This window comes from Nesoenas mayeri (genome assembly GCF_963082525.1).
Source record: "Nesoenas mayeri genome assembly, chromosome: 2".
NCBI lineage: Eukaryota > Metazoa > Chordata > Aves > Columbiformes > Columbidae > Nesoenas > Nesoenas mayeri.
This window is the reverse complement of record NC_137543.1, coordinates 36105669-36249847: the sequence shown is the minus strand read 5'-3', so window position 1 is coordinate 36249847 and position 144179 is coordinate 36105669. Positions and strand designations below refer to the sequence as shown.

Sequence of the window (144179 nt, the reverse complement as noted above, 5' to 3'; positions counted from 1 at the left end):
CTCAGTACTGAATTGCTAACAAGTCACTGTTCCACCATCAAGTCCCCAAGGTTCAGAGGACGTGTGCAGCAGGAGCGAAAAAATATCAGACCAAATATCATCCTTGTACTCACAGATGATCAAGATGTGGAGCTAGGTGAGAAATATTTTTTGTTTGCTACTTCATTTTGTCATGTGTCTTTCAGTAATTTCTGCTAAGCAGAAAATACTCTAAATTCAGAGAAGGTACTGGTCCTGGAACACAGTGAGAATGTGGGACAAGTTTGGAAAATGAGATAACACGTATTATTTAGCAACATTCATCAGATTTAATGACAGACTTTAGAAAATACATGCTTATCAAAATCTGCCATGGAAGGCTTTAATCACCACCATAAAAGGAGTTAATAATGCATGCAAGGACATACAGGTAAAAAAACTTGCATCAAAAGCCCTTTTTTCACTTTGTGACTTTCTGTAGTATTTAAAAATTTGAGCTTTTTAAGGTTAACCTTTTCCACAGTACTGTATAAGTGAGCATCTATATTGTTCACATATTTTTCACATGCATGTATGTCATCTGACATGTTTATGCACAGAGACAAACTGGCCTGGTTTCAGAACACAATATTTGTATGAATTATTAAAGTGTTTAAAATCCATCTGCTTTAAAACTATGCTATATGTATAAAAAGTAGGATAACTTTGCTTTCATAAGTATACTGAATATCTGAGCACAACCTGGACATACCAGCCAGAAGTAGTTTTCACATATTTTTCTTAGGGTGGAAAAAGTTAAAACACTTGGATGATGTTCCAGGAGGCCTTTGAATGTTTTCCATTAAGTAAGTTAGAAAGATATTAATGGTAGCTATACATATAACTGATTTTTTGGTTCACTGCCCAAAGTGAAAAATCAAGGAGGGAAAGAGGATCATTTTAGGTTACCCCTAAGCAAATATTTTATTTTGGGGGTGGGAGGCAAGATCAAAAAGGTGAAAAATTGGCAAATCAATTTGGAATGAAATCTTGCATTCTTAGTGGTTTTTAATGAAAGACATGTTTTTAATAACAGTATAGTCAATTTCTGAACAAAATGCCATATGACATAAAAAAACCAAAATGCTTAATTCCAGAGAACTTATAACAAACTAGTTCATTTTTTCTAAGATCACATGCTTTCAGCCAAAAAGTTGTAGACAAAAAGTGATCTAGAAGCAGCTATTTAATTGCTGGCATTTTTGTATTTGTCATGATGCAATAATAATTCACACACTCCTTCAGGGTTATGAGAACATAATTAATAAAGTGCATTTTGTGATTGAGAGTTAGTACCTTTATGAAGCAGAGCTCCAAGACTGGGCCTTTAGATCTGAGCACATCTTATCTTTTTTATTTCTCACTCTTTCCAACGTCTTCTCTCTTTAACCATGCTGCATAACGAATGGCTGTTTCCATCTCTATTTTTTGACCTAAAATACAGCTATTACAGTAGGAATGCATTTCTTCTTGATAGAGTAATTCTGAAAATTTTGTTTAAAGGGTCAAGGCGTATCTTCATTTTTGTGGTCTGCAAGAGCCTACTTTCTCCAGGGCACTGGGGAAGGTAGGTCAGCAGACACATCTCTGAACAACGTTACTGACTTGCTGCCTTCAGTCTTGCAAGAGGGTTTGTAAGTGGTGAAAGAGGAGGAAGGATGTGCGAAGCCACTTTGTTCTTGTTGTGGAGCTCCTCTCTTTGAAAGCTGCTCTGCCCTGCCAGTTTTCAGGGCACTCTGGCTCTGATTAGCAGGCAGCTGAGCAATAGCCTGGACACATGTGCATTCCCTCTGCACTGAATGAAGACACAGGTTTCCCCTTTTCATAGATCATTTCACAGGAAACAGGATTCAGCCCTAAGACTTATTATACTGCATTATTTGCATTTCTGCTAATAAATCATTTCGCTTATTTGAAAAGTAAAACCAGACTGTTTTCCATGTGTGAATTATCCCCTCACCCCCCAGTGATTCTCGAGAAAAATTTCAAATTTTCCAAAGGTCAATGTGAAGTAACACTTTCTGCCACAAACAGAATAAAACTTTGGCATTGGTATGCAAAAATCACAAAACTGGATAGTCTCTCAGTATGGATTATTTGTTGTTGTATTCCCAGCACAAACATTTCTGAAAGCTGTTCTAAATGGATGCTTTAACGTAAGGGCATATAAGGTATGTTATAGACTTCAATCAGAAAGGAGTTGTTTCCAGAGCACGTATAAGCATTGACCCAAAATGCTCATCTGCCTGGGTGCAAATGATATACATGGGAGTTATCCAAAGTAAAATTTACAAGAGGCAGGGAGCTTGCATTTAGTCAGTGCTGAAAGCATAAGAGTATGCACATCTTCCTATTGATCTGCACCATCTCCCTGAGTTTTGCATTCTGAATGAAAAGAAGTTCAGCAGAGCTGCTGTCTTATTCAACCTATCAGATAAAACCCACAAATTGCTCCACAGGTTCAATCTATTCCTATTTATGCTGGGAAGAATGTATTACAGAGGAAGGATATTATAGATCAGCAGGTGCGTGGCAACTTAAGTGGTGTGAAGCAGCCTGACCCACAGCTCTTGAAGAAACTTGGCAATTATTTGAGCCCAGAAGCTGGGAAATGACTGGTTAAATTGTGCCTCTGCACTTCCCCTGCCAATAACCAAAGGGTAGAGAAAAAACTGCCCAATACAGAGGCAAATGAACATCTTGCTCAAGACAAAGCACCAGCCCCCACAACCCATAGCTGCCCAGAACTATGCAACCCCTGGAGACAACCTGCTGCTGCTCTTCAGGGCACTGGCCTTAGCTCCCGCTGGGGTCAGGTCTGTACTCTGTTCAGCCATGAGTACAGGTATTTCCAAATTTTGCTCACTCTTTAGTGTCTTCCCCTGTCCTCCAGACTCTCTATCACTTGCACACGTCAGTACCTCAAACAATGACCCCCCAATCACTCTTATAATCCTCACTGTAAATACTATCTTGCAAATGTCAGAAAGGAGTCAAATTTAGTGAATACTTTGGTAGTTCCAGTGTTTCTAACAGACAGGCCTTTGAGATGTCACAGGAGTGGGAAGAGGTTGGGGGGAAAAAAAAAAAAAGTTAAAAATTAATTTGAGACATTTACTTCTTTCTATACCTTTGCTTACAGCCTAATGCACCACCCAGTGAGATCTGTATAAACCATCCACTGAGTGCAGCACTGGGTGAAGAGATCACAGCATCAGGTGGATACATCACATCAGGCATAATTTGTCTGGTTTGCTTTCCATCTTCACTAGAACTAAAACAGTAAAAAACATAAGCTGAAAAATGGGGATATATGCTGAGATCTGAGAAAGTACCCTGCTTTCCTGGGGTGTTGTGTACAACCCATATAAAGACAAGGTGGCTCTAGCTATCGCTTTGTAGACTTGCCCACCTGTGAAACACCTGGATGAAAAACCATAGCAACTTTAAGACTTGTCATGAAACCTTGGTTATGAAACATATTTCTTGGTATATGAGAATAGACTGAGAAGGGACACTGAGTTTCTTGCTTGACAAAAATTGCTAATTTCTGTATCCAAAGTGGCCGCTCCCAGTTATCTGGTTCCCCTCAGGTGCTCTCCAATCAGTTGCATAGAGCGTGAGGGTCCTGCTGTCAGACAGTGCCTGAGTACTTGTGCCCTGAAGACTGTGGGCCAGATGGTAAAAAGCACAAGTTGCTATGACAGCTACGGACAGCCAAGTATTATAACTTATAGAAGCAAGTTTTATCTCCTACTTACGTTTTGTTTTCCAAATGAGGAAGTCTCACCTGCTTTGAAGTGCCTATTCCAGAATTTCCAGAGTTGCTAAATCTATTATCAGTGTCACTAAGTGCATAGCTGGAGGAAAAACTTACTCATAAACAGCAGGTTTGCAAGAGCAGAGGGCTGACCCAGAAGAGGAATGAGGAAGAGCTCTAACAGCTCCTCATTTATAATGCATAGAGGCATGAAAGTGCACATCAGCTCTGTTGCTGTTACCCTGCATTTGCGTACCTGAAGAGTGCACTTTTCATCTGAGGACCTCGAAGCGTTTTATAGCTGAGCTTTCCATAATAGACTGTGACATTTCAAAAATGGGAGAGCTATGGCAAAAACAAAACAAAACAAATACTAAAAAGAAAAAGCCAGCCTGGGGTCTAAGAAAAAGACACGTAGAACAAGGGTAATTTTTCATTTGACTTTTACTCAACAACTAAGTGACATGCTCCCACTCACACAAATTGAGACCTTTTGTGTTCAGGGACCTCTCAGTTACTCTCCTACTTCTACATCTCTCTAAACACATGGATTTTATCTGTATTGAGTTCAGGAAAGCACAAATTCAGACGCTCTGCATTTAGGAAAAAAAGGCTGTGAAAAGCAAGAGTCCAAATTGATGGTGACTTATATGCAAGGTATTAAGAGTATCCTTAAAGACACAGAAATTGGCACTGTACAAGGAAAAGATGAAAAGCTACCTGTCTCTTCCTTTTTTAAACCAAATAATTTCGATGCAAAAGATTTTGTATTCAGCAGTGACTCCTTAGCCCAGAAGCAAAACTGAGCATGCTTAACTTGAACTAGTAAGCTAATTTGTAAGATTTTATTGCTTACACCTGAAGTTGAGCCTGCTTGGCAGTTTTGTGGTTTTATAGCCATGTCTTCCATTGTTTCAAAACTTTTATTTGATTTTCTAGTGGCCCAAAAAAAATCACTAAGCAAAACTCTTATTGTATCAGTGGAATCAATGGATTTAAATCTGAACCTGCAACCAAATTAAAAAAAAACAAACAAAAAACAAACAAATTAAAAAAAGTAGAGTTCCAGAAACCTCTTTTTACCACCAAAATTGTGCAAGTATTATAATTCACAGACTTGTTTTGTGGGCACATACTGACATATCCACAATTCACTCTCACGCTTCAATCTCTGCTCTGTTGGATAACAGAAAGAGCAAAGTTTGACAGCTGTCAGTAAATACTGACAGAACCTACCAGGAGCTGCTCAGTCTTTCTGCAATCAGAAATCTGCCAGCTCTGCCTGTCTCACTTTGTTGTTCATGAAGAAGTTTTGAAGGATGCAAAAACAGTCTTTGTTCTTTAAACTGGATCAGTGCAATTTCTTGAGAAAGGTGCTGAATTTTGGCAATATTTTTTGCCTACAGATTTATCTCCAGAAACTGATTTTGAGCACGGTGCTTTACTATCCAAGCCAGACATGCTGATCCTGTGTCCACAGAAACTTTCCTCTAGAAAAGCTGGTACTGAATTCTCTTTCTCTCTTCCTTCCATCTCTCACTGCCTCCTTTACTTCCTTCCTCTCTCCCACTCTTTCTCTCTGATTATCTAAGAAAATAGAAAGAATTGTAACAGATCCACTGATAATCTCAGCACTTTACATATTTTACTGGCACATTGATTCATGATGCAGTCTGCATAATATACTGTTTTCTTACAAAACAAAACCAACCAGCCAACAGAAAAAGCAAAATACCAGAAACCCTCTGTGTTTGTGGAATCTTAAAAAATATTTTGGGTGATATAATAAACAACTTATATTTTCTCTTAAAATTACCTCAGCTACAGAGCAGAACAAACTGATGTCCAAAGGCAAGCTAATCACTGATACTTTACTTTTAACAGCAGAACAACAGCCAATATATTCTAACTAATTTTTGCAGCATGGTGATGATCAGTGCCTCTTATTGCAGGGTCCTTGCAAGTGATGAACAAAACCAGAAGGATTATGGAGAATGGAGGGGCCTCTTTCATCAATGCATTTGTGACCACTCCGATGTGCTGTCCATCACGTTCCTCCATGCTGACTGGGAAGTATGTACACAACCACAATGTATACACCAACAACGAAAACTGCTCTTCTCCCTCATGGCAGGCTACTCACGAGCCACGTACCTTCGCCGTGTATCTCAATAACACTGGGTATAGAACAGGTAAGAGATAAATCAACAGTAGTTCTTTGTTTAAAGTGAAGATGATAGATATTCAGCAATGGATCTTGAATCACTGCCTAAAATGAAGTGACTATTGTCCCCAATTGGATTTACAGAGCAGGGGAGTAGTGTTGCAGAGAGGGAGGGCAGTACTGCTTGCTGGTCCAGATCCACAGCTAACAGCCATATAAAGAAACTCACTTGTAACGGAGCAGCATATTTTCACGTTTGAATGTCCCAGGTGGGAAATGAGCTGTTGGGCAGTTATACCTAGTGCAAAAGAGGCTCATTTTAGTGGCATTTTGGGTCTGAACTGGCAGTTCCAGCCGTGATTATGGTCAGTATCATGGCCTGCTTGTGGACAGCTGCTAACAGTTGTGGAAGAAGATGTCAGGGCCAGGCTGGGGACTGGTGCCAGAGACCTCACAGGAGCCAAGTGCCTGTCATGGGAGTGAAACAACGTGAATGGTATAATTTAAACTTTGCCATGGGGCGATATTTCATTTGCATTTTCTGAAAAGGAGGAGAAACATGCCTTTAAGAAGGATTGTTCTGCTGTACACCAATAAGATTTGCTAGTTTTCTTGTAAATTCCTGGTGGTTTTCCGCAGTCAGGAGATCCCTTTCCTGTCTACAAAGAGCTCTTCTTATTCCTCTCGTCTGTGCTTCAGCCTGATGTAAAACCTGATTCATTTCTGCATCACCTATCCCCTAAGATTCAAGCTGTAGACATGTTAGGCTCCAGCCTGACTTCCCTTTCGCAAGGTATAGGAGTTGTGCAAGGTCATCAGGGTGCAATTTGTCCAGAAGTGTCGTTCGACTACAAAGACTCTCCTTTACAGAACCAACGAGGCACAGATCTCGGTGCCAGCTGCGTTCCTTACAATATAATTGGCAGCAAAGAAATTTTTCTCTATCAGGGGTTTAGGCACAAGAATGGATTGCTTTCAAAACATATAGCAGGAAAATGTCTTCAGGGTCTCAGCTTCTCCTAATTCTCTTAATGCTGCTATATCCAATGCTTTAAATGTATCTGCTTGTTTGCCATCTTTTTTTGACCACACAGACAGCTCACTATTTTTTCTTCTGTCTCTGCATCTGTAGTTCTGAAGACATTTTGCTTTTTTACACAGAATGCAGAAACAGACAAATATTTAACTTCTTTGGACCTGGTGTTTGCCCTGACACATGCACTGAATAGTACTTCAGTCTCTATTAAGCTGGTTTCAGTGAAGTTGCCATCTGAGTACAGCACTGCTTAACCTGAGTAAGGGTCAGCATTGAGGCTTTGGTGGAGAAAAAGAGGGGAGAGAGAACTGGCAGTCACTTCTGAACACCGTGCTGAATTTGCCCTCAAATATAAGCGTTCTCTCATGGCTTATGTCTCAGAAATCCTTTCTGCTTGGTTGATGGCTGCTTTGTGTAGGACCTGGCTTTCCTGTTCTTAAAAAATTTACTCATATTGATTTGTAATCTGGTACTTGCACAACTAAATAAATGCCTCCTGCATAAACTGAACAGCTCTGTCACTAGCCCTGTCTGCTCATCTGGGAGTAAACACTCTGCTTTGCGTACATCTTCTGCATTGTCGTGTATCATGAAGGCACATGGAGATGTTTACTGAATGCAGATTTGGCCCTATAAAATGGGAAAGAAAAAGGGGATAAAAGAAAAAGACAAGGAAAAAAACCCTTTCCGAAGGCAGGCAGAGAGAAAACCAGTCCCAACACTGTCAGGGTAGCTGAGTTCTAACTAAGGGCAGGAAGGAGAAAAAGGAAATGGAAACAAATGAAAATACTTGTATGAAAGTCCAATTCTGACCAAGTTAATTGTTTGACCCTATAATAATATGGCCCTAAATAAGTTATCCATTCATTCTTGTTTGACCCTATAATAATATGGCCCTAAAGAAGTTATCCATTCATTCCTTGTAAGATGAGTCTACCCTCTAATTACCTCAACAGATTAATTAACAGCAGAGCTTATAATAAATTTTTCAAGGACAGTGTTGCCTCATTAAAAAGTCATCAAAATTCCACTAACTAACTAATAATCTACACTTCACAGCTAGAAAGTTTAGTAAAATTGTAATGACTCAAGAATACCTGGGAGTCAAGAATAATTGGGAGTTAAAAATAGGAAACTGGGGAGAGAGAGTGGCCACATGGCACAGAGGCTAGTTGTGACTCTGCTGATATTGCAGACACTATGGGTATTTACCCTGTGCTTTTCTACACGTTTTGAGAGGAAATTAGTATCCTCCTCAATAGCAAACTGACGCAGAGAAAGAGAAGTGAGTGACTCAAGTGGCAGACCTGATAAGGGACTGGTCCTGCTAAGGCAATGTCCAAAACCTCCAACCTGGTTCTCTGTTCAAAATTATGAGGATATAGCTCTCACTTTTTTGCATTGGATTGAAATATTATATAAGCTGGTGGAAATAAGGAGGTGGGGGAATGTTTATATAATGTCCTTACTTCTGTTCACTCTGAGTAGTTTCTGACATCTATAAAGCATCTGCTGTCTAAACCTGCCACAGTAATAAGTAAACCCTCTATATTGCAATTGATCACTTGTGGGAGGCTGCTTATGAGGGGAGTCCTGCTGAAGCCACGAGAAATCCACGCAAGCACAGCAGGCCATTTAAAGAGTGGTCTGAAATGTGCTCTGATAAACTGCAGTATTAATTAGAGGCCACTGGGAAAACGTGGCAAAGAACAGAATGTCTTTTTTTTTCCTTTTTCTGCTTTACTCTTCTAATCCTGTTCTACTCTGATGTGACCTAATGGAAATGTTGCATTTCATGGGAACATCCCTTTTTGAAGATTATATACCCATGCTAAATTATGGGCAGGAACTGTGCTGGATGCTGGCAAGGCAGACAGTATTCAGAAATAACACTGCCAAACCAATATCACTTTTGCTTCTAATTATCATTAAATAAAAGATCCCCAAACAATTAAGGATGTTTCAATGTGTACAGTTTCTCTAACTCACAAGCTGTATGCTAATGCAGCAATGAGTCAAGTAGATAGCTTCTCCATTGCTGAAAGTCCACAACATTGGTAATATTAAACTAGAATTTGTAGAAAATAGTAGGAAAGACACACTAAATAGGTAGAAAGAGAAAACAAAGCTACTCTGGAGAGCTTCAGAGAAATGAGACATTTGTTTTAATTACATAGACTCCAGCTGCTCATACTGGGGAGGAAAAGGGGTCATTCTGTAATTGCTCAAATTCTGTGGAAATTGTGAGGAAAGGTTGAAAAGTTTTCTTTCATCTTGTAGTTTGTAATGTCAGTAGACATATCTTCAGCTATTTAGATGCAGAAATTTTATTTGTAAGATTATTAGATGCTGGATTTAGAGGGTTTTTTTTTTTTGTGCTTTCCAGAGTATTGGCTGGTTAGTTGCTGTTCTTTCAGTCCTCCTTGCAGCACTGTTCAAGTCTATTACTTTCTTTACCTTCTACTCTTTTGTCCCAGCTCTACAATACATAGCCTTGCCTCTCAGATGTGCCCTTCGGTGTTGTCAGTTCACACTGCCATTCTTCTACAAACACAAAAGAAAACTCCAGGATTGTGCTACCCCAACCTTGGCTTCTTCCGGTAGGAAAGGAAGATTGTGCTACAATTTAAGAACCAAGCAGTAGCCAAGCATCATCTTAGTATTTTAGAACAGAGAGCTGTGACAGCAGCACCACCAGTATCGAGGAGACATCAATGCAGAAGTCATTTTATTGTTAAATAGTGTGTCACACGTTGCATACTGTGGAATTTTAAATTTTTACCAAATGAAGTTTCATCCCTTTGCAAACATGAAGAGAAATGTAAGTTTAAGTTTCTCACCCTGACTTAACATGTGTACGCATTCAGAGCCCTCTCAGCTTAGTATTGCTTTAAAAAATAGTTACCTTCTAATCCTCCCTCCTCTCAGCCCTTCACAGCCAGAGTAACTGTGCAGGAGAGAACAGAAGTCTATCCTGGCTCAGCAACCACTGACAGCCTCACAGCAGCATGCCAAACTCTCCCCGTACGGAGTTCCACTTGAAAGAACAGAGATCACCAAATTAGGCAATTATTTCCTTACATTTTTTTATAATTGTCTTTGGGAAGATGTGTTTCCCAATATTTTATTTCTTGCTCAGAAGTATCAAGTGATCAGAATAACATTCAGGATTCATGCATTTGAGTGTCCTGATGGCACTATCAGACTCTCATGGGACAAAAATGGTAACACAGTAAAGTTAAACAACTCAAACGTTAATTTCTAAATGTTTGCATTTATAAAACTCAAAACTCAAGAAGTGACTGGACATCAAGTTGTCACTGTCTGGCATGTTTTGACATTAGTCACAGAGCTCTGTGTAGTGATGAACAGAGATGGTCACTAGCTTGACATCTAGTTAGTCTGTTCAACAGTTCACATAAGCCTCTGACGCACGTCAGTTGACATCTGTCACTGCCGTGTACATTTCTTAGTGTAGTGACCAAAGGACTAATAAAAGGCTGAGATGACAGGAGACTGAAAGCTAAGGAGTATTTAAACTGTGCGCCATTCCCTTCTGACACACAGAGACAAGTTAATCTTTCATAAAGGGTGCAAAAGCTTTGCCTCCTGAAGCAGCGGGCAGACAATACTTTTCCTCTGGCAGCAAAGCCAGTGAGCTTCCTGTTCACAGCCTTACAGTGCACTTCCCTGCCAGCACACCCTATTTTTAATCTGCATCGTTTCAGTGACCTAATTTGTATCTTGCCTTCTGCACCCTTTCAAAACAGAGAGGGTGGCAGAAAATGATACAGGGATGGGAATGAGTGTGCAGGAAATAAGTCCTGGCTTTCAGTGTTCAGAATATTTCTAAATTAAAAGAAAGAAAGAAAGAGAGAGAGAGATATCCAAGCTCTCAGGTTCTTTCTTAATTGGTATGAAAGAGGCTGGGGAGCATCAAACATAATTTAACTTGTAAATATTTTAAATAATTAAAAATATGGCTCACTTTTCAGGTTAAATTGCACTTTTAGTCAAACTAAGAATGTGTAAATAAAAGTGAGTATGCTGAATACATTCAAATAGTTCACAAAAAGTGAAATCTAGAAGACGGAAAAAGCAGAAAATTATAATATGCAGGATTTTCTACTTCTATGGTATCATATGAAGTGAAGCTTTTTTGGATTCTGTTCAGGATCTCATCAAAAACCACAGAATGTCTGCCTACTTATGCTTAAAAACAGAATTCTATGCTATTAAATATTACACAGAAAACCATACACTAAAAGATTTTTAGCAAGTTTACACATTCAAGTGTTTCACTTAGTAAAAGATGAGTAAAACATTGTCCGTGCAACTATAGGTTTTCAGGTAGTTGCTGAAAGGAAGATACCAGTGAGACTCAGGCGTCTTTTCAGGCATTGTTGTGTCCTCCCCACAATCCAAAAGCACTTCTGGATGCCTTATCCTACCCCCTTAGGTGGAGCAGTCTCTAGTCATCAGTTTGCTCATCCCAGTTTTCTGGCTCTGCAAGACCTCCCCTCAGCCTCTGCTCTGAGCCTGGTCCCCCTGCCTGTCTCTCCTCAAGTCCTTCCTACTCTTCTCCTCTCCTGGGTCCAGCAAGTCCTTGACAGACATGTCTTGTTCCCACTGCTTACCATCAGCAATCTCCCCTCCCACCCTGATCAAAATCTCTGCTTCTCTCAGCCCCTTGCCTTGTCAGTCAGCTTTTTTCTTCTTTCTGCGCTCACTGTCTAGTTTCTTGGTTGATACTGGTAGTCCTGGACCCCAAATCCCCACTTCTTTCCCCCTGCTCTCAGCAGCTTTGCTGAATCTCCTGCCTTTCCCCAAACTGGTTGTCGTTATCTGGTCACCTCCTGGCCTCTGTATTTCAGTTAACTTTCTCCCACCTACTGACACCACTCACAGGTAGAAGGGGAATAAAGTCCCAAGGTGCCCAGATTTCCAGCACATGCAAACTGTGGGGTTTTTTTTTCAAAACTGAACAAACTTTGGACAGATTTTCACCAGGATGATAAAAGATGCCTTCTTGGCAGAAAGTCCACCATGTCTTTGACAGAGTTAGTGCTCGCAGTGCAGAGCATGAAAGTGCTATCAAGCGAAAGCTCACATAATTTTTTTCAGATGTTAGATGTAATTCCTTTTCCATTACTGTGGCTCTCAAAGATGGCTACTGTTCGGGCTAAGAAGTTTCAAAAAATTCAGCCTGAGGCAGACATCCAGTGTGGAAAATTTCAGTCCAAATATGAGAAAGTTATAAGCAACTGAAAACACGGTCTTATAATGAGAAGTGTCAGACAACATCAATATTGGAAAGTGCTACCAGCTTGGCCCATAATACAGGCTTTGTTAAAGACATCACCCAGGCTAACGATTGCTATATCAAGTTATAGGCTAATGCCTTTTGCAACTGCTGAGTTATAAAATCTTTAATGCTCTTTTTGGTTGCAATGGTAAACCTGGCAGCAGCTGGGAAAGACCCACAAAGCTGGAGAAAAAGTAGAAAACCTGAGGTTTTTCTACTGCGGTTAAGTTACACGACTGGAAACTGTGAAATCTGAATAATATTCTTGGCAATGCCACAGGCTTCCTGCGTGACTTAGGCCTGGTTGAAGGTTAACCTCTTGGTGCCTCAGTTTCCTCACCACATTTTTGGGACAGTGCGTATTTCATTTCCTAGGCAGAGCTGGCATACTGACCTGGCCTTCTGCACTTTAATGACGTGATACACTTAACCTTTGTAATTTTTCAACAGAAGGGAAAATCAGACTTCTTGGGTTTGAATCTATTGCTTGCATAATGGGAAGAAAGCAAGGAAGAATTTACTGGAATAATCCGGAAGCTGCAGTTTTGCTGGGCTCTGTCCCCAGAAGCACAGATTGTCAGCCCTGAAATGTCATATAAACAGTGCTTCACGGCTCCTGTAAATGGTTTCCTGACTTTGTTAAAGGAAGTGGGCTGTCTACTTAAAGCTCTTGTCTGGGTCACGGTGACTAAACCTTAGTGCAGCACGCCTTTTTGAAGGTTTGGGTTTGTTTTAAATCGGAAACATTCTCATAAGCCTCAACAAATAACAAGGGCGTAGAACATAATATATGTTCTTTGATCCCTGGAAGTGCAGAGATGTCTCGCCAGTAAATGTAGCCCAGTTCACCTGTACACTAATCCATTAATGCTGACAGGAGTTAGGAGACTAATTCTATTGTGTAATACTATAAATGTTAGTCATAAATGCTTGTAAAAAATACTGAGAATTATGAGAATTCAAATCACATTCAGCTATAAATATCCTGTCTTCAACATCCAGACATGCTCTGGGTCAAATTTTCCTTGTCTTGCACCCTTTGCAGCCCCCTCAATCTCTTGGTCCCATTCAGGACTCATTAGCTAAATACTAAGGGGAAAACAAAAACCTGTATTAAGGCGTCTATTCATGTTAGGTACCAACGTGTATATCCTGCATCCACTCCTGAGACACATAGATGTCTGTATAACTGTTCACCATGCCATGTGTCGTTGTTTGCATAAACTTAATTGAACATACACAGAATGCAATTATTCTGATATACTAAGCTACTCTACATGTGATTAAAAAATAACAATGTGTCCAGGGAACAGTTAGCAAAACTGCCAGAATGCAGATAAAAACTGTCTTATTAAAATGCAAAAAATCAGCATTTATCTTTCCTGTTATCCCTGTGGGGGCTATTACATGCAATAATGAAAAGATGTCCCTTGAAATGGCATTACTTTTTAATGAGGCTTTTACCCATTGAGTCATAATCTCCGTTTTATTAATTACAAGCAGAAATGGCTTCCTAAACTCTGTAACTGCTGAGTGCAAGCGGCTTCTAAAGCTGAGCGTTCCCAGTCAGTACTCAAACTTGGGTGATTCAGCAAGTGTCATGCTAGAACTTGGTTAAGGGTGTGTGTTGACTCTACAAGCCAAGCATGTGAAGATCCAGCACACCATGTCAATGTCAGCTCCCTGGCAGCTCTGTGGCATGTCTTATGGTGCTTTAATTGTTTACAATCATCTGATCAACAAAAACCAACAAGGACACCTGTGGTGATTATTATTTGGCCTCATGGACACTGTTGTGCTTTCATTTTACTCTGGCACTTGTCTTCATTCAGAGCATGAAGAGCCAGACAATAACTACTGGCACTGGGCACCAGCTCTGTCTCACTTGCCCTATCTTATACTCAGTGACACTCAGAAAACCCCTGGTGAAGGGACTGAACTAATTTGTTTCACTAAAAGCCAGGCTTTTCCCTTCATGTGTCTAATTACTCATATTCTCCTGCGTTTGTGACCAACAAACCACTCTTGGTTACTGCAGTTTGGTGAATGCGATCCATTATCATGGCTACTGCTGTTTCTACTAGTATTCAGGGCTTTGCTATACATTTGATATGGGAACTGCTTTATTCTACAACAGGGGGAACCATCTATTTCTGCAAACTGTCACTCAGGGAGCTGCTTAAAACTTGACAGCTCTGAGATTATTTTTATGATAAAACACTAAATCATTGCCAACACAAAGGTGAATGGTTCAGGCTGTCAATATGAAGTCTCATAACACGCACTGAAATATGGGGTTCAGGGGGCCAAGAGGGAGCTAACAAAACATTATTAAAGTTAGAAAATTAAGCAATCTAAAACAAGGAAATTCCAAGATGAACTGGTCCCTGCCAGCTCCAAGCCTCTCTTTCCTTTTCTAAATTCAGTTCATCTTTTCTCATCCTTATGCCCCAGGTCATTTCTTCTCTGCATTTTGTGCTAGTGGCTTTCTTTCAGGTAATGCCTGAATTTCAAAAGACAGAGGAGAGAAAGAGAGAAAGAAGCTGAATGTTCTTTGTTCTAGTGCCAAACTGAAACCCTAGGGACTTTCTCAGGTCCATAAAGGAATGCCCTACAGTGACATTAGACTGAGAAGCTGTAGTAAGTCTTTCCTGATCATCTATGTGCTACAGTTTTTCAGAGTGTTAGAGAAGCTCCTTTTCCCTAGGTTCCCCGTAGCAGAGACTGAGGCGTGGATTCCAGAAATTCTTCTTCTTGGCCATTTTGAGTCAGATTTTCATAGCCACCTCTGTTCTTTACAAATGTATTACATCAAAACCTACAAACACTAGAATCTCTTAGAGAAAAGCTTGCCAATGATTTTTAAATGGGCAAATGCATTTATTTTTCCCTAGCCTTTTCCTTGGAAAATGCTGAAGTGTTTGGCTAAAATGTTCCATAGAGTAAAACGGAGCCTGAGTCAGATAGTATGGAAACTATCATCCCTAATGATTGAAGTTTAGCAAGACTGTGAATAGCAGAGTTCAGGTCTCAGTATTAGTCAATCTTAATTATAGGTGGGGCTATCAAACCATCCCACATGATAAATTGCCATAACTTCCATTTCACAGCTTGGAAACCTCTGATCTTTGTGGGAGGCAGGTTGGCAGTGGAGTTCTTTACAGACGAGTGTAGCACACAGATGTTTTCCAAGGTCACGCAGTAGCTGCTGGAGGATCTGGGGTGGCATTCAGGAGGACTAACCTCAGATCTTCCCTGTAACCACAGACAATCCTTGATTTTGCTTGACTCAGTAACGCTTCCTTTCAGTCACATCACTCTCACATACTTTTCTTCACTGTTGTCTCTCTCTGACTTCTCATCCCCTTCTTCTCTTTCCTTGGCTCCACTTCCCACAGTATTTCAGCCTTTACCCTTACACTTTACCTGGACATCTGACTGTCTGAGAGTTTAACACAGCTTGGCTGCCTTAGAGTAGAGGTGTGGTGTACATTCCAGGAGGCAGTGGTGCTGAGCATTTATTCCCTCCCCATGGTCTCCTTCTTCACCTCAAGCTTCCTAACTTCTGTTTGGCCTTGGGAGGAAAAAATAAGAGAAGCTGGGCTGCTTTCTTGGTGGCTGTGGGAGGAAGAGCTGCATTTGTTTATATGTCACATTCCGCATGGTGTAGGCAAGCAACATTATCTATGACTAACCTCTGGTTAGTGACATTTAGCAGTTATATGATTTGATTGCACCATATTTATGTTGCCTCAAACAAGTCTTAATTATGAACATTTTGATTTTTTTCCACCAGTTTTCCCAGGAAGTTCAGCATGCCCACATCAATCAGATCTGAATTATTTATGCCCTTCCACAAATGTGCTTTTTTTTCGGTTAGATTGAATGTGTCTAGGTCGAATGTGAAGTTTTCCAAAGTGACTTCATTTCCTAGTAGGAAACAAGTGTGGGGGTTTGAGGTGTGTCCCAAAGCCCAGCTGAGGCAATGATGCTGGGCAGCAGCTCTCCGTGGGTATGCCTGGCTGGAGGAGCTGGGCTGGCAGTGAGGTCAGGGACTGCTCACCACCAATGGGTGCAGTGAGGTGGACAGCTGTTGCCCAGAGGAGCTCTGTCCTTGGAAAGGGAGATGACTCTGTCTTTCCTTCACCTTCAAGGGTGTTTCATTTTGTGAGCACTGGGAGTAGCTTTGTGCTGGCTGCTGGGGACACGGGTGGCAGACATGCTGGCACAGGTGACCCTCCAAGGGCTTGTAAACCTCAAGAAAATTAAAAATGCAAATACTGAAGTTACTCAGATACCTCAATAACTTGCTGAGGCTGAAATGGAGCTAACAAATGCCTAAAAGTCCAAGTTGCAGGCCCAGTGAGGTGTTTTGTCACTGCACTTCCTAGGCAGTGGAAAGCAGGGCAGAGTCATCCAAAAACGATGTTCCTATCCAGGCCAAAGACCATACACAAGCAGCTAAAGAGCTTCCATATGTCCCTAGAAGCCACATGGCTGCATGTACCAGAGTGCCATGCCAGCATTAATTTGCCCTCTCAAAGACATTTGGCCAGCTTTTGGTGTCTGTTTATCTTTGGCACAAGCAATTCAAAACTCCCAGGTAGCTGCGAGCTCGCTGCGTTGTGAGATGGTTTTTCATTTTACTTCCTTGCAGAGGAATTGGCATGAGAACCTGCAAACCCTCCTGGGCCTGACAGCAAAGGCTGAAAGTTTCAGTTTGAGTGAGTTCTGGCTTGTCAGCTGGAGCTAATGGAAAAAAATACACTTAGTTTGGCAGGCCAGGTAGAGGCAGTTGACGTCCAGATCTTTGTCTCTCCTTTAGTTTTGCCTTAGAGAAGCTGTAGTAGTAAACCAGGACAGGGATTCCCTCTTGCTCTACCCAAACATGGCCCTGTGGGATGGAGATCTGGACTTCCCAGACCTCTTATCTAACCAGCAAACATAGGTTGCCAAGCCCATGCTTTCAAAAGTCAGGAGCCAATCTCCAAAACATCACAGGACTTGCTTAAAACCACAAGGTGCTTCTCAGATGTTTCTTCTGGGGAGTGTTTTTATTCTGTTTTCAAGTAGAAACCAAGAGAAACACTCTCATTCTGAAAAAAAAAAAAAAAAAAAAAGAAAACAATGTGAGCACTACATTCTAAACAATTAAGAAGAAAACTTGAAGTCACAAAGGCTTTCAACTTTCCTAAAACCTCTGGAAATAACTTCAACACCCTCTAAGGTATAAAAGCAACATTTTTGACAAAGTGACTCTGACTCATTCTAACACATTTTGTCTTCATTCATGCATGCTTTTGACTCAGACTAAAAGACTCGGCTTGTAAAGTTTCATATGTGTGTATGTTTTGTTTTTTTTTTTTTTACCTTCACAGCTTTTTTTGGGAAATACCTCAATGAATACAATGGCAGCTACATCCCTCCTGGGTGGAGAGAGTGGGTTGGATTAGTGAAGAACTCTCGCTTCTATAATTACACCATTTCTCGCAATGGTAACAAAGAGAAGCATGGATTTGATTATGCAAAGGTAATTTCCAGACTCATAAATGCTGCACCATTAATCCATACAAAAATCATTTTCAGATAATTAATTAATCAGATAATTAATTAATTAACCAACTACAACCAAGAAATGGAGATGTCATTTTCTCTCCAGGGCACTGGAGATCATTTTCTGCATAAGAATATAAATCGCTCAATGGAAGAAAGTTTCCAAAGGCTCTTCAGTGCAGCCTGGTGATTCCTCCCTCCCTCTCACTCTGCTAGAAAGGGATGGTTTGGTGGCAGAAGCAAGTAGTACATAAAGGCCATTCCCTAAAATATTTGTGGCCTTTGTGCTACCAAACTTTAAAGTTAGTTGGGTGTTGTGACCAATTACCCACGAAAGAAACCTTAGTTAATGCTGGTTTCTGTTATACCGTGCACACCAGAAAAAGGCTGTGTGCCTGCAGTGTCAGACTCCGGATATGACTATGAGAATAGATAAGCACAAGAACACAGTTGTTGGAAAACTTGAGAGCTTGTTTGTGCTCTTGACAAAGTTTGGAAAGTATGCCAAGGTGATCTGCCCACCACCGTGAAGTTTCTCGGAAAGGCTTAGGAGCGCAGTTTGCAGACTTTCCAGCCTGCAGAAAGCAATCTGGAATTTCCTCAGACTGTAGCTCACGGAAGATGATACAGATGTTGCGGCTGTGGTTTCTGACCCGTGTAATGAGGTTTCATTGGAAGCTCACGATGCCTGTTTCTGATTTCCCCACCCGTAGAAATTACATGATACTGATTATACATTTATAGAGAGTCAAAAAAAAAAGAAAAAGAAAATAAAGAATATTGGTTAGTTATACATTCCTTACACACCCTGCATATGTAGCTAGAATAAACAGGGAAATAGGAGGGGAGTGGATGTTTTGGGACAGCAGTCATAGAGGCATTTCACTTGAACAGGCCACAAAACCAAAAATTATCACAACCCTGGTGCCTTGCGCTTCTTACCCATTTTCTAAACCAAAAGGTCACTGGCTGACTCTTCTGTATCCTTGCAGGGGTTGTAGCAGCCAGGGCTGCCATGTGTGCTCTAAGCACGGTACAGGAGAGGGGATGGGGGCAGGGAGGGCAGGGAGCGGGCAAGGAGGTCACAGCTGGTGGGCTTGTCCTAGCACTGACATGACACACAGACCTGGTCCCTCAGGCTCTGCTTTTGCAGCTGTTCAGGGCCTCGAATCCACAACATATGATTAGTCATGCCTGGAAGTGCTTGAAATTACTAACATTGTCTCAGCACTTTCTCAATGAAGCTCGCACTAGACCTCCAGGCCAACAGTGAATGCTCCAAGGTGGCAGGTGGTTTAATTTAAGTTTTCATCTTTTTTCTTAGTTCCATTTCCTCCCTTCCTCTTGTATACTTCCATTTGCCACCTTGGCTGTGGGTGAAGTCAGTTTATTAGTGAGCCACAACCTTAATCTCAGCAGCTGCACTGCTTAAAGTTACACAATTAAATGAACAGAGCCTGCAGGAATTCAACTGCTCTCTGCATTCTCATTTGCAATTTCTTTGATAAAGATTTTTGCAATTTGTTGCCTGTTGGAGCTTTCTTCCACTTTGTAGATATGCAAAAGTATATTCTGAACAAAGAGCATGCAAGAATTGTTTATGTAAACAGAAAACCAACCTAAGAGCCAATGATTTCTTGTGGTTAGGAGCCGTTGCCTTGTGAAGCATATATTACCTCAAGAAGCATGCATTTGTCAGCATACTCTGTAATTTTAAATGTTACTTAGCATTATCTTACAAAATCTGGTAATCATATTTATTTAATGCCTTCTGTTGTATCTGATTTGCAAAATACTGCCTCATTTTCTATGGCCTCGCCTGCTTAAGAAAATAATTACTGCTCAGTCTCCCCTATGCTCCCTCGAATCATACATCTCTTTGATGGTATGTTTTTACTTCCTGATCTGAGCTTTAACGAGGACTTGAGAATAACATAATAACATGATCGTATGTGATCTAATTAATCATGCACTTTGTAACTTTTGCTTTGTGTTAACCGTATGTTCCAGGACTACTTCACAGACCTAATCACTAATGAGAGCATTAATTACTTCAGAATGTCTAAGAGGATATATCCCCATAGGCCCATAATGATGGTCATCAGCCATGCTGCGCCCCATGGCCCCGAGGATTCAGCGCCACAGTTCTCAGAGCTCTACCCCAATGCTTCACAGCATATGTAAGTCAAAATCACACTCTGCTGGACCCACTCCTTGTATCTGCTTCATATGAGGTATTTGTTTATGGAGATTCTGTAGGGACAGAGAATTCAAATATAAGAAACCTATAGTCAGTGGTGAATGTTTGCTTGTTTCTTTTGCCATGCTTGTTCCTTTCGGGGAGGAGAGTGACAGCTCTGACCATTATTAAAACAGAGAGAGGCTCTTTTCCTCCTGGGAAGTTGTGGGAGATTAAAAGGTCAGTATTTGGCTTTGTAAGGGCAGCTTCTTACAATACCCTGAAAATATGTAGACACAGGTCAGGATCTGTTGGGAAGATATTACTTCCTTCATCATCCTCTTAAGATATGAGTTTACTGGGCTCTAATTAACTGAGTGCATTGAGAGGAAAAAACACCCTTTTGTAGCCTTTGAGTGCATCAGATTGGTTTATAGACTAGATACTGGCTGATTCCCAAAACAGCCTATTAGACTGCATTTTCAAATAACATGCTTAATCTTTTCTAGGGATTATACTATAATAAACAAACAAACAAACAAACAAACAAGCCCACCACACAGCAAACACACAAACCTCTTCATTCTGTTTTTAGAACTGAGGCCAATTTAAAGTAAAAATCTGAGGACAGTCCTGGATTTAACAGCTTTCTTTATAACTTCAATATTCTGGGTCCATTTCCTCATAACGACGTGATAGGGGAGCTTTCCATCTCCCTTCTGTCTACTGTAGACATGTGGATCGCTCTTCCCATTTCTGCTTAAAAAAAGTGTCTTTGCACCTCCTTCCATACAGAAAACAAAACAAAACACAATAAAATAAAATAAAATATTTTAGCTGGATTGAGGAGGAATCAATTTCATCACACTGTGGAAAAGTTCTATGGTCTACAAATTGCACTTTGGACACTCTGCAGTGGGTGACATACAAGGATGTGTTTGGTAGTTACATTAACTAGTTTAAAATTGGCAGGTGTAGCAACTGCTGCATAAGCTGTATGCATAAACTGATAATTAGTTTGGGCCAGAAACAGACTTGCTGTTCATGGCACATGGTTAAATATTTCTTAGTTTCTGGGGTTTTTTTATCCTCTTACTGACTGCTGCTTTCTAGATATGCCACTTTCCCTGACCTTACATTCTTTATTTTTCTTATTCTACATTCTCAACAATCCCACATTCCTCAGACTAGACTTTACAAGTAATGAAAAACAGTCAGCAATGTTTCGTAGTTATTTAGATATTCAGGGTACTTCCTACCTGTATAGAGAAGTGATGAGGTTGATATTTTAGTTTGTAAATATTCACTTGAAAAGATAGCTGATCCTGAAGTTGTCATCGTGAGGAACTCTTATATTATTGTGTCCTAAAGGTAAGATCAGAAAGACTTAAAAACATGGAATATTGGATTGTATGGAAGATTGTTCTAACTCATTATCTGGGATTATGTGCTACAGCAGAAAGCAGCAGAGAATGCTTAGGGTAAAAAAAAAAACCAACAGCAACAACAACAACAAAACACAAAACCAAACCAAACCAACCAACCAATCAAAAAAGACCACCAAAACAAAACTATAAAAACCCCACAAACAAAAGAGACTCCTTTTCCCTGTTTTTCCAGCTTCTGAAAATCACCAGTTTAAGTGAAGCATCCAGGCCGCTATGACCCATTATCTTTGCATCAGTCTGATCTCTTTTTGTACTGTGGTGGCAGCCCCAACATCATGCAGCAACAAGTCCCTGTGACACCCCATGCATTGGGGACAAAGGACCACCTTTTCTTTCCTTCTAAACCTGGAGCTTGCTCATGCTGCCAGTGTCCCCTACTTCCCGTCCTGTGAGGAATAATGGATAGTCACCACATAAATTTAATGTATGTCTCACATGTCTTCTTTCAATCACCTCTTTTCAGAGGAAGAGAGTTATATCTATTTGTTCTCACTCTGTTCAACAGATTGCTTCCCGCTTAGTGGCACAGATTGCTTGGCCTCAGGCAAGCCATCCTGTCTGCTGAGGGACAATCCGTCATACAGGAGAGTAGGATTCAAACTGTTTCTGCCTAGCTGTGGGGACCATGTTTGGAAGAAAAGCACTGAATCATTGTATCTCATCCTCGCTCACCCCAGGCCAAAGGAAATCATTTTAGGCTCCATGCTCACTGTCTTCTGATAAAAGAGTGTTTATCATGCTCCTCACATTTCTACTACTTGGTGTTTTCAGCCTACTTGTTTTCTAACCTGCACTGCTATGACCAATGGTTTTAGTTAGTCTCCAAAATTTTAACCACCTCTCCATCCCATACAGGTTGCATGTCACCAGTAAAGATCAAGCGAAGATCCTAATTATGTGTTTGCAGGCTTAGTTTCGTTTGAGTACTTGTGTAAAATAATTTTTATTTGCATGAACTCCTGAGGTCTAAATACCTCGCTCAGCTAGGCTGCTTGTGTAAAAACCCAGAACATAAGACTCAGCTGTGCTTCTCTCTGTCTTCTGGTGTTACTGATTTTTTGGCAACCTTCTTGCAAAGAGTTTTTTTCTTTATTGACCTCAAGAGATCCTTGCTCAGTTGTTTTGTGTTTCTTATTGCACTGACTGAGTACATGTGTTAGAGTTTACTTTGTAGACTAAGAAATGAGACAAATGAAAGATAAACTGACAATTTGGGTGGCTGAAGCCTCCAAATAACTCATTTCTCTAGCGAAAATGTTAGCAATGTGTTCTAAAACATATAAGAAGTTCAGTTCTCACAGAAGCATTAGGTACTCCACGTGAAGACAGCACAAGAACAATAAAATCCCTCCTGCCAAGGTTTGTGTAAGTTGAATGTTTAACCCTTAGGTTTTCTTCCTTGGTGGTCAAGCACCATTTGAATCTCTTTCTTTCTGACCTTGGGTGACAGCCATCTGACCTTGGATTTTGTTTTTAAAAATGTAGTTGCTATATCATGTTACTGTAACGCCTACCTCCAACAAAGAAGGGAAACCAGGTCAAAAAAGCTGCTTGCTGGCTTTACAAACTGAGATGGAAGGTTATACCTACAAACCAAGGATTAAGATGGCCTGTCAACCACATGTGAGGGGAAGTTTTGCTTAAAAGAACAGTAGCTGAAGCAAACCCTTAAATTACATGATGTTTCTTTGCTGGTAAAGTGCCTGTCTTTTGATTGAAATACTGCCTTTATAAATTTAACAGCAAAACACAAAACAAAACAAACAAACAAACAAACAAAAACCAAAAACAACAAAAAAAGTTTGTTTAGAGGAAGTTTTCTACTTGCACATATAAAGAAGGGAGCAGCTGCATTCAGGAAATACTCTAGTTCAGGGAGACTTCTGCCCTCAAATGTGGGTGTCCATCAGTCTCATTTCCCACTTAACAACACAGAAAGTAGAAAATCAAATGAATGCAGCAGTAACACGTGTAAGATTCATGAAAATCCCATCAAAGCCAAAAAGAAAAGGAAGAATTGCTGTTACCTTACAATGCTGTACTCCTCAGCACAAAGAGCATGCCGGAGTGGCATGAAAAGTCTTACAAGGACAAGGTAGGTAATGATGTATAGACAGTTTAATCATTAATTTTAAATGATCCCTGTTAATTTTCATTAGCTCCAGTTTATCTTGAAATACAGACTGTATCATACTGGAAGCAGCAGACAGTCTATTGGATTTAAGCATCCAACTTCCCTCCCAAACTCCCACCTCTCCTCTCTTTAAAATATGTCCTATTTCTGACATCTAAAAATATTTCTGAAACTTTATGCTGGCTGCTATCACCACAATGAGTGGGATATTTTCTGAAAATAAATCATACTAATGCATGTACTCTAGTTATGTCCAGAAGTTATTCCTGTGGAAGAAAGTGGGACTGGAGAATATGTACTAGATGAAAGCAACACATAGATTTTTGCTGTCATACTGAACATCATCTGTTGAGGAGCAGGGTTGCTAGACCTTTGGAAATGCTGTTGTTAAATATGAAGTGATGACACAAGAGATGGCTCTCTAGGTGTCCCTGGCAGCCATCACAGGAGAATCTTGTTCCATCAAACAGCTGAGCAGGAAAGCTCTGACTCAAAGGATGCTCTAATGAAAGCCTGAATTCTCATTTATGCTCAGGGCCTCTGGCACTTTAACTTCCATTTACCTTCCAGTGTGAACCAGTCTTAAGGGAACTGTGAATCAGATCTAAGCTGTTTATAAGCTGTGAAGTAAACAAACATTAAAAGCAAAAAATCTGTGGGAGGCAGGTTTACTGAAGAATGTGAAAAATGGAATTCTGAAACACTGCTAGCTGTGCTGAGTTAAAGATCCTTCGGCTGGCAGGAGGACAGAAAAACAGATTTTGTGGTTACCTGGAAGCATTCTTATTGCCAGGCTGAATATCTTAGGAAGAACAGCTAGAAATGGTATCTGGGAAGAAATCCGAAAGCTTTCCAAGGTAATGTGAGAAAAGGTAGATGATATGAAAGGTAGACCTTTAGATTTCCATTTAAAGATAGTATGAAGGTTTCTGAATGACTGGGTCTGGTGGTAGCAGTGTGTTTGCAGTAGTGGAGCATGAAGAGCAATGCTTTTGCACCTCCAAATCCCCAGAACAGTCTTAACTGTGAATTTGGAGTGCGAGACGCCTGAATTCAGGCTGTCTTCTAGTCACTGAGGCTGAGTCTCAAACACCTGCCAGTTACAGCAGTATTTCTTGTAACATGGATGCTCACTCATTAGAGTAGGATCATACATTTGCATCAGTAATAAACGTTGACATGTCAGTGTGTCTTGTCATGGCTGACCTGGGGCCCACTTGGGCTCCTGACTTAGGGATAAATAATCAAAATCATCACACACATCATTGTGAGTGGGACTTTAAGCAAGACTAGAAGAAATACTGTGATAGAGAAATGTTGTAAGATGCTAGTTACCCAATTAACTTCTGCAGCAGCATCATAAAATAAAAAGGTGTTATATTTAACAGGTAACAAAATTTTTCTTCTTTATTCCAAAATATAGCAGTTGCGTTACACCTCAGGAGTGAAACTTTCTTACCTCACATACCCAGATATATAAATATCCCTGAATTTAAACTATTCTCCTTTTAAAAGGCAGCAAAAGTAGACCCAGAATGGGGAAATTTAACTTCACATTAGTGCTGACCATGCCACTGGTCATATTTTTTTGACTTTCAGTTTTGTCCAGAACTTAGGCTGCCCACTTTCGAAGAACAGTGTCTAAGCATGGGTCTACTTTCCCTGGAAACAAAGGGTTTACTTCCTTTCTTTATTTACTCTTTTTCCGAAGAAACACGACTACTTATGCAATGCTTGCTAATCATATTTGTAAGAATAATACAGGTGTTAATTTTATACAAAAGCTATTCATTTTTCACTATGAGTTTTAACATAGGTATTATTTTTAAATGTTGTTGACTTCTATTTTTATGAAACAAAAATGTTCGTGTGGCATATAAGTACTGTGTTACTTTCACTAACTGGAGGACTCCCAATCCAAACAGAGGATTAGCCAAACACTTTCAGGATAAAACCCCCCAAGAACTCTGTGGAATTATTCACAATCAACATTTTTAGGTGGTATTTTTGTGAACATCATTTTATTTTGTTGGATAAAAGCAGGAGGGAATTAGGAGATTACAAATAGAGGCAAAACCAGATTTTTAGTATGAGCAATTGAACAAATGTTTGTAAACATGCTTGTTTCTTTCCCTGTTAACCTATCTGAAATGGCAATGTATATATTTAGAGCAAACTTTTAGAAAACAACCCCAGGTTCCAGTATAAATTGGGGAATGACCTGTTAGAGAGCATTGTAGGGGAAAGGGACCTGAGGGTCCTGGTGGACAGCAGGATGACCATGAGCCAGCACTGTGCCCTTGTGGCCAGGAAGGCCAATGGCATCCTGGAGTGTATTAGAAGGTGGGTGGTTAGGTTAGTAGGTCCAGAGAGGTTCTCCTTCCCCTCTACTCTGCTCTGGTGAGACCACACCTGGAATATTGTGTCCAGTTCTGGACCCCTCAGTTCAAGAAGGACAGGGAACTGCTGGAGAGAGTCCAGTGCAGGGCAACAAAGATGATTAAGGGAGTGGAGCATCTGCCTTATGAGGAAAGTCTGAGGGAGCTGGGTCTCTTTAGCTTGGAGGAGACTGAGGGGTGACCTTATTAGTCTTTACAAATATGTAAAGGGTGAGTGTCAGGAGGATGGAGCCAGGCTCTTCTCAATGACAACCAATGGTAGGACAAGGGGTAGTGGGTTCAAACTGGAACACGAGAGGTTCCACTTAAATTTGAGAAGAAACTTCTCGATGAGGGTTACAAAGCACTGGAACAGGCTGCCCAGGGGGGTTGTGAAGTCTCCTTCTCTGGAGACATTCAAAACCCACCTGGACACCTTCCTGTGTGGCCTCATCTAAGTGTTCCTGCGCCGGCAGGGGGATTGGACTAGATGATCTTTTGAGGTCCCTTCCAATTCCTAACATTCTGTGATTCTGTGAAACAGTAAAGTTACACTGAATTCTGGGAGCTCTTAAAACATATTGTACTCTGCTTTATTTCTTTTCCACACAACCGTGTGGAACAGCATTAGCCAAGGTGAATTTCCCATTCTTTTCGTAACCTGTAAAGAATACTTTCTTAATAATGACTTGCAAGAGGGCTTTATTCCATTTGTTTCATCGAATATTACACAAAAAGCAGTTGAGTTACTAGTAGAAGATAGTGTAATTCATTGCTGGATGATTTGCTATTTGAGGACCTCATTTCAACAGGTCCTCATGTACAAGCCTCTAGTGTTTTGAATTGCTGGGGTTTTTATTTCCTAACTTGAAGTTATTGTGGTACCTTAGAAGCCAAATAAGATATATTTTAAACTTCAAATTTAAATATACAAATCGAGTAAACATGTTGTCAGAAAGAGCAATTAAAATGTGTGACATAAAATGCTTATTTTTCATGTAACTGAAGATTATTGAGGCCTTTTGGATTCAGGCCACAAAGCCGAATGCTAATATCATTCCTTTCTTCTCACTATAACTTTAAGTATCTATTTGAACCGATGCTTACAGATAAATAAATAGATTTGATGAGGTACGAAAGAGAAAAGATAAAAGTGTACTAATGCTTATAGATATTTACTCCTTCCGTAACCTGTAGAACACGTTGTTATCACCTTTGTGGGCTTTCCTGCTGCAGTTTAACAGGTGGTAAATAGCCAGTGAATACAATTTCTATGATGTAGCATGAACAAAACAATGCATGTGGATGCAGAAACATTAAATGTTAACAGAACCCAAAACACACAAGGCATTCCTTTCCTGAGGAAACTGTAATCTAAGCCTAGAGGAGGCTAATACTATTTATTTTTTCAAATGTGCACATAAAATGGGATAATTTCTCTGTAAATCTATTCACATGGGTTAATGATTATGAAATCACAGGGTGAATTATTTTTCTCATGCTGAGAATGTGTTTGTGGGAAAGTGCCTGACTGAGTTTGACGTTTTGTAATTTTAAGTATCTGGGATTTTTTGTTGTTGGTTAAACTGGAGGGTATCACTTTGAAATTTTATGAACCTGACATTTTCTAGTGTCATGCCCAGTGCCAGAACAGACCTGTCATCAGTGCCAGGAAGTCTCTGTGTAGTAAGTTCTGCATAGTGTGTCTTGGATAAATGTAAGCGAGCAACTGAGTGATCTAGATTTGCCCAAGCTAGTATAGCTACAAGAATAACAAATACTTGACTTTTCTTAGTAATAATTTTGTGTCTCAATCCTTACCCTCTCTGCAGTTTTAATATTCATGCAGTATGTTTCTGGTCATTTTAGAACCAACCTACATGAAGTGGAACACTTTTTCATGTTATCTGTTTGTGTAACATGTAAAATGAACTTTCAGTCAGTCTCTGAGCATACATTCAGAAGTTTAAGTGCTTTACTATTTGCTGATAAACTAACAAGAATGACCTTGAAATCCAAAACTCCTTCTTACTGCACCCTAGGGCAGCATCTGAGCTCTTCAGGGCAGCCCAGCAAAGGCAGACAGGCAGGTGAGCAGTAGTTCCTTGCCAGACTTATAGGCCGTGGACAACCTGAAAATAATGAAGTACCTGGCACTGTCTGCTGATCATGGATCAACAAATGTGCTCAAGGCAGGACAGCCTTCATGGCTAAGAAGAGGCAATAGAGGACATGGTACATTTCTTCAACCTTATATTCCCAATGCTAAGAGAAAATGAGGAAATGTAGATGTCAGTGTCACTTCACAGCACTGCTTGTCAATACAGAGCAAAACTTTTCCCGAAAATGGAAGAATAGAAACAGTGACAGACTTTCAAAGACTTATAACAGCTGGACATTTAGTTGATATCTCTAACTGCTTCAAGAAAAAACGTTGTGATAAACAGTTATCACTGACAGGGAAGAGGTCTTCATAAGGTCTTCATTGGAAAGGTTTTCATAAATCAGCAATATTCTCCCCAGATTTCACCTCTGTTGTGTTTGTCTGGGGATTTTTTCCCCAAAAGAAGGCGGACAAAGCTGAAGGCAATGTCAGGTCTTACACCTGACAAGACTGCTGTTCTGATAGATTTCTGCAAGCCACAACAAATGAGTATTCAGGGAACACAGATGAGCTGTGGGGGTTTTGGATTCCTTTCTGTCTCTTCCCTAGTACTCTTTCCCCTCCACTTTGGACCCCCATTTCACATTATTCCGTCAGCCACTGACACTGGATATTTCACAGAAGGTTTTGTTTCTTGAATTGTCTGGAAGGAAAATTCTACTCTCTCTCTCTGCCTAGTATATTTCTCACCCAGAAAGTTCAAAATGCATTTGGAAAGTGTCTGTGAAAGGTTTTAACTACCCTTCTAAACCCTTGAGTGCTGCTTTTGAAGACTGTCCATTATGTGGAGGAGGCTTCTGACAATGGCCTGGGAACATGAGAGCTGAGCCTGCTTCAGCAGCTGGCTCTCCTTCCTGGCACAGCAGCAGGCTGTCACAGCCACCTCATCCCTCCATCGCCGGGGCACTCAGGAGTCCGCTGAAAAAAAACAGGGTTTTGCTGGAAAATGCTGATTAATCAAAACTCAGCTCTTTCGTGGGAAAACATCTCATTTGACAAACTTCCAAAGAAATAGAGGAAAGTTTGCACTGCAAGTATCCTTCTATTCTGTCAATGTGATAGGTGACTAAAACTCGTATGACTTGCTTCTTCAAGGTTTAAGGCTCCATTGGTCCATCTGCTAGGCCTACTAGCTAGCCAACAACATAGAGGGCTGTGCTCCTCTATTAATTTTGTGGTAGGATAAACATCCCTTCTAAAAACCAAACTTCAACTGTAGGAAATGTCAAAAATTTTTACTTTTCAACATGAAATAAAAGAATTTCAGCAGAAATGGAATTCTAGTTTATGTCTGCCTTTGCTTAGGATGGAGCTAACATTTCCATACTTCTTAATCTCAGAGATCCACAAATCCTGTGAAACCATTGTCTCACTTCATTTTCCCTTGATGCTAATGGTTAAGTAGGTTAGTCAAAACCATCTGTATGTACTAGAGACATACATATTTCTCAACTCCTACCTGAATTCTCAAAACCAGTCTCCAATTAAAATGTGGACCCCATTAATTTATCCTCTGAAGATATAGGTATAGGTTATATGTATGCTAGTTGATACAGGAAATTCAACTGTTTCAGTAAAAAACACTGCTTCCACCATTCTGTGATCACATACAACCATATCAAGAAAAAATGAAAGCTAAATGAAGGACTGGTCAAAGGTGTGACTTCAAGTTACCACTATATAATGTTCTGATATTGTCCAGCGCTACATCTTACAAAAGGACAACTGCACATGCACACTTCTGTGGAAAAAGCATACCTTTGGGTAATACACATTAAAATTTTCAGTATCTAAACAGTAAATTAATATTGGATTGCATTTTTATTAAAAACTGAAAATAGAACCATAGGAATCAAATTGCTCCAATTACACAACAGCATTTTTTCATTTTCTGTTTACATGTATTTTTCAAAGATAATGCTACCTTTGTAGTACATGTATCACGTACTTCAGTATACTAGAAAAAATAAAACGAGAAGAATTTCATTAAAACATCAAAGCCTAGATCTGCAAGTGTTAGAGAAGGAAACTGCTCATATGTAGGTGAAACTGTCAGAGAATTTTGTTTGGTTTCTCCTCACATTTTAGTTGTCACATATTTCAGTATAAAAACAAGATTGATGGAGAGCTTTTGTACTGTGCATATTTGTATGGCAAGTTTGCTTGTCATTTTTTTGCAGTAACTTTTCTTCAAAGGTGATATATCTGTGAACCTATTCTTGTTTCTTATATGATATCCTTCAAAAAAATAAACTGCTGGGGATAGAACACCTCTCTTAAATCTTTCCTTTGATGTTTGTACCAAGTCCTAAAGCATCTTTCTTTGCTTCAGTAGGACTCTGTGCCATACTTCTCCTCAGTACTGGTATCCATAGTATTATTAGGTCAATATTGTTGTCATAGTTCATGTTATGCTAGTAGTCCACTGTGGTTTGCATTGGCATTGCAAAAATAACTCCTCAACGATATTTAGTTTATGAATAAATGTTATTTTGGTATGGGTGGAATTTGCCTGTCTACTACAGCACTGGGCATCACTGGGATGTACCTCAGGTGAGGGCCAAGGGCAAGTGATGGAGTCAACAGTGCTGGCTGCAGCACTTTCTTAGATCTTTCCTTCAAGGCCACAATGTGGCCTGGTGTCAGAGCTGACCCTGCACCAGGCAGCCAGGCCCAGGAGGGCTGCACTTGGGGTCCTGCAATGCATGTGTTCACCTTTAGTGAGGAGGAAGGGAAAAAAGTCAGTGCTCTCGCTCTTTGGGGTATCTTGAAACCTGATAACTCAATTGTTGCTGTTCTTTGTACTGACTACCACATTTCTTCATCCCACGGGAAAATATCTTTCTCGTGAGTTTCATTTAACTTGTGCTATTATAAAGGGAAAGTCCCCAGTGACAGCATCAGAGCAATTTAGCTTAATACTAAGGAGCAGTCATCTTTGATCTCTGACTACTTTCGTTTTTCTAGATTTGCTTGAGAAATACGTTTTGGCATATCCCAAATATTAACATGGATCTGGTAGTGGTCTTTGAGCTTCAAAGAAAGCTCAGAAAGCAAGTAGTTAAAATTTTTTTAGGAAATTATGAAGCTTGGAAACCACTGCAGTGATGTTCCTTGATAGATGACATTAGAAACACCAGATACCACATGGAATATGTGATTTAACTGGTTGTTGGCTATTCCTGTTTTAGAGGAGTTCCCACCTTCCTCTGATGCCTGTGATGCTGCACAACTTTTCAGATAATTTCTTTTCTTCGCAGCACTCCAAGCTATAACTATGCACCAAACATGGATAAGCACTGGATCATGCAGTACACAGGGCCCATGCTGCCTATCCACATGGAGTTTACAAACGTCTTGCAGCGCAAAAGACTTCAGACCCTGATGTCAGTCGACGACTCTATGGAAAGAGTGAGTCCAAGAAACTACTGTGAATACATTCTTATTAGTCCGTAACAAAAGTAAATTAATTCCTTCTTTATCTTCACCAACCACAGCCTGGGGAAAGCTCTTGGGCTACAAAGAATTACTCCACGTATTCCCAGTAGAAATAAATTCTGGTTCTCTGCAACATAGTGCCAGAGTCCTTGATTGCTTCTCTTAATTACTGGGTGAATAAGCTGATGAATTTCTTTTAAGGGAAAAGTCACTGGGCCTAATATAAAGCCTGGTATTAAGAAAATATGCATCACCTGCGTGTACACATGGATAAATGTACTCCCTTCACAGTTTGTCCTTCTGCTGAAATCTGGGAATTGGCAAATCACAGCAACTGAGGTGTCAGTCTGCTAGTGTTCGCAGAAGTTAGGCAATGTAGTGTACAGCTAATTATAAATAACGTGATACATGAACTATTAGCCGTACTTTGCATGACTTTTTGTTCCAAAATCAAGCACCATGACAAAAGATCTTCCTCTAGAGAGATTTCTTTAAACTTTAATAAAAATTTACAACCTTTTCCCAAGCCCATAACTATAAGGAATGAGAAAGTTTTAGACTAACACGGTAAATCAAATCTGAGTACCGCTTACCCTAAAGCTGTAGCAGACCTTTTTTTCCCAAGCTGTGTTTCAGTACACAATGACTTTTGGACATACTAATGCAACTACACTAGTATTATCATATTTTGCTATTCTAATTTTCTGGACCTATTTAATTTTACCCTCTGTCAAATGTGAAATTGAACTTGATTTTTTCAACAGAACAGTAGATAGGAGATTTTAAAATGTCAATCCCCAGAATGTCTGTTTCAACAACCTCATTGATGTCATGTTTTGTTCTGTGAATTTAAGCATGTAAATAAATCATTATACATGATGGTTATGCACAAAACATGTTTTACTACATTTAATTCAGAGTTTTCCTATGCTGTGTTGCAGTTATACCAAATGCTTGCAGAGATGGGAGAACTGGAGAATACCTACATTATTTACACTGCTGACCATGGTTACCATATCGGGCAGTTCGGACTGGTCAAGGGGAAGTCAATGCCATATGACTTTGATATTCGAGTTCCTTTCTTTATTCGTGGTCCAAGTGTAGAGCCGGGATCAGTGTATGTTCTCTTATGTCTCTAGCACAGCTGTTGAACCTAATGTAAAATGTTTCTAAGCAAATGTAATTATCACTCTGTCTAGTTTCATTTCATGAAGGATGCCCTAATTATTAGAGAGCACTGGCTCCTAAATAAGAGTCATATATTTAATTTTCCATACTGTAAATTATAACATGAGTGAGAAAGTTGTTTAATATGTAGCCCTGTAGGGACAGGCTTTGGGGTTTGCTTTTAGAAAGTAGGTGTTCATTTTTACTGTTCACCTTCTGGTTTAGCAGAATGGATGGCATCATGCTCTCATTGTCAATTAGATAAGAGTAGTGTGGCTACTTCACCTTCTTGTTTTATTGTGCTTCGCTTTTTCTTTGTGACGACAGTGTGCAGTACTGGCCTGTCATTCTCAGAACTGTAGCTTTCAAAGAGGATTTTCTAAACTTAGTGTTTTGATACAGCTTCACATCTTCAAAGCCCTGATAAACATTAATTACCATTCTATTTCCAAGAGAATGTGAAGACTTACATATTGAACACATGACAACTATGACCTTTTCTGCTGATTTGCAGAGTGCCTCAGATAGTTCTGAATATTGATCTTGCTCCAACGATTCTGGATATAGCAGGACTTGACACGCCTCCAGATATGGATGGCAAATCTGTCCTAAAGCTTCTGGACTTGGAGAGACCAGGAAACAGGTGGGTACCAACATTTTTTTTTTTTTTTTTTTTAGCCAGTTCAGAAGGAAACACATAAGTAAATCAACAACTGAGTGGAAAAAGAGATTCTATGAAAATGATCTGTGTCATGCCAACAACAGCTTTCACATTGGAAGAGTCTCTTACATAGCATATCTATAAAATTGCAGGTATAGATAAGCAGAGAGGTGTTCCGGTTTTTTTTAAATAAGTTGTTAATACTAGCAGTGCTATACATAGGTGCTAGCAGTAAATAGTATTATTTTTCTTTCAGGTTTCGAACAAACAAGAAGACCAAAATTTGGCGTGACACATTTCTGGTGGAAAGAGGGTAATTATTAGGGGTGAGAGGGTCTGGGGAGAGCCTGCCTGCTGGGAACACTCTCCTGTACATGCTCTCCTTTCTGCTCCTTCCTCTTCCTTTTTATGGCTAGCAAAGTAGTAAAATTTGCAAGCAAACTTACAGGCCTGACTTGTTTCTTAGTTTCCCACCACTGGCTTTGCAAGCTGCTATGCTCCCCAGTCTCTACCTCATGCTTGGAAGCATGCTTTTCTGGCAACTCTTGTAGCCTATACCTTCTTTTCCTCTAACATTGTACTTGTGACCACTTATGTCATCATCTAACTCATTTTCTTTCCAAATCTCTGTTTCAAATCCAGCTCTGCAGAGTCCTCATATCAAATGATTTTCTATTTTCCATCACATATTGGAAGCATTCTTCATTTTTATTCTAATTCAGAAAAGATTTATGTGTAAATGAGATTTATGACTATAACTGCTCCTCTTTTCATTTCTTCTTTCATTTCTTTACATCCTTGCACCTTGCCAATTACTCCTGTGAAAAATTTCTCTGGGTAAAAATTTTACAACAATTTCCTTGTGGCAGTGTATAGCTTTACAGATTATGGAAATCTTGTGTGATGTAGTACAAAACAGTGCATATAAGACACATTGTAATATATCAGATATGGCCAAGCTAGTGCTGGATGAGCATGGAAGCCTTGTAGTCTTTTCAGCTGGGCTTTTCAACCAAGCAAGTACAGCTTCAGCATTTTGCTTTGTGAAAGACCATACATTTATGTATGAATGGTGCTGAACTGTACCAGTTAGACGTATTTCAGCAACCTTTATTTCTCTTTGGGTAATTTCCAGCAAATCACCTGAGCCTTTTTTCACTACATGACCTACACTGAAGGTCAGTAACAGGAATCTTCAAGTAGCTTTGCTTTTCTAGTTGAATCCATAATCTCCAGAATTTAGAAGAATATATCTAAAATATTAAACTGTATTTTTTTAAAGCAAATTTCTACGCAAGAAGGAGGAAACCAACAAAAACACTCAGCAGTCTAATCAACTACCAAAATATGAGAGAGTAAAGGAATTATGCCAACAAGCAAGATACCAGACAGCCTGTGAACAACCTGGACAGGTAAGCCACAAACAACTACAATCGTCTATGTGCCACAGGGAAGTACGTATTTTTCATTAGAGGTCAAAAGAGTTTGAAGAATTTGATGTTATTCTGAATATCTCCAGAGCAAAGAAAACTGGATGCAAATTGCTCTAAGCAATGATCCAACTTAAGGCATTGGAGAGCTGTTCCTTAGTTTGCTGTCTCAGTACAGGGCTTATGGTAAAACTCCTATGCTTAAATATAATATTCGATAAATACTTTTTCTCTAATTCAGTGTATTGCTAAATACACAAGATAATTCAATTACAATGATGAATAATGGAGAGATCTTTTTGAACAGGAAAGCTTGTACTCGCTGGGCTAATTTAGAATTACTGAAGCAAACCGGTTAGTTCTATGGTTACACATGATTTCATTTGCTGGGATGAATAACTGGACAACACACTTGGTAATCATCATGCTGTGTTACTTATTGAAACACCTTTAACAGAAGAGTCCCCTTGCCCAGAAGCACTTGCTGTTTCAGGTTGCTGTGAGGATTCAGACAGTTATATCCATAACCAAGCATTACGTTTTCTTCTCTTGGCCTTAATGATTTCAGTATAATGCCTGACTCTGATACAAAGGTCTAATTGCCTGCTCATAAAACCAGAAGTTACTGCACCACTGACTAGTATTCTTACACCTGCAGCTCTGTAGTGCATGCACAGGAAGGGAGCTAATAAGAAAAAGTGAGCCTGACTCTAAATTCTCTTCCATCCACTCTGAATTAATGCTATACCTATGGTAATGCACAAAGATGAATTTACTGGGGAGATATGGAAAGGAGCTGTACGTCTTCCCACTGACACCACCTCCAAGCAGGCACATGCTGGCGGCCCCAGACGGCAAGTCCTGCCTGCTCTGCCGTCCTTTGCCTCCATCCCTGTCCCCACACACCTTCCCTGAGGAGTGTGAGGCGATTTCTCCCAGGCAGGCGCTTTCGCCTTTCCCTCAGATGTTTGCTCAGACCACTGCAGCCAGCCATAGGCCTGGCGCTGAGATATTGGTGAGCTGTTTTGCATGAGAGCATAAAGACCCACTGTGCTCCGCTTCCATCTGCAGCCACCCATGGTGCTTCGCCCAGGGCAGGTAGAGGTCCACACAGCAAACTGGATGGTGCTGAGGAGAACCCGCTCACTTAGAGAAATGTTCCATCCCTACCTTTCTTTTTCTCCTTCATTAGAGCCTAGTGTTGCAGTAAATCTTGGTTAACCCCAGATTTGACTGGAATATGTTTTGGTTGGCACGTCCTCGGTGAGGTCCTCTGCCACAGCTCTCACCTCACACATGCTCCTTAAACGCAGCCACTTCTGAAGGCATATACACAATACTGCAGTCTCACCCAAGGGCAAAGTTTTCAGGGGTTCAAACGCTGCCATTGTAAACACAGATTAAATGTGAAAAACTGAACATTTTTATAGACGCAAAAGGAGATCAATGGAGTAATTTAGACTGTTAGACACTAAAATGTTTAGTTTTAAAATACAAAAATATTATCTTTGCAATTATTTCTTATATTTATTACCTCTTATGCCAAAATCCAGGTTTGGAATAACTTTACTTTTCTACACATAAATAGAAAAGGTTAAGTGTCCTGACCAGATCTCATACCTGGAGCAGTAGAAAACATTGCTCACAGCCCTGTTGCCTGCCCACCACAGTAGACTTGTCTTTCCATCCCATATTGGTGAATCCCGTTTGAACAAAAGACGAAGGGAGAAGGCCTTGAGCCAGCACAGCGCTTACAAGAGCAATGGTGTTTCGTAGTGGCTCTCACACCTACAAACTCCCATCAAGGTCCTTTAAATGCTGAAGATACATCAGCTCCAACGATCCTGGTAGCCATCCTTCATGGCTGAATGAAATGCAGGACTTAAGTGACCTTTTTAAGATCAGTTTTCAGACCTAGCCACCAGTGTATACGAATCATTTGTTTAAACAAAGAGACCAAGGTTGTTCTTGATACTTTTAACATCCAGAAGGCTTTTTGCCAGGATGCCAAAATTAACTGTGCCTGGAGCACAGGTATTATGAGGAGTGGCTTAGGGAACTGGGGCTGTTTAGCCTGGAGAAAAGGAGGCTGAGGAGAGACCTTATCGCTGTCTACAGCTACCTGAAAGCAGGTTGTAGCATGGAGGGGGTTGGTCTCTTCTCCCAAGTAACAAGTGATAGGACAAGAGAAAATGGCCTCAAGTTGTGTCAGGGGAGATTCAGACTGGATATTAGGAAAAGATTCTTCACAGAAAGGGTTGTCAGGCATTGGAACAGGCTGCCCAGGGAAGTGGTGGAGTCACCATCCCTGGAGGTGTTTAAAAGGTGTATAGATGAGGTTCTTGGGGATATGGTTTATTACTAAAGTTAGGTTAGGTTATAGTTAGACTTAGTAATCCTGAGTGTCTCTTCCAAATGAAATTATTCTGTGATTCTGTACAGAAACCTCCCATCAGCCAGAGCAAGGGCAGTTTCTCTCTCAGGAACAGGTGATGTGCAGTGCCTACAGAGAAATCACTGTAGGATAGAAAGGGTGGGAACTGAAAAAGTGGCGTTGGAAACAACATGAACATCAACAAGGCATTGCAGTGTGAAATAAGTGTCTGCAGGATTTTTTCCAAGTAGAAATGTTCTTAAAGAAAATTAAAAGTTAATAGGCCAAATAATTTTACTTTCACCCCGATCGTTTCTGATGTACAATATGAGGAATCGCAGTTTAATATGGACCTCCTCCAGTAGATTTTCCCCAGTCATTTTATACCTCTTGGAAGAGTGAAAAAGGAAATACTGTTATGTGTGTCTTAACTTTGTTTTATCTTCTGAGATTAGTATCTTTAATTTAAATTATGTAGGTGAATATATTAAAAAAATCTTCATTTTAATTATGGAGGTTTATAACACTTCCTACATTTACTGTTATCGGTTGCAGTTAACATCACTTAAATTAAAATTGCCTTCACAGAATGACTGATTGCTGACAGATTTTTAAATAATGAAATTACTGGTCTGTGGGAAGTTGCTGCTAAATGTCTGAAACTAAGAATAAGCATTTGGTGAATTAATACCCCAATGTACTGTCTCGTACATTTAGAGCTTGTTCTTCATTTTAATTTACTTCAGTCCATAACTAGTTCATTTGAAACAGAGAACACAATTGGGAGTTGAAAAAGAAGAAAATTTGTTTTTCCTGTATTAAAACGAGGTGTGATCCTGAGACCTGCTAGTTCCAAAATCTCCAGGGATGTGGTACTCAGGAAAAGAATTGTTTCAGCTTATTTTCTATTTAATAAGTAACTTCTTAATTTTTTTTTTTAAAAAAAAAGAAAAAACAAAGAAAAAAATTAAAAAAGAAACCTTTTTTAATTAAAAGTTTCAAAATTTCAATTTTTTCTATGCCCAATGTCTATCCAAAAGTAGATAAATATAGCAATATGAAAAAAGAAAATATTAAACATCTGTATAATTGCTATGATTATTCCATATTTTTTAAGTTATAAGTGACTGCTTGCCAAAAAGAGATAAGAAATTTAGATTATAGATTACATTTAGCTGCAAATCAGTAAGGCTTACAGGTTACCAAAAAAAAAAAGGTTTTGTTTCATTATGAAAAAATAGTTAGTAAATGCCTACACAAATCTCAGTTAAACTACTTTCAGCATGATTTTTTTTAACTTAAATTTTTTAGCACCATTGACGGATTGCATCACTTTGTTTGTAGAGCACCCTCCCCTTGCTATTTTTTCCTAATCCCCTTTATGGAAGAACACTTTCCAAAAGCTCCCTCACCTCCCTGAGAGCATATCAGAAGGGATGTGCATGACTGCACGGATATGTTCATGTTTGTGTTTGTGTAGTCGTCCCCTTGGGTCAGCAGCGAGCTCTTGCGGAGGAGAGGACCACGCCTGCTGAGGTGCATTAGCAAAAGCAGAGCCAACAGGTAGTGGGAAGTGAGTCTTGGCCTCTCCATGGTGCTTGTGGGCTGCAGCTGGAGTGCCGTGTTCAGGTTGGGACCTCCAGTAGCAGAGGGACTTTGTCAAGCTGGAGCATGTCCAGTGCAGGACTCCAGAGATGGTCAGGAAGTACTGAGGAGGGACAGAGGTTTGTTTAGCCAGGAGAATGGAAGGGGAAGGGGGAATCTAATTGCTTCCTTCAACTAACTAATGGCTAATTAAAGAGAAGACAGACCAGGCACTTCTTGGAGGTGCACAGCAAAAGGCCTGTAAGTAACAGACAAGTTGCAGCAAGGGAGAGTCTGACTAGGTGTGTGGAAAAAAAAAAAAAAAAAAAAAGAGTTACCATAAGAGTAATTAAACTCTGGAGCCCAAAGGGGCTGTGGAAGGTCCATCCAGGGGTACTTTCAAAACCTAATAATGTTGTTCCTGCTTTGAGGAGGAGATTGGACTAAATGACCTCCAGATGTTCCTTCCAGCAACTCCTCATGCTCTCAGTTTTTTGCTTGCTTAATACCTGGACTTGAGGATTTCATGTTTTCTTTCTGCTCCTCAGCTTTGTTAACTTGGGAAGTGCTGTTAGTTTTGTCCATCTTGTGAGTTATGAGTCACTTGCCAGTATCATATTTGGATACAGGCTGGGTTTCATCTCCTGCCGTGAACCAGCTGTTGACCTGCACTCACCCACAGCACAGCCGGTCCCATCACACCCAGGCCAGGTTCACTCCCCCTGCAAAGGGAGCAGCAGCAGGGTGGGCTCTCTGCTCAGCTCTGGGGCTCGGGGCAGCATAAGATTTTCCTTTAAGGTCCCTCTTGCACATTGCAGAGAGCGCTCAAGAAATTATGATGGGAGCAAGAGGTTTCCTTCATAGTTTATATGCCAAATTTGTCACCAGTTTATGCTGTGTAACTTACTGAGGTCACCTGATTGAGCCCTGTTGGTTTAGTAGTGACTATTGATGGGTTTTAGCACTTAAATGGTTTTCAGGTTTTATTTATATTTCCTGGATACATATTTCCCCTTTCAGCTTTACTGTAATAAGGTACACAGTATAGAAATATCTATTCATCTGCAACATTGCTAATCTTGCTGTTCTTTTAAAACGGGAAACAATCAGTACAAACTTTTAACTAAAACTTTGTTATTTTTCCAATAGAGTAGAAATAATAGCATGTGAACAAATGTTTCTCTGGATAATACAACCTTATCATGACACAAATCTCCTCTCACATTTCCACTGAAACAACCTGAGATGAGAATATATGTTAGTTCAGGAGGTTTAGAGGCAAGCTGCTCTTAAATCCTCTGGCAGGTTATTTTTGTTGAACTCACTCCATCTTCTCACTCATGAAATTCTTCTGGATACTTAGCAAATATGTTAACTGTGTTTTCATTTCTACTTTTTCTTTCTCTCTTGCCTTACCTAAACGTGTAATTAATGAGTTGAGTTAATTCATAAGTATTTGTTCTTTTTCTCTCTACCAGTCTGAGTCATAGGAATTTTCCTGAGGCATGATTTTGACTTCTGGGACTTAGCACTCTTCCCCAGATAGCAGTTACCTTCCAAGCTCTTGCAACTGATAGGCTGGGTGTCTCCAGTGTACTGTTCAATCCATTATTTATAATCAGTATCAAATCCATAGTCAAACATGCAGGTTTTTTTCCTCTTACAAAAATTACACAAACCACAACATTATTTTAAAATTTTCCCAACAGGGGTAAGAAAAAAAAAAAAAAAGAAGCCACCCTCCCAAAATTAGGACTGTGAAGCTTCGTGTTTAAAATTGCAGCTCTTAGGTTGAATGACTCAGCAATGAAACCCAGACACAGGGCTGTTTGTTTTATGGGCATACATCTCCTACCATCTGCTCGGCACTACCTGACAGTTTGTGAACAGCAAAGGTCTGAAACTTGTAAAGATCTGTACTCTGATGCCAGCTCCAATGAGCACTGACAGTGGGCAGAACAGAAAAATGCATCGTGCTGCCCGTGTTGGTATGACATGCAGGCCTGTGAACTCAAACCAAGATAGACAGGTATAACACTCTAGCCACTAACCTTCCTTGTGCTCTTTTTTCATGTACTTCAACTTTAGAGATGAAGAATATTGTGTTTCCTCCTGAGGAAGTGTATCCCAAAAGCACTCTAAAGAAATAATGTTCCTTTTGGAGAATACGCCTGAAGACTGAGATTTTAGTTAGATTAGGACTCAATAGAGAGGTCTCTGTCTAGAGAGAGTTCAGAGGAGAGCAACAAAGCTGGTGAGGGATCTGGAGCACAAGTCTGATGAGAAGCAGCTGAGGGAACTGGGGCTGTTCAGCCTGGAGAAAAGGAGGCTGAGGGGAGACCTTATCGCTGTCTACAACTACCTGAAAGGAGGTTGTAGCATGGAGGGTGTTAGTCTCTTCTCCCAAGTAACAAGTGATAGGACAAGGGCAAATGGCCTCAGGTTGCACCAGGGGAGGTTCAGATTGGATATTAGGAAAAAATTCTTCACAGAAAGGCTTGTCAGACACTGGAACAGGCTGCTCAGGGAAGTGGTGGAGTCACCATCCCTGGAGTTGTTTAAAAGGTGTTTAGATGAGATTCTTAAGGACATGGTTTAGTGCTAGAGTTAGATTAATGGTTGGACTCAATGATCTTGTGTGTCTCTTCCAACTGAAATGATTCTTATGATTCTGTTCGATGATTCAATGTGTTTTACAGTGATTTGAGGTTATACAGGTAGTCACTGGAGACATGTTGCTGAATCCACGCATCAGCTTTGTGGTAAATGTGCAAGATTCTTCTGGCTCTGATCCAAAGAGCATGTTATGTAGTCTATACATACTTTTTGTCTCCCACGCACCCTTCATCGTTGAAAAGTCCAGCATAAGAATTTAATTTTATTGTTCTTTTTCGTATTTATCACATTATATCAGCATTCAGTTGAAAGCATGTCTATTTGTAATGCTAAAAGAATACTTGCCATCAATCAGCTTACAGATAATATTGTAAAGGAAATTAGAGTGGGGCTTATTAGGTGCAGTCTAGTTTGGCTCAAGTATCTATGTTCTCATAAAATAAATATCACAGACCATACATTTGTAAAGGTCAGCTTTATGACCAGCTGTGGAGTATGAATAAAAACACATAAGCTGGTAAGAGCTGGCCAGCAACTGACAGCCAGACCCCAAGCACCCACTAAAACCCAATTAAAATTATGATATAGTATATAAACATCACTCATGGATCCTCCTGGTTTCAGAACAACCCCCTGACACCTGCAGAAGCTGAAAGATACTGGCGATCAACCTGTTTTACCAGAACATTTGTTCAAAGCTGGCTCTTCTTTGCCATCTGCCCCTTGACACCACCTTTTCTTGGTAATAATTCAGCAGAGCATCTCTACACAGGTTTTACTGGAAGCATATGTTTGGGACCAGTTATATGCTTAAAACTAAGTACACACTACAGTGCTTTCACAAACAGCTCTTGCAGATATTGCTCATTTTAAACCCTCCAGAGTCATCCTTCAGAGTTGACAGAATCATGCCTGCAACTTAGTTGCTCAAGAATTCATAGGAATTGCCAAAAATTATGATATTTCTTCTTAAAATACAACTCTGCTTATGAGTTAAAACCAGATATGAAGTCCCTTTATCTCTAAAAATAATCCTTCAAAGCATGTTATTTCAAATTTCAGCATAAATATTTCAGATTTCAGCCTAAATATTTAAGTTTCCTATTAAACAGTGGGCAGGCATTCTCAGATTTGAAAATTCTTCAAACTTAAGCAATTCTTAATCTAAAATACCAGCCCTATTCTGGATAAAATCCAGAGATATTCCAGTCCAGGAAGATCGCTGGTTTCATCTCTTTCAATGCATGACTGTGTTCAGCATTCTTACCACCATTTTACCAGTGTTCTCTAACAGGAAGAATTTTGGTAGAATGGTGCCTTAAAAAGCAATTTTGTGTACCAAAAATGTTTAGACAGAAAACATAGATTATGCAATAATTATTTCTAGCACTTTCTGTAGTAGTACTTCAAAGTTCTTTTTTTACAGAGTTTTTGTTTTAAAGTATCCAGTGAAATATAGTATAAACTAAGTCTTCTGCAAATTAAATGTATATGACTAGCTTACTAACATTATTGCTTTTTATAACTGCAAGTCTAAATTTATCCTTTTGATTGGCTCCTATTTGTTCGTGCCTGAGAGTGGACATTTACTGAATAATATCAGAAATGTGTTGATGTTGAGTGGTAACTGCAGACAACCTAATAGATCTGGTGGAGGTGAAATACTTGATGTCTTGACCTAAGTGCCTACCCTCTAGAGCTGGCAATGCAGTCCATGCATTTTTTATAAACTAGAGAACTGCTGTAACTGTGACACTTAAAATCAATCTTATCTGTACATCAAGAATGTGGAATTGTGTAGTCTGTAAACTTCCTAGGCTATATTCTCTCCCTTCCATTTCTTAAACGCTGTGAGATAGCTCAAAATTGGCAATTTTGATATAGTTATTTATGTTATGCACTGCTTAATGTCTTCATTCTTTTTTTCCCTCCAGTTCTATCCCTGTGCATTTAAATTAGTGTATTTCTGAAGTCTGTCATACATTTCCCTCTATATTACATCAGTTATTATAGGACAAATTGCTCCCCTACCTGTTGAATCACTGACCATTGCACTTTTCAGGAACACTTTCTCAGGGAATAAGGCTGTATATAAATAATCATCTTTGAATATATTCACATTGGCAGACTCTGGATCTGTGCATGATTCAATAGAAAGTGGTCCAGTTATGAGGAAGTGCTGCAAAAATTGGGTTTTTCCCTTACAGACAGCATCAATCCAGCTCTAAAATAAAGGAAGAGATTTTTGTTCCACAAAAATGCAGCAATTCCATATCCCCTGAGTGAACCTAGCACACCATCTCTGTTAAACAGCTGCAATCACACACAATATTCAAATACTGCTGAAATGTAACGACACAGATTAATATTTCCAGGAGCATTTAGGGGCTTCGTTCAGGACCAAGGTTCATAACTCCTCTGTGGGAATGTGTAGAGGACACGGCCTTAGGCTGTAAAAATTTCACTGTATTCAGCTCCAGTTCAGCAGAAATAAACTGCTGCTCCTCTGTGCTGTTTACCATAGCCAACTAATTACCTGGCACTTTTCAATATGCTGTGTGACATGCCCTCTTCAAACGGCACAGAGAAAGCAAGAACAGGACTCCGTTCTTATTGTGGCAGCACAGCCCTAAAACAGACTTCCTTACTAGTATTGTCACATCATGTCCCCTGACATTCATCCTGATCTGGTTACTGCTAAGGGAGGAAAATGGTATACACATATGCAGCCCATGATGGTATTTTCATCTAAACTGTTTTCAAATTTTAATCATACCTTTTGAAACAGGAAAAAAGGGAAATGAGATCTTGATGACATGTTTAAATTCATGAAGTCTTCCTTTTCATGCCTTGACATTCCCTAGGGTGAGCAATAATACTCAAAGTCAGTCATACATTACCAAAATGAAAAAGCACCTGTAAAAATATTGTTGCCATGTTGTATTTCCAGTTGCATGTTTTTCAGGGTTTTATATTTTTGTGATAAAATCTGACAAGATGCTTAACATTGTCTGCAGCAGATACCAAGTAATTACATTTGATAGAAACTCTCATCTTGTCTATGGTTAAGACACATTTCATGAATTGTCTTATCAATTTCTCCTCTATATAGGAGGGCAGCAACTCTCTCAAAGCTGTCACAAACAAACTTGGTTTCAAATCCTGCTTAAGTGGATATTGACAGTGCAGCACATCACAATGATTCATGCTGAATATATATTTTATGCTGTATTTATATTCACTAATGAAATAGACTTACTTGAGTTTAAGGCTGTGGCACAAACTGATTAATAGCAGGAAACTGAGACCCAGGGTAGTTTTGAAGCCATATGCTGTTGTCTTGCTCATGCAGCTCTAAGTCGCAACTGGAGCCCTGCCAGTAGCAGCACAAAGCAAAGCCACCAATACAAATAATATCCTTCTAACCATCCCATTTGCTCCCCTCTGCCTTTGAAATGACTTTATAAGGGCAAACTTCTACCCCGAGAAGAAAATGTATCATGCCAATGACATCATCTGAGGAAAAGCTCTTGCTGCAGTCCTGCTGCAGTCCAGTGCTTGCCTGCCCACCATGGAACAAGGACGCATACTTACAGGTTTAAACTTCAGGTTTGGCAGTAGTTAAAACACCTTGAGCTTCTGAATGAATAGGGTAGAATGGAAAGGAATAGAGTAGAATAGAATAGAATAGAATAGAATAGAATAGAATAGAATAGAATAGAATAGAATAGAATAGAATATTTCAGATAGAAGGGACCTACAATGATCATCTAGTTAAACTTCCTGACCACTTCAGGGCTGACCGCAAGTTAAACTGTGTTGTGACAGGCACTGTCCAAATGCCTCCTTAACACTGGCAGACTTATGGCATTGACCACCCCTCTAGGAAGCCTATTCCAGTGTTTGACCACCCTCTCAGTAAAGAAATGCCTCCTAATGTCCAGTCTGAACCTCCCCTGACTCAGCTTTGAATGATTCCCATGTGTCCTATCACTGAGCACCAGGGAGAAAAGCTCAGCACCTCCCTCTCCACTTCCCCTTCTCAGGAAGCTGTAGAGAGCAATGAGATTGCCCCTCAGCCTCCTTTTCTCAAACTAGACAAACCTAAACCCCTTGGCTACTCCTCATAGGATACTCAAACCTTTCACACCTCTGCCTCTCTTAAGCTGCCTCTGCGATTTGCTGCCAGAGGCAGGGAGGGCTGTGGGAATAGCTGGCAGCCAGCACATACGGACCCAGCCTCAAGAGAATCTGCAGAGCACACCCTGCTCGGTTTGGGGTGGCTGTAAAACCAGCAAAGCCCTCCAGAACAAGACTGTCCCACCAGCTCTCAGGCGGAGAGTTTCAGGACTCTGTTGGTGTGGGAGTATTAAGGACCCTCTTCCATGTTTGCTTCTCCTCTGAAGTTAAATTGAAGCAGAAGGAAACCTAGAGGTGGGGAGCTGAGGTGAGAGGGAAATAATTGGTGGAGGGTAGGTGACAAAATGAGAAGAAAGGAAGGAAGGAAGGAAGGAAGGAAGGAAGGAAGGAAGGAAGGATTAATGACAGGGAAAAAAGGCTGACCCAGCTTAAGTTTTACAACATGACTGAAATTGTATAATAGTTTGTTGCAGACAAATGGCAGGGTCCTGCTTTTCTACTCCTACTAGCTGTTGGGTTTTGTTGTGTTTTTTGTTGTTTTTGTTTTTTTTTTTAATTCTGAGTTAGGCCCCTTTTCTCCTACTGAGGGAAAAAAAATATCAGTGCACGGGTCCCTAAGTCAGCATGTAGCCAGAAGCAGGGACTATCCCATATTCCTATGACAACAGTGAATCGGCTTAGGAATCTTGTGAAACATCACTACGAGAAGGAAGATAAACATGTGGAAAATAAAAAAAACATATGCTAATTAAAATTTAATGGAGGTATATTTAATTTGTGCGTGTGTCAGTATTTTTTTACTGATGGGGAAATGGGGACCTAGAAACTGAATCTAATAGTCCTGGATTTCAAAGAGTAGTTTAGTATTCATAGTAGGAAGGAAAGTAGAAAACAGGGTAGGGGAAGGGACAGCACATCGGTCAGAATCTTCTTTTATGTGCGCTAATGCATTTTATAGATCCAAATGGGAGCAGAAGGACCATTATGACTTACTGCATAGTACCTGCTCATGGGCAGAGATTCAGGAAAGTTAGTCTAAAAATTCCATCTTAGAATTGTGAAGCATCTTTATAGCAATACTTTTCAAAGTAAAATTAAAAAAAAAAAAAAAAGACTAACTAAATCACATTTAATCACTGTTTTAAATAGAGAACTATTATTGGCTTGTACTAGACACACAAGAGTCCTGTTTCAATGTTAGTCGTAATACTGTTAAAAGTGATCTAAATGACTATTGAAACCACTTAAACCACTTCCAGAATCTCTTGCTATAATTAATGTTAGGTAAAGAGGATACTTATTTTACTTTCAAATGTTGCTTTTGAAACATTAAAAACTAGTGCCATATGTTTATAAATGTAACGTACCAAATACACACAGGAAATATAGTGGTGCAGTCAGTTCTTATTGTGTAACAAGCTTCTCTTGCTGCGGTAGGAAGAGTAAGCACACTATTGCAGAATAAAACCCTGCAAAGTGTCAGAGCTCTTGGACACCTTTCCTTGTAGAAAGTCACCTTGTCGCTTGTAGGTGTAAGTTTACACTCAAATTCTGGGCATGAGTGTAATTTGTCAGGCAGCTATCAGACTTGTGCAAGTCCATGGCTTTTTCCACATGATTTACTGTTCTGGGATCGAAGTCATGCTGATCCACAGGCAAGGGCTCTGGGCTTGGGATCCAGCTTTTAGTTCAGTCCATGTGTGCTCTCACACTGCTGCAGTTCAGAGCCACACCAGCTCACTCCTCTGGTTATCAGGTCAGCAAATCTACCTGAGGCTTTATTTTCTTTCTTCATTCTTCGGTCTGGTTGACGGCACCTCCCAAAACAGTCCAGAGCAGCCATTAGTTAATGGAAGAGACTTAAAGGAATGTGCGTGCTCTGATATTAGTGTCCATTTCAAAAATTAAGTTGGGGACTCCATTAGGACCAGCATCCATCTTCCTATTACTAATGAGGCAAGAGAAAGAAACTCTATTCTGTCACAGAAACAAAAAAGGACACGTTACAGGGAAACTTAGCTGAAACTACAAGTAAAATGTTCCAGTTACCAATAGCATTATTGAGTTTTGTTCTCTATACTATCCAGCCAAACTTATTTGCTTTGTGTACAAAGTCTGGTCATTGTGGCTTAAGATGCATAAGTGAACAAAACTCACCAGATTATAGTCATTTATAACTATATTCAAATTACAAATAAACATAGCTATTTCTAGTTCTTCCTATTGTTATTCGCACTACAACTGACTTAAAATCACCACAGGCTTCTTAGCCTATGATGGGTGTTACAAGTGCCAGCTATAACCCAGAAGCCATATATGGCAAGCTTTGGGCATGGGCAAAGGAGCTCTGATCTGTCAGCACCCATCCATGTTGTTTGTGATTTGGTTTGGTTTGGTTTGTTTTATTTTAAATGCCATCTAGATTTTTTAAGACAGTTTGATATGGAAAGGAAATTAAAGTTCCAGTTACTTCTTAATTTGAAATGTGAAGACAGTGAGATCCCCTGGAAAAATCCACCTGGAATCTTCCATCTGGTTCAGCGATGTTGATAATCAAGTCAGACAGATATTGTGCAGACAAGCTGGAAAAAACTCTGTTTCCTCTCATTGTCCTCCACTTGCTCTGATATTCAGCAAGCATACAATGATTTTTACAGGTACTCTTTCCAGACTGCACCTTTTTCTCCCAAGTCTGATACAAATCTCCAGACTTGGATATCCAAAGGGGTTTATCTAAGCTAATTTATTTGTTTACTGTCCCCAAGGTTCTTCCCCTTCTTGCACCTCCGGGGTGCAGGGAGATTGGCTGGGGGTATCGTGCTTTCAGGCTTCTCCCTTCTTATGTAAAATATAAAAAACCAGCAATGTTTGTCAGTCTGAGTGGCACGGTTTACAGGGACATGTCTTAGCGTGCAAGTCCTAACTCTGGCCACAAGCAAGGAAATAAATTACATGTTGTTATTACCTTATGTATTTTTTGATAAATCACATCCACAATTCATCTCTCTCTTTCCAAAGAACTCTATAAGTGAAGCAGTTCTTCTTCATCTGTGGGGATTTTTCATTTTCATCTGAATCATGTTAGAAATTCCAAGTCACAGAACAAAGAAACCAAGTTTGTTTTTTCAAAGAAAAAAAAAGCGTTGGTGAAAACAGCCCTGACAGCTGTACTCTGTGGCTCAGTAAATTAAGACTTTTTACTTGCTCCTTTCAGAGATGTGTTTAGTCTAGATACTCTTGATTTATATATCTTTTTTTTTTTTTTTTGCTAGGTTGTATTTTTAATACAGATTTGCAGTTAGTTCATTCAAGCTGATGTTTGCCTAGCATGAGTGAGATGTTGAAAAGAATGTGAGTGAATTTAGTCCCTTAAAATGTTTCCCTTCTCAGTTTGTTATTGAAGGGACTGCTTCATTTTTAAAGAAATTTGTCCCTCTTGTTTTGTGATCTGTCTGAAAGCAGCAGGGGTTTGGAAGGCTGCTGGGAAATCATCCCCATTTCTCTCTCTCACAGAAGTGGCAGTGCACTGAGGATGCTTCTGGCAAACTCCGAATTCACAAGTGTAAGGTATCTAGTGACATCCTCGCCATCAGGAAAAGGACCCGCAGCATACACTCCCGGGGATACAGCGGTAAAGACAAAGACTGCAACTGTGGAGACACTGATTACCGAAACAGCAGGACTCAAAGAAAAAATCACAGACAGTTCTTGAGAAACCCTAATGCGCAAAGTAAGTGTTATCTTATCTCTTGAACCACTGAGGCAAAGTGCAGAGGAAATGGGGAACAGAGTGTTGGCTTCCCGGTACACTCTTGTTTTCACCTCCATGCATAATGAATATATCCGTAATTGGCAGTCGGGTTCTACATAATTGCCTTTGTAATAACAATAATAGCAACAACAGTATTTATCGTTTGGATCCCAGGGAGGCATAGTCTCCGGCTGGTGCCGATGCTGGCGGTGATGGTGGAGCTGGTGATGCTCTGGTGCCACCTACCGCCCTTCGCGGCCGTGACAACCCGGTGGCATCTACGGATTTACCGGTGCCGTTATTTGCTAACACGGCCAGTGCAAGTGTTCTCTTGCCTCCTTAACACTGACTTCACATACTGTTTGATGATATCCCAAACCCGTCATTTGGATGAGTGCTGTCACTGTTTTCGGACGGCAATTCTGCCCGGCTGTGACTTTCCGGCAAGTCAGTACTGGGATCCTCACAGGGACACGAGTGAGATTGCAGTGTCCCCTAGTGGAGCATGGGCTGAAGAGTTTTAGGACAGCAGTTCTTGGATTTGGTTCTGCTACTGATTTTTACAAAAGAAGCCTATCTAAAGAAGCCATTATTTTAAATAGAACAAGTATTTTCATCTATCTGGGGATGAAAGTTCTGTAGCTGCAGCAATACAAGCGGACTTGAATTTCAAACTTAATTCAAGAGCAGGCTATATTCTCCTGTTCTCTATCTAGAATACTAGATTGGGGAATGAAATAAAGATGGGTCTTTGAAACAGGAAGATAATGAAGTCGTATGAGAAACACAGAAGTTAGAAGATGCTGCACAGATGTTTATGAAATAATAAAATAATGTCAGTATAACACAAAATTTCCTGATTTTAAGCCTCCCCCACTCTGAATGTGAACAAGAATCCCTGCTATTCTTTGTACCTTCAGCCACAATGTTGTCTGTCTCAAGTTGTCTCATTGTTCAGACTAGAAGCTGCCTTGATATAATTTCTTCTATTTATTTAGTATGACCTAAAGAGTTTCACAGTGTGCATGTCACAGACTGCTTGGGTGATTCTCAGACTGGGGAATGTTCCCCTAAGTGATATTTTCAAGGGAAGACAACTGTCATGTACCTTGGAAAGAGAAGGTGTTGCCAAGGCACCAGCAAGGACTGAATGGTGATTGCAACTGGCGGGGAGTGACTTGGGGAGTGAAAGAGGGAAGTCTGGAAAACATCTGAAGGGGGCATCAGAAGAAGTCCAGTTGTTATGGTTTTCTCCTTTACAACATTCTTATTCATCTGCATATTCACATATACATTGATACATCATGGATTCTTGTCACTTTAATCCCTACCTTTAAAAAGGAAAAGGTGTTATCCTTTTAAACAGTCATTTTTTTTCTAAAGCATAAGTCAAACATGTCACTTGCCAATTTATAGGTGGTGACTCTGTTTCACAGTCCTGAAGGGTTTAATTTCTGGAGTGGTTTCTAATCCTGTGATATGAGTTGTTTAGTATGTCTTTCTAGATATCTGATTTCTAAGATACTGATTTTATTTTATTTATTTATACTGATTTTATTTTATTTTTTTAATGAGATACACAGGGTGTTTCAAGATGGACCCAATTTCAGAGACTGAGTGATTTCAAATGGGTCCATCTTTTTGAAACACCCTGTAGATGCTAAATGTGGTGTAGGTTAGACTACCATGAAATGCAAACCTTGAAGCAATCAAAATTCCATTATACTCTTGAAACTATGGGCCTACATTTATCAAAAAATCATTAAATACATTTCTATAAAGCCACAGAAAAAAATAAGCTATTTTTACTGAACAGCTTTCTTGCTCTTTGGAGTATGCTTTATGTTCATGGCACAGGTCATGTAGATATGTATATGTAACTGAGAATGTTTATTTCTTCTGCTTCAGAATACAAACCCCGATTTGTTCATACTCGCCAAACCCGGTCCTTGTCTGTGGAATTTGAAGGCGAAATATATGACATAAATCTGGAAGAAGAAGAGCTGCAGGTGTTAAAGACCAGAAGTATCGCCAAGCGTCACAATGTTGAAAATGAGGAAGAGGCAGGGGAAACTGATGGTGCTCCTGGTGACACAATGATTGCTGATGGCACTGATGCTATAGGTCAACCCAACTCTGTCAGAGTGACACACAAGTACTATTGGCTTTTCTGTGTTGTTTTTTGTTTGTTTGTTTGTTTTGTCTTGTTTTGTTTTACAATTTTATGGTCACAATATTTAGGAATCTAAAACTGTCATTGTAGATTTTAGGTAAACTTGAGTTGTTCTCATTACTCAGTGGAATCATTTAGCTTTAGTATACGTATTTTAAATGGGGACATCTAGTTTAGGTTTTATTTCTGAGGAGGAGTAGGTATCTCCAGCAGGAAATTCATCCTCTTATCAAAACATGCATCTTATGATGGATTAACCAGCCTGTGAAGCCAATAGGAAGAGATAAGCATTCAAATCTTCCTTTCTGCTATTCTTGAAAATTAAAAGAAGGATTCTGATGAAGCAGAATCCAAGAAAGGTTGTGTATATAAAATTGGAATGTTCCTGTCCCTAAGCAATTTCTGTTTGTTGGCATGAAGACTTCGAAAGTTCAACCTGTATTCTGCTGGATTTTCTCAGTTCATCTCCTTGGCCTTCCACATGCTTTTTTTTCTCTTGGTAGAGCTGGTTTTTTCCAGCACTGGTATGAATATGTTTGTCATTGCATCACTTTTTAACTTGAGTGTTCTGCTGGCTTTTTTTTTAACCACTTATTGGAACTCTTTGCTCTAACTTTGATTCTTATTGATCTTTAGCCCATTGACTATACGTTCTAATCCTAACTAGTTTGCATACTTAGAAGATGAATCACATTCGTGTGGCAAGAGGAATATATTTCTCAGCAGTTGGTGGTTAAATAAGGGATGGCACATTTGGTTAAGAGGCTTCAAACTTTGAACAGATTTTTGTTTCACTTTCAATTTCATTTCTGATTGGGTTAAGAATCTCCAAGATGGCTGAGCCATTGTATGTTTGCTAAGCAGGCACAGAGCATCTGCCATAATTTTGCAGAGAAAAAGGATTGAATTATTGATATTATTAAGTCAACATGAGAATAACATGTAGAGTTTATTTATTTTGTAATGGAACATAACAAAGAATTGATTAGAAATGTTGGAAGAAATAAAAAAGGAGGTAGGAAATTGGGAAACCACTGACCTTCTTTTTCCTGTTTGTTAAACTCATGTCTACAGATGTTTTATTCTTCCAAATGACACTATTCACTGTGAGAGAGAACTGTACCAATCTGCCAGAGCCTGGAAGGACCACAAGGCTTACATTGATAAGGAGGTAAGAGGTATTCTAATATCTGATTGAAGTCTTTGCACTGCTACCTTTTCAAAGAATAATTCTAACTTGGAAATATTCTCTGCAGATCGAAGCTCTCCAAGACAAAATTAAGAATTTGAGGGAAGTCAGAGGACACCTAAAAAGAAGAAAACCAGATGAATGTGATTGTAGTAAACAGAGGTAAGAAAGGTGATACTCAACACTGAAAGTTACACTGATTGCTAAGGCTTATCTTTTCCAGGTTTTTTGAGATGGAAAAGAAAGCACATAAGTTTTATTGATATTTATAACCACTTTAGGCACTCATTTTAATTAGATCACTTGTAAGAGTAGGAGCTACTGTGAATCAAAAGAGACAAATGTAAAAATTTTAAGATTAAGCATGTTTGTATTTCACAAATATATTTGAACCCAGCTGCAGTTTTGCTTTAATGTAGCATAGGATCACTCACAATAGCTTCTTTAAATGAAATGAAAATTGTAATTCATTCTGTATAGTTCTTTAACAAAATATAGAAGGATGGTATGTTTCTGGTTTGGTTTTGTGTGGAAAATCATTTCACGACTTGATAATTCCTAATAATTTTCCCTGTAGCTATTACAACAAAGAGAAAGGGGTAAAGGCCCAAGAGAAACTCAAAAGCCATCTTCATCCCTTCAAGTAAGACTCTTATTATCCTCTAACTCTCTCAACTCTTTTTTTGGTGACTGGAGAAATATAATTTTGGGGGTCTGGATATTTTGTTTGTTTGTTTGTTTGTTTGTTTGTGGAGAGGGGGAGGGAGGAGTCTAGAGGAAGAAAATGTCACACATAGCAATTTCTCACAAGAAAGCTTCACTAGTTTTGTACAGACTTGTGAAACTCTATGCATAATATTGCTAAAACCTACTGATAGAAAATGGATGAAATTAATTATTTCAGAAGCTGATTGACCTCATGATTGTTAAAAATATTCAGTTACACCAAAATGCAACAGTGGGTTATTTCTCATGCTTGCTGAGGAGAACAATTTGTCATAACAGCTGCGGTGGAAGCTGAGCTAGGAGAGGGACATATTCTCATCTTGAAAAAAGCCAGAAAGATGCAAAAACTGCTAATGCTGTTGTTAACCAAATAAAGACTGTTCTCTGTCAGCCATGCCCAACTTTCTTTCTAAACAGAGAAGCAGCACAGGAGGTGGATGGCAAACTGCAGCTGTTCAAAGAGAACCGGAGAAGGAAGAAGGAAAGGAAGGGGAAAAAGCGCCAGAAGAAAGGAGATGAGTGTAGCCTTCCTGGGCTGACATGTTTCACCCATGACAACAATCACTGGCAAACAGCACCATTCTGGAACTGTAAGTCTCACCTCCATGTGCAGATTATCCTCTGCTTTTTTTCCGGAGTTTCCACTTCATGCAATCAGGGAGTTATTTTGAAGAACTGGCACTTAGTAATGCTGTTGCTGCCATTTTTTTTGAAGTACGATGGAAGACTATTACTTAAGTATGCCTGTAATTGTGGCATTTCTTATTTACACGAAAATATCACAAGAGGGTTGATGCTTTGATTTCAAAGTGTATCACAAATCACTGGCCTTATCATGAAGAAAATATAGATACTATCCCTTATGAATTCTTTCCATTATTCCCATTTTTTAATATTCTAAAAGAATTTAAAAATCACAACTGTGGAATGCTCCCCTGGTGTATAAGAACAAAATATTAGAGCTAGAAAATATTTTATGTTTCTTTAAACTTCAGTGTATATAGATAAGCAACTTATTGAGATATGCTTCCACATTTCTCAGTGTTCAACATTAACAAAACAATACCTTTCTCATCTTTGGTGGTAGAGGGAAAAAAGTGATTTAAACTTTACTTTCAAAAAATTCAAGATCAAATTATGATTAAATTACAATGTATTTGACTTCAAGCAGAAAATTTCTTAATAATTATTATTCATGTGGAGAAAGAAGTTGTGATAATCTGTTCTGATTACACTAGAACTTTTGCTAATATGCTTTCTGCATTTTAAGATATTCCTTAAGTAGTCATATGCATGATTTTTGTTTTAACAACAACAACAATCAAATTGGCTTATAACTTTTTAACTGTGGAGTCACAAACAGTTATGAAAAGTTTTTTCATATTGTTGAGCATTCTGGCAATGCTTCAGCAACAGTCATGGTGTAAAAAAATGTCATAGAATCATTAAATAGTTTGAGTTGGAAGGGATCTTAAAAGGTTGCTTCGATGCAGTCCATAACTTAAAGGTGAGCTAATGTGTTGATTCACGTTACACAGGTAAAAAGGTTCAATACCATTACTATTTTTATGAATTTTTTTCAAAACACTGATACTGTTACAACTAGTCACAGTACTAATAGCAAACCTAAATAAAAATCTAAGACAATATCAATATTTCAGTATTGGAATTAAAGAGAAATTTTTCTACAGCAAAACTTTGTTAGCAGTTTGTTTGAAAATTAAGAGAGATATCTTTCTTATAGCTTTTTTCCTCTGGCAGAACATGATTAAACAAGATATACTCAGATCTCCTCTGTGGCTGTTCCCAGCACCGTGACACCTGAATCCAGGTGTCTTCAGTCTGGAGTGGAAGCCTACTTTGGGTTTACCCAGATTGAAAGTGAAAACAAGATGTAATCCTGTTAAACTGCTTGGGATCATCCTACAAAGGCCTGATAGAGTGCTTCAATTTCCCTCTTATTTGGGTATCAAATAAAGGAAATGAGGGGTTGCACTTAAAGATAATAGTTAAGTGAAAAACTCAAGCAGTAAGGGAGAACTGCTTAAAGCGAGGCATAGGATCATCCACTGGTCATCCTTCTCACCTTGTTTCTTCCATCTTTCTGGCATTCAAGGTGCCAGGCGAGCTGCTGGCTTGCAAAGCCACCTCTTCTTGACTGCTGTACCATTTCCATCTCACTTAAGATATCAATGAGCAATTTGACCTTCCTCTGAAGTGCTCACAATTCTGTAGTTTTCTGTTATACTTGCATCTCAGAGGATTTACTAGGTTATGGTTATTTACTGTTGGGGGAAATTATGTCCTTCTATATAGTAAGCAATTTCAAGGAATCCTGTATACAAATCTTAAGGATAAGGATTTGTGCTGTTTGTTTGTAAAGTCTGAATTCTGCTCAGTCCCAATAAACCATATATAACTCAGAATGTGCCTTATTAACAGTATATTCTTCTTCTGTTAAATGTATGTTTGTGAAAACTACATGTTAACAACATTTGTTCTCTTTTAAATGAGAATCTAAGATTGTTCAAATAGATTTTTTTTTAATTTATCTAAAATTTAAGTACATGAAAACCTATAGAAGTTTCACTAATAGAAGAAACAAGCATATTATTTTTCACTGAAAACTAATAACTTGTTTCTTTAATTACAGTGGGCTCTTTCTGTGCTTGCACAAGCTCAAATAACAACACTTACTGGTGTTTGCGAACAGTTAATGACACCCACAATTTTCTCTTTTGTGAATTTGCAACTGGCTTCTTGGAATATTTTGATATGAACACTGATCCATATCAGGTAAACCTTTTTCCTCGTTACAAAATGTCATTCACCAGATTCCTCTAGCGTTTTTTTAATTTCTGTTAACAAGAATTTTTTTCCCTCAATTCCTCTTTTTCTTAGCTGACAAATACAGTACATACAGTGGAAAGAGGCATTTTGAATCAGTTACATATACAGCTAATGGAACTGCGAAGTTGTCAAGGCTTTAAGCAGTGCAATCCAAGGCCAAAGGGACTTGAAACAGGTACAAGAAAAATAGAATTGTTTATTTCCTTTTTTTTATTTTTTTTTCATCTGCTTAAGTACTAATTGTATCCATGAATTGATACTCTCCAAAGTGTTGCTCTGGATAGTTTGGAATGATCCACATACACCATCACAATTGCATGACCAGAAAGCTTCTTTGCAAGTTTGCACAGGTTATTCTAGGCAGATATTGATGGCAAATGACAAGATTTGACAGATATGCCACAGAAAGGTTATTATTTGAGCTAATCAATAACAAGCATATGCAGATCTTCATAGTCATAACTCTTATTGGGTTAGTTTTGCCTCCCAGTAGCAGGTGAGGTGTTAAATCCTGTGTTTATTCCAATTGCTGTTTGTTTATATCAACAATCTCAGGCTCTACAGCACAACTCAGACTTAACATTGCAAACATCTAACAAGCAGTAATCCCCTCTGCTTTTGAGTAAAGCAGTATTTCTCTACAAGAGTCTTTGAGTACAAAAATAGCTGGTATTTATACTTCATTACTCTGGAATTCTTTGCACTTAAATGTGATTGATTGAATATTTTGATATTTTTTTTTTTTTTACAGGAATATTTCTTTCTACATATTTTGTGTTGCTGCATCTTTGTATCTCTTTCTTCACCTACAAATGTTTCTCTTTTTTTTACAATATCTAATTGTTTGGGGGTTTTATTATTTTTGAAAAACTGTGGTTTTTCCTTTCTTTTATATAAAACTTCCAGGAAATCTTTGTTGGACTGCAGCTCTGCCTTCATTTAACACAGTACATTTCTTTTTAGGAATTAGATGCTGTGCATGGAAAACTACATTGTGAATGGTTTTACAAGTTCTAAACACTAACAAAAGTTACTCTTGTATTTTCCTATATCAGGAAATAAAGATGGAGGAAGCTATGATCCACACAGGTATCCACACTTTTTTATTCTCCTCAGCAGCTTCTTTCCAAATAATTGCATGACTCCAGTCCATTTCAACTAATGCCTGTATCCCGCCATGTCGCACACAGCATAGCTTTTGATGCATGCATTTTCTAACTGCTCTACACTGAACCTGGCCATTGTTTTTTAGATCTACCATTCTGCATTTAATGTAGCTCATTGTCATAGAGAGACTTCATACAGCTCATATTCCATGCCTGTATTTCTTAGATGTTTACACAGGAAAAATGACACAAAAAGAAGCACCTCTTTTGGGTTGTTTTCCTGTTGTTGGGTTGATTTTGGATGCTTGGGGGCTTTTTTCTGGTTTTATTTAGGAAGTCTGTCCAGCTGCTTTTTTAAACATAAAGCAAACGTGCTTAAAAAGCTTTCTGAAGAATGTGTCCAAAGAGCCTAATCAAACCTGTGGAAGTAAAGTGAAATCTTCTCACTGGCTTTAGGAAGAGTTGGCAAATGCTGCTTTAGACAAAAGCAGTGCTCAGTGTGAGCAGCGTGGGCTCAGAATCCAGCAGGAGATGGGTCAGTGTAACTATGCCAAAAAGCTGAGGACTCTTTGGGCAGGGAGGCTGATGCTTTCAGACCAGGTCACACATGCATGAAAAAAAATTCTTAAAAGGACTGTAAGATTTGAACTGAGGAAAGGCACCAGTGCGTTTTTTCACACCTGATGCTTGAACCTGAGGAATACGTGAAAGACTAGTGTTTACAAGCATATATATATGTATCTGTTTGCAAGTGTACTTACCTTATCTCCATGTTTATTGTGCAGAACCCAGTTCCTCCTGGTGGAGGAACCTGTCAAACGTAAAGCAAAAGCCTAAAAAAGACTAAAAAAACTAACGTCTTAACAGTACTGCACTTGCTGTTCGTGGAGCAATACTTGTACTCGGGGTAAAAAACTGATTCAAGTCTGTCAAGTGTCATATTTAGACTTTATACCTTTACACAGTATATCAGTTTTATACATTTTCTTCTCTATGAGCTTTGGTGGATTAGCTCCTGGTATACATTGTTTACCTGAGATGTAACCTGCGTCCCAGGAGTATACAAGTCTACACAAACACTTTTTTCACAGGATCTTCTGAAAAGAACCATGTCATTAGCTCCCAGTATCTAAGGAACCATTAAAATAATGTCTTTCAATGTTTTATAGATCTCCAGTTTAAGCAGCTTATTTTTCCTTGCAGCCAATTTTCTATTTTCTCACTTGAGTTTTGGGATTTAGAAAAATTATAAGCTTTTGTTTGGTTATATCCTAGTTGTTTGAATTGCTCATTGCCGCCTGGTGGGAATTGGTTACTACAGTGATAAAAAATAGTTCCTGTAATTATGCTTTTAAGTCTTTCATTAGAATATATCCTTGGAAGCATTTCTCATTTTAACTACAGATCTAACAGAGATGGCTTTTTTGGATTGTAGGATTGCGTGAAAGAGTAGATCACACAGGATTAATCTTGAAATTATGTCTTGCTGCACTCTTTAGTAAAGAATACAATTAAACTTCTGATACCAAGTCAATAACTAATGCTACTGGGGTAAATAGCAGGTGTAGTACAATAGAAGTAATCTTGCTCTGTGCTATTACATTCCAGACACCCCGTTTCTCAATACACACAGATGCCTGGGTTCAACACTTCGGTTCAAGCCTCATTGTGGTGGAAACTGATTTTCTTTGCTGAAACAATCAAACAAACAAACAAATAAATGAAGAAAAACCATTTATCGGGAATCACTAAAGCAATCTCTTAGATGATCATTTTCTTGATGCCTGCAGAGAAACCAAGCCCTATGCTGCTAAGTCATCTGAATTAGTCCTTAGGCTTCCTTCAGGTGTTGTAGTTCATGCACTCAGACCTGTTTCCAGTTCAAAATGCCCTGAGTTAGTACAGGGCCACAGGTGTTACAGGCACCATATTGAGACAACGGGCCTGTAAGGAAACAGACAGTACGGTATAATGCAGCCACAGATGGCATCATGGGACTCCAGGGCATGATAATTGGAGAGTAAAACTTAGCCAATTCTTGATTTTTAAAAATTGAAAGATGTTTTACTGTAAACATTTAGCAACATTTTTTCTCTCTTTTGGGTCTATGACATAGATGGGAGATTTCAAAATATTGATCGAGGAAACCACTGCCATGCTGTTACTCAACCACAACTCATCTGATTTTTCCCCTTTCACACCTATTTGTAATGAGATTTCTTACAGGGGAAAACCTCTTCTTTCCTCTCTCTTTCCTGCTCTATGCTTTGATTTCAGCAGGAAACTTTTCATGCTTACTGCTAACTAGTGGAATTAAGCTGTGAGGTGACTCGCTCAGTCAACCAACATACAACCAGCTCTAGGAACTTAAAACTTTCCTTTTCTGTTTGTTTAACATGTATGAATGCAAGTCACCTCTGTCCCATGTGTTTAAACAAGTTATTTTTTTCTGCTTGACATGAAGAGGATGAAACAATTCCCAGTGCCTTCCCAGCTGTGAAACTCCTCTGCGACTGCAGAAATAGTGCCGCATTTAGAGGGGAAAACATAGAAGGACTGTGTAGCTCTGACATTCTTTGAGCTGTTTTGTAGGAATACAGCAAACTGCAGATAATAACAGAGCAAAATTCAAATATCATCACATTTGCACTTAGAGGGTTTGGTTACCAAATTCCTAAAAAATGCTTTCTAGGCTCCTTCATGCCTCTAAGTGCTGGAATAGTAAGACTTCTTTCTTGAAAACTCTACAGTATTTAATTATTTTTTGTTTCAGGAAACAAATTATCCATAATTTGATTTACACAGATGGTTCTTATGTGGCCATGCCACAATTCTCTTGTCTACTTTAGGGAAAGAAAAAAGCAACTCTTTGTCATAGCTGTGCTATCAGATCCATAAAGCTTATGTTGATTCCTGTGAAAGGGAGTTTGCCAAACAAACAGTTCTCGAACTTGCTTTATATATACATATATATATATATATATACACACATTTTACACCGTAAAATTTAAAGCTGTTGTATTAAGTGAAGAAATATCAATTAAAATCAAAGATTCAGGTGTTTCCAAGTATTGGAAGTGGTCTCACTTTGGTGGGAGTAGAATAAGGTCCCAAATCATAATAAAATACCAAGTTTTTTTCTGACCATGATGGTGTTTTTCTGATTTCCTATATCACAGACTATATATTGGGGAAATTCTTTCCACTGTGAAATCCCAGTCTGGTAAAGAAGTAAATATAAGTTATGATAGATACAAATCATATGTTCTGTTTTACTTGTTCAATGAGAAAGAGTAAGTTAAAATGCAAACAAATTAATGGAGATGCCAAGAGCCCACTGATGGAATTAAGTGCTCAGTATAGATAAATATTTGTACTCAGTTCACACTGTTGGACTGCAGACACTTGAATTTCCAAGGTAATTTTTACTAGCCTACCTACTTGTACAGTTTTCATAAAGAGAATAAGTCATCTCAGTAAGGACAAATTTACCACTTTCCCTGCCAGGCTTTTGGATTACCTGATTAGTTTTTCCTTTTAGTCTGCTTGGTTGATAAAATCTGAACATAATCTGGGCAGTGAATTAAATGCAACAGTGATGTTCAGTGTTACTTGTCAGTATAAAATTTCACATTACATTTGATAATCTGAGTCACTATAGTCACTGTAGTGACTTTTAAAAATCTTTTGGAAGTGGGTTTCATACATGTCTTTGCTTTCTCTGGCTATGATCAATATAAAATGCAGCTCCATTGCTACATATAGATTCATACTTAAGCCTTTTATTCAAACTTATTTGGTCAAGCTGTTAGACATATTCTTTGAAAGCTTTTTTTTAATTTAATAAAAAATAATGGAAGACCTTTAGGAGGTTCTATATGTATATTTTAACAGCATTTTACAGAGTGATGCAGTCCTATAAATTAATTCACACCAAGTTTCTACAGCTTTTATTTCTCCTAATTGCTCCAGGTAAATTAAAATGAATGTTTACAAAATGAATAAAATATTACCTTTGGCTATCATTTAGTAAATAAAATGTGGCTGGTTGGTTTGTAGACCATATGTCTTGAGATACTCAGAAACCAAATTCCTCTGGGTGTTGTTAAAATTCAGGTCATTAGTGGTTTTCAGATTTGGTCCCATCTTTTATACTTAACTGCTGTTCTCAAATCACATATTTTGGTGGAGTGTTCAGGAAAGGCGAATTGATTATTCATGTATTGAAATACCTTTCCTGCCTTGAAATATCAGAGGGAAGATTTGTCTCTGGCTGTCATCACAAAGCCTCATTAGACCCGACCTTGCTCTTTTCTATGCAGTCCATAGATGTAGCAGAAGACAGGGAGTTTCTTGCTGTGTGTTCAGCAGGAGCTCTGAACACTCCCGAGACCAGAATCGTTAACATGATGACAGAAGATGTGAAGCATCTTACACATTGAGCTACATATGTTATGAATAGTGATGCTTTCAGGCGAGTTGGAGTAGAAACATATGTGGAAGCTTTGCTTGCACTTTTAAACTGGTGTTCACCATTAGGCTTTATTCTTTCTTTCAACAGAGGACAGTTATGGGATGGATGGGAAGGCTAACCTGCCCAGTTTCACAGGCGACATCAATTGGCAAGGACTGGAAGACTTGTACAGTGTGAATGAAAGTGTATATGAATACAGATACAACTATAGACTTAGTCTGGCTGACTGGACTAATTACTTGAAGGATGTAGATAGAATGTTTGCACTGCTGAACAGTTACTACCAGCAAAATCAAACAGACAAGGCTAACACTGCTCGAAGCAACGGGGACAAATCATCCACACCGTTTACCTTGGTGGAAATGACTTCTGCTGAAGAATCGAGTGGCCTGCCTGCAGAAGAGTTGCGGCTTATTGTGCCAACAGACTTCACAGCCCTCACTTTGAGCATGGTGACTTTAAGCCAGGAAAGGAAACTTGAATTAAACAATGATATTCCTGAGAAAAGCAGTTTGAATGACGCACACTGGAGAAATAATCCCCAAGCTGAAAAATCAATGGAAGATAAAGAATCAGACCGTTTTGATATGGATTTCAGTGGAAATGGTTTGGTAGAGTTGGGGTCCCGGCATAGCTTCATGCTACAACCCATCAGCATTCCTCAAAAAAAGACTCATGAGGACAGTGATGCTGTGGAAGATATATTTGAGGATCAAATATATCTTCCTGTGAGGTCCAATGAACCCCTCATTCATCAGGCTGTAAATGTCTCCATTAGAGATTCATCTATCAGTATCCAGAAAACAGGAACTTTCTTGAAAAAAACAGAACAGAGTCTTGCAGGGGAAACTTCACAAATCCTAAACGTAGAAGGCAGTGCCTCAGCTCCACCCTCCTTGGATTAATCAAGTTGTCAACCATTATACAAGTCTCCTTTTTCTTATTAGCAAACTAATAAAGGTAATCATGACAAGTGACATTCCATGTTTATTGTAAATACGTTTTGCAGCTAAATTGAGCCCAGTTCATAATTTGTCTTTGTGCGCATTTGTTTTATTCACACACACATAATTTCGGAGTAATTCTCCCCACTAGGAAACAAGATTTGCAGGTTTTGATGAAAAGAAACAGTGTTAACTTCCAAATGCAATAGCACATTCTCTGAAAGCTAAAAATTACTTCTTTGAAGAGGATGTTCAAGTTACTTTCACTATTTCCAAATGCTACCAGATTGAATGAAAGTTTCAGTCCACCCAATCTGTGTTCATAATGTCTTTTTCACAAATTATTTTAACCACTGGAAATTTCTAATGTCATGCTTTTGAGTAAAATGCACTTCTAAAATCTATATGCCATGCCATTTATGAGTCTAATACTTTACATGTTCATAATTTGCTCATTGTCTCATGTAATTGTGAAACCAACAAACAGATTGACAGGGAAGAGGTAATCAGTATGGATTATGGAAACAGACATTTGGATATTATTTTAGAAAAAATATTGCATGTTTTTGTTACTTTAATTTAATTAAATTTACTCTGAGAAAGGTATGGCTAATGATTGTTAACTGTAGGAGGATTTGTTTAAATTGGATTATTTCCCTATGTGTTGATATTGTCAGTATTAAAAATTCAAGAGGTTTTTTGACTTTTTTTTTCTGATACTGGTAGAAAGGTTTACATCAGTACATATATGCTTTTGTCACCACATCTGATTTTTATTATCTTGAACAATATCTTGAAAGAATTGTTATCATTTTGAGATTTAAATTCTTTTTCTTTTGAACAGGCATGAAAGGGAATGATAAAATCACATTAGATTTACATTTAGATACAGAAGGCACACGAGGTAAAGAATAGTAGTTTAGATATTTTTTGTTGTTATATTCTAAATTTTCTTGAACTTTACCAAATATTAAATTTTATAAAGTATAATACAAAAATGACTTTGAAAATCTGTTACTCAAAAATCAGTATCTTCCCTTGCTGTTGTAATAAATTTCTAAATAATTAGCACAACAACAACAAAAGAGAATTACCTCAAACAGATGTAATTCCACGGTGTCCAATCCATGGGCACATTTCCTTTCTGTTACATCTTATTTAATGTAGTGAGTATTTTTTGGCTATTGCAAGCACTGCAGGTTAAATTTACATTCATTGCATTGTATTTTAAGTTGAAACTTTTTAAAAAGGAGATTCTTTTAGTGTGATTTCAATAATTTTAAGAAGCAGTCTTTTCGATGGACTCTGTACATATGTTAAAATTACCAGCTCTCTACCTGATGTATGTGTCATGGGCTGATTGATAGAAAAACGTATTTATGGTAATGAATGATGCTATTTGTACATAGGTTTTAAGTTACTGGGATACAGACTGTGTTTTTAAATCTTGTATAATATTTCTGTGATACTTTTATAGAACAATTCTGGCTTCGGGAAAGTCTAGAAGCAATATTTCTTGAAATAAAAAGTGTTTTACTTTACCTGCTTCAGAGAAGTCCAGATGATCCAGTTTTCCTCCTAATTAAGATTTATTTTAAAAATATGTTACTAGTTTCAGTTTTAAGAATCCATCCACACTCAAGCAATGGGTAACTAAATAACACTCTACATTCTGTTAGTTATAAATTATTCTTCGAGACTGTGAATCAGATAAATTTTTAAGACATGCTGTGTTTTGGGGTTTTTTTTAATTCTCAGTTCATCTGATCCTTTCTTCCTTGAAGTCAATGCACCAAGCTGCACAACCAGCGGTCCCCAGAAGTAAAGAAATGTCACACAGTGCCATCCCATGCTTTGCCTCTGTCCCTCCGCCCCACAAAGTTCTCTCTGTGACAGCAAAGCACAGGAGGCCAGACACGCAGGGCTTAACTGGACCACAGATCTCTAGTCAGGAGAAGTGTCTCCTCGCACAAGAGTCTTCAGAAAAGGGAATTTAGGTTTCAAGGTAAACTCTCCCTTACTTGCACCCTGTGTTTCTTTGATGGCCTGTGAATAAGATTACCTTCACAAGCCCAAATCAGCCTCTGAAGCTGTGCTTCTTGAACTCTTCTTTCTTCTACACAGTCCTTGGACACTGATGCGCCTGCAGACATGAAGTTATAGGTGATGTTTGTGGGAATTGGGAGAGGGGATCAATGGTTAATCTAAGTGTTCAAAAATCATTCATTTCAATGCTAGGTAGTCCCCTGAGAGATGTCTACTCCCAGAAAGGAGGCTGGCAAACACAGGATGTGTTTCAAAACAGGGTGCTGAGCAGGCTGAGCCAGCAAGTTTGCGAGAACTTTAAGGACAAAGGCAAGTTGAAGCAAGGTCTCATACAACTACCTCACTCATATCTTTGTGCCGGGAATTGTCCAGTACCAACCAGGTGTCCTTTACTGTTTGAAAGTACACTTATTTGAAAGAATCAATCAAAATGCTTTCTCCTCTCCTAACATGTGGGTAGAGATAGAGAAGGGAATGGTGCTCCACCATTTCACCCCACTTTCCTTCTTGTCTGAGAGTTTAAAATACTCAGGAAATGGAAGAGATCACATCTTCCTCAGCTGGAAAGTGATCAACCTTCTTTCTTCCAGGACAGTGTCTTGTCTTCTATCAGGAGCTTAGATAGTGCCATATCTTCTAAAATAGGTGAGAGCCTTCTTTATAGCTCTTTTACAGGAGTGTGGAGGGGAAAAAAAAATAAGAGAGACTCAATCTGTAGCTAAGAGGTACAGGGAGCAATAAGCTCTGATCCTTGCTCTTTGGAAACATGCATCAAATATAAAAGCAGACCAAAAGAAAGAGGCCAAATCTGTCATATCCTTAAGCAGGTAGCCTAAGCAGTGTGATATAGCATAGCGCCACTATGTTTTGCACTTCTTTCTGGACAGTATCTTGTCCCATAGCTGAGGCAGTTGAGTCCATGAGCAGTGCATGGTGTGACTGTCAGGAAGCTCTTACAGGCTTCAGGCAGTTGCAGGCTCAGGAGGAAACCAAGCGCCTAAATCGGACTCCATGGGAAAGCACTCCTTACAGCAGGCAAGGGGAGGACCTTCTTGGCTTTTTCTGATCCGCAAAATAATGGCAGGTGTGGCCTTTCTGAAAGGCAGCACATAGTTATGTACTTTCTGAAGAGGGCCTGAAGCTGGACAGGAATATTTTTTAAGGCACTTGTTGGTGTGGTCCAAACCAGAGCCAAAGAGTGGACAAAGCACTAAGCAGTGATGACCTCTGGCCTCCAGTCCTTGGGTTCATGCCCCAGTTCTCTTCTACTGAGCTACACAGGTGCACAGAGACTTGTACCCCATGTATTTTTTCCAACTACCAACATATATTTCAAACAAATTTGTATTTCTTACCATATAACTAATATCAATCAAATTTAGTGCTAGAGGAAACTATGGAATTTTACAGTTTATTTCTGCACGATCAATTCTTCAGTGGTCACTGAATTCAGTGGAAATATTTGGTTTTGTCTGACTACACACTGAAAGACTGAATACTTGGTTACTTGATCCAGAATGACTGCACAGCAACTCACGTATCATTTTTGTCACTTTTTTTGGTCAGAAATAAAACACACTTGATATGCTATATTTTATTTCCAAATATCAAGTATTCAAGAGTTTGTTTTGTAAACACATGTTTACAACAGATGCTGACAATAGATTTCATTAAATGATGTGTTACACAGCTTTAAAATTATTCTAAGCTCTGCTGAGAAATAAATATCAATTAAAAAACCCCATACAGGAGCCTAAAGTATGCAAAACAAACCGCATAAACCAATTAGTCTCTTTTTACCACAGCACAGCACCCACACACTCATACAGTCAGACATACTCTACAAATTTTCTTAATACTCTACACATTTGCTCAATAATGAGTTTTTTAAAAACTAAACATTTACAGGCAGTGTGCCCACTCCATGCTCCTAACATACTACCCAGACTATTCTGTTGCTGTTCTGCTTCAATCATTTGGTAGCAATACGTACTGCAGCCCAGAGCAGAACTCCCATTTGCTCAACTGGGGAAAACAGGTCTTCTCTGAGGAAAGGCTTCACTCAACCATGGATCACATTCACTTCAAATTCTTTTTTCTTTGTACAGAAACTCCGTTCAGGATGATTTTGTACTTTTTTTGTTTTGTTTTGAAATTTCCCTCCATGTTTCCAAATGTAGCTTTGTTAAAGAGGTTCAATTTCTGACTTATCAGTCAGAGGTGTTCCTCTTAATTCTATTTAGGACAGAGACGCCTTCTCTGTATGAGCAGTCCAGGCACAATAACACAAAATAATTACCTTTCAGAGTTCAAAACAGAAGGGAAAAAATTTGTCTTCAAGATCTTAAAACCAAAACACTGTTTTAAATCATAGCTCACTTTAAAGTTGACCAGATTTGGCCTTTTTCCATTGCTAGAGCTAGAACCTGCTCTTATTCTACCCCTCTCTTTCTGGTGTTCCATGGAAGAACATTAATATTTCAGATCTGAATCCTCAGTTTACTAATGTTGCTCAATTAAGGAGTCCCACAATTTAGCCCAGTGTTTTGTTTCTTGTCATTACTATAGAATTTATTTTCAGCCTCTGCTTAAGCAAAGCCACTAAATAAAGTAACATGTTATAGCAGGATGAATACATCCCACATAAGATTTCTGTGGTCTGTATAGCTTTTACCTTAGGTGTTAGCGCTGGGACAAATCCTATACTGCTTCCTGAGATTACGTTCCCACAGAAGAGTTAGGTAGGAATTGGCCCATCAGTAATAACAAATACTGTCTTTGCTGGAGCAGTCCAGACTTCAAGAACAAAAACACATGCAGTTGCATCATTGACATGCCTTGAGTATGTCATTTGAGTCATAGTGTAAATCATAAAATACCTCAGTACCTATTAGCACCACAGTGTTGTTTAGTCATTTGTCCAAAGATTATCAAGCTGGCTCACCCTTCCTCAAGGTGAACAATGTTTTTGTAGCCCTTCATGAATTCCACAGCTTTTCACCTGTTCTATATTATGAACAAAATGTTGTTACAGGATAACATCGGGATAACTGGTTTGAGATAGAAAAAAAATAGAAAACACAGTACACACAATGGATAACGTAATAATTGGAAGAGTAGAATGGAACCTGAATAAATATCTATTTCATAATGCTTGAAACCAAGAAAAGTTTGGAACTACTTTGAACTTGCAGAGCTAAGTCTCTGTTTAGAAGACTGCATTAAGTCAAAAGAAAATAGCGTATCTGGAGGTCTAGGGTGGGGGAAGATTGCTAAAAACTACAGTTATTAACTCTAGTAAATGTAATGGATATGGCTATGGGGTATAGATAGAGTTAGCTGTCCTCCTTAATTTACATGATATATTCTGTGGAAAGGATAAGGAAAATTTCTTTCCTGAGGATCAGGTAGGCTTTCAAACCTTTGGCCACATAATAACGTATTAGTGATGTTTGACGTAAAGAAGAATAATCATGTGAACTCTTGCCATATCTAGACCCCACACTGAAAGCTCCGCATCTCTACTCTGCAACATTACACGTAACCTTTATGAATTGTTATCCATGAAACAAGATGTTATAAGAAAAAAAGAATGCCCTAATTCTACACCAAAGAATGAATCTACCACCATGACGCCGACTGTTCAGCTTCTAAGCACTCTAAAGGAGAAAAATGTCTATAAAATCAAATCCAATATGTGAGGAAACTAAAATGTGTTGATACAGGTTTAATCTACAAGGGGCAGACACTCTGACCAATGCAATGCCGATGCAGATTGCAGTCCAGGTAAATCTCCATTACCAGGTATTTTAATCCCCTGGAAAGCAACCACAGCTGGGTGGCTTCAGCTGGGGGAGCCCAGACACCGCAGCGTGGCATCTCCTATGCCATTATAAAAGTCACATAACTGAGAAAACAGAAAAAGATGGACTTGCTTAGCAAATATGTGGTCTTTGATCTCCCAAAAGAGTAGTAGGAACCAGTGAGCAGTATAAAATCTAAACAAGGACTTGATATCACTTAGCTCACATACGCTTGCTAAAGCGCCGTCTTTTTTATGACCAGACCAAGGAACCGGCCCAGTTCTTCAGCCTGATCATGGGACTGATGAGGCTGAGAATCTGGCTTCAAAATAACACTAAGACACTTTATACCTATGTAACATCAGTTTTATGTCAATATAACACCACGAAGAGCTGTGGCATTACACACAGGAAGTGCAGTAAGGCAGCAATAATTCAGGCATTTGGGGGAAAAACCCGCCAGAACAGTACAGAAGATGCTGACCCCTCCCCCAGCCATCCAGTCTGGATTTACAGAGAGCAGTTAGTGCTCTGCTCCAGTTTTGTGGGATACCAAAAATTTGTCATCTGATTTCCTAGGTCCAAATTCTGTGAAAGGGCACAACCTGAACTTACAGCATTACTTAATGTGTTTTATTGGCTTTAAGGTCAGAAAGAAGCCCTTATTTAATGTATCTCCCCACATAAAACACAGATTTCCACACAGAAATTCATAAAATAAGTGAATGGCAGGAAGAGTTAGAATGTATCTTTAAGCATGTCCACAAAATATTTTGTATTTTAATTATATTTGAAAATGAAAGCTTTCCTCCATCGACAAATATGTAAGCAGCAACATGTGGATGCCACAGGGGAGTAGTCAAGTGCTATAATACTTTGTGCTATTCTGGTTACAATGATCACTGAATCCATGGGGAAAAAATCCAGCACAGAAATTACTCTTTGTGTAAAGGAACCCTTTTTTGAATGCAGATGGGATGCAGTCCAATACTTACATATATGTGTTACTTTTAAGTACATTACTTAAGTATATAAATTTACATACATATTTTTTTGCTGGATCAGAGCCATAATGAATGGTGAATGCTACGAATTAATAAAGTATATTAAAAAAAAAAAGAAGAAAACAAATTTTTGAGAAAACTACTCTCATGTTTTTGTAGCTATTCAGGCTTTCAAACTTATAACATCCAGAAGGAGACTTGTGTCCCTACTTCACTTACAGAACAGCAAGTTCTGAGGAACTGTATGTTATTACATTCCCTTTTAAAGATACAATGGCTGGCCAAAGAACTGAAAGTTTCAAATTAAATATAAATTGCACCATAATATTCAACATATTTCTTTTAGCTGCTCACACTGTACTGACAGGGCATAAAATGCCACCAGTTCCAAACCATACCATGTTATATCCAGTATGCTCATGGGGAATAAGGGGAACCAAAACCACAGGGCTTTTCCCTAGAAATACAGAGTCCCACACTCTAGATATTCCAGCTGAGACTGCATCTCCTGAGCTCTACAAACCATCTCCTGAGGGTGCTGCACTCATAAGCACTCAAGGTTATAGCTATGCCTTTTCTGATGTTTTCCCCTTTTTGAGGAAACAAGGATGAATGGGAGGCTAAACAGGCAAAATTACCTGTTCACTCAAGTCCATAGATTTGGGCTGCTTCTCTCATGTCCCTCACTCTAAATCAGGAATAAGCAGTGGAAGAGGAGTAATTTCTGCCTGTCCCTGTGATGGTATGATGGCACTTGGTGGACTTGCAGCTACTTGTGGGGCTCCATATTATCCCTGGCTAGTTGAACGGCAGGTAGATGATGTGGGTTTGCTGCCAATAGCAGCCTGTGGGCGAGCAGGACTCCTGCTTCACATCTTCTTGTGCTCGCTGCTAAGCAAACTTTAGTGTTTGGGGGGAAGGTGACAGAAATTACAAGTTAACAGAATTTTATATTCTATGGTCAGAGGATTTCACAATAGGAAGACAGCATGGCCACCTTCAGTGGGTGATAGAGCTCCTTTTTAATTCTTGTGAGTCAGTTTAGCACCACATGTCGATCATGAGTACTGCTGGGGATACATGTAATTTCTCTGGTGATGCTGCTTCCTTCAGCAACGACAACCTCAGAAAATAGCTTTTGTTCAGCAGATCCCAGTCCATACTTCAGTGAATGTTGACAATGTCAGAACTGACTTCTCTAGGAAGTTAATGTGTTTCCCCTGCATGCCTTTATTGGCTTATTTTAGACTGTTATACCTTACAATAAAGCCTTCTTTGGGAAACAATCCAAAACTGGCCAGATTTGGGTTTTCTTTCTTTCAGAGGATGCTGATTTAATTGAGTGATTTTGTAGAAATGTATTCATATTGTGAAAATTATCTATATCCAAAAATACTAAAAAAAAGTTCGAAAGGTAACGAATTACTTTTTGGTTTGCACATATTTTTAAACACAAAATAAGGTAAACAAGGCTTTTTCAGTATTTGCAAAGTGAACATCTTTCCCTCTACATTCCAATTTCTCAAACACTTCAAAAAATGTTTTTGAAAGTCAAAGTGTGAGGATTGCCTAAAAAACAGGTGGTCTCCATTCCAACAAGCTCCAAACTACCTTGAAATCAGTTCAGAAGCTGGAGCAGTTGCAGATGTGTCACTTCCATCATTCTTACTCTCTGCCACCAGTGACAGCTCCAGACAGTCCTACAAGCCTGATCTGCTCTCCCTTGTTATTCACATGGAACAGAAGCACACAAGAGGCATGAAACAGAATAGATCAGGATAGATGATTCATCTCCAGCCTTTTACAATTCCCTAAATGCTCTGCTTCTAAGGTATTCAAAATGATTGTTGCTCTTCACCTCATCCTACGCTGATTAAAATGGGCAAGTGATTAAAATGGTGGGTGATGGGTTTCAATTACTCTTTGTCCTACTACTTTGCCTCAATTTTCGCCACGGCAGGAAAATCCTGGTGCAAGAAGCATTTGACACCCGAGCAAAAGGAGATACTTCTATTATCTATCCTGATCTCCTATGGTGAAAAAAAAATATACCCAATACCTGTGAGCCAAGGAAATTTATTCCTTGGGGTGAGGAGTGTAGAAGCTAACATCTCAGGTGGCACACGCTGACTGAGAGTATGTTGTGCCTCATGGATGCATGAGAGAACAATAAAATCCTCAGACTTGACCCCAAAAAGCTCTTAATATATATAGAATAGCAGGCAGTGATGAAAACTATATTCCTCTTCATTGTAGTTTGGGGTAGAAGCATCTGAGTTTGCAGACGGAAAGAGTGGGCATCATTACAAGCCACATAAATGGACTGAGACATTCTGAAATAAGCAGTCACCCTTGCAAGCAGAGGAACCAGCCCTGTGGGTTAATCCTATGTGCTGATCAAGGAGAGCCAGGAGATGAGAGAAGGCAGCCAGCAAAGGAGGACAAGGAAATCTCCTCTTCTCGGGACAACTCGATGGATGCCAAGGAGGTACTGCCTTTAATTTCAAGGACTTGATTTCACATAATGTTTGATCAACTTAAAAATTAAACCAGGAATACTTATTTTCAAAAATATGTAGAGGTTCTGCTCTTTCCTATTTATTTTCATGCAAGCTCTCTAAATGGCAAAATTCAAACCTGACTATCACTGAGTCCTCTTAAAAGAGTACTTTTCATTTCCTAAACTTCTAAGTCTTTCCCTGCAGGGCAAAATACATTTTTTTACTTCTTAGTGTCCACCTGAAATCATTCTCTGCCCTTTGAGACATCATTAGTATATCATAAGCATGGCACTACAAAGCCTCCAGAGCAAGAAATGAAATGCCAAGTACATTTGATTAGAAAGTCTCAGCATCTCCTGGGGAGAAAACACACTACAGTAATTTGGAATAAGCAAAGGCCACATCACATCCCGTGGGTCCATGCTTGCAGACAATTTCTATTCTTAGCTATTCCCCTGGAATGGCAAAAGAGAGATGACTTGCCCTTTGCCTGCACAGAAGCTTTCAATGAAGCTGAGAAAAGGAAAGACAGCCACATGAGTCACAAACCACACAGCTGGGACCTCCTAGACTGGTCCCACCATCCTGTGCAACCCCAGGCAGCAGGAGAGGCAGAAGTGGGGCAGAAATGAGAGGGACACAGGGTCTGAGCCAGCACTCCCTCCCCAGCTGTCCTCGGTGGTGGGGAGTACAGCAGCCCAGCGGTGCCAGGAGCAGAGCGAAAAGCCTCGTACCCCGCACAGCGCCGGGCAGGCTGCTGGCAGCCCCCTTGGAGGGTCCCTCTGCCCACCCCAGCCATGGGCAGCCAGTGGTGCCAGCGCCAGCCTCACACCCGCTCTGGCTGCGAGGGGCTCACTGGGTCCCAGGCGGCCGCTCTGACACAAAATGGGGCCATCAGCTCTCTCTCCAGATCTTTTCACTGAAGCTGCACTACACTGGCATGGATTTCTGGACAGCCAAGTTCCTCCCATCAGGCTATAACTGGTTATTTTCTTCTTCAGGAAAAGTATGGATTTGGTGCTAGTAGCACCCACCAGAATAACTGCCTGTATCACTATAGAAATATGCACATATCTGCTCTGGTACATGTGTATGATTCCTACATCTTAATGTTATTGTAAATTAATACTGAAGTTTTTTGCTCCAAGCATTATACTTTCCTAGCATGTGTACTTTGTGAAGAACGACTACATCCCATCAAATGAAAATTAATGCACATTTTGACAGGATATTACAACTCAACATTTGCAAACACTACCTGATGCATAAATTTTGTATGGCTTAACATGTTAACAGTACTTTAAACCTTATGTTCTTTTTAAATTTAATGCTTATGTCTGAAAATAGCCCCTTTCAAATTCAGTTGCAGTAATGTCTTTAAAAGCTAACTTTAAACTTAATTTGTGGCACATAAAATAATCAAACTAAGTTGCATAGTTTAAACAAGTTCAGTTGTGCTTTGTAGCAGAACTCACAGTAATTACTCATCTCTTAAAAATACAATTTGCGGATATGAAGTTGACGATACATTTAAGCATTTTTGTGACGTCTAGACATCAACGATATGAGTTTTTGTCACTCTTCCACTGACTTCTGCTGTTCACAATACCTCACCCTTACACTGATAGATCAGAGCATAGACATTTAATGGACACATCTGAAATAATTACAAACACAATTTTTAAAACTCCATTGTTGGGAAGGGAGAAATAAGAACTTGGGTTGGTCTGAGGTATCCAGCCCTCAGGAGCATATTATAGTTGTTTGCATTAAGCTTTGTTGGTTTTATCACGTTACATTTAGATTAAAAATAGAAGGCACAGGTGTTTTACAAGGCGCCATAATTAAGTCAACCAACAAAACTAAATATTACATTACCAAGCCAGGAGTCTATATCTCAGCAGTGACTTCTTCCAATGCATTTTCATTTGAGGAATTTATTGCTTCTGATAAAGGGCCAGGGTATGTTTGTGCTACGCAGTTCATTCCTTGTGCCACACTGATGTCTCCTTGGGAACTGAAGGTAGGGCAGGATCTAGTCCGTGCATAGTTTTGTTGGGGTCCAGCTTGGCCAACCATCTCACTCACAGTGTTCACCGGCGAAGCCCTCCATCTCCGTCTCTGCAGCTGCTCTTCTTTACACTTAATGGAATACCAGGCCAGGAAAATAAAAAAGAATCCCACGAACTTGAGAGCAGCTGCCAACCCAAAGTAGACAAAACGAAACGAGGTGACATCGTATTCCCAGCAAGATCCTTGTACGCCGCAATCCTGTTGCCAAAGCATGCACGTGGTGTCAATAACAGCCCCAAAATAAATTGGAGTGGGAATGTAAGCTGAAATAAAAATAGCAACAGAAATAATATGTGTTAGGATATAGTGGAAAACTTCTAAAGAAACTGTATACCTTAGCTAAGAGTGTAGGCTGAGAATTTTTTAGATTTCCACTCAGCTGTTCTCACATGAAATATAAAACATGGAAAACTGGTCAGCCGATCTTCCCACCAACACTACTTATCCCACCCACGAAATGTACCACAAATGGGAAAGAACTCCAGCAAAGACGACAATGCAATAGCATCTTACAACAGGTACTGCTTCAATCTGCCGTCCCCAGACAGCTCTTCTTGAACTATGTGTGCCCCAAGAGAAAACCCAATGTTGCTCTTGGGAAATAAAATACAGGAGAGGAACAAAATACAATGTTATCTCCAGGGAGTTATTTGCTGAACATTCAGTGCTCACGAACTGGGAAAGGCCAGGGGTTGCTTCTTTAGATTACGGAGAAGAAGCCCCGAAGATGGCAAAATGTTTCTCTTACTGAAGATGGATGGAAATGGTGAGACCACTAAAATTATAAATTTTCTTTTGAATAAATCTTCCTCTTAACTTCTAATGCTCCTAAAAATGCAGCCAGCCCATTGAATACTCCTGCTTTCTCCAGAAACACAACACCTTTAAGACAAGCCAGAAACATCCTTCCGTAGAGAAAACTTCCAGAGGCAGCTACATGGACTTCTCCTCTTGTTCTCTCCCAATAGTCCTCACTTGCTATTGTCCTATGTTTAATAGTAGCTGAACACCTGGAGTGTTCTTTATAGGCAGGATTTTAGAAGTTGAAGAGCTTGAAAGAAACTACTTAGTGGAACAAAGACTTCTAACCTGTACCATTTTTGTTTTGAAACATTTGAAATTAGACATTAAGTAACAATTGGTTCTTATTTTAAAAATGCAAAGACCTATTGTTACTGCTGAAAGCAATAAAAATCTGTTTCCAAAAAAGAAAAAATCTTATAAAGTAATATTTAGTAACTATTGATTTTTAAATAAAATTTGAATGTAAAAATAGCTCTTTCTAGGACAAAAAAAAAAAAGTTCAAGAAAGTTGGAAAAAAAAAGAAAATTAAATACATTCTCAGGTACAACATCTTCAGAAGCTATTCCTAATACAATTAGTCAGGCAATAAGTTGCAGATTTATGGAATTTTAGTACTTTTATGGTACATTTAAGCTGAACATGGTGAGCCTGTATGGAAGTGCTGAGTAACTGTAAGACTTACCAAGAGTACGTAATAAAACAAACTGCATTCCTAGTGCAAAGGGCCGCTCCCCATCTTCCACAGACCTGGTAGGAGGAAAGAAAACTCCTCTGAAGAAACAGTCATAAGAGGTAATCACTGTGGTATCTTCTGGTTCTACCTCGTGGCTTTTTTCTGAGCTATAAAAAACCTTTGTCTAAATTTCTTTCATTTAGCTACTAATATTGTTAACTCCTATTGACAGGAAAAAAATACAGCCAGATCCTCCTGTCCCTATTTAATCAAAATCTCAATCACACCTTTTAATCTTTCTTTACCCGTGAAAGGCCTGAAGAATTTGATCCAAACCCATTAAGGAAATCTAGAGAATCCATCCAAAATGTTTATGGCACCTCATCCAGTTTCCTATTATTTCATATAATGTATTTCTTTATTTTCTTAATCTTTTTAGACAAATTACAATTAATGGAGAATTAAATTGCTGAAAGCTGGACTTGGCTTCTGAATTTAACAGACCTCTGTGTAGCATAAGCACTTCGGAGCTATTTTAAGGTAAATATCAGTAGAAACATCTAAACAGTCTAATGCAAGTAATACAAGATTTCTTCCATTGGTTTCAAAGAGAAAATGTCCAACTTTCGTAAGACTAAATACAAAGTAATGATATTTCACAATGTAACTACAATTTTAGTAAACCATAAAGTTTCTTCTGATTTAAAAAAAATATTTTAAAATCTTAACCTAAAGGTCTCAAATTAAGATATACAGCTTCTAATGACATTGAAATATAAGATAAAAACACACAAAAAGACTGTAGACAAAGGGGTACAGCTGTAAAATCAAGGTTTTGAAGTCAAGCAATCCCTCAGAAACTGAGAAACTGGAGAACCGACTTGGGCCACAAATCCTGGACTGATGCATTGTGCACAATATATGGTTTGGGATTCATATGTGTGGGGCATACTTTCTTTATTAAACATTACAAAATCCTGCTGGAGATGCCGCTTATGCACTTCAATATTGTGAGGTTCACTGTAATATTAATGTTCACTGATTGTAGTTTACCTTTGCATAATTGCAGTGCAATGACAATGGGTTTTTTTTATCATTATTGTACAGGTGGAAAACCTGGAGGCAGAAGGAATAACGTCAGAAGTCTCCAAATAATTATGGCGCTATGCTAAGGCTTCATGAGCAACTAAAAGTCTGAGGTCCCGACTCCCAAGCACTTGGGTTTACAGTCCAAACAGCGATCCTTGCACCCATTTTTAGATTTTTTGGAAAAGTAAACTGGAAGACAAATTCCACCACAGGACACGGCACAGTCCTCCATGTGTCAGCAGCAGGCTCCTGCTTAAACCTCAGCCACTTAAGCTAAGAAAATGACAGCAAGAGAGTGCTCTTCGTTGCTGGGGATGAGACATAGGTGCCTGCCAGAGGGTTTCAGAGCTGTGTTCACAGCTGAGCCTAAGGAGAAAAAAGCCAAATCTTGATCTGCCTCGTGTTTTCTAAGGCTACATGACACTTCCCTACAAAGACTGTGTTGTTCCTATCCATAAATGATCAATGGTGACAACAATGCTACTACAGAAGAAGTTCAAAATTATTGTGAAGATAAAAAGAGGAGAGTGAAAACCAGGCACCTGGCACGAATGAACAGTTTTAGGAAAGAGAAAAGGATAATTTTAAATGCTAACCTTTTTCATTTGCATTTGAAAATCCAACCATTGCTCTACGAAGGCTGAAAATTTCTTCAGAAATAATAATTTTCTTACATGATGCTTTTACTTGTTCTATCTTTATAGTTACCTAAAAATTGCTGGGCACTTCACGTTTCATAAAGCAAATTATTATGTTACATATTCTTAATAGAAGCAAGTTCCACCCTATCTATGTCAGCCCTGTTCTATTCACTTTTTAAAGACACAGAAGCCTGAAGGAGTTTGGCTGCATTGCTCCAGCCTCTTCTGACACAGGTGCTGGTGACAGCACGTACAGCAAAAAAAACATAACTGAGTTCTCACCTGAGTGTCACTATGATTGCTGACGGCTGGGCACATGCTGTTATAAGCGTAACAATGAAGAGAAATATCAGGAAGGGGATAAGCGTGTTGCAGGTTCGATCACACTTCCCAGAAACAGCGTAGCCGTTCTCATTCAGGTAGGTTTTGACAATAACCAGCCGGAGCTGACTGCGCTGACCCACCGTCGGTGGAGTGATCACCTGGCGACTCTGCACACAGGCACATTCTGTGTAATTTCTTACCTGGAGAGAGTGAAAAAGAACATTTCTACGTGAAAAACCCATGCAAGAAAGACATTGAGCAGAGATGAGATACAACAGTCCCATGGTACTTCTCAACCTCTAGCATCATTTCCCCAAGCACAAGCAAGGTTAGCACCCGAAGTATTTTTAAAGTTGGCCAGGACTTCCATGATGAGACTACCTTTCGGTTACTTACGACTTCTACTGTTTAGGCTGAGTTTAGAAAAAAATTTGGAATATTTCTGGAAAATTCTGCCAAAAGAATTCAATCATTTCTGACAGGGAGGCTGACGAGAAAGATTGTTTATACTGTATTACAAAAACTGTGAGGAAACACTCTTTAAGTGGCACTGACAATGCCATATTCTGGAATTTGGCAGAATGTCAGCATTCACCTGCAGGAAGTGTCTTCTACCACCTTGATGGAAGTCTTCCCTGATTCAGCTAAAGAGAAACAAGCTGCACTTCATGCTTGGAGCCCGGGATCTTCTAGTTGGATGTGGATGTGGATGGGATGCGTACAGGAGCAAAATCAGAGAACAAAGAGACAGCAGAGACTTAAACAGTGAGACTGAAGGAAATGAGGGATTCCCAAATGGACAAAGGGGCTAAAATTAGGATGAAGAGACTGATAACATATCATAGGCAAAGGGGACTATAATTTGACCAAGGTGAGGAGAAGCCAGATCAGAAACAGACTCTCATCACATTTATCCTACTATGTTTTCATCTATTCTAAGGTGTGTGGCAGATGAGAATACTCCAGCATGAGAGGGGAAACATGTCAGGGCCCATGTGATGTTACAGGAAGGAGTTTTTGGTTTCGAGGTTCGCATTTATAAAACCTAGGACCACACAGGCACAAATGTTTCATTACAAGGCCATCTTAAGGTTGCAAATTTAAGCACTTGGAAGAACACAAAATATCTAAATTAGGGTTGCTCGTCAACTTTAGTGTATAACTCTGTAATGTGTTCGTGTTATGACATAGTCTCACTTTTTTTTTCCGTGGGATTTAGCTGAAGTTCTTAACAATCTATTGATTCATCCAGTACTTTACCTCCTATTTTCAAAATATGGCTCCAGGTATTTTTTTCCTCACATTAAACATACACCACTACAAAGACAGAATGGCTCGTATTTCATATGGATTTTTCTATCATACTCATCATTATAGCTTAACTCTTTGAAAAAGGAGACATTTATCCTCAAAGTAGTTATGTAATGAGGAGGAAAGAGCAGCAGAGACAACATGGGATGAACTGACCAAAACCTCCCATTCCCTATACCGCTCTGCCAGTCAGGTGGAGGAGGCAGAGAAACCAGGTGTAAAGTTAAGCCCAGGAAGAAGAGAGGAGTGGTGGAAAGGTGTTGTAAGGTTTGGTTTTATTTCTCATTATCCTACTCTGATTTGATTGGTAATGAATTAAACTCATTTCCCCACGTCGAGTCTATTTTGCCCATGACAGTAACTGGTGAGCGATCTCTCTCTGTCCTTATCTTGACTCAAGGCCCTTTCATTATATTTTCTCTCTTCTGCCCAGCTGAAGAGGGGCGTGATAGAGCAGCTTCACTGGGCACCTGGTATCCAGTCAGGGTCAACCCACCACAGGCACCAACGTTGTTATCTCTATTTTGTAGTTAAGTAACTGAAACAGATCAAAACCTCCACAAATATGGGTGGCAAATTTGAGAAAACCAGGATCCTTTTTTTCAAAACATTTTCCATTATATACAACTTAATATATCCTAAATGAAACTTTTTGTGCCTTCAGATACAGATTTAGGCACTTAGTGCTTCTACAAATGGCAATTCTGGTTATTGGTCTTGTCTATCATCCAGAATATGAAGAATGCAAAATTAATGACCAACTGGGAGAGGTTTTGTTTAAGTCACTTGCCCAACATTGCTTAGGAACAGAGGCAATGACAGAATCCAGTTTCTCAAGGAAGGACTCCACTCTGTAATGTCACATGAGTATTTGCTTTCTTCCTGCAGTCCCTCACCTTAATCTCCATATTGCTTCCAAATTGGCATCCTACAGAAAATAGTCATATTTACTACACAGTCTTGGTTCATTACCAGAGAAACCAAGTCTGTGCAATAAATGACACAGATATGACAAAACAGAAATGCTAGAGTATAGGAACCTATATATAAAATAGGTATTAACCGTATGTACATCAAACCTATGTCTCAACTCAAGCAAAGCACAAGTAAGATTTATATAGACACTGAAAGCTAACCACAGGCTCACATCACAGGCTTTTTGCACTTGGGCCTAAGCAATTTTCTATGTACGAACCTACAAACCTGCATTTTCAGACCATTATGCAGTCAACCTGAGAAAGCACAGTGCTGGACCTAACATCCTCCTGCTTCACAGGCTGGCTCAGGACTGCAAATCAGGAGACTGATACATTATAAATAAGCTTTCTGGAAAGCACAATCAAGTCCTGAGAAAAATCAATGTTTACATTACTTCCTATCTTTCTTAATCATCCTTTTTTTGGAAGATAGTTCTGTAACAGTAGAATTTAAGAGTTTGTCTTTTGTATTAAATGAGTACAGCTATTACATAATGCTTTGTTGATGCTAAGGTCAGACTCTACCTCACAACGGTTTTCTTGTGCCTAGTCCTGGAAACTGCCAAATTTCCATAGTGGGATTTTACCAGAAGGATGCCCTTCCCCAGTTCAGCATAACTGAAAGAATGGGCTATAACAGGCAATGTATTTCCCAAAAAGAAAATGGATTATTAACATACTTTAAGTTCTGTTTACTTGAGTTCAGTGAGAAACACTTAGCCTGGAAGATGTTTAGAGATCAATGAGAATGATCAAACTATTTTACAAGAGCAAAATACATGGGCAGTCTTTACCTAGCCACAAAAACAAAAGACCTATGAATACAATGGTGCAGGTCCTAGAGCAACTTATGCAATATGACGAAGTTGACACAAACAGGCTTTAAACAGGCCATAACTGAATTTAAACAGGAGTTCAAAATGCTTCCAGCTACCTGATGAGTTAAGTTTTTCCTTCCATTTGGAGAGGGAGTCAAAAAAAAAAAAAAACCAACACACAGTTCTTAAGAGTAACATTGATGAACTTGTGGAAAGACAGTATGACATGGCTGCCTATGTTAGCTGAAAGCTGAATCAGATGTCACCAATTCAAGGTCCCTTTTCTGAGCCCTGCAGGAACAGCAGACACACAAGCCACTGCCATCAGGGACTTCAGAGTCTGCACTGGAAACACGAACCCTCCCCAACCCATGGCACTTCGCACTCACTCGGCTGGAGGATTTACTTGGTACAAATGAACTTGTGTCTCAAAATTGTAAGTACCTGAAAGGAAGTGGGGTGGGACCATGCAATGGCAGCATTACCAGCTCATGCATGAGTCAGCTGTAGAACAGCTTCTCTGAAATTTGGAGTGGGGGCTGCTTGTGCTAGAAACAGAGAAGTCTTTGATCTGCATCAGTCCTGAGGGGCTACTCGCGGGTTGTATGTGGGTGGGTGAAGCACTTACCCCTGTGCTATGGTTTCCACTATTGATGCAGCCAGCTAGGCAAGGATTAAAATATGTTATTCCATCTGATCCACAGACAGGCTCGTACTCATGAATCTTACATCCACAGTTAACATTACAGCTCCCAGTCAGATTCCTGTGGGCCATGGCAAGAGTGGGACTGAAGAAAAGAAAAAGAACATACTAGTAGAGCAAGCACAGATACCCTACTGTTCAGAGGGAAAAAACATCCTACTCATTAACACTAGAACTGAGAGTTGATTATCAGAGAAAAACTACATTAACTCTAGGTTATGTACATCATTTAAACAATATTGAAGAAAACCCAAGGTATCCTTGCTGTCAACTAAAAACACAATACAAAAATAACACCAAAGTTTAAAACTTGTATCTTATTTGCCCACGTAATAGTTGCATTTTCAACATTTTTTTTTCTCCTTTGGGAGTTAAGACACTGCTATTTTAGGTATCTAACCTAAGCTGTGGAAATTTGTTGCTGATTACTAGTGAAAGGCTCAGTGAAGAGTAGTAAGCATTATGTGAACTAATAGGCATCTCTTTCCACACAGCCACAACTGTTCAGAAGACTTAATGCTTGTAGTATTTATATGCAAATGTGAAATCTATAGGAATCTCTCTAGATCTGGAGGAGTGCTGTGCTGTAATGAAATGTCTATAGAAGAACCACTACTCCACTTTTCTAGACTGTTATGCAAAATCTTGCCAGACCCCAGTTTTCTAGGTCCTCCCCAAAAGGGTTTGGCAGTATGCTCAGAAGGAACTAAAGGGAATTTCAAAGCTGAAGGACATGCACACACCAAAAATAAGGATCTTCACTGCCTATCACTGATGCTTCAGACAGGTGGTTGAACAGATCTCAACTGCCATAGCAGGGAAATTCATCAAATATTCACTGGCAAGCACCGTGACATCCTGGGCATGTCCTCACCACCGGATGAATGTGCAAAGGGACCCCAACCAAGGCAGCAGTTCATGGCACTCATCTGAGCTCAGTTGCTCACGTAACAAGGCCTGAACTGAGACAGCTGCACTGAGACAGCTACAGGTCTCTCTCAATGCACCCTGTCTTCCAGCTAACACCTCCACATGGTGCGTCTGGGTCCTTTCTGAAGAAAGCAGGTCACTCAGAAGCAGTTTTGGTCTCCTCAGTTGATACTGCCCTGGTGTCCCAAAGTAAGATGAATTCCTAAAACAGAACCAATACCAGACAACCTGAGCTGCCACAGGGCAGCTGGTACAATCCAGTGTGCAATTCCTGGCTGGAATTGAGATTTTATAAACATACAACCTCACTGTGGCTCTGCTTTACCATATCAGTTGCACCATTGCAGCTCAATCCAGAAGTGACCTCTTACTTGCTAAATATCTCTGTCTAAAGAAATCACGGTTCCTGAACTGTGCACCCGCGACTCCCTCTTCACTGCATAAGGTGATTCCAAGCCACTGAAAACTGAAAAGCAGCTGATATCAAAGTTTTCACCTGCAGCTTTTCCTGTTACTTCGGAAAAAACTCATTTTATTATGTTACTTTTTGCCATAGAAGCAATCTAGGCTTTTAAGGGCTATTTTGTGTCTCCAAAGTACCCAAATGTTAGGGACTGCAATATGCAGTACTGCAATGCATGAGTTTTCTGGAAGACAGAGGGCCAGTTTCAAACCACTTATTTTACAGGCTGTAGTTTGCAGTACCTAAACCTGAAAGTTTTTAGTTCTTCCAGATGCCAAAGTCAGAAAGGCAAGTTCTGTAGGGAATCAAAACAGCTGGCACCTCTGAAGATCTCCAGAAGTTCAGAACATGGAAGTGAGCACCCCAACTCCCTCCTATGGCATTTTGGCTGGTGTCCTGGCCAGGGAAGGTGAGATGGGAGCCGAGAATGATGGCAAGACCAGATCAGAATTTGCTTTGAAGACAATGATCAGTCCAGTGATCACACAGCCAAACCACACAGGGTTTTATTACACTGGTACTGGAACTCCTTGGTGTATCTTTAGCTTAGTCTGAAAGCTTACTTTGAATACTCCATGCGCCACCCTTTGCCAGTGTTTCACAGACTACAGTCACTCTGGCCTCAATTCACGGAGGGGAACAGCTGCTGGATCCTCTCCCAAGAGGCTGGATCTGCCTAGCTCCGTGACGCAAGGCTGTCCCCTTTCTTTTCCTGGCTCATACGTTTAAACTAGCTGACACTTTTTTTTCACAAATGGAAGCAAAAATTGGCTCCCATTGCACCATTTATCCAGTAGTCCACTGATTAGATATGAAAACCAAAGCTTCCAAAGAATATTGAAGCAATCTATGCAAGGTTAAACATGATAAAGAGAAGAGATTGCATGAGCATAATTTAAAGGCCATTTTCAGGGACTAGAGCATATGTACGAAAATCCCCAACTCTGGGAGAAGACTGTGCCCTTTGCCTCCTCACACCTGAGTGGCAAGTGAAGTTGCAGACACCATCCTATCACTGCCTGTGGTCTGTGTGCAGTCCAGTCCAGAAGACCTGAATTTCTGAAAACAAATGCCAGTTGGACCACTGCGGAATCTGCAAAATCAGACAGAACTAAGTACTGAGCTCTGTTAGGGCGTGAGTATTTGCACATGCGCCACAGGTAAAAATCTTGCCTTGGGAACTATGTTGGTATGCAAAACCTCTCCACACTGTGCACTGCAGCGTCCTGCTGAATTAACTGTGCTGCCCTGTTTGCCCTGCTCTCAGTATTGCTCAATGGTGCCACAGAGAGGCCACTGCTGATTAAAGCTAGCTCAAGTATCTCTGCTCTGAGCAAATCATTAGATATCCAGGGAATTTTAGCACCTCCTCAGCCAGGCAGGAGTTGAAAAGGAATTTGGATTGAGTGTGTGGCTGTACCCCCGAGATCTTATACACATGCTCATGACCCTCATGGCTGCAAAACCCCATGAGGGCTGCCGTTTGCTTGCCTTCACATCTGTAATGCATAGGCCAGGACTCCTGTAAAGGTAAGCAGCTAGTATGAGACTTTCCACGTCCCAAATACCCCAAGGGATTTTATTCTGCCCCCATCTTCTACACCAGAACAGACCAGAGACTTGGCTCAGGGGCCACACTACACACAGTGCCTGTCACCCATGTCATCCATCACCTCACCTCCTGTTATTAGCGACACTAAGGAGTATGACTGCTGCTTTGTGGTTTCCACTAGACTCATTTTTAATGGTTTTATACACCACTATTTGATTTTGCTGATTATGCTTGTCCTTCCAGCTGGGCACTTTCGTGGCTGATCAAACGTTACTAAGTAGCTCTTAAATATTTATTGACTGTCTACTAATCACACTAATCAGGTTCACAAATTTAGCTCTTGGAGCTACTTTGTACTTTATGGTCTAGTTGGATGTTAACCAAAGCCTTTCTGAGTGTTTTCTTTCTTGTACCATAAACAAACAAGGAACAGTCTTAGAAACAAGTTGCAGCTTGACTAGGAAATTAAATATCCAGGGCTTATATTGGTTCTGTCACCTTCTCAGCTATCAGCTGGAACTTGTCTTCTTATATCACACTGGATTCCAGAAAGCAATATGCAGCAACATGCAGAGTTTTTCAGTAATCTTTCAACAGATGGAACACACCAAATGATCAAAACACACCTCAGGAACATACTGATTTCAGCAGCACAGCAACAGAAGTTTTTCACACCAACAGGAAAGGCTGACTTTTTGGAGTTTCGCAAGCTCCTCAGTGGCCTGCTGAGCTGGATGTCCTGGATGCCTGAATACCTGAGGTGAGCAGTGGCTCACCAGCTGGGCCTGGGAGACCCTCCTGCCCATGTCCCTACTGCCAGGGTTACCCTCTCCAACCTTTCTCACCCTGTGAAAGGCATTCTTCTGACCCCTTATCCTTCCATCATGTAAAACCCTTTACAGAAGCAGATGGGTCGTGTTGTTTAACAGGCAGGAGAGCCCACTCCATGACTCACCTTGCTTACTGAACTCACTTCAGCAGCTCTGCTGAACATTACCGTGACACACAGGTTAGGAGATCAGCTTAAAAATAAAGGTTAATAAAATCAGGCACATGAGAAACTAGAAGCATTAAACTGGAAATTTAATTGAGACTACTGTGAAAATTTAATCTCGGGGCATTTTTTTTTTAAATTTCCCCGGAAGAAAGCTGAAGTTTACATATATACAAAGTAAATATGCTCAATTAATCGCAAGCTATCGCAAGCTGTGTCTCTCCAGCTTTCATCACCTTCGGTACCTCAGCAAATCACTGTAAGGTCTATTGAGGGAATTTGTTTTGTTTATAGTAAGTCTTTCATGCAAAGAGAAAACTTTTTTCATCCTTTCAAGAACAGGTGATACACAAAATTATCTACTAACTCTGTTTCCAAAAGCTCATTATCAGACAGTTGTAATAGGTTCATGCTTTTCATCTTTATTACCTTCAGTGTTATTGTTCACTCCTCTTTCAACAATGGGAAGCTAATGAAGGAAAACGGAATTTATATGCTGGGGACATGAAATCTCTACTGACACATATCCACATAACCCCATTTTCTTCATATGTGGTCTGCCACATAGTACATATTGTTACAGATTTCTATGAACACTCCTCCCAGAAGGGGATCATTTTTTTCTCAAAGGTAGATATTTTTCCAGCAACAAACTGAACCGAAATACTCTACTAATCCTGCCTTATGACACTGTGAAGCTGTCTGATCTCCACAAAGGGAAACACAGCACTGATCCCTGAATTACTGCACAGGACATTGCAGATTTACCTGCATTGGTCAGAAAAAGCAGGCTCTTATGGAAATTGCACCAAAGATAGTAAGTCCTGTTCATGAGCTGGCTTGTGGGAAAAGCAGCTTAGTTTCAATGCCCCCACCGCTGTAGACACGGGATGTCTGAGAAGCAGCTGCCCTGCCTGTTTCAGCAGGTACAGATGCTGTCGACCCACAGCACGGCTTCACCTGAGCTGCCAAGGACACCCGTCATGCACACTAACAGAAACCAGTCCCAAACAACAGCGTTTCCTGAACTATTTGTTCAATTACAAACAATGACGTTGGTCCTTTCATTAATAGGATTCAAATGTAAGTTTGCTAAACGTGTGCTAGGACAAAACCCAGAGTCTCATCTGACAAATTGCATTTGTTCACTTCTCAGGGAGACTGTTCTGTATCTCCATGACATTATGTTGGTAAAGTTAATAAAGATAAGACCTTTATTAGATGCCAGTAACAATAAAAGAGACTCTAGTTCCTAGCATTTTTTTTTTTCTAAATCCTGTTCTCCTCTTCAACTATAACTCTGTGGAAGGCTTGTGCTATAGGAGTAAAGTAAGAAAAGGGAAGGTATAAGGCAAGATTTATTGCCTGAAGATTTTAGAGCTGTGACCTGTTATTTCAGATACCTGGGCTTGGACTGAAACCTGATTGTGCTGGCAGTCAGTGTGCACATATTGGAAAAAAAAAGGTGGATCCCCTTCCCATGAGGCTACAAGCTAAATGAAATACAATTAAAAAAAAAAATCAAAAACAAACAAACAAAGCAAAAACGAAAACCAAAAAAACCCAGGACCTGACTATATTTTGGTAATATCTAAACAAAGAACTGTTTTGCAAATGGTTTTATTCATATTTATTTAGATTGCTGTAGTAACCTACAGGACCAAAAGGGGGAAGGGGGAAAGGGGAAAGGAAGGGAAAGGAAGGGAAAGGAAGGGAAAGGAAAGGGAAAGGAAAAGGAAAGGAAAAGGAAAGGAAAAAAAAGGAAAGGAAAAGGAAAGGAAAAAAAAGGAAAGGAAAAGGAAAGGAAAAAAAGGAAAGGAAAAGGAAAGGAAAAGGAAAGGAAAAAAAGGAAAGGAAAAGGAAAAGGAAAAGGAAAAGGAAAAGGAAAAGGAAAAGGAAAAGGAAAAGGAAAAGGAAAAGGAAAGGAAAGGAAAGGAGGACTCCTCACCACATAAATTCTCTAATCTTAATATTAGGCTATATGATAAAAAATGATTATCTTAATTTGATATCAACATTTTTGGTTTGGTATTCAAAGACATTCTGGATGGCAGAGATTTGCAGTCTCCTTGCTGGCGAGCAGCTGGAATCACAGCAATGATGCAATTTTTGTGTAGCTGTCAAACAAGGGACCCTCTCACTGTCTTAGCTGGATTCCTTCTTTGTTGTTATTGTTCTGATCCAATTAGTCACTGCTTTCAATTTAATGGATCCAACTGGCTGATTGGACTGAAAGAGATACAAGAGGTAACAGAAATCTAAACTGATGGTACAAGAGGAAGCATAAAATGTTTTTATGTTCTTAGTGCCTCAGTAAGTCAATTGCATGCTTTAACTAAACCTTAATTGCACCAAAACAACAGAAAGACATCTAAAAGGCTCTGTTTGGATTCATTACACACCAGAAATGTGAGAGATGGAATTGAACTAATCCGAGAATCTGTCTTTATGAGTAAGTTCCCCATGGAGCCTGTTTTAGTTCCCTTATATCACAAAACATGGAAGAGACCTGAAGGGAGGCTGTAAAGAAGAGGGAGACAGGTGGTGCCCAGGGTCAGAACAAGAGACAATGGGCACACACTGAAACACAGGAGGTTCCTCCTGAACATCACAAGACACTTTTTCACTGTGAGGGTGACCGAGCACTGGCACAGGTTGCCCAGGGAGACTGTGAGTCTCCATCCTTGGAGAGTTTCAAAACCCATTTGGACAAGGAGACAATTCACTGGTTCAGGACTTCCCTTTTGGATGCTGGTTATGGTGCAAGAGAAGGGATGCTGTATAGTGGCTTAACATAAGGCTCCCTATTCTGTATTCAAATATCAAACATGCCTTCAGTCACAAGGCTGGGGCACAGAACAACAGGTTCTAAAATGCTGAGATGTATAATAAAGAGGTGCCCTTGACCTCCCTGATAACAGAATTGCTGACTACACAGCAACAACAGCAAAACTGCTTGTGCCCAACATAAAACAGCTGAAAATCCTTGAAAATGTATTCTAATCTGTGCATGCCTCCAGGTCCCATCCTCTTTCTTGCAGATGGTACAGTTAGAAAAATACGGAGTTATGAAACATAGTCTGCTCATCAAGGAAAAAATAACTACTTTTTAAATGTAAAAGAAAAGCAGAACTAAGCATGTTTGTCCAGGAAAGATTCAGAAAGGGAAATCTCCCATGGGGTATGTCTGTGCTGCCCAATGTAGCTGAGATCTCTGGGCTGGGCTGCTGCCAGTGCAGGTAGCTCAGACATCAGACATGGCATTGCCATGTTAAGGCAGAGCATGGGGCAAAACAATTTACTCTGAACCAAGTAGCTACAGTGTTCCTCCTATCCAGTCTAGCCTGTTGAACTGCCTTTGATGTCCATACTCTGCATTGGGAGAAGAGAATGTGTTTTATTAAACCTCAAATGAAAACATGCTTTTTTTGTTGCATGAATAACATCCTCTGATGTCTGAGGAAGAGCTGCCCATCAAGTAAATTATTTGAAGCTATCAAACGATTGACCACGAGGATTAAGAGAATGTTCAGCATATCAGATGTTCAAGATAAATTTACGCGTAGTGCTGCTTCTTTATTATCATTTTGTTTGATCTCTGCATTAAAAAAAATCACATAGGTCTGAGGCTGCAAACTCCTGAACCCTGCTTTATAACACGCTGGTAATTCTCAGTTTCTGATGATGTTACAATCTGAGCATACTGATTCTTAAACTGATTTCAAAGAGTTAGTATACTTCAACATTTCCCAGAATTTTGCCATTACTGTCTCACACCTCTTGTTTCAATGAGAACAATTAGATGAAGGTGGTAAAGAAGTAATGCTAGTGCACTTTCCGAACAGCTGTGAATAGCCTCCTATTTCAATTCATGCTATGTGTTTACTGCAAATGTTATTATTTACTGCAAAAATGAAATCAGATACTCTTACATTCAAGTGTGAATGTTAAGTAGACGTAACAACAGTTTGCCATGTTTTCAATTTAGAAATAGATATAAATGAAATAGCACTTTTTCACAGACAGAAAAGAACAGCCTTCTTATTAGTCAGGCAGTGACACTCTGACTTGTCACACATCTCAATTAATTGCTATCTGAAATTTACATTTTAATTCCTAATAATTTTTATTTCCTTATCTACACCCCCAGGCTGTCACAGGGTGGACAATCAAAGCATTCCACCCCTTTTCCATCCCCATTCTCTCCTTCTTCAGCCCATGATGCTGAGACCAGGATATATCACCATACTATTTCCCTCTACAGTCAGCCCCTCAGCATCAAGTTTTAACTCTAGATATTAAGAATACAAAGCAGTAAACCACCTTTCCATGAGCTCATGATTTTCAGTTGCTGGTTTTCTTGCTCTAGGATTAAGGTTTGACAGCAGTGTAGTAACACCCAGCAACACGTAGTACAAAATATTTTTTGTGTAAACAGTGACTATTTTCTTCCTCCCTTGCTTCCCATTTATCCTCCTTGGTTTTCACTTGGCTTGCTCACAGCTCCACTGTAGTTCTTTTTTTCCCTGTTGGACCATCTCTTTTCCTGTTCCACACTTCTTCTACACTCTCTTCCAAACGTCAAAATGCCAAAGAGTCCAAAACTGAGCCTTAAAAGCAAGATTTCAAATGGACCTGATAACAGCACTCGGCCATAAATAAAAGGCAGACATTGTCTCAGATGTAAAAGCAAATGCAAAAACATTGCTTCAGATACGTATGTGGTGTTCAAATGCTTACGCCATTGTTGTGTTTAAGCTACATGAAGAAAGTAATTTTGGAGAAAAGCTAATGCATGAAAAAAGAAAGAAAACATAAGTTTATATCAGGCTTCTGCGGAATTACCTTCCAGTGAAACACTTTCTCACAACTCTTCCACACTGTCTTCCTTCCTAATGTCCCTTATTTCTTTAAAATGCCCATCCATGCATTTCTTAATGTCACAGCTTAAAACCCTCACTCTCAATACCCTCCCACATCCACTCCTCCTTTTTCACGACAGCCTTCTTCATTCTCAATATACCTTTAAGGGTTATGATCTAGTCGCTGTCTCTATGATGATACAGCAAGGGCTGGAGGCCATTCATACAACTAGCAAGGGGTTCAGAAGCAGCACACACCACTAATGTTGTAGCACATGCCCAAGTGATTCCTCTCAAATAGGGACTGCAGACCTAAGAGACCATTACGGTGACAATAAACAAACCTATTCAGAAAATATCTTTATAAACTCTTCCATATTTTCTCAGTTTTCATCAGCAGGAAAGAATATCTTGAAACACTAACTGAACTCTAATCAATCTACACAGGATACTATTCTTATTTTCTAGTAAGTCACTGAAGTCCACTCAGGCATTTTCCCATCCCTCTAAAAGGTGAATTATTACATAAGCTTCACTATAAACTAGGTGTAAGACCAAAGGGCCACATCATAACAGTGTGTGTTTATATTACAATACTTGCCAAATTGTCGTTTGAATATATGGCTTCTTCAATACATCATCCATCAGCATTTTTTACATTTCTTTATAAGGCTTTTTGGAAAAAGTTGGTTTTGCCACAGATAATTCCAAGATACTTACCCAGTTGTGTAAGGTATATTTATTCCCCCCAGATTAATGCTTTCACATCCAACAATGAAGAGAGTTGAAAAGCACAGCAGAGATACACCACTGCAGATCATAGCCAACTTCGCAGACTCTCTCGCACCAAGTTTCAGCTTTTTTATAATGTAGCCGCCTAGGACAATCCCAACACCAGCACTTGGGACAATAATCACACCTGCCAGGAAGAAATTTGAGCAACCTTAAAACAGGACCTACCGAAATGGAATAACACATAAATACTGGCTTCATTCCCTAATTAGATGACTGCAAATGCTGTACTAAGATCTCCATTGTCTGTCAGCAAACTGAGTCAGACTTTTCAAACCTTTGGAGCGTTGTCAAAGAATTAATAAAAGCCTCCTTATGATATTACCAGCAGCCAAAGCACTATAAGAGAACTATTGTCCTTAAAAGCAGAAACATTGCTTTGTATTTACTTTAGAATGGCGAGAATGGATACACATTGCGCCAATTCAATCACTGAAAATTTGAAGAAATCCAGATTTGGACACAAATCTTCCTCTTCCTGCTCTCATGATTAATTCCAGTGAAGTACGAGTGTTAATCCCAGCCAGGATCCCAGAAGCCTTCCCACCTTGGAGTGCACGTATAAACCCGGCTCCAAATTCTGTATTCTGGATACTCTACTCAAGTTGAATATCACTTTCTCACACTGGCAGCCCCAATCATCTCAGCACAGCGACAACGAGAGCAAACTGATCATGATGAAAGAAATTAAGATACTAGAAATATTAGGATAGGTTTAAGACACAAAAACCAAGCCTTCGAAATTTCTGCCACTGCTGCAGTTACAAGGTGGCAGTTCAGCAACACATCACCAGGCTGTTCTCACTTCCCAGGGCCTGAGGTGGTGGTGTCAGTGAATGTCTTGCACTTCTCAGCTTCCCTTGGCTTTTGCTTCTGACATGTGAGAAGCTCTTTAAATAAGGTCTTTGCTAAAAAATATGCATTCCACATAAATATGGAATTTGAACAACTTTTGGCAGCTGCATCTAGGGAGAAGGAACTAAGCTTTATAATCCAAATTCTTCTTCTTTTTAAAGTCGCTGGTAAGACTGTTGCTTGCAAATATCTAATATGACCGCAAAGCATTCTCATTCTCTGCTAATTTGTCTAAAGGTGAAGGGGAAATCATATTTATCAAAATGTTGAGATTACGAAAGTGAAAATAAGAGGTAAAAATAGTTGCCATCTTAATTACACTGCCATCACCAATGGCATTATAAAATCAAACATCATTTTATTAGGAAGATTCTCAATAACAATGATATGCAGACTTAAAACCAGTCTTTCTCATAAGAGCAGAATTTAAATGTATAAGTCTTTCTAGGAGAATTAAATTATTTTCATGAAGTTCAAAGCTGTTATCTCTCTCAAGCTGTTATATCTCTCACTTTCAATGACTGAATATGAACAAGAAAAGCAAATAACGCAAATCCTTTCACTTGCCCTGAAAATGTTCTCTCTGGGTGAAAATGGTAACTCAGCTGAGTCCACCAGGCATTACCTGCTCTATGAAATCTGTGTCAAAGAAGCTCACATCCATGCTGAAGACAGACTGGGATCACTTGCAATGCCTTCTAAAACACCCCTGGCAGGTGAACCAAATTCCATGAACCAAATCCATGGCTATATAAGGTATATGAAGCAAGGGTCTTGCCCAAGGCAAAGGCTTGCTGACCATAAATTAACCTCAGTACTTTATTCTTCTTCCTTCCATCTTATAGCTTAGCTTTGAGTTCTTAACATCTTTTGGGACTGAATTCACCTTTTCTTTCTTATTCTCCTGAGAGCATGGATATTGGAAAAGCCTTTCACTAGAACTGAGACTGTACCCTGTCAAAACTCAGCATGTAAATACTTCGTGAGGCATTATGTAATGGTTCTTTTCATTAGTGAATCATACTGCGCTGCTGTTTTCATCCATCCTCTGCCACACAATGAGGATCAGAATATTAAAGATGAGGAGAACATGAAGAAATTGCCTGCCAAGGCTTGCTGTCATTTAGGGAGCTGGAAGGATAAAGGGAATCCTACACAGAAGAAGTATGAAGACTAATTCCTCCATACAAAGTGGAGCTGGGGATGGAAAAAGTGTCTCTTTGGGAGAAACTGGAAGGGCAGGAGCAGATTTTGCTGTTTGTGGTGAAGGCAGCAGAGACAAGTGCAGATTCCCTCCTGTGCGTTGGGAAGCCTGACAGGTTCTTTTGCTCTAAGTACAAACTCTTCATCCTTACACACCTCTCTTTCCACAGGGGATGTGAAATCAGAAGTGATGTACTGTCAAAGAAACACATCTATTCCAGTGCACTTCCAGATGAGCTTCCAGGGCAAAGCAAAGCATGTACGTCTAATCAGCACATGCATCCTTCTTTTTCAAAGGCATTTAGAGGAATAAAGCTTAAGATCTGATCCTAAGCTGTTGCACTGCACTTTCCTTCATTTCATAACGAGAGCTTGGCTTACAGGAATTGTGCGTGTGCCAAATATACTCTTGGGTACAGTGCTCTTAGGTAATATCAGCTTTCAGTCAGCAATTTTCAAGCTTTGTCCTTTTTGCTGTTGTCAGGATGCTGCAGCACTTCAGGCTTTCCACAGCAGCAAAAGATTATCTTAACAGCCACTGTCTGGGAACAGAAAACTGCAATATCTGCTAAACAGGCTACACTTTTGAAGGGAATACTTTGAGATTTGCAAACCAATTCTGTCTGGGATACAAAATATACCTTTTCTAAAACTAAAGGTAGATCCAATGTGTTTGTAACCATTTTAGCAGAAGTGACCAGAAGGTGCTTTATAATATAGTGTGGGGTTCTTCCAATTACAAATTATTTGAATTATAACTCTCTTTTTCACAAGTCAACCTGCAAGCAATGCACCTGAAATTTTAACCTGGATTTGTGTAAGATCTACCTGTAACCTGAAGTCAAAGTTGTTTGAGTTTTGGTTTTGGACCTGAGAAAGCCAGGAGGCTACATGCCACCTGCTCTGCACATGGAAAACAAAACTCTGAACAAGACAAAACTGCAGCAGAAGCTGCACAAGTTCAAGACATGAAGTTTAGCACATGGCATTTTTTATGACAATTAATGTCAGGTTTGTTTAAAAATAGAAACAAATTGAGACTTAATTAAAGAATTCCTGCTATTTAATTGAGATGGAAAATGACCAATAAAACATTTACATCAGTAACATAAGGAGATTCAGCAAGCACACGTATTCATCTGGTGATGTACGTATGAAGTATAGATGTAGTATAAATAACACTTAAGTTAATTAATTTTGCTGACCAGAAGTTTGTAAACTGGACATGTCTTTTACAAGGTTAGCCAGTAGCTATCTAACACAGAATCTCCAAGTTTCCTCTTCCCATTTTTCCTGCAATTTATAAAATTAATAACAGCTATTGACTTTTATGCTAAGTTTAGGAGCCAGGCTTGTGGAAGCAATGCGTGCTTGTCCGTATTGCACACCCATCTTCAGCTATTTCATTTCCTTCTTCTGGCTCATTACAATAGTCTTTATCAAGAAATTTACAACAGTGAAAACAACAGATGTTAATAGCTTCACATCCTGGACAGGGCCATGTCATTTTTATCTCTTTTAATGTACTGACTGTTCAATATTTTGTCTGGCAAGAATGTTTCTGGCTTACCCTGAGAATGAAGTGAGTTATAGAGCAGCAATCCCATCAAGACTCATTACAGCGAAATGCCTATCCGTGTGTAGCTGCTGTAAGCTTCACATAGAATCATGGTCCCATCAATCAGCGTTCCCTCGTCATATACAGAACACAGAGATCTCATGCCCTGAAGAAAATCTCATCCCAGTAAGCTCTCAAACAGAAGGCACCACATGGTGCGTCTCTGATGTTTCCCCTCCACACTGCAGAAAGACTCCTTGCTTTTCTTCCAGTCACTGCAGGTGCCATACAATTCCCATGTGAGGTGTCTGTCTCTTTCTTCTACTGCTTTTTGCCTTTTCCTTGGCTGATGACCCTGAGCAGCTTCACCCCATACTTCCCCCCTGTTCCCACAACTCAGTCTTCACTCCATCACTCCTTCTCGTGTACTGGAATTATGGGGGAGCAAAGAAGTAACCTGCCTAGTAATCAGCAGCTATTCTATATGGGAAGCTCTATGGAGAATTCAAAAAGATCCATATTAGGACAAGTATCTTTGATGCAACCAGGAAAGAAGGGAGACAATCTGCATGACATAGGCCCCAATTCTGCACAACATTTTGGCCCCTTCCCCAAGGGAAGTTCCCATATTTCCCTCCCGCAGAGCCGTACAAAGATTAAAATTTTGTGGTTTGTAGCCCTGTTAGAAGTTGGACGTGGCTGTACATTGCTGTGACAGAAGGAGAAGTGCCACACCTGCTAAAGAGGGGTCTCAGACGTGAAATGATGGGTGGGAAATGATTTGGAGAGCAATCCTGACTAGACTAGATCGTTGTTCATTCAGTATTAGTAAGTAAATATGGAGAAAACCACCAGCCTGGAGAGGAGAGATAACTGAAGGATGAGACAGATAAACTACTTGTCACTGGGGAAAAAAAGAAAGATTAGGATATTTTAAAGTTCAAAGACAAAGTAAAATTCACAGAAAATAAGAACAGCTTTAAAAGATTCTTTAAAGCACGCAAGTTGCAGTAATGCCTATGGGTTTTCTAGCTTGTTTTTGTTGCATTTTTCCCCCTGAAAGACAACTAACATATTAGAAAATGTCTGTCCAGCCAGCCCTTTAACAATATAAATGGGTTTGCATTTTACTAAGCACATATATAACAGCAAATATCAAAAAATAGATCCAATCACCTGTTCCAACAAGCACATTTTTGGTCAATTCGTACACTGATTCATTTCATTAGTCAAAGAATGCCCACCCTTTCCACATTACACTACGTGGCAATGCCTTACCAGTATAGATGCTGGCATTGGAAGCTGGGATGCCAAACTGTGACTCGATGAACTTGGGAATGAAGGTAATAAAAGCTGTGACAATGGCACTCTCAGCTGTGTATGACAAACTCACAAAAAGGAATGTCATGTTGCTTAAGATCCTGACAGCTGCTCTTGGAAGCTCTATAAAATGACAAAAATGACAAACGGATGTTATAAATAATGAGCGAGAAACAAAAGCAAACTGAAACAAAACAAATTGATTTTCTTTGAGATGGACTGGCAATAATGGCTTGCTAGCATCTGGCCACATTTGCTAAGCGGAGGGAGAGTGCATATTTGGGATTGCAGTCTTTGTTGTCTGCTCTTACCCTATCTCACTGCCTCACCCCAGGGCTTGCAGTCCTACTTTTCACAAATACAACTGAGGTCTGTTTTAACAAAACAGTCTAGAAGTTACAGGGTCTACATAGTAACCCTATAAAGAAAAACAACAATAAAATGTAGTGATTTTGGAATTATTCTGACGTCTTTCTTTGAAACTTTCTATGAGATAACAGATACCACACTGCTGAACCAATAGTACAGAGTTTTGCACTCCAAGGGAGGAAAACACAGCACTCAGTTCCCCTGTAACTCTCTGCTTCAAGGACCATGCTTGGAAAATCGGGATAATAATACTATAATTTGAGAAGGGAACATTCTCCTACATAATTTAAAAGTATTTACAACAGATGCAAACAAAGCATACTGAGAAAATAATGTCAATGATATAAATGAATCCCAACATACCTTACATGCAACTGATGGAATATTCTCAGAAGGGATAAAACAATCAATCAAAAATGAAAGCACATCATTACCTTCAATCAAAAAAGTAGTCATAGATATTGCAATTATCTTCAAATCAAGTACCAAAACTCCATGAAATTCAGCACTGTACTTAAAGAAACACTTAAATACTTTTAATTCAGTCCTGTAGTGACAACAAATTATCATCGAGATAACAAGATGATGATAACTCTGTTGAAGACTTAATATTTTCAGATTACATGGTGTGATTTTAAATATGTTTCTTTTTTTTCCTTGGGGCTTCTAATGACATCAGATTTTCTGTTCAAGTGTTACATGTAACCTTCTATGGTTTGGGTTTTTTCATGCTGCTTGAATCAAAGCCCATTGAGTGCAATGACAGGAGTGCCCATTAGAAACACAATAAGTTCAGTAAGAATTCCTGAGTGAGAATTTTATTGATGTTAAAAGTTGTCAAGTCAAAAATCTGTCTCACTTCATCCATTAACTCCAGTAGGTTATCTGTATTAAAGGAAACAGAATTTACACTCTTGACATGTCAAAATTTGTCAGGCTGCAAATCAGCACCTAAGGTGTCTGACTGTATCCAGTCTTAGCTTATGTCAGCCATCAAAATTTATGCTGAATTCATTATGAGCATAGGTTTATAATTTTAATGCTCTCTTGCTGCTTCTATGAAGAAACATATTAAATGTTAAATACAAAATTTAGTGGAAATAAGTAATGAATAAATAATATTAAGAAGCACCCATATATTTGAATCTTAATCGGTTTTAGCACCCACAGATTTTTTTTTTTTAATGTGGCACTGTTTGCAATAGAAGAACAGAAAGAAACAAGGTAACAGGAGTATGAGACAATATACTATCAACATGAATAAATTGAAACTGTACACCTTCAGGAACTACAGTAGCAAGTACAAAGATAAAATAGTATCAGCATTTATTGGCAAATATGCTGCATGTTCAAAATACATCTGCTCAAAATTCATCTCATTGTTCATGAGAAAATGAAAGAGGGAAGAAAAAAAGGAAAGATCTACAATTCCGTCAGTCGTCAGCCTTCAAACCTCATGAGCTTTGCCTTTGTGTCTATTTCTGGGGTGGCTTGGGCTGGGTTGGGTTAGCTGATGGGGTGTTAGATGCAAAAAGAAACCAAATGGCAAGAGACAAGAGTCTCTAAGCCAGCTTTTGTGAAGCCTCTCATAGAACTATAGAATCATAGAGTCATAGAATGTCCTGAGTTGGAAAGGACCCACAAGGATCATCGAGTCCAACTCGTGTCCCTGCACAGGACAACCCCACAGTTCACACCATGTGTCTGAGGACATTGTCCAGTCTCTTCTTGAACACTGTCAGGCTTGGGGCTGTTACACCTCCCTGGGGAGCCTGTTCCAGTGCTCCACCATCCTCTGGGTGAAGAACCTTTTCCTAATGTCCACCCTAAACGTCCCCTGGCTCATCTTCCTGCTGTTCCCTCAAGTTCTGCTGCAGCAGGATTTCCCCAGGGACAAGGTGCAGGACCAAGAGCTTCTCCCCCTGCAGGTAGTAACTTGCAGAAGACTAGGTATCACAGAGAGAAATATCATTTTATTAGGATGATGTACTAAGTGCTCTTTGTAGAAATGAAGTGGAAGTCCTCAGCCAAGGGCTGATCTATGCTAAATCCATTATTTTAAAGGGCCTGGTCCAAATATCGTAATAACCAGTAAAGTTTAGCCCTTCCTGGTAAAACTGAACTTCAGGAAAATGTATCATTTAGAATTTTTTTATCTAAAGATACTAAAGAACTAATTAGGTAAAGAGCTGCAGAGCTAACAAACATTTTGTTCTGGTGTTTGGATGTAGAGCTGTACTTTCTGTTGACTCCTACTTGCATCTCATCTAAGCACTCAGTCTAAAGGTCATTATTAATTTCAAAACTAATTATCATTTTCAAATTGGATTTCTACTGATAAAAAGATAAAACTCAGTGCCTTGGAATAAGCACAAGTTCTCTTACACTTGTGTGAAGGATTCTTCAGGGAACAGCTCTGCTGATTACTGTCATTTTTGGCATGAAATAAAACAGATTATTCCTGCATCCTGCACTAATACGTACCACCTGGAGCAGTTGAGGGTTGAAGCTCTCCGTGACTTATAAAGAATAATTGTCTGGCATGCAAGGAAAACTTGCTATATAGTAAGAAAGTTGAAAATAAAAATATATATTTAGAATTAGGCTTTCCCTGATTTCATCCGATGGTTACAGTCAAATCCTGTATGACAGAATCTGTATTACACTTCTGAATTTAGAAACATAATAAAAATGCACTGTATTTCATATATTTCAATCACAATAATTCTAGTAAAAAGCAAGAATGCTAAAAACTTCAAGGATCCTTTGTACTACATAATCAATCATGCATTTAAAACATTTCAATGTCACATTATTTTTGTCTGACTAGCTACAGGCCTAGGCTTTGATTTCAAGGCTATTATTAAACCTGTCTGGTTCCAGTTTTTAGGAGATCTTCAAAAAATATCTCTTGTTTTTGCAAGTGTGTATCAGAAACAAACCTATGAGAACTTGCAGCCTCCCTCATTCAATCATTTGAACAAATAAATCTCTTTCAATTACATTCCTAAAACTAAAATGATCTTTCAGTATGGCTGCAACCACGTTTACTCTTCGGTGCAGTAATTAAAATCTTAAACATCCTCATATTCTTTTTAATAACCTAATATGTAACTCAGAGTAAATTGAAACCTGCTTTGCTGGACTGGTTTGCTAGTCTAATGGCAATTTTCTTCCTTTCATGGTCTTTGATAATATTTTTTCTCTAGTTAGTACTCATTTTCTTTCACTCGTGTGCCAGATCACTAATTGATTCATAGTAACGGAAAAGTATAAGCAAAATATGCAAGCAACACAAATATTCATAAATACTACTATAAGCCAAACTCTTAAAGCACTGCAAACTGAATTTCAATAAAACCTCAAATATTCTGACTTCACCTCCTACTTAATAATTTAATATATTTTCTTCTGTCCCTGTTCCTGCGCATCTAGGCTAAGGCAGTACAAAGGATACGGGCAGGGGAATAACCCATGCCAGTCTACAGCACTGTCTTCTTGTAGTTTATCAGCCAAGCCCCTTGTGAGGGTGATGCAGACATTAGCCAGAGGACCTCCTTTCTGCTGGTGCTCCAGGTCTGGACAGCACTACCCAAGTCTGCAGCTCCGAAGGAGGCTGCCACCACACTGAGGTCTCAGGGGCATCCCCTGCTATTATGTAGTATAAGGCAGAGCCAAGATTTTAGACATAATTTCTGATTTGTTTATCATAATGAAAATGAGCATTTTCAATCACATATGACTGCTTTAAATATATTCTGCACAGGGCTAGTCACTAAGTTCTAGAATAATATTTTGCCATGTATTTCATTATCCACTTACATACCATTTCAACAACCTCACTCAACTCAAGCATTTTCAGGACATTCCTTAAGTACCTGGGTGGTGGCCAGATCGTTGAACAGCCCCTAACATCCCATCAAGAGCACAGAGGTTCGGAGCAAGTCTGATCCGATTGTTACTTTTGTTAACTTGACTCAGAGCAGCTCCTCGAGGCTCCAGCTAACACTGCTCATCACTGCACAGGGCCACACCACCTTTTCTATTTTGAGCTCTTCAAGATGGTCTAAGAAATGGTGAGGGGGAAGCGACTTGCTCAAGGTCAGTGGCACAGCAGGATCTCCAGCCCACAGTCTGCTGAACTCTCTGACATTTACAGCACTCACCAAGCGCCCCGGCACACAGATCACTGTTGTCTCCTCCTCTTCTGATCCCTGCCAACTAATCCTCGGGTACTGCAGAAACTCCAGCTACAACCACGAGCTACTTAGGAGTTTCTTTTACCTTTCCTGATGCCCTGATTATTATACTGTCTCAGTCCTCAGCAGGGTCAGATTGGGAAGGGCACATGACAGCTGATAGACATGAAAAGGCAGATGGGAATATCTTTTAGGAAGGGCTGGGTTCTCATTTATTTATATGTATATAGGAACAAAATTCAAAACATTAACAAAAAATAAACAAAACAAAACAAAATAAAATAAAATAAAATAAATTTAAAAGGCTGAAAAATACATATAAATAATTAATACCCTCTGGATTAGATCAGTACATTTTAGGTGAGTAATAAATACATCTGCTTTCTTTACACTGCTCCTTTATCCAATTGCACAGTAAGTTTCACTACAGTGAGAAATAAAGAGGCCTGCATATACAATTTCCCTAATAAGAAACCCTAAGGGTATCCACGTAATAAAAGAAAACAGTGATTTTGTCTGCTCAGGTTCATCACTGATCTGCATGAATGAGATTGAACTGTGGCTTCTTCATTATAAATCTCCATTAGTTCATGTTGCCTACACTACCTGTCTGTATTTCTACTATAAACTACATTCAATTTCCTTCCTCGTGCGATCTATTTAATGTTTTATTTAGTAATTTCGATACCTGCCTCAGAAGCAATCTCCCTCTCATGTTGTTTATTTGCAACATAAATAGAAGACTGAGTTCCAAGCCCTTGTATCTCAAAATTTGAGAAAAAGCAAAGATGTACCTGTATTTTCATCTGATCCCAGCTCTACCATAGGCCAAAATAAAGCTCAGGTCACTGAAGTTGGAAGCTACTTGCAGCAGGCCCAGGGGGTTTTTTTTGGTTTTTTTTTGTTTTGTTTTTTTTTGTTTGTTTGTTTGTTTGTTTTTTAATTTTATTTTATTTTATTTTATTTCTTCAGCCTATACTGGCAACCATTGCAGGAAAAAGGACCCAGGCCCTCTTCTGTCATGCCTTTTTGATTCCTTTTCATTAATCTAGAGAACTAACTTGTGTCAAATTAGGACAAGTTACAGTATGACAAGAATCATTTTGCCAGCCTTCCCAGGCAAGACAACATCATACCAGAAGACCAACATAGTTTCTTCCCTGCAACTTTCCTGACCAAAGCTGCATGGAATTTACAGATTTAATGGCACTGACCTCTGTCATGGCAGACTATGACATCACTGATATTTATTAGTACAGAACAGAAGACATGACCTACTAAATCATCAGTCTCCCGGCTACTGCCTGAGTGGAGTTTCTGCCCATCGTTCTAAAAAAAGATGAAGCCCTGACATTCAATGAGAAGTATAAAATGTACATCGCATCTCAGAAGAAGCACTGCTAAATGACTTAGACACATGTGATCCCTTTTTCCTTCCCATTATAAACAAAATTGCCTCAAATGAGAAGCTTGAGGCATGATCTCATTCCATAAAGCCCACTTAAACTTGAAAAATAATTGAATGATAGTGCATTCCTGCTGCAGGCCCTCTCTGCTAGGCTAAATGACACCTAATGGGAAAGCTATTATCAGCTTATAGCAAAACACTTTTCTGTGTGTTATCTTGACTTGCTTGGCATCTTTCTGACACGTGGAATACAATGCCACTTTTCACTGTTTCAGTTGGTGAAGTTTCTCCTCTAGAGAAAATGAAAAGTTTTGTATATGAGAAGTTCTAATTTGGTGGCTCAACTAATATATTTATATAGGAACATGTAGAAAGTATGGTATACATTTAGGCAGATATATATTAGAAAAACACATGCCAAAATGAGATATACAGTAGTTTCCATTTCCGTGAAAAAAGTACTAAGAAAGATACTCCTAAGAGTATACTTGTTTTCTGTGTATCTGCTGTGCCTGTAGCGACATACAGAAATGGAGGACCAGCATCAGCAAACTCATTCAGAAGCAGAGTTGTCTGAATCCCTGTATCTTTTCCAGACACACCTACAGGATGAAGCTGGCCCTCTGCTGTGACATTGCCTGCAATCATTGGTAAGGAGCGCAGCAGGGACTGAACTCCCTTTTCCCACTTCCCTACATTAGTTAGAAAACCTTCACAAGAGTAGCCCTGAACTACTTTTGCAATCACAGACTAGTAGACTTGAAGGCACCAGGCCCACAACTCACTTTATGGATTTAGGAGAAAACATTATGTACAGGGACTCACAAAGAGGGAAGTACACAACATGCTTGTCTTGCCTCTCCACCACTTTTAGAGCTACTTTGCACGGATGATTAGACCATATCTCAAACTAAGAAACAAAGGGAGAATATGGCTCTGAAATATCTGATACTGCAGGTTTAACTTGCTTGCTCTGTGCTTTGATTAAGATGCTGTTTTGTAAGCTAATAAAATCACCACAAGCAAATCATGGTCTCCTGTTTTTTCTTCACTTTCATAGAAACTACCAGTAACTTTCATTACCCCACGTATACAGATGCATGTGGATAATATTACCTAGAATTACACTGGCTTTAGTGTAAGACCAGTACAGTCATTTTGCTAAGCCTTGCGTACCCAGCATAAGGAGCGATCATAAACTTATCATTAAAAAATCTTTCAATCATTATATCCTGGACTGATATCCAATGAAAAATTAATAGTAATGTTCATGTCAATAAACTAACACTTGAAGTTTTGAGTTCTAATTACTTCTAATGATACCAATGACATTTCACAATTTCTCTTAGTCCCATTGCATTCATCAGGCTACCATAAAAGATAGAACTGGCATTCATATAATGGAACCCAAGAAAGACACAACAGCATTGACAGCACAAAGGCATTAAGGTACTTGTCCTCTACTATTCAATATCATGACAGTGTTAAGCCTATATTGTCAACTCCAACTTTATATGTTTCACTTTAATTGTTAACGATGATGCCTTTCTTCCCAAGGCATTTTATCAATGATTACTACTTACTGTTAGATTTCACATTGATGGTTTGCTTCTTGAATAAAATAAAAATTTCTATTCCTTGTCGATCTTTTATTCTCTTCTTGTTTCAAAATTTGCACAGGTTTCATTTGTCCTAGCCCTCCGAAAATAAATAGCTTGCAGTATAAAATAGCCAGGAAAGGCATATGAAACAAAATAATCTTTCTCAATTAACTAACCAAAATGCATAAATGTAATTTAACTCACATAGTAGAATTCTTTTTACTTGCTTCATTTATATTTTAAAAGATTACTTTATTCTATGAAGGACAGCTTAAAGTAAGTATGACAAATACAAACTGTAAGGTGCACAAATATGTCTGGTAATAACTGCACGAAATAGGTTACCTGCTTGTTACAAGTGCACATTAAACACTTCAATAATTTAAGTGAACGGATGTCTTACACTCATCACTGCACTCTGTAATTTTAAAGGAGGACCATCTGTCAAAATCTCAATAGCAAAACATGACATTAAATACAAGATGTCAAAACCATGCCTTCAATTACACTCATACAACTCTAGATGAGCCGGTATATAAAATTTAACGCATTTAAAAATTAAAACCAAACTTCACCTTTAACATTCTTTCCAAATCCCATAGAGGCAGGAACTGCACTGTCTGCTTGTATTTTGCTATTTGTTTTCTCTTTCATTACTTCATCATCGCTTGAAACATCATCAGAGTTCATCTTCTTTTTCTTTTTCTTTTTTTTATGTCGAGGAGGGAGCTTTTTCGGAAAGGTAAACATTGGAAATATCACAAGGAGCATTGCAATGGCACAAAGAAGAAATCCACTCCACCTAATGTCAGGAGACAGGAACAGAAATGAATGCCAATGCATTACACAAAATAAAAACATCATGATTATTACAGGCTGTAATAGCTAGAAAGATATATTTGCAAAACATGGAACATTGACATTAAAATATTGGAGTGGGCGAGTGCCTTCACTGCACTAAGCCCATTAATTAGAAGATGTTTCTGTTGGCTTGTCTACTGATAACAGTATTTATCCAGAACCCATCAAATAATATGAAACAGTGTCAGCTTTGAGTTCCCGTAAATTTTCACTTCTGGTAATTATTCAGTACTGAGTCTTGAGAAGTAAATACTCACTTTTACTTTGCCTTTCTTGGAAAATTCCCAGTAAAGCAATACAGTATTCCTCTGGAGAACATGAAAAACTTATCCATGGCGTGAGAAGATAAAATGTTGAGATGGATACATCAAGGCTAAATCTGTCCTGCTTTCCAGTACCTACGTAGGACTCCCCTGACTCACACAGAATTACTTGGGATCTACCTATGGAAGAGGCAGTGGATGATGGGATGCCAGAAAAGTGCCATTCAGACTGCAGGTACACAGACTGCAGGTACCCTGAGGCCAAGAGGCTTAACGAACTTTACAACAGCAACAACTGGGCAAAAGGGCTGTACTAGAAAGTGCTCTAGAGTTAACTTTCTGCAGTCAGAAGGCTGATAGTAGAGTATCAGATAACATTACCTCTCCTCTAAGTTCATCCTGCAATGAAAGACTACAGGGTAATATGGATAAAATCACACAGATGCTTCCATAAAGAAGGACGACCTCAGAATCCACTCGCAAACTCCCTCCCATGTACTGGAAGAGCAACTGTCACCATATACTAATCTAATTGTACTGGGTTTACGTGGCAAGGTTTTTTTCTTATTATCCTACTCTGTTATTTATTGGCAGTAAATTAAATTAATTTCCTTAAGTCAAGTCTGTTTGCCCAGTGGTAACCAGTGAGTGTTCTCCATGTCCTTATCTCAACCCACAAGCTTTTCATCATATTTTCTCCCCCTGTCCTGCTGAGGAGGAGGAGTGAGAGAGCGGCTGGGTGGGCACCTGGCAACCACCTGAAGTCAATCCATCATGCTAATCTATACCAGTGTCTGGTATTTTCAGTGAAGTCAGTCACATTACTGCAACATCAAACCATAATAATAAGAATTTTTTTACATTTTTTTTTAAATCCTTTACACTCAAAAATAGAAGCTACAACAGGAGGCTACTAATTATATATTTATTCAAACTTTAGACATTTAGAAGTATTGAGTAGACAGGATTATTTGCACAAGAAACAAAAACATTTGGCCTCATATTTGTAATGCAAAGATATTGCAAATTGCATTTTTAAAGACATTCATATGCATGTTAATGGCTTGTGTGGTAAATGGTTATGTAAAGGCAGACACCAAACAAACGGCCACATGTAACACCATTTTCCTTAGAAAGATGATGTGAGAAGCTTTTGAGAGGCAAATGTAAGTGACTGAAAGTTTTGACTAGTTTTGATATTATGTAAACAGAAAATCCTCCATTCATTTTAGCTGATAACATACAAGGATTAGAAACCAGACTTTTAGAAGGATTAGTCAGCACTATCAGACAGGGAATAAATCAGCAGACTGTATAAAAATGTAGCAACATCCCTTTCAGGATCTCAAAGGCAGAACCTGAAAAGGCATTGATCAAAGAAACGATCTGTGGTAATAATATGGAGAAATCTGAAACCACCCACTCAGTGGGAAACAGCAAACGAGACAGGGCCTGAGATGTAGCTCGAGATAAAATTCAAATCCAAAGGGACTATTATGGCAGCATACCGAATGCTGGAGATGTCACAAATGCAGCACTGGATGCAATTATCTGCACCATCTACACTTCACATCTTCCTGGAGAAATGTCAAAGAATTGGAAAATAGACAAAAAACGATGTAAAAAATAACAAGAACACCTACAATGGGAAATGAGAGGTCAGAACAGGATCTGTATTAATTAAAAAGCCCTTGATTTTCTGTATTCTAAAGTCAAAGAAAATATGCAGGAGAATACCTCAAAGGCATCTGCACAAGCCCCAGGACCTCAAATAAAAGCAATTAAAGCTAAGGAAGGACCAGACAGTGCTGGAGGAATTCCTTTAAACTTCTTGTGTGGAATGCCGATGAAAGATTATATGGGAAGATCCAAGCATTAAACAGATGCATAACTAGGCAAACACTCAGAAAAGTGTCAGCAAAAGAAAATTTGATTCAAAGCACCTGACAGACCACCGAGGGCTACTCCACAACTAATGAGATCCCTATATAGCACATTAACAGTTTTCAAAGACAACAACATGATGGATGTTTTTAAACAGATATTCCTACAGTTATCACAATTGAATAAAAAGCAGTTTGAAATATTTGATGGGCTGGCATAGACAGCTGGCCTGTAACATAGCCCAGAGCATCTACAGAAAGCCCAGATGTGCAAAACCTAGGAGTGTAAACCCAAGTTCTATGAAACTCATGGAAGAATCAGATCAGAAATAACCCTCAGAAGTAACCACTTACTTTGTTTATTAAGTTTCACAAGATAAACCAAGTTACCTGTCCTGCTTGTATGCAATTTAGCTTTTAGAAAGCAACAGCTTAAATAAAAAATAGGCTTTACTGCAATTTTGGTTGCCATATATCATAGCTGCTGTACTCACTATTTTTTCCGTAATCATTACCTCCTTTAATAATGGAGTTTTTTCACAGGCTCCCTATGATAAGTGATGTTAGAAACCTTACAGCTGTAATAAAGGAAAGGTGGGAATCAAAGACTAATTCACTTCAAAGGAGACAAGGCTGAGAAATCTCAAATACGACTGCCCATTAACTTATCGCAACTGTACCCTACTTTTAAAAAATGTACCAGCTGAAGTAAGTGCTAGACTACTCTTATATTTCAAATTGTTAGATACATAAATAAAAATAAACTTGGCTACTCTGCACTTCCCTGCAAGGAGAAAATGTCACAGTCCCAGAAAATATCATTTAGTGGAATGGAAGCCTACACTTCCAGAGCTTTCTGCAACCGGGCAGTCAGTGAGCAGCAAGGGACAAAGGATCAGTCTTTGCACCTTGTAATGAGTAGGCAAAGCTTCAGAAAGAGAAAAGAGAATAAGGCACAGATGCTATGAACACCAGTGAACCTTTATGACAGGTCACCACAGATTGTGAAACAAATTATCAGAGATTTGATAGCAAGGGATGCTTTCTAGAAATCAAAAAGAGGAAAAAATGAGAGCACCAAAAATGAAAAAGTAATGCAAGGACCTGAAACACCCTTCAGGGGAAACCAGTCACTACAGATTTAATCAACATGATGGAAAAAGGAAACTGAATGACTTTTACTTTTCTATGCTGGCTAGAATATGATTCGCCTGCTGAGATTCTTTGACAACTGATTCCCTGCCCTTGTTTCAGTCATCACTTCTGCTGATATCCCTGTGCAAAACTGAAATCACCAAGATACTTTGATCAGGTGACATTAAACACTGGAGAAACATAAAAAACACTTAGCAATTTGACAAAAAAAACCCCTTCCAAATGCCCAGACTAAGCTGTTTTCCTTATTTTGCTTACAAGGCCTGGTACAGTAAATGTTTTCAAAGTCTGCCCACAGAAACAGTCATAAGAGATGACTTCTCACAACTCTTGCCATAGAGCTCAGTGGTTACAGCATTCCTGTCAGTGATCCATCCTTAGCAGTGGGTATCCATCCCTGCCACTCACACTTTTGAGGGAGCGTAGTTAAACTTGTAACTCATGAGCAATGACAGGAATTTGTTTGCCTGATCTCTCTTACACATTTGACTATGACAACATGGCATGTATATCAACACTACCTTTAAACGAGCAGCAGTGGCCATCCGTCTGCTGCAGCACTGAGCTTGGTGCAAACAGCCCAAGAAGCAGCCAACTAATGTGTCCATGCTGCTTTGGTTATTTTACCTTCACTGGAGCTGTTCAAGTTAAAACTCACACAGATATGTCCACACTACAAGACAGCTACACCAACATGCATGAAAGTCAAAAGAAAAGCTTATCCTACATTCATATAGCCTCACTGATTTCAATTAACAAATATATTTAAGGGTCTGTTCACAATTTCTGTTGAAAAGTACTGATTGGATACTGACTACCAGTTCTGACACGTCCTTAAAAAAACATGAAACATGAGAGTTATATGAAGAATGTATAATATTTTGCTTTGATTCCAAATCTTTTATGCAGGAATAGTCCAAGTACACTGCAGCACATTCACATGACAAACCCCCTCTTTGAAATAAGCCAGTACACACATGAGAGCAGAGTCATTAACCCCAAGGTCACAGGTTAACTGAGCACTCAGGTTTGCCTTTCTCTTGCTGAAAATTCGGCTAGACTGTCCTGTGTAGCAATGTTCTTGGATTAAGACAAATAAAGCCACGATAAATCTCCAAAGGTTTAAGAACACTCCAAAGAGAGAATTTTTCACGTCAAACTGTCAGGAGAGACCACTGCAGGATAAACAGAAACAGATATGGTCCGACTGCCATGGGGCAGTGAAAAACACTAATCCAGTGCATGAGAACTGACACTGCACCCTGCACCTACAAACTAGAGCTCTCCTCCCAGGATAATGAATTTAAGTATTTTCTGGGCTTGCATGAATATTTCAAGGCAGATTTGTGAATTATCCAAGGAACAGCCAATTAAAGCATCCTCAAGATGTGCCTCCTCAAAGAGGTATTTTCAAAAGAGGCCACATATCAAAGGCTACCCAAAGACATTAGCTTAACTTATGGCTGGTACCTCTCAGACCTGCTGGAAAGTCTGCTCTTTACTACAGAATAATGTGACGGTTTACGTCATCTGCTGCCTAAACACAAGCCATAACCCTGAGAAACAGGACTGGAAAGGCCATGTTCTCACCCCATCCTATCTCCTTCTCCTAGGCCAGGGTAAACAAAGTCTACCATTTCTCATCTCTCAGCAGAACGCAGCACTTCTCACTGCTTGCTTTGGAAAACCGAAGAAGCGATTAATCCGCCTTTCAGCAGGAAGAGCTCAGCCCTGGGTGGCAGTGATCCTTGATGGTCCCCTGCAACACAGCCATTCTGTCATGCCAGCCCTGTGCTGAGCGTTTTCCGTCAGCATCCACAGCAGTCAGAGAGAGTTCCGGAGCAGCCAAAACCAGGAGGTTTCCATGCCTGCGTGCCCCTGCACTTCTGTGGAAGCATTTCCTCTCTGTCAGAGGCTGCTGTGTAGCAATCAACTCCTCTTCCTTGGTGTCCTCCTATAACCTTAAACTAGCCCTCAAGGGACACGATTGCCTAATCTGTCTCAATTCCCTACCAACAATTTAGAGAGTAGTTTTGAAAAATGGTTGACCCTTACCAGTTTCCAATGAATCGGGGATCACTCTGGTCAATATAAACAGTTGTCCTTGGATCAACATAGAAACCAATAAGAAGTCCTCCCAGTAAGTATCCAGCTGCAGGACCAAGTGCTCCCATTACGTACATGATGGCTGAGAAAATAAAAAGTCAGAGTCATACATTAATAAAAAGTTTCATTAGTTATTTGCACATAGAATTCAAAAGTAAAAGATGCCTCTTAAAGCAGGGAGTTTCAAGCCCCAAAACCTTCAAAACCATTTTTTGCAACCTTTAAAGGCAGCAACTTCTGCATAAGTAACATATTGATAGGAAAATTACTGCTTGCTTTATGTTTTCAGTCAAATCACAGATGGAAGTATATACTATGGTGGTATTCTGGATGGAAGCTGTACTTGACTTTGCCAGTTTTTTTCATATTTCATATTTCATGTTTTTCAAACACTTCCTTTTAATCAAAACAAAATTAAATACATAAATAGAAAAAAAAAATAATAATGGTAAGAAAACAGAAAAGCAAAGGGTAAAATGTGTAAGACACCAAACTGCAACACTGCAGCTTAGCTACCCTCAGACTAATACTGGATTTAAAAGAACCATCAAAGTTTAGAAATCTAATATTCTTATTTTAGAGATTGACAGAATTACATTTTTATCTGTGTAGCCATGGACCATACATACTGTATTTCCTGTGAGACTTCTGCCTTGTTCAGAACATTTTATCTTTTAAATTTCATAATTTAAAAAGTGATTAAAAGTTTCTTGTGTGCAACCATACCAGCACATATTCTACATCATCATCACAGTCTCTACATCTGATGACAGCAAAGCTCTTATCACTTGGAATAACAGAGTAAAAGGTATCAACAGAAGGCTCCTATCTGCTGTGTCTTCTACAAGATACTCTTCAGAGTACACCCTTTAGTCCTCGTCCTTCAGCCATTTGCACCAGGTCATGTTGGGAAGCATCACAGCTCCCACTTGACTTGCATGCCAGTGCTGCCAAGAGCAAGGGAGATAGAGGCAAGGAAAGACTACACCTCAGTGTGGGACCAAGATGCAGCTGGACCTGGGACCCAGGAAACCCCTCTGCATCTTCCAGTAGAGGGATAGTTGTGAGACATCAGCAGGAGCAGATGAAGACATCTGGTCTGTTTCCTGACAAGAAATGACTGCTAAGATTTAGGAATCCTGGTCTCATTTCCAGGTTTGAAAATGTGGATAATTTAAAGGCTTCCATTTGACTTGCCTTTAAATCTCGCCAATTCTACTCCTTTTCTATTTCTGCAAATACCAAATCAATTTTTGAACTAAGCCAAGGTCAGTTAAGAACCTTAAATTCAAACACCTTTTACAAGATCCATACAATCTTGTCCACACCATCAAGACCATAACCATCTTCCAAAATTTGTTCTCTTATTCCCCAGCTCCATCTCTTTCCTTCTTCAATGTATCCTGCAGTACTCAACTCTTCTAAGATGCTTTTGTCCTGCCTCCCATTCCATCTGGCTGTAAGCATGAGAGGCAGGAGGGGTGGGAAGGGATGGTCTCTGCTGTCCACTCCTATGTCTGGTACCACCAAAACCCAAGCTCCAGCAGTACAACAATTGCTCAGCTGCTGCAGACCCACTATGTAGCACACAGGAAAACAACTGATTCTCTAACTCCCTGAAAACACCATCTTCACCGCAAAACCTCTATCTTCACATGTTTTTTGTGGACCAGTCACTCTGTGGCTGTATGCAGAGCCCATTGTGTTTGGTTCCACTCTGCATCCTAGACTGCAGCAGCTGAGGAAGCATAACCGTACTGTTAGAGCTTAGGCTTCTGCATTATCAGTGTAGTAAATTATATCCCATGGATCAAATAAGCAAAAAGAAATCACTAAATCAGCCTGATTAAACCAAAATAACTCATACATTTTCATATTATGTTACAAAAGAAGAGAAAGAAGAAAGATCACATTCTCATGAGTAAAAAGGGGCTGCTGAGAGCTATATTGCAGGGGGAAAAAAAATCACAGAAGTTACCACAAAAGGTAAACTGCTTATAGTAAAAAATGCTTACAGATTACAAATTTATTAAATAAATTTATCACTTCTTAAACACATTTTCAGTTTTTATGAAACTGCAGTTTCAAATAATTAGATTTTGCTGAAGTCCTTTTTGCATAATGGTTTCCAAAACTGTGTTCACTATTTAAATTTATTCTAGCCATGTTCTTTTCTGGATTGATTGTAAACAATTCTCTGTATGCCTAAAATGCTCCACCAGACATTGTAACACTGCTCCTTAGCAGTAAGTGGTTAGATAAACCCCACAGTAACCGTTATTTTCAAAATCCATATCATGAGGAGGGAAAAAAAAATCTCCATCCACTAAAATAAATTTTGTTCAATTAACGTTTGCTTGGAAAATTGATTCACACAACTACAGCAAACTCAGGTCTCTAAAAGGTTTACAGAGGAAACACAAAGGGAGTAAAAGAGTGACCTAATCCATTCATCTCAGTATTCAGAAAAAATACTTATGCCCTATTTATTCAGCTTCAGTTCCACCACTGAATCAGGCAAAACACAGCAACTGCTTAGGCTTACAAGCACTACCCAGATGGTGTGTTTTGTACACCTGGTAACTTCAGAGGTCTTACTCCATCAGCAGAAATACTGCACAGTAAAGATAAAAACAAGAGTGTACACTGTATTCCATTAGAGAAGGGAGTGCTGTCAGCCATTTCAGAAATACTTTAAAATTACTGTATATTGTTCAGGCTTCAAGACTTTTTTTTAATATAACTTACCGGTAACACGTAACTTCCAGGATCTTTCAGAAAACAGAAAGTGCCTGGTCTAGGGCAGGAAGAAACCTGTGAGCACACAAGTTCCACAACTGCCATCTTAAAACACTTTATAGTATCCTCCTCAGCACCTAGTAATGGCCACCATCATAAACTGGACACCGAGCACAATAAACTGATTTGGATTTCTAAATACGACTAAGGATAGAGCATGGCAAGTAAAAGATTTTGATATTTCAAAAATAAGTACTTGAAAAAAATCTGCCCCAAACCTCCAAACCTTGCTGTGGAAGTGAAGGGAGAGCCATCTCCAAGAGCCACACTGGCAGGGTGCTCCAAGAGTCACACTGGCAGGGTGCTCCAGGGTCCTGGACCACTGAAATTCTGGTCACAGCCCTCACAGCTATGCACCCTAATGTCCAGGAATAAAGAGGTTCCTAATTCTCCAACAGGCTACCACAATTACTGGGTGATATGGAAAGGAAATTAATCTGGAAACAGATTCAGTCAGGATATCATAAAAGCGGAACTCACTTCACAAACAAAAAATCCTGTGGAGAACTGTTCCATAACTTTTCCCACTCAGGTCACTAGAAGGTCCCAAGATTCTGGACAAAAATGGTTCTGAAACATGTAGATGATGTGTAAGCACCTTCTTTTCAGCCTCCTATGTGGCATTTCAGGTAGCTCTTTCTGGTCCTCCCGCTTAGGGCCATGATCTGGGCTGGGATCTTGACTTAGGGAGCTGCACCAATTCAACAGCTCAGAAGTTTCAACAACAGAATTAACAAAGATTTTTATCAGGGGGTATGCTAGAGGACTATGATGCAGAGGCAGGCCACGTTGTATCCTGATGATTTTTTAAATTGCACTTAAGGAAATCCAGGATTTGTCTTTTAACTTCCTAGCCATAATGTTGAGTGGTGCTTAGATTTGCAAGTTGTCTTCAAATTTCTTAAGAATATATTATATATATATATATATATATATAAAATAGCAATAATATCCCCTTTTCCATGATAAAATAGAGATGATGTACATATTACAAGTTATAGCTACATTCCAAACAATAAATCATCTTCAAAAGATAAAATGAGGAAAATCTTGTTAATATAGACGTATGGGCTACAACATTCATCTGATTCTCTTCTGATTGGTTTTCATTGAAACTAAAAATCGTACCTCTTAGAGTTACTGCATTAGCCATGCATGTTCAACATGGGCAAGTCACTGAGTACACTTCTCTGGAAACATGGGTCTCTCTAGGAAAGAGCATCTGCAGGTCACCCATGCCTAGATGAATTCCAGCCATCTGAGAACTACTTACGACATTCAACACAACCAGCTCAGGCTTGACCTTGCAAAAGTTTGTTCCCCAGAAGCCTGTGGTAGCTTGCTGCTGCTTTCATGTACGATCTTAAGTCTTCAAACCAAAGCACAGGTGAGTCTACTAAAATTACACAGTATTTAAACAAGACAACGTCAAAGACCAGAGACCTTGCAGATTCTTTAAGTTTTCCCTTTTCTCTGAAGAATTCAGTGTTGTGGGGAGGAGTTTGCATTAGCAAGCATATCTCTTCCCTTGGGTGCACCCTCTCTTCACTGGCAACAAACAGCCTTTCCCAGCCCACCCAAACCTGGTCTTTCAGATCATAGTTCTACCTCTGACACAGACTGTCGAAAAATAAAAATATCCTGGTTCAGACACAGTTAAGTGTCCATTTGCCCCCATGACATCCAGATATGGTTATTTTAATTCCTTTGAAGTTTTGTACCCAAGAAGCTTCTCTGCATCACTGAGTATGCCCTCAGTGCAGCATATTATCTCAGGCACGACACCATCCTAGCAAGGCTGCCTAGTTTCAAAACTGCAGCTGCCTATGGCTAGCCAGGCTTAGTCACAAATGTCCATCACAGCGAAGATGCTAAATGGGAGAGAGTCAAAGCAACAGCAATTGAATTACACACGGAATTTACCTACCAAAGTGAAAAAACATTAAGCAATGTCACTCTTCTTCACTGAAAAGTTTATCCTGGGACATGTTGCAATGAATCCTGTCATTTTGACAGCATCTGACAAAATGATATAGTTGTCTATTGCTTCTATTCATAGTAGATTCAACAGAAGAAAGCTTTACGTAGAGTCTATTGCATCACATGCATGAAATAACTTTGTTGTCAAATATTTTATTTTTTTTTAATCTACCCACACTATCAAATATACTGAGGCAGAGGTCATAAAAATACTTTGAATGTCCTTTTCCTCCTGTAATCACTCCAAATTATAACTTCAGTACATTTTGCATATGGGAATATATAACATATGTCCCTATGGCATCTTCAAATGCATTCAGTGTTAACCCTCTGACTGTGCCTTTTTATATTAGTAACGCTAGTACCAATTAAAATTGCAAGCAACATATTGTGCCTCAATGAACAGAAAGTACACAATATTAGTGGGCTACTAACAGGCTGTCTGGCTTCTGGGTTCTAAAAAATCCACTTTGGTTTAAAAAGTTATAAAAAAAATAGGCATTGCTTAGTCCCTCTCATCTCTGTATGCACACACATGTCACCACACACAGTTTATCACTGAATGAGGAGGGACATTTCTGAAAGACACCATTGTTCAAATCTTGGCAGCATGTCACTGTAGTACAACTGTTCATTTCATACATGTGTAAGGCAAGCAGAATGTGACCTTTATTCTATTTTCAATTAAAGTTTAGAATTTGCAAAAAGCTAAACTGTGTATCCTGGAGGTTTATATATGTGTGTGTGTACATATATATATATATATATATATGCATGTTTTTTCCTGTCAGAATAGTATGGCAATTTTAGCAGATTTTGCAGGATACTTTTTAGTAACATAGAACTATAATGATTTTATATCTGTAGATTTCAAACTTTTAATTAAAAAAACGCCTGTCATCAGCATGAGGGTTTTGATTGGGAAACAGAGACACATAAGATAAAATTAATCCCGCATAGTCACGCAGTAGAGTGGAAAGTCCAGGAGTACAATTTACTTGATTGATGCAATAACTCAGCATCCTACCTGCTGAACAACACTCATCTTGAAAGAACAGCACAAAGGAGAATAAAGAAAAGAACAAAAAAAGAAAACACTCACGTGAATTTGCAGTAAAAGTTTTGCACTGCAGGTTACCTGAGGAATGAGTTTTAACAGATATGGCAAGATGAACTTTGCATAATTCTGACTGTGTTTTTATGTGTCAGGAGATTTAGGGGGCTACAGAAAAAAAAAAATACAGTCACAAGGGTTACTGCCTGGGATTTTGTAAGCAGAAGCAGCACCACCATGCTATGGCAGCACAGCAACCTCTCTAGTCCTACTTCAGCACATTTCCTTGGAAAGCTGAACTATGCTGTCACTGCAGAACCAGCAGCAGGATATTTCTCTAGAGTACAGGGCAGGTTTTAATTTCCCCACAGAACAAAGCTGACAGGCAGAAGTTTCAATACGGAACATGTCTCAGCTCTCCCCTATTCCCCTCATGTCCCAGCACTGTAATGGGGCGACACAGGACAAACATATGGCAGCTTCCAATGAAACACTGCTCCCATTCATAAAGGCATATTTATCTCATCCTGTCTAAATACACCCATACAGAAGATACCCAAAAATACACAAAGTTTAACCATTCTTTTGAGCTTGAGGACACAAAACTGAGCGGTTGTGAGCCAGGCAGACTTCTCAAAGGCTTTTAAGTCAGGAAATCAGTTCACTTCCTTATTTTCTTCATGAAAACACAACCAAGCCTATCTATACATGCTTTAGGATTCTTTCTTTAATGTGGTTATGTACTCAGGAAAAAACAATGCTTTGAGCATTATTGCAGTTCAGATAACAATGTACAGATCAAATCTTTAAATCATTTCCTTTCAAAATGTATTAGCGTTACCATGACTTTAGAAGTCTCTCAGATGCAGTGCTCCACTCAAAACAGTAAATAGAGCAGCAAAATTACTCCAGTAGCCTCCCTTCATCTTCATAAAGAATATGTTTGTCGCTATTTTCACATGCAGATTCTACAGATCCAGGAGACAAATCTATTGAGAAGCATAACCAAAGCATAATTTTACATGTTTACCATGCAAATGGTCCAGCTTCCCACTCCATTAAAAAATGCTCAAAGTTAAATTCAACACAAATATGTCCAGTGACTTGCCAATGCCAGATGAAAACTACTACATTTTTACTTTTCTCTTATAGATTACTAAGATATAATTTGTACCAAAACAGGTACCATTCCCCACCTTAAACAGCGAAGCTGCTTTATGCTTTGTATTCTCCATTTGTGGTCATATTCTAAAACATTACAATCATTTGCATAAGATCCAATTCTAACACCACAAAAAAAAACAGAAAAATAAGACCAAACAAAACAAGCTAAAATAGGCTGCATAGCCCAAAGTGCACCTTTCATATATACTGTCACTGCAATACTGCTCCAAGTCACTTGCTATGCTGTGGAACCACAGTGACTTCAAAGCAATTAATCTTACAACAAAATTTCACCGACTCAGTACTTGTCTTTAGGTTATATTATCAACATATGTGTGCATGCAATCCAAAATCTGAAAACCCTGAAAATATCAAAGAAGAAAGGCTTGCACTTGTACCATGTTATTTCAGCCCTAGAGATACTCGGCTTAAGACAAGACTGCCCCAAGAAAAACTACTCCAGTGCTTAAAATTGAGTATTCATTTCTTTATCCCTAAAACCTAAGAACTGTGGAAGTAGAAATTCAAGGGGCAACTCGAGACTGTCTCATTCTTTAGAGACAACGGTTTCATTTGGAAACACAAATATTATTTCCTCTTTTTCTTCAAAATCTGTCTTCTCTCTTTTTATATTCACCTACAAATAAACATTTGCTGATAATATTACCAAGAATGCATCTGGTTAGTAAGTAAATGTGAAAAAGACACATCTGCTGTAAGGGTTTAGTGAAAACAGCTGCAATTTTTGAGTGCAGTTTCCATATCAGTGTGGTTAACTGAATTTAGGCGCTATACATGAGGAAATTCTTAGACTGGATAATTAAGCGAATCAGGCTTTATCAGCTTTATCAGTTTGTAAACCAATTCGAAGGCAAGAACCTTCTGGTGACAGTATTCCAAAAACACATACAGCTGCTCTCTCTGACTGGAAGCATATGGAAAGTCCCCTCTGATACAAATGGTTTGCGTGACCAAAGATAAGCTTGTCTATACTTGCATGATCAGAACCTAAACTGAAAACAAAGATGCTCTGACATTCTTTCCATGAACTAAGAGGCATTGCTACCCTAAAGAAATGTTTGTTTAAAAAACAGAATTGTCAACAACTACATAAATCAAACTGTCTTTCCTAAACCTCTGAGATGTCTTTCCATGTGGAGGGAATTTTGATATGGAAATGTGCTTTTTTTGAAATTTAGCTCTCAGACAGATGCACATGCTACTTGTACTGAACACAGTGAGAATGTCCAACGATGCGCCAAAAGGTAAAATGATGCTTTTGGCTGTTATTTTCTGGAAACCAGTTCTCAAAAATCCCCACATCTTACCTTCAGGTTTTTCAAGTCTCTGTCAGTACATTGCACTATATATGTAAGACAACATACCTCAAGAAGGCCAGTGAGTCTCCAAACTCTAACTTTTCAAAAGAGTTTGTTTCTCAAATATATTTTCTTTTGCAAATACCCTTAAATAATGGTACTAGGCAGAGACATTGAGCCTTCATGTAAATACCTACTCAGTGACTCTTCAGTCCCTTCTGAATTCTTGATCTGTCAGCATCCCAAAGTTACCTTCAATGAAATGTCATAAATGTAAAGTTCATTTCCATATAGAAAATTATCTACCGTATATAATCAATAACCCAAATCCTCAGCAAACTATTATTCCAAATTATTTTAAAAGCCTTAACATCCAAAATCTAATAAATAACTAGTTAGAGAATTTCATTGTCTTATTTCCCATCCATTTAAACACTGAAAGCTAAATCCACAGCAGTGAAATCATCACTCACACTACTAGGATCCTTTAAGATAGTGGGGCTAGTCTCAGGAGGCAGGTAGGATTTGGTACTTGTGTGCTGCTACTCAGTGATGTTGCTAAGAAGAGGACATTGAAGCTGTTGGCTGTCTTTAAGAGATACTGGAGCACCCTTTGACTCATAGTCATTCTTTCCATTAAGTCATGTCAAATGGGAATATCTCATCTCTGCCTTTTAATTGGTTGGCTTACGTTTTTTTTTTAATGGTTTGCCAGGTGAGGTTACACATACACATTTAATTTTCATTAGGGACTATACCCAGGCATGTGCTTTACAGACTCTGTTGATCTCACCTTTTTAAAACTAATCTTCATTTCTTTAGTACTACTTCTAATTAAACTGGAGTAAGACTGGGTTGTTCGCTTGCATATCAACCCCTTTACTTTAGGTTATCATATCTGAAAAATATCATACTATGAAAGCTGATATTTGGCCTGCAAGCAAACCTCACCAGGTAGATCACTAATCGAATGTAAGAAAGAGATTGAAGTATTTTTAAATTATGTGGTTTAAAAATTGCAGTTGAGAAAGCCCAAGTCCATAGTTACAAGACGAGCAAAACCTAGCCCAGCAGAGTGTTTCAGCGCAGTTTTATATCATGTTCAGGCCATGTAACAGTGTAAGCATGTAGGAATATATTGTTTAGGTTCTCTTGTTTCTTTTTGCTGAGAGAATGTACTTACTCTCAGAGGAAGATTTTTCAAGCACAGGACCAGATTTTAGAGTATGCCATCACACACCATGGGAAGAACTAGAAATAAGTACCAGTTCCTTAGCAATGTCTATGTGCAACAGCACATATAAATATCCAATTTTCACAGGGTGGCTTGACGTATGTTTCGTATACTTCCATCCTTATCCAAAACCATACTGTTGTGCCAAAGAGGGAAACTGTGAGAAAGAAACAGAGACAGACCAAATATCCACTAAAAAGGAAGGTTAGGTGCTGATAGTCAAATAATGTATATATATATATATATATATATATATGTATATATATATAATTTTTCTTTTGTCCCACCAGCAATTATTTCAATCATGTTCTCTCAGAATTAATTTCCTTTCACAAATTGGTTTCTGCCTAGGGGGCACAGGATAATTATTGAAAATGTTGGTGATTGGTTTTCCTTTGACTACCTCTCAGTAAGAGATTGCGAAGAAGGGCAAGGCAAATAACATTTCTTCGTGTTTTCTTTGTAAATTGTACTTATATTTTAATCTTTCAACCGAAACAACAGGAATTACAGTTCATTACTCATATCTGACTGAAAATCTGCCTGTAAGCAAAAGTACATTATTCCAGTAATTTGCAGATGATCGTATAAGTTATAATAACATTTATTGTGTTGATAAATAAGTTCTTTTTCTACATTCAAAAAGGCTGAAAGCTGCAATAGCCTGAATAAAAAAGATATTCAATAACAATTGGTAAAGTGAAATGGAGAGCCATATACCCGTTTATGAAACCATATAAAAATATTATTACAGGTCAAAGAGTCTGAAAACCACTTCCATCCATGTGTAACAATTATAAATTGTGGAGGCTATTTATTTTGACCACAGGACAATGAAAACATTTTATGAAAACCCCCAAAGATTCAAAACTGTTTGGGCACTTTCATAAAATGGGAATTATGCTGAAATATGCGTTTTAAGGAGGAAAAAACAAACAAACAACCCACAAAAAACCACCTTGAGGTTTGGGTACTGGATAGGGGTTTCTCTGTGTCACACTTCTCTGTGTCTCCATAGAGGGACAGTAAGATGTAAGAGTTCATTCAACTCCATGTTCTGCTTGGAGACAGCAAAGTTTTTCACTGTGGCACCAAAAATAACTTCTTCACCATCCAAGCATGGCCTCCTTATCAACAACATACGGATGAGGAAAACGACAGGCTTCCCCATCTTCTCCATCACTGCCCACAATAAAAAGCTTTTGGTTTTGATGCAACAGCAGAATGTTCTTAATGGCTCTAGTCACGACTTCTAATAGAATTAGAGCAGAAGTAAAACCACCTAGAAGGAAATGCTGCTTAGTCAGACAGCCAGATCTAGGTAGACAGGTCTTAAATCTTAGATCAGTATTATCTAAATAATAGGTCTTGCCAGGAATCAAGGCTACAGCAAGCCTGACCATGGACCACAAGGCCTGAGTAACAGCAAAGAACAAGAAATTTCTGTATATCCCTGAGCTTATCGCCCCTGACTTGCATCCACTGAATAGAACTATAAGAGTCCTGGGAGTAATAGCTTGAATTAAAAAATAATCGCTATAACTGGACTTGCAACACAAACATAAGCAGTTCCATCCCAGTCAACTACCGATATCAAGACCTATGTCAAAAGCCTGTGACGCAGCTTTGGCCAGTGAAAAAACACCATTCTCACACCTCTACTTACTGAACAACCTCAGGAAAATAACCCTGAGTTAGGGAAAGGGTTATCTTCACCCTTGTGTAGCCACCTCAGCCTAAGGAGAAATGCCAGCAAGAAATGCCCCAGTACCTCCTTCCTTCCCCACAGTTAAGGAGCTCATGGGTGCCCCATGGAGAAACAAACTGTTGCCAAAACACCCTGACACTCTTGACACAGTCCCACAAAAGAGGACACAGAAGCACAGAGCTGCTGCTCTTGATTCCTGAAAAGGCCCTGCTAAACCCAATAGATGAACAGATGTGAATTCCCAGAAGGTATACAAGACATTTACAGAAAAATAAATGGGAATCTCAGAAAGTCACAGAAAAAAGAGGGGAATACAGTTTTCTAGGAAACCAAAAGAAAAGGAAATTCATTCCTGTTTTTGCTTAGGACAGAAAACCAACAAACACTATTTATTAGTAACAAGCTATAAATGCATATGATTGCTTAGCCAGTTTTAGTAAGAGTCCTGAAAGAAAGGGACATCTGTCTCACATGAAAAAAAAGTAGACATTGACATGCAAAGTCAATAAATGAATGAAAAATTATGTAGCTATTTTAGTTGGACATTACTAACCATGTGGTTTATATGTTTTGATTTGGTTTTATCTATTTGTCAGGTAAAATAACCCATTTTTTAAAATGCTAACCTGTACTCCAACATAAACGTCAAAAGAATGTAACTTAAGTTAAATATTTCAACCTTATCAAAAGTAAATAATTTTTATACATTAAATAAATACTAAATATATTCAATATATTCTAAAAATCAGATTTAATTGAATCATAATTTGCCAGAGCAAAATCATCAGAATATCTTTATCAGTGCTACTAGTTTAAACACCAAGTGTCACATTGAAAAAGTAATTACTCTTACAAAAGGTTCTCATTAATGGTAATATTATAATTACATTTGTCTTCCTTTTTGAGATATAAATTGCCACTGTAATTTAGGGCTCCATTTGCAGCACATTCCCAGTCACAGCAAGATACATTAATACAGATTACTAACTTGCAATGTTAGTATTTCCAACAGAAAATGGTTTACATTATAGCAATCCTTCCAAGATATTTCAAAACACCATGCATGGTTGATTTACAAAAACTGAAAAATTTAAAATCACCTATAGTTACTTTTACTAATTACACACTTTAATTCTTCAGCTGACACATTTTGGGGAAAATTGGCCAATATCCTTTTATTAGTCTGCAATTTTTTTACATAAAGACTGTTCATTCTGTTTCTTTCTCTCTTGTGTAAGTAGAATGAGACATGACAGCTTTGTTTCTTGACTACTTGGATTCGCAGATTATTAAACAGATTGTTATTCCCCAATAGTAAAGATGCTTTCACATTTAGCAGACGGACACAAAAAATGTGGTGGCTAGAGGCTACAAACAAATGAGTTTCAGCCAACTTGAGGCACACTTTTGTCACAGTAACTTTTCTAACAAGGTAATTAACTCTTGGAACAATATTCCTAGGGATGCAGCAGACTCTAACGACGAGTGGTTCATTTTAAGCTAAATGGTTTTATATAAATAGAGCTTTGCATAGGGATAACACTGTAATGAAATCTGATTTAGCACAGATGTCAGAGTAAATGAACATAACAGTCCTTTCTGGCCCAATAAAGCATAAAATTATATCACAAATTCTCTTTTTGACTCTAATACCATAGACCTTACAGACACAGTCATCATCCTTTGCAAAGAAGGATGCCAAGAGACCAGAAACCTCTTCGCCTTTCCTTCCTGGCTACGCTGCCTCAAGACATCTCCAAATCCTTACCCAGGCAAGGGAAGGACCAGACCTGGCCTCATGCCCTTCACACATTTCCCTGGCATATGAGTTGAGCATTTAGCAGAGGTAGCCTCAGAATGGCCAGCAGACCTCCAAGCTGTCCTGAACCACCCTGGGACATCCTGAGCCACCCTGGGACAACCCTCCCTGCCAGGCTGGCTCTGACAATGCTGAACAGCAAGAACGTCCCAGAAAAACAAAAGCTGGTACTGATGCCTGATCACATAGAAACTGCTCAGCTGGGTTGCAGAAATAAGATATTAAGTACCAATAAAGATAAAATATATTTCATGGTTTTGGTCATGTACATTAGGAAGATTCAACTGGAAGATTACACTTACACGCACAATCTGTGAACTAGGACAATCTTGAATCAGTTTACCACAAGTAAGTTATTTGTTGAAACCTAAGGCCTATGTTTGCAAGAAAAACTAAATTTGAACCCTAAATCCCACTGAAATTCGTGGAAAGTCAGATTCCTGACTTACTTAGGCTCCTTAGAAACCTTAACCTCAGTTATTAAATGACAGAGAGAAAGAGAGATTGACAAGGAAGTCTTCAAAGAATGATACTGGAGTTGCTTGGAATAATGATACTGGAGTTGCTTGGAATAATGATACTGGAGTTGCTTGTAAGAGCCACGACGGCAAGTGTAACCAGTGGTCTCTGCTACTGTCAGAGCTTATTCAAGGTTAATGAAAATCGATCTGGCATCGTTCTATTCCATGGGAGTTTTTTATAACATGTGACAGAAGACAGATGTCTTCACACACTGCTGGACTCTTAACTACATTTTCAGATTCATACTGATAAATTCGCCACCAAAACAAGTAGAAGCACACAGCTCATATGCAGAGAAAAAGAGTAAAAATATTAATCAAAAAACATAAACATCTAGTACTTCTTCAAAGAGTAAATATAAAGCATTCAATACATTTCTGTATTGGATTTTATACTTAAATATAATTGTAATTCATTGTACTGATAATTTAACAAACTATATTGTAATGAGATTATTTTGTAACAGTATAGGTTATAAACTCAATATGGCACTCACAATTATTATTAAACACATATACTTGAAGATGAAGTGTTAAGTCTTAGTTGTGAAACAACTAAAGGGATAATGTAAAAGTTAAAATAATCAAATGTGAGAACACTAGCAACAAAATTCTTAAATTTTTAATCACTGTTTAAATCCTACTTACTTCTAATAAACTCAATAAATAAAACACAATCTGCAATAAAACATTTGCCCTAAGAACAAAAATCTCTCTGATTATCACATTCTCTTTAAATAAAACTGCTATGTAAATTATTAATAAGTTAGTATAACATGCTTAGATCCATATTTTTATCCCATTACACAGATATTTATATTTGATACATTCCTAATCCTAATTTAAATTGCATGTGTATAATAAATATTTTAAAACATCTAAAGATTACAAATCTACTTCTGCCATCAGTGCTTATACCACACTCAGAGACTACAAACAGCTTAGACAAAATAGGAAAAGTTTAAAGTGTCTTTGCAGAACTTCTGAGAAATACAGACCTTCATGTGTTGTAAAGTCTTACCTAAGTGAAATTCATCAGCTGTTTTATAAAGTATATCATGGTAACATTCATAGACCGAATACAGGGATCAACCATTGCACAGTAAAATCAACTTTTAGATACCTCTTCTCATAATTTCCTCCTCTCCTTAATCAAGCCGTTAAATCACCATCAGCTAATTTGTGTAACAAACCATTCAGGCAAACATTTATTTCAAAACAGACAAATTATTATAACAGCATTATGCTTTTCAAACACTAAAACTGTTTGGAAAAAACTTGGCAACTAAAAGATCAAAACATGGCAATGACAAGTCCAGCAGATATATGGCAGCAGAATCAGACACTTATTCTTAGCAAATATAGCTGAATAATCAAACTAAAATGCTACTTCTCAGTTTCACACACCTGAGACAATGTGTAGAAGACCCTAACAGCATGCACCTTCTTTTCCAGAGGAGGAACAATTCAGAGGCACCACCCCAGGCTCTTATCTTTGGGATATTTAGCACATGGCTGATGGACACTGCCTTCCCTAGCAGTTTTTTATGAATCCACCCCTTCATTTCAGCTGTACCTTTATAAGTGGGACCATGGGATTGAGTGCACCCTCAGCAAGTTTGCTGACGACATCAAGCTATGTGGCGGGATGTCACCCAGAGAGACCTTGACAGGCTTGAGAGGCGGGCCTGTGTGAACCTCATGGAGTTCAACAAGGCCAAGTGCAAGGTCCTGCAAACAGGTTGGGACAATCTCAAGCACATATACAAGCTGGGCAAGAATGGATTGAGAGGAGGCCTAAGAAGAAGGACTTGGGGGCGTTAGTTGACAAGAAGCTCAACAATGTGCACTTGCAGCCCACAAAGCCAACTGTATCCTGGGCTGCAACAAAAGAAGTGTGAGCAGCAGGCTGAGGGAGATGATTCTGCCCCTCCACTCTGCTCTTGAGAGACCCCACATGTAATACTGTATCCAGCTCTGGGGCCTCCAACATAAGAGGGACATGGACCTGTTGGAGTGAGTCCAGAGGAGGGCCATGAGGGTGATCAGAGGGCTGGAATACCTCTCCTACAAAGACAGGATGAGTTAGGGTTGTTCAGCCTGGAGAAGAGAAGGCTCCAAGGAGACCATATAGCAGCCTTCCACTACCTAAAAGGGACCTACAAGGAAGCTGGAGAGGGACTTTTTACAAGGGCATGTAGTGGTAGGACAAGTGATAATGACTTTAAACTGAAAGAGGGTAGATTTAAATTAGATATAAGGAAGAAATTCTTTACTGTGAGGGTGGTGAGGCACTGGAACAGGCTGTCCAGAAAAGCTGTGGATGCTCCATCCCTGGAAGTGTTCAGGGACAGGTTGGATGGAGCTTTGAGCAACCTGATCTAGTGGAAAATGCCCCTGCCCATGGCAGAGGAGTTGGAACTAGGTGATCTTCAACATCCCTTCCAGTGAAAACCATTCTATGATTCCATGATTCTATGAAAGTGTCCAGAAATAAAGATTTTGTTTAACAGAGTATTTTATCATTTTTTTAGGTTTTAGATTTCATATAATCACAGAAAATATGTAATGTTTCAATTCTGGAAGAATTGGCTCGGAAACTGAACTTAAAAAATACACTATTTGCACAGGCCTAAAAAAGAAAACAAAAAGTAAAAAGTTTAGATCACACTATGTTTTTCTTTACATTTATGTGATACAGAAAAAAAAATCCACAGAAGCCAATAAAATGTCTTCAGATTGTCACAGGAAGAAATAAAATTAGAAAATGGCTTTCTGTCCTTATTGCCCAGTTTCAAGGAATATCCTGAAGACTCCTGAGTGGAAAACGGGAGCTGATTTGGGACACAATTATTTGCTAACTAGTTATTCAGTAAGCTTATCTGAGTCATACATTTTATGAGCCATCTTTATTTTTGATACTTTATTCCACTCAAAACAAACAATACCAACAATTCTAAAATATTGTAGTTATTACTACTGATTGGCTTATTTAATTTCCTCTCCAAAGTCCTTTGCCACTATGGTTCCATTGCACAGCCTTCCCAGATATTCTCCTGCCAGACACCCACACAACAGTTCTCCTAAAGGAGAACTATAAGGAGGAGAGAGTTAGACCAGATATAAGGAAGAAATTTTTTACCATGAGGGTGGTGAAACATGAGAACAGGTTGCCAAGAGGGGTGGTAGATGCCCCATCCCTGGAAATATTCAAGGCCAGGCTGGACAGGGCTCTGAGCAACCTGACCTAGTTGAAGATGCCCCTGCTCATTGAAGGGGGGTTGGACTGGATGAGCTTTGAAGGTCCCTTCTAACGCAAAGTATTCTATGAAAATAACTCCTACTGGAGAGGAAAGGGAATATGCCTATTATGGGGGACGATCAAGTTCTTATAATCTTTTTTTCATTTATCATTTTATCATTTATTTTCAATATCCAATATCACATAAAACCAAACAGGTTTTATATTTAGCCGCTATTCTACACAAGCACCACGTTAATGAATAATGCATTACTATTAATTAGAACATTACCTTGCAAATTGGTATTTACCAGTGTGCAAGAAGCATATCAGTGGATAATGTATTGTTATGGAGCGGGAGCTTCAAACATTCACAATAGTAGAGGGGAAAAGTCTGCAGAGAAAACATTTCACTGAAAGATGTGCAATGAGGAAGACATAATTTCAAATATGACAATAAAGAAAAACCTTCTCTTCCAAAATCCTAGAAAATACATGAGCTACTCAATGAAACACCCCTCACTTCAGGAAAGCCTATGACCAAATGAGTGAAAGTTTCAGGCGGTTGTTAGAAATTCAGATTGTTTGCTACAGCTGCTTCTCTTTAGGCTGACGGAGAAACCACCACAGGCAGCCTGTGGTTCAGCCGCCGTGCTGGGGAATGTGTCTGCAGGATGCTGCCCTGGGTGCTCCCCAAAGCCACCAACTCCGTCGCTGCCCCAGCTGTCCCCCGCCTTCCCACAAGGGCCAGCAGCCGCAGACAAGCTACAGGAGGAAGCTGATGCGGGATGAACCTGGCCCTGCCAGTGGTGGTGAGGGAGTTTTCTGTCAGAGCAGCCAAGAGGTTCTGATCCACATTACAGTCACAAAATCCTTGAACCCAGTGCCGGGAAGGCGGCAGCAGCACTCACCCACAGTGAAGGGAAATCACAGAATCTAGAATGTCCTGAGTTGGAATGGACCCACTAGGATCACCAAGTCCAACTCCTGTCCCTGCACAGGACAAAAGAAGGGTGTATTGGAAGACCTCCCTCCAGGAGACAGGCCATGCCGACAGGAAAACACAACTATCTGCTGGCTGACAAAAGCTAAGGGAGAGCCATGGCGGAAAACAGTCTCCAGTTCCAATTCAGGTTAACACTAACCCTTTTTTTGGCATTATATAACAGCATATTGATGTTATTAAGAGTATCCAGAAGCCTGTAATTCAGAATTCAATGTGTTCATGTACATTCACCAGACCTGTAAGCTATTACCACAGTACTAACAACATTCAGCTGGAGAGTCCCAGATGACTAAGAAAATGAAGTGCTATACACTTAAAAATCCATCAAAATGGGAAAATCCAAACATTTTTGTTCAGCTTTTTTCTTGTGACATAAGTAATCATTAAATGTTAAGACTCTAATCCAGTACTTTTGATTTATTCCTTGGAGAAAATATAGACTAATTACCTTGATATGTAACTCTTGGACCATTCAGTAATGTGCAATAAGAATACTTTAATCACACAATACCTGCAAAATCTGAATATATGTAGTAACAGGCAATCAGTGCAATACAACAATATCTTAAATTCAATGTGATACAGAATATTACTCCCAAAATGGAACAATAAATCTGTTCGTACAGATAACCACTGGTAGAAGAGGTGACATAGGGTTAACAAAATACAGGCAATCTCTAACCAAAACTGAAAAGTCTGTCTCCTTACAGTTATCTAAATTGTGATTACCACTCAAACTGGATTATATTAGTGCTCCTGCACACAGAGTAAATCATCACAGAGATCATCCTTTTATCAATGTGCACTGCTGAAACTCACCAGGGCAACATTTATAAAATGTTACAACAGGTAAGCCTGAAGCCACAGAGCTGGTATTCTCAGTGGGAGCAAATGGAAAAAATTGTACTCTCCAGCCCACTGGAGTCTAAATATGTGTAGAATGACACACCGGATGAAAACAGGAACAAGAAGTGTTACACAGAGAGCAGTCTTCAAACCAAATAGGGCATTACTTGTATTTTCCACCCAAGAATCAATGGAACTTTAAAAGAATAAGAATTAAGAATTAAAGGGCAAAAATGTATGTCAAAATGTTAAGCTATGGAAATAGATATACACTGATGGCTAAACATTTTTGCATCAAAAGTACTTTTGTCATCAAACTTAGATTAATAAAAGTGAGACCTGTGCCCAAACTGTTTTCACAGTGGAGAAGAAACCCTGTTTTATTTTTCCATAACTGGTTACGTAACAGGAGACATGTTTAATACACCACATGTATTCTCATTATTTCAGATTACTTAAATAAATTTGGTACAAAAATCTCAAGAGGATTTGTTATCTGTTTAAAAATAAAAAAGCTTTACAGATTGGATCCCACTCACATTCAATACCAGGTGTACCTCTGTTTTGGGCGGAATATGAATGTGCCTATAGCTAGTTGTGATTTATTAACTTTTCTGGAAAGTTTCTCTGAATCAAATGTTCATTCGATGCCAGACTTGAGAACCACAACACCGAGGCAGCAGTAACCTATCATGACTCTGGCCTCCATTTGCACAAAAGCATTAGTATTAATTAAATGCCTCCAGACCTTCCTTTCTCTGACTGTGCTTGCTGTAGAGCTAATTGCTTCTCTCCTCCAGCACACGCTTAACGTGCCTGCCCTGCTGCACAGCAGCCAACTTCGTGTTTTATAATGGCTTGAACAGCCTGCAGATAGTAACACTGATTGCTTCAGATCTTTCCGGGGTGCCTCATAAGACAGTTGAAACGTTTTATGCAGGCTAAGTGATCTTACAGTTTTTCTTCATCTGAATTTTTCATGTTAGGAAATGAGCTGAAATATAAATCTCAAAATCTCAGTGGCCTTTTTAAAGCAAGTACATCAATTAGAAAGATGAATAGAAAGGTCTTGATTGCAGCTGACATTATAACTGTGAAACATTAACATTTCCAGCTGAAGAGAAGGACTTAGTTAATGTAAAGATTAAGAAATACTAAAGAATCTAGGAGATACAAATGACAAATATGTTTATCAAAAAAACAGCCTGAACTGCTGACACTGACTTGTGCTCTATTATTACTTGCTTCACAATCCCTTGTAAGAGGATTACTGTCTATTTTGGCACTATGTATAACAAGAGTATACAGCACATCACCAAGAGGTTGTGCAAAGAGGCTGCCCTGTATCATCACACCCACACATATATTCTCCAAGTCAAATCTCCCACATCAGAAAACCACCAGCTGTCAGTTCCCTGAGCTCCACACCATTTTGTTATACAAAAAAACACAGGGAAAATCAAAAGAGTCAACAAGCCTTTTGCTTTTAATTCAACAGGAATGCAATATAGCCTAAACTAAGGGCAGAATCATTGTATTATTTTCCAGTCTTCTGCATACTAAAATAACCACACTGTTCCTCACACTGCATATCCTAATTCAGAAGAAAAGCAGCAGACAGCAATCCTAAGAGCATTCAGGGACTCTCTGACACAGTCACAACGGTTATGCTACCATGTCTTCTAATGCTATGCTACTAATTCTTCTAATATCTCCAGAGAGCCCACCAAACTGGCATTAATCCAGCACTAGAAGAGTTGCTTAGCCTAGCAGTTGTAGTCTGGACAAACCTTAATGTTTAGATCACAAAAAAAAAAAAACCAAAACAATCCGAGTACCTTATTAAAGTAGACAAGGGAAATTCACTACAGTTCTAATACACTACACCAGTTTTTTCCTGTCAAGTGCAATTCAAACAAAATGTAGCTGGCTCATAGTGTAGGGTACCTATCTGCTAAAATAAACCTGATGGCTATCAAACTCTTCTACCACGACCATTCAGCAGTCCTCTCACTGTCTGTACCAGTTACAACTTCTCCTACAGGAAAGTGGTCAACCTTCACCCAACAGTTCACATAAGACTTCAGTATGCCAACTTGCACAAAAAATGAGGTGTCCTTTCTCACATACCCTGAAACTGTGGCATATGATAGATCCTTTCTTCAGTCTTTGTAATACTTGAGATATGCATAAATATACAGTATAACTCTGTGAATTAGAATATGGGGGTTTCTTGAAAGCATTATACTGCATCAGACCCATGGTAAGCTCTTCTTTTTGTAGGATTTAAATTTGGACTGTGGAGATGCAGTCAGGATGAAGAGGGGAATAAGGATGAAGGGAAGTTCATAAACATCTCATAAACACCTGATCATAAACACCTCATTTTTACGTTATTCAAATACTTAAAATACTACTACTTACCCAAAATAACTGCTCTAATGACATCAGTGTAGGAACTCTTAAAAGTATATTAGTTCATATGTTCCTCTATTTTTCTCTGGTAAATTAAATAACTTACTGTAGGCTGAGAGGGCACATATGTACCCAAGGCTTCTGACCCACCAGATTTAAAAGCTTTTTTCAATCCCCTTCCCATTAGCTGACCTGGCAAATACTAGTCAATCAGTTTTACCTCATTTCTCACAGAAGGCTGATCTTTTAGTTATTACAAATGCATGGGTGCAGTAGCCTTACCTACTCTTTTTATTTTGCCTTTCAAGGCAAAATGCCTCCATATTTGTTGTCTGTGTCCTACTTGCTTCTGAGTGTCCAAAGCTGGAGCTTATTGAGTTTATGGGTTGTGAGATGGAGCTCCAACCTTAGACACTCATAACCCTTAAATTCGATAAGCACAATGTCCTAATTAAAAAAAAAAAAAATCAATTGCTCACAAATATCAAGTAAGACAATGAGCAAAATTAATGAAGAAAGGTCTTTTTTTTACACTTCTGCATATGCTCAGGCACAGAGGTACTCCTAAATGCAGAGAGTAGTCTTTTAGAAGTGCTCATCTTGCACCTCCCAGAGCTTTTGAAGAAGCCATTGAAGTGAAAAAAAAAGAATCAAGTAAAGCCTACTTTGCTTCTGCAGCCAAAGAAATTCACACCTGACAGGTATATTTTTGCCATTATGATCACTGTCCCATTAATATATTCAGTCACTGAGGTCAATGAATATACAGAGCTTCCACATACCAAGAGAGTACAAATTGCTACTTAGGAACTATAATTTAGAATATAGCTCTTCCTTGAAGTATCAATCCAGTCCTTAGCTCTGCCTTTGAAATTACATGGCATTACATTACACTGATGGAGTGCTGAGTTACAGCCTTTTTACTCTCTTTGTATAACAAGACCTTCAGGTATGGTAAAAAACACCTGCTTGTTTCCTACAACCCCAAAATCCCATTTCCTGCCCTCAGTCATTCTATTAGCAGAAGAAACAGTTTTCTGAAATTTCTCTTTTAGGCCAATTATGTAACTCACCCAATAAATTCCTGAGTTTGTGTGCATCAGTACTACCATACTGCAGACTCTAAAGCTCATGTGTTATCCTTATTGCCCCATGACCATAAAATTTTCCTAGGGATCCCCTCACTATTTCTGTCACTAGACAGCTGCATTAAATCAAGTTGATATGAACTGCCCATCACTGTTCAGAGAAACTACAGACTCTATGATTATGTAGTGGTCTTCTGCAAATTTTTTACCATTTGAAATGGGAGGGTTATTACTGAAGCTATTTGCACTCCAGAAGGTTATACTCTCTATAAAACCTCTTCTTCACCCACTGGGATGAAGTAACAAATGGAAAAGTAAATTCAGATTAAAAATGACAAAGTGGCAAACTATTTTATTAGTAATTATTAAACTCCAGCTACTGAACTGGCGGGGATCAATGAACAATGTTGGGGAAAAAGCAGGAAATGCTGAGCTGGTGGGAAGAAAAGCGCGGGCAGAAGCAAAGTTCCTCTGTTCTCTCCATCTCCCAAACTCCACAGCCTTGCCAAGGGCTTTCCTGGGCTCCACAGACACTTAGAGCAGCACCCTCAGCCCTTCCCATGGGCTCCATCTGGAACTGGCCCCAGAAGGAGCTCCCTGGCCCAGAGCCCCTTCTTGGTCTGCCCTCACCACCTCCAACCACACTGAAGAGTCACTGCCAGTTCCATGCTGCTGGCACTAAACCTCCCCTTCTTCAGCTTTTCTGGTTCTTCTTCAGCTGAAAAATACCACCTAACCAGCATCCTCAGGGGCTTTTGCTCTTGATTTCATGTGGTTTTGAACTGTGAGCCTACAGGCCTGTTCCTTTGGGACCTTTGGTGGAAAAGGTAGTGGGTTTGGTTTTCTCATGCCTAGCAAAATCTACTGAGTCAACTGCTCAGCTGAATACAGCAATTCTCTTTAAGCACAGGAAAGGGTTAACACACAGCAACATCAGATAATATCTTACAGAGTATTTCCTTCAGATGTTTTTATATTCAAATGAGGTATGCTTCACAGGTTTTGTTTGAATAATTACAGGTTAGCAGCCAGCACAGCAGGCTCACAACTATTTCACTATCTACTTTGTTTTATCTACAAAAATGCATTTCTTAAAATGCTTTCTGGGGAGGTCTAGTATTTTGATTTTAATCTAACTAGTGATTGAAAAAAAGGGAGAAGTGAGAAATAAGGTGTTATTAGGAGCTCATGACTTCAGGAGCCCACTGGCCACCACCTTTGAGTGCCTACATGACACCTGAAGTAAAGCACTGTGAACAAATCTGTGACAAGCACTGGGGTAAACTACAACTTGAGGACATAACATCAAATACCATGCCCTAGCTAGCAAAGCATCTATCGGAAGTTACACTCAGCTAATACATAGACTATCTGAAATATTCTGACTCTAGAGGACAGCTTAATTAATCTAGAAATGAAAGGATACAACCACAGGAGAATCCATTGAGGAGTTACTTCATATCACTTAGAAGAAGCTGACTGAAAACAGACAGATAAATATGGAAGGTCGTTGCTAATTTACAAAAGCTTACTAAATTCAAACAACTGAAGAGCTGGTAGCTGGTTTCAGAGCAGCACTGAATTTTAAGAAAATCTGGAGACTTTCATTCCAATCCTGTAAGCAACAATGATAAAAGTTGCAGAGGGTAACTATCAGACTGATGTCCTACTATGCATGATGCAAGGCAAACAAACTGTTAATATGAATATGTGCAAGGAAAAAAATGCAAGCAACCAAAAAATATCCCAGGAAACTAATGAAAAGAAAGTAGGCTGCTGAAAAAAAACTGTACTGAAAATGGAATAGAAAATCAAAGAGGAACAGCATAGGAGCATACAATTAGTGAACATGTACTATTGTTTATAAGTATTTTGCATGATACAGTTCACATTTATTTTCTTTGAAAAATTTTTGTTTCCACTTGCTCAAATTACAAGTAAAAATATACATGTTTTTTTCTGACTGCATCTCCTCCAAACTCACCATAAAATGTAATTCATACCAAAGCGCAATGTTTTTCACTGGTGTCATTTGTCTTTGCTGGCAAGTAAGCTGTTTACCTACAGAAGAATTAGTGCTTTCAGAGTAGACTATAGGGTCTAATGGCAGCATAAAACAGCACTTGAGTTTCTGTGTTCACATTTCCTGATTTCTCAGGTAAGAACAAATTCACCATGGCAGAAGAGAAGGATGGAGGAAAGGGAAGAGGAAAGACCTGGGTTCAGTAGCTCTCCTGTTAGCGCCATGCAGCATGTCTAAATTCCTGGCCTTGTGACAGCAGAACAGATGCCCGAACTCCCAACTGTTCAGGACACAGCCCATACTTCTCCATGCTGCCAGACTCTAACATATTCTTTCCCATCAAGGGGAATGCTCTATTTTTTTCACGGCTCTTGGAAGGAGTTTGGGGACAGATCTGGCTGACTCAAGTGAAATTATCTTGCATGCAACCGCAGAGTCATCTCCTGTCACAGACTTTGCTTGCTCCAGCCCATGTGCCCAGATAGTCCAATCCAGCCATACTGCTTGAATGCATGGACACCAGGACTCAGAAGGCCAACAGAGTTAGAATCATAGAATCATTTTCATTGGAAAAGACCTTTTAAGATCACGTCCAACCGTTAACCTAATATTGCCAAGTCCACCTCTAAACCATGTCCCTAAGAACCTCATATACATGTCTTTTAAACACCTTCAGGGATGATAACTCAACCACTTCCCTGGGCAGCATGTTCCAATGCTGGAAAACCCTTCCAGTGAAGAAGGTTTTCCAAATATCCAATCTGAACCTCCCTCGGTGAAAGTTGAGGCCATTTCCCTTCATCCTATCGCTTGTTACTTGGGAGAAGAGATCAACACCTTCCATGCTAGCCGTCTCCTTCTTGTGCAAAGCCCTCACTCCTTGAGGTTTCCTGGGTAAAAATTTCCCTCTTCCATCTGTGCTGCTTCAGCACCTTCAGCTCACAACCCTAGTGACTCCCAGCATCCCCGGTAGCTGCTGAGGGGAGTTGTGGAGGCACCCTTGGACTGGGAGCTGAAGCTCTGGTGACAATTCACAGGAAGGCAAGTGATGGGCTTACGCTGCCCTCAGAGTCCATGTGGCACCGTCTGATCCATCAGCAGCGTGAGACAGAGTTACCACTTAATTTGACCCCTACAGTCAACAGAGGCAACAACTGCCAGAGGGGATCAGTTAAAGTATGTGCCATTTTTGCTTGCTAAGTTTTAAACTATTTTCAAAAGAAATAGGAAGGGCATGTAAAATCAACAAAAAAAGAAAATCTGAGTTAATGCTTCCCAAGTAATAAAGATTTTAAAGGTGCTATCAGAATGAAGAACACTTAAAATAGGATTAAAAAGAGAGTGTGAGACTGAAGAGCCTAATATGGTTGATTTACTTTTTTGCTTTTTTAAAATCCATGGATGAAATCCATTCAACTACTTTAAAAATCAGAACTTTTAGATGCTGGCCTTCTGGAGGAAACAGCAGGTCAAGCCTCGTTTACAGAACTGCCAGTGTTTCCTGCACAGCTGAGACAGAAACCTGTATCTTTGAACAATGGTAGAGAGAAATCCAGTCTCCTCTCCTTTGACTGCAAAAGCACTTTCACCGCTGAATGAGAGTTAAGGGAAAACGCAGGAAACACAAAGCATCTCTAATCCACTTGCAACAGTAGTTAGGGTGACTCTTTACAAAACAGTCAATGTAGCCAGCAGACAGCTAAAGTTTCCAGCCCCAGGGTAATCAGACACTAGATCCCAAGCCTTCAGTTCCTGGGAAAAGGTACAAACAAGCTATTACTTAAAGGCCACTTTCAAGTCTAAGTTTCCATGTTTCTCCAGGGACTGCAGCAGGCTCAGATGCTTGTCTGCTCAAACCAGCCCTGCAGCAGAGCTCGTCCGAGAATAAAGTAGTTGCAACCCAAGAAAACACCATTCCCAAGCTGGAGCAGGTGTAAAGGACACTTTCAGTCTGAGAAACAAAATGCTCAGCATTTCAACAAATGCTAAGCAAGGAAAACAACTGGGCCTGGGACTTCAGTGAGTTTCAGGCTCCTGGATCCCACCCAATTTTTCTCCTTTAATATAAAAAGAAAGAGACAATCAGGGAAGTATGCACATAAGCCTCTTCATGCTCCCAAGAAGGGCAAAGCACATTTTGCCAGTCACTTCAAGCGACACTTGGTCAATACAGCTACTTGTGGATGATGGCATAGCTCATGGCAAGGACACAATGGGAGAGATCCAGGAAGCATCCCTTAGGGACAAAGCACTGGCAGGGCAAGTGAAGGAATATCACTCATGACATTAAATCCCAAAGGCTGTCCCTACCTTTCATTGAATTCATTGTGCACACACTGCTTACACGGACACAGAACCCACCTTCTCTAAATGCCTAAGAAAATGATATCTAGGATTACAGTATGAAAAAAAAAAATAATCAGTACAATCCACCTATAGAGCAGGAGACTAAAGTGGAGAAAAAAAGTAAAATTTATCTTTCTATTTCCTCAGTTATAGTAAAGGGCAATAAAAATGCATAGTGCTGCTTTAAACTAGGAACCATGCCTGCTGCCTGATCAGCATTTTGATAAAAAAGATGTTACAGAAATGGCAGAGAAGCACAATTCTGGACCCTCTGTCTGCAAAATGACCTGTGTGGAAAAACAGCACAATCCACATACAAAAGCAGACCCGCAGCCATTTCACCTGCACCCCAAAATGCTCTCTTCGCCCAGCTGAGCGCAGAGTGCTGGCAGCCTGCAGCTAGCTCTGCCCAGCTGAGTGTGCAAACAAAGCAAGCACGTGTTTGTACAAAAGACTGCTGATGAGCCAAGTCTTAGTGTATAGCCTATGGATAAACAAAGATGTGGCTTTCACTCACATAAACTAAAACCCTGTATTTGAGGCATAAGTTCAGCACGCTGCTCTTTTACAAGGGAAATACAGCGAGAAATAAAAAATGCTGGTGAACGTTTTTGCCAATTTCAGCTTCAATGCCCTTTTGCTTCAATTTTTGATTCATAAAATCCTGCCTCCTCACAGGCATGTTTTAAAAATAAATGTACTAAGTCTGTAGGGTTTACCAACTATAGGGATCATCACTGAGAAAACCCTGCAGGAAACTAGCCTTTCTGGATATCAGGTAGCAGGAAGCATATTCAATGTAAATGACAAGCGGTCATAGGCGGAATTGACAACAATAAAATGAAATGCTGGTCAGCTGTTTCCCTACTTCAAGATGGTCCCTCCTGTTCAGCTAAAAAGTTGTTCCTGCCTTGAAAAAATCTCAGTAATTTTGCAGCATCCATACAGAGGACCCAATGCCCTTGGAGCTCCAGCTCCTGTCCTCCAGCAGCATCTGTAGCCCCAGAAGTGGTCAGACCAAAATGAATCAATCAAAGCGGCACAAAAATCCAGTGCTTCCCCTGCCAACAACCAGACAATGCTGGGTTTGGAGGCCTGGCTCATTCAGTAGCTGGACCCTGCCCTGCGACCCAGCGGGCAAAGGTGGTGGGTTTCTGATGAGGCATGTGAAGCTCCTCCTCCTGCCCTCTTCTTCCAAGTGGGACATGGATATAGAGGTGCATTTAACTAGAAATAGAATAAATACAATTGACATATATACATATATGCATGCTTTGGGAAAGTCTGTAAAAGATGTGAGGGGTACACAGAGCATCCAGCTGTAAAACATTAGTAAGAAGGTGATTTCCAAGCAGAATATAATCACAGGGAAATGGCTTACCTAATGCTGGAAACAGCAACCCACAAATCATCCTCACGAAAACAAAGCCAGAGTCCAAAATGTTTTTTGAAACTAGTCTAAATATTTATTCTTTTTCCAGGTTAGGAAAGGATTTTACTTCCCTGGCTCTCAAGCCACTATCTGTACCAACCCCATTTACACAGGTTTATCCAATTTTTCAGCTCTTATCAAACCTTTACCTTTGCATTTTGTAATTACGGTTTGTTCCCAAAACTACGGAGTCTGCAGGAAATTAAACTGACTTAGACCTTTTTCTTATATCATAACTTAGCCAGCCTATAGCACTCTAGAAACTGAAATAAAACATCTTTAGCACAATGACTAAATTTATCCACTAGTCATTTTTGGAGATACTGGTGAAAGCCATTCCTGAATGCCAAAACATTTTCATTAATGCAATATTTCTGCAAAACTTAATGTTGCCTTTCTATGCATGAATTTTCAAAGTAAATACTGTTTTTATTACAATATTCACTTGCAAAAGAAGCAGAATATTTTAAAATTATTCAGGTACTGTAATGCCATTAATAAAACTTCCCTTTCCAAGTGCCACAGTTAATTTTAAGGAATCACTTTTAATCACCATTCAAGACAAACTCTTGAATCCCTACAAAAAAACCACAGATTTAAAAAAAAAGACATGCTGTGTTTTAACTGCTGGAATTTAAGAAGTAGCAGAAACATCACCAAGACTGCAAAGCAATATTCACAAAGTCCAATTTGACCCCCATTTAAATTGTAATTAATTTAATTAATTAATTAAAAGGAGAACCTGCATACATCGGGCAGCTGATGACACATATGCTACCACACAGCTGAGCACAGAAGGGAGAGACTTTAGGAGAGGTCAAAGACAACTTAGTGATCACCCATTTTTACAGAAAAGTGTGTAACTTCCATTTTGGATTATCTGTGATTAAGGGAGATGGTTCTTGTATTTCCTGGGCACCTGTTACAATCACAACTTGTCTCCAAGCCTGATGTCATACATTTTCTCAAAGTTAGCATCAGGATATCAAAGCACCGCCAGGTTTAAAGGGCAGAAGGACGTGGAGGGGGTGCTGCCTTCACAAGGAAGAAACATCCCACAGAAGAGTGAGCTCGCACATTGCTATGCAGGCAACCCAAACACACATTCCTGCTTGGCACCTTTGTCTTACTAAAAATGACATACCACCTTGTAATCTGGCGCCGTGCCACTCTGACAGATGGACTTAAGTGTAGGCAGCCAAGAGACTATGTATCAGCATCAAATATGTTTTTTGAGAGCAGGACTTCCAGTCAGGAATGTTAAAACAGCTGTCCACATTGAGCTCGCATGCCTACTCTTAAGAGGATATGCTCTTGCCACTCAAGCCCTGAGCTGGATTAACTTGGAAAATAAATAAAATAGCTTCCACAGCCACATAAGGTGAGTTTTTGCAGAATCAGGATTAGTGATATTCAGGGGGCTTTACTGACCTACGATTAGTGGGCACACTCGCAGGGCTGAAAAGCTCCTCAGTTCTGCAGCTCAGTGAAACTTTCATCATGTGCGTGCTTGTAAACAAATGTTTCTCATCTAAACACATCTTTTTATATGTTACCTTTCTTTGGGAAAAAAAAAAAAGAGAACCCAATACTAGCAGGATAACAAACAAACATGTTAGTGACCTTTAACTGTGTGTTAGAGCGCACCTTTTAAATTAACTCTCCTCTCTCAGACACACGTATCTGTGTGACTGGGATCTGTTTCACTGGGCTTTCTTCTCTTTTCAAAACTTCAACTCCCATGGCCCACTCCAAGATTTTTTCTTAGCTCAAGCCTACATGCATGCATACATTTTCCATTTTGACATCGTTTACATAGCTTGCCCTAGGAATAAAATCATATTACCTTGAGAAACTGGCACTGTCTAGTACAAGATGTAGGGTGGCTGGCCTGCAGAGCCATGCCCTGGCCGGCTCTACCCCATCCCTGTGCCCAGCTGGGCTGCCTGCTGCCCACAAATCCTTCTCCTCGAGGACATGAAGCATTCCAAAACACTGAGAAGCTCTAAAAAACCACGTTTTCTCACATCAATGTGCCAAACAATGTTCTTTTTCTTTTTTTTCCGCAGAACTCAGATTTTACTCCTGCCTGTTAAAAACTCATCAGCCTAAGTCTAATGCAAGGTAAATATTCAAATCTGAACAGGGTAAAAGTTTCCTCAGGACTTCACACTATTTAAAAAAAGGTAATACCAAGATTTCCAACGGTAAGCAATATTGCTTCTAGTGCTGAGTAGCTTAAAGACTGAAAGGAGGTGATGATACATTTTATTTGATGTTTAAACATGCTTTGTGTTCATTTTAATTCTTCTGCCTATAGAATCAGACTTCAGGTATAAATATTTCATGTACACTGGAGTTGGGTACCTCATCTTTACTCTTCTTAATCACTACATATGAACTTCAACTCTACAAGGATATTCCCAGTATAGATCAAAGGCGCCTTCAGTGCCTGGTGACAGGGTCACATACAGTGTTCCAACAGCTGCTGGTGTCTTTTACCTTTGTTAATTTCAAGGCTAATCTTTGATGCAATTAAAAGTTACCTGAGTCATTTTATTACAATTTCCCGTGCTAGAAGCATTTCAGTGGCAGGCATAATTTCTCCTGCACAGTTAGGACTTCTGACCACTGACCTTGCTTCCCCCTTTGGTGAAGACTTTATTTCTCCTCTTGCACTGCTCATCTTCTTTACCCTTCATTCCTCACCCTCACCTCAGGCATCTCCACCTCCTTTTATTCCTTGTTTTTGAGGACCGTATGAAATCATGTTAGCAAAAGTTTCACCTCCCTTCTGTCACTCCTAACTACACTTATTAAGCTCAGACAACAAGAAGCTTGGATTTTTCATGCTACAAATAAAGTTGATTCTCCATTAAACAAAACTTCCATACCAATTAACCTTTCTCAGAGAGGAGGAAAAGAAGGAAAATGCTTTCTCAAATATTTAATCAGGCAGATTAGCAGTGCTGTGGAAACAATAGAAAAAAAATGTATACAATACCTCTCCCTCCTTCCGAAAACCAACAGTGCCTCAGGCTTTCTCAAGACACTGCACATACACTGTGCATGCCTTTAAAACAGTTCAGGGGACAGCCAAATCGCTGAAGAACAGGTCAATGGGAATAAAAATACCGATCCGGATGAGTACTTTTTCTTAATAAAGTAATTACACACACACACCCTACGTGTATTCCTTTCATGCATGTTTTACACAGAATGGTTACCTCTATGGTTATCATAAAGCCAAAGTAAATTGAACTGCAAATGGTAATGCTGAGCATCCAAAACCCCATGGCAGCACTCTCAGCCCCGTAAGTGCCTCTCATTTGAAAAGAATTTGAAGGAGTATGCGAGGTTTATTTCTTACAGAATCATGTAAGGTACTAATGCAAATTCAGAGAACAGTCAGTCTTCTTACACATTACGGTATGGTGTTCACTATCATGTTGAAACTCCTGAAAAGTTTAGTACTCAGTTATCTGAGAAACTCCTTTCTCCTGTCATAAGAATGACCAACAGGAGGACCAGTCTGTACCTGCCAAAAGCCAAATGCCAGATCAGACTCTCGTTTTGTTGTGTCCCTTAACTGAGCTCTTAACTCTGAAGGTTTTAACTTGCTGTTTTATCAATGTTTTTTTAACCCATTCTGAGTTGCCAGATGATTTACTGACACCAGTCAGAATTCATTGCTAGTTAAAGACAAATGAACACTGGAAAAGTAAAATGAAGCATGCAAAAATGTCTCAAAGTACTCATAAAACATTAACATCATAGACAGAGACTTTAGGCTAATGAGATGCTGAACAAAACTTAGAAATATATAGCTTCTGTATTAGCAAAAAGAAACTTGAAGAGGCATGGCAAACTTTAACATTGCTTTCTGAAAAAGTCACCAGCTAAAGCCAAGTGCTGAAAAGTATTAGAGAAGCTGACCTCTGCTGTCCCATTGCCTGGGTGGGAGGATGTGAGAGTAGCCACTTGTACGCACACTGCCTTAGCTTCACCTGTTACTGCTGTCCACCACTCCACAAGAAAGAGCAAAAACATTTTAAAACAGGAAAGCATGGCAATTTTACTTCAGAAGTTCACTTCAGAAGGAAAGGTTATCACAGGTGTTGTTCAGAAAGAAAAGGGCCCATGTACCTGTAACCGGTCCCTCAAACAGATTTGGCATTCAGTCAAAGCACCCTGGTACTTAGATGCCTTACCTAGATAAAGCGAGGCGTTTTCTTTCTTGACATTGTCATCTAGGTACGTTGGTCCCAAAGTATAGATGGGGGTTGAGCCCATGCCAATAAGGATTTGGGCACAAATGAATAAAGCTACATAGAGAGAGTGGTCGTTTCCACTAGAGTCCTTGACACAGGCTGGCGAGTCCCACTGCTCTTTGGTGGTGCCATTGCCAGTCATGCACAAGCCTTCATTACTGACGGAGGAGTTCAATTCCTGGATCTGGTACGGCGGAGAGATGAAGTGAGGTAAGGAGAAGAGTGCAGCCCCCAAGGCAATGAAAAACCCCCCTACAGCCAGCCAGAGCGGCCTCCGTCCACGTCCCCCAAAGTAGCTGATGAAGACCACCACCACCAGGCTCCCAATGTCGAAGCAGCTGACCAGCAGCCCCGACTCGGAGCTCTTAAGGCTGTATCTCCGCTCGATGGTGGTGATGACGCTGCTCAGGTAGCCAGAGACCATGAGAGACTGGATGAAGGTCAGGAAGCACATGCACACCAAGAAGAAGCGTGAGTCCGCCAGCACTGCCCGCAGGCACGCTCTGCCCGGGGGGCCCGCCAGCAGCAGCGCTGGCGGCCGCAGCGGCAGCGGGGTGCCCGGGGACACCCCTCGGCTGGGCGCCGCCGACTGGCCGCCCTCCGTCCTCCGGGGGAAGCTCCCGCTGCCGGCGGCGGGGGGCCGGGCAGCCCCGGCGGCGCCTCCGCTCCGCCCGTCATCGGCAGCCGGTCCCGCGGCGGGGCTCGCCGTAGCGCCGCCGCCCCCCCCGGCCGCCAGGGGGGAGCCGAGCGCGGCCCCGCGGCTGCCCGGCGCCGCCCCGCCGAGCGCGGGCAGGCTGCGGCACCGCGGCGCCTCCGCCCGGCCCCCCGCCGCCGCAGCCGGCCGCTCCGCCCCGGGGCGCCGCTGCGCTGGGGTCCCCGCCGAGGCCATGCTGGGTCCGGCCGCGGCCTCAGAGGAGCCCGGCCGGCTCCATCGCCGCCGTGCGTCGAGCGCGCTGAGGGGCCCGGCGGGAGCGCAGCATAGCGGGGAGGGGAGGAGGGAGGGGAGAGGGGTGGCCCTAGCCGCGGCCGCCGGCCGCCCCGCCGCACGTGTCAGCCAAAGTCCTTTGTGGCTCCATCCTCCCTCAGTGTCGCTGAAGGGGACGCCCGCCCGCCGGGGCGTCCCCGCTGCCGGCGGCTCTTGCTCCCCGCCGCCGCATGCCCGCGGCGCCGCGCTCAGCAGCCGCCCGCCGGGGCCCCGCGGCCAGCCCGGGCGCCGCGGGGGAGCGCCGCCCGCCGCCGCTGCTGCCGCTCCGCCGCCCGCATCCTCCTCTCTCTGCGCCGCCGACGCCGCTGACAGAGCTCCAGGGGGGTGCTGCCGATCTGCGGGGCGGAGAGCAAGCACGGGAGGTCAGAGGCGCCGGCTCCAGCGGCCCCCGCCCCGCCGCCCCGGTCTCTCCCCGCCCGACCCCAGGATCTACGTTGAGCTCTGGGGAGTGCCCGCTGCCCCCACGGCGGGGAGGGCCGCGGGAGACACTCAGGGACCGTGTCCTTGCGGACAGCACATAGATTTACATAAGAGCAGGAGCGGACCACACGTCCGTGGGCCTCGGCTAGAGTGAGACCCTTTTATTTGGCGCCGGATGCGACAGGCAGAGGTCACCGTGCCAAGCCTTGTATTTTCCAGCCTAAAAATAAACACGCTGAAATAAATACTCTGCTACAACTCGGCGGCCCGGGGAACGGCAGCAGGCGGAGTAGAGGGGAACAAAGCCGATGCCGAGGCAGTAGCGGCATGTACCCTGAGCGGCGGCACCCTGGGACCGGCCTCGCTGCCCCAGCTCGCCCGGGTGCCCCCCGTGCCCGCGGACACGCGGGACCGCCGAGGGACGGACGGTGGTCAGCCCTGCCTACCCCGGCAGCGAAACACGCCTTTTGCCTCCTTTGTCCGCTTTTGTCTCCCCGCCGCCTTCTTCTCGATGCGAAGGGGCAGACGGGCGAGGGGGAGGTAGTGGCATCCCGGCCAACCGAACCCCAGCAGTAGCTCTCCACCCACCCCCAGCGGGTGAGCA

The 144179-nt window shown here is 39.7% G+C and overlaps 2 protein-coding genes across 6 annotated transcripts in view; one reads left to right on the top strand and one right to left on the bottom strand.

Annotated features, from left to right (window-relative positions):
* SULF1 (sulfatase 1) overlaps positions 1-62723 on the top strand; it is a gene marked incomplete at both ends in the record, with an annotated part of 62759 nt that extends 36 nt beyond the window's left edge. The window contains 19 exons of one of the 5 annotated variants that reach the window (XM_080339872.1): positions 1-136; positions 5731-5970; positions 17662-17813; positions 19847-20016; positions 31400-31550; positions 32519-32694; positions 33259-33387; positions 33662-33718; positions 34688-34817; positions 49063-49279; positions 51209-51455; positions 52548-52644; positions 52730-52824; positions 53240-53305; positions 53806-53978; positions 56042-56184; positions 56290-56413; positions 57294-57327; positions 61906-61936. The exon at positions 1-136 is cut by the window's left edge and continues 3 nt beyond it. In XM_080339872.1, the coding sequence (XP_080195998.1) occupies positions 5745-5970; positions 17662-17813; positions 19847-20016; positions 31400-31550; positions 32519-32694; positions 33259-33387; positions 33662-33718; positions 34688-34817; positions 49063-49279; positions 51209-51455; positions 52548-52644; positions 52730-52824; positions 53240-53305; positions 53806-53978; positions 56042-56184; positions 56290-56413; positions 57294-57327; positions 61906-61936 (2418 nt within the window). Of the gene's footprint in view, positions 137-5730; positions 5971-17128; positions 17814-19846; positions 20017-31399; positions 31551-32518; positions 32695-33258; positions 33388-33661; positions 33719-34687; positions 34818-49062; positions 49280-51208; positions 51456-52547; positions 52645-52729; positions 52825-53239; positions 53306-53805; positions 53979-56041; positions 56185-56289; positions 56414-57293; positions 57328-61905 lie in introns of those variants that run through there. The other 4 variants (XM_080339870.1, XM_080339874.1, XM_080339873.1 and 1 more) reach the window with 4 other exon arrangements.
* An 11283-nt stretch (positions 62724-74006) lies between these two features.
* SLCO5A1 (solute carrier organic anion transporter family member 5A1) lies at positions 74007-143059 on the bottom strand (the record flags this gene model as incomplete). The annotated part of the gene is made up of 9 exons (XM_080339959.1): positions 74007-74452; positions 75677-75741; positions 77680-77921; positions 81456-81615; positions 91052-91250; positions 96018-96182; positions 104212-104438; positions 109854-109986; positions 142111-143059. The coding sequence occupies 9 exons, from the start codon at positions 143057-143059 to the stop codon at positions 74007-74009; spliced, it is 2586 nt and encodes an 861-aa protein (XP_080196085.1).
* Positions 143060-144179: the final 1120 nt, after the last annotated feature.